Source organism: Micromys minutus (genome assembly GCF_963924665.1).
Source record: "Micromys minutus genome assembly, chromosome: 9".
Taxonomy (NCBI): Eukaryota; Metazoa; Chordata; class Mammalia; order Rodentia; family Muridae; genus Micromys; species Micromys minutus.
In genome coordinates, this window is record NC_137978.1 from 64,358,525 (window position 1) to 64,500,557 (window position 142,033).

Consider the following 142,033-nt stretch of genomic DNA (forward strand, 5'->3'; position numbering starts at 1 on the left):
ATCTGGCCACGCGACGCAGGCTGCTGCCTTTGATGCGACACTATTTTTGGAGACTCTTTTTGCCTCATTTATTTTTGATTTGAGTTGCTCACACAGCTTGCTCTCTCTCTCTCTCTCTCTCTCTCTCTCTCTCTCTCTCTCTCTCTCTCTCTCTCTCGCACCAAGCTAAATGCGTGCAGTGTTTTTAAACCCTGCCTGTCACCTTGTGATTAGCGGAGATGAGCCACGTACCCAGGCAGTGCTGGTCTCCTGTTTCAGCCCTTGGTTTTGGGAGGTCTTGCTCTGGGGTACTGGGGTAGCCCAGTCCTGAGGCAGAAAGGTTGGGTTTTATGGACCAAGGGCCTGTCCTGAAAGCAAGACTGTGGATGGTCAGGGTTCAGGGACATCCAAGAGGTGTCCCCTGGGTACCACAGTAGAAGGGCTGAAAGGTGTCTTCCAGATGGCAGCCCTGGACCAGGGATGAGCACCAGGGCAGTTGGTAACCTGGATATATTTCACAGGAATTTCCACCTTTAATGGTGGCCCCAAGCCACCAGGTTGTTACTATCATTAGCCACAAAAGACAACCACGGAACTGAGTCTTCAAGAGGCAAAGCTGGATTGCCTCTGGCACTGGGTGGACAGCAGATCTGGGAATCTCAGAATTAGAGTTCTGGGCCATCCCCGCAGAACACTGTAATAACAAAGGAGCCCTTGGCTCAGGGGGAGAAACAGAGATGACCATGGGCTGAACTTGAGATGCTAGGGCCTCAGAGTTGGCTGCTGGGTCTGTGTGGGGGGTTTGATAAAAGACAAAAGAGCAGGCGGGGCTCAGGGTTTTGGAGGGAAGGGGTTCCCAATAGGTGGTGCCTGATTGCTCCTGAACATCTGGGAGAAAATGCTTGTGTCCCTAGTGATGGTACTTTCTTATGCTGCGGGACCTTCGCAGGTGTGATGCCCTTGGGGTGTTCTCCCTGGGGTCCCCCCTCATCCATTGATACCTGTCCAGAGGGCTCTGCTGTACCGTGTTACATGGTTTCTGTCAAGCACACACCTCAGCCACTCTGAGACTGGAAAACCCAGAGGACAACCACAGCGTGTGTCTCATTTCCTGCTGATCTCCTTCAGACTCAGGACAGGGCCTGAAGCCTGGTCAGTGTCCAGCAAACCACGTCCCAACCTGCGTTGTGTGCCACCTTGTCATGGACAAGGAGTCAGCGTGGGGCCCCAGACAAGCAGAACGGAGGAAGCAGAGCCGTGGGAGGCCATGTTCAGCTGCTCCCCCTGGAGAGACATTGTGTCCTGTGGCGTTTGTTGTCTCCTTTGAGGAGTTTCTCTGTGGAGGGCAGCAGCAGGGCCCCAGGCTTTCAGGTTCTGTCTCAACCAGATCTACAAACCTGCAACAAGATGACGCTGGCTCCTGAAACATGCATGGTGTGCCAGGGTTCTAGTGGCAGTTGTGTGGATACCCCCCCACATGTGAATACACACACATATACACACGTGCCCACAGACACACACATACACACACAGACACACATACACACACAGACACATACACACACACATACACATACAGACACACACACAAACACACATACACAAATACACACACAGACACACATACACACATACACATACAGATACACATACACACACAGATACACATACACATACAGACACACACACAAACACACACACATACACACACAAACACACAGACACATACACACACAAACACACACACAGACACACACATACACACACATACACAAACACATAGACACACAGACACACACATACACACACATACACACACATACACAAACACACAGACACACACGTACACACAGGCACACACACATACACACATACACATAGACACACATACATACACACAGACACATATACATACATACACACAAACACACAGATACACACACACACACAGCCACACACACACATAGACACACACACACACACACACACACACATACACACACTACTAACTACTACCAGAACCATCTCTGATACTTCCACTATTCCCACCCTACCGAATCTACTACGGCAGTCTGAACTACTTCTGTTATTACCCTTTCTGCAAACATCTCACCTCCACTGTGACCCTCTCCACTCCCTCCACCATCAGAATCATCTTCACCTCCATACGACTCTCTCCACTACCACTGTTGTGAGGACACCTATCACTATCATCTCCACCGTGACTGTCTTCACCACCTCTATCATCACCGTGTCCTTCACTGTCTCCGTCATGTCTACCCCATCCCTTCCCCCGCCAACCTCCATCTCCACCATGGCCATCTCTGCCACCACTGACACCATTACCGCCATCGCTACTACCTTTACCCACAATCCTCTCCGACCTCAACCATTGCCGACCACCCCCACTATGATCACCCCCACCGTGATCACCCCCACCACCACCTCCACTTCTGCAACCTCTCTCATGACCCTCTCTGCCTCTACCACCGCCATCCCTGTCACGAGAATCTCAATCGCTACTACCTCCATCCATGTCTACCACCCGGACTGTGACCACCTCCACACCTCCATCCCATCACCTCTACCATCCCCATCACCATGACTACCGCCTCTGCCATCACACCAAATACCACGACCACCACCACGACTGTGACTATATCAAAGAGCACCGCCAGCTTCAGCCCTCCCATTCCCAGCACAATCCTGCCCACCACCTCTCCCACCCATCATCATTTCCACTACAACATCACCGGCTCCTCCACTACCAATCATTCTCTCCTCCTCAGCGCGGCCATCTCTGCCCCACCCCCACCCATCTCTAATGTCTGCACTCTGACTCCGTCATCTCTCTCTTCCTCCATCATCATTTCTATTTCTGCCAGTTCTCTGGTTGCTCCAAGTCAGCTTCTGTTTTCCCAAGTATGCTTGCTCTGAGTGGTCTGCTCCTGGACTCCTCCCCAGAGTGCTCCCTGGGACAGTCCCGCCTTCAGACCTGTGGCTGAGCCTGCAGCCCTCCCTTCTACCCTGTGCTCCAGCTGTTTGCTTGTCGAGTTACCCTGGGAGAGCTCCGTGTCAGAACCTCCTCTCCTAGTTTCGGGAGCTCCTGTCCCGATCACGGTTTCCATTTGTCTCCAGAGACCAGCGTCTTTTTCTCACGCCAGATTTCTCCCGTTATGCCTTCATCTGAGACCCCCAGTCTTACTCTGACCCCTGGAGTGCTTGCCTCACGCCTGCATTCTCGAGGCCAGCCCTAGCTTAACATTTCCTACTGTCTGCCTTTCCAGTTCTCACCCGCCTTTCCGTTCTGCGTAGCTGCCTGCCTCTTCTCTTGCACATCCGTCGTAGGCCCATGTGTACTTTTCCTTCCTCGTGCCCACAGCATCCCCCATCCTGGCTCCTGCTGCTGGGAGGGGCGCTAGGCCTCCCCGTGCACCAGGAATGTCACTACTTCATCATAGAGGTCTCTCTCTCTCCCTCTCTCCCTCCCTCTCTCTCTCTCTCTCTCTCTCTCTCTCTCTCTGGTGGTCTCCCTTGAGTGGGCTGTAACATGGAGGGAGCCGCACCTTCCATTCCTGATGCTCTGTCTACTTCACTCTTCTCAAAGTTGTCCTGCGTGACAAAGAGCTGGGGCAGGTGTTCCCACGGCGAAGTTAACTCGACTCGATGAGAATCTGGACATTCTGTGCCAGAATCCTGCGTCGCTTTCTGAAGAACGCTCTCTACAGCTTTCTTGTCCTAGTCTTTGATACTGGGATGCTAGCCCAGTTCCTCGGGACTCTGCTGCCACCGAGGCTATGCTACTTTCAGACAATGAGGGTACAGGTGACTGACTGTCCAACCTGGGTTTCCCCATCTCTGTCCCTCCCCTCTTGATACCACGAATGATGTTCAGCCAGCAGTCCAACTGTCAACTTAAGGACCTGGGGGTGACTGGAGGTGACAGGGGCAGAATTCCCAGCAAAGGAGCAGTGTGCTTGACCTGGGGTCCCCATGACCCACCAGGCTGGGGTTGCCAGAACATGCCTCATGTACCCCTGGTCTCACTGGCAAGGGTCTGAAATTTACACCTTTTCAGTTTCCCCCTAAGGAAGGCTAGCGACACTAGTTTTGCCACAGGAATAGCAAGTTTTGTGTCAGAATGGTTAGTAAGAACTAACTTTAGCTGTGCAGGGTGGTATACACCTTTAGTCCTAGTACTTTGGAGACAGAGGTAGGAAGATCTCTGTGAGTTCAAGTCCAGCCTGGTCTACGCAGTGAATTCTAGGTCAGCCAGGGCTACATCCCTCTCAAAACAAATACACAAACAATTAAAGTAACTCTGAAAAGGAATCCGAAAACCAAGAACTGGGACCCAGACCAAGACACCTAAATGTGAGGGACAATTACCAGGGCCAGGGGACACTTGCCAGGACCAGAGCAGGCAACACCGAGGGCCAGGGAATTTTCCCTGGTGATCACAGGCCTCATGGCCTCATTCCCAGAATTCCCAGGAGAAGGCATGTCCCTGACAGAGTGGAACCCCAGGGCACAAAGTGAATTCCAGGGCATCTTGCAGTACTTCCTTCTTCAAACCTAAATTTATAACCCCTTTTGTAAAAGTGTGTCAGCATCCTTCCCATTACAGGGAGCTGACCAAGAGCACCGAGGGCGAGCCCAGGCAAGACAGAGCGAGCCCGGTGGGAGGCTCTGGGAGGGGGCACCTAGGCCAGAGGCCTCTCTTCTGGCTTCATGCAAGTGTATGCAGAAATCCCCGTTCTCGCCACTAGCCAAGCTACCGCCCACGGTGAAGCTGGGGAAGACCCTCGAGGTGTACAGGTTGGATGTTCCACCCCAAGCTAAACTGTTGTCGTTCAACTTCCTGTCTGTGGAAGGACCGACCCTCACAGCTGTCCCATCGTGTCCAGCCTCCCACTGTTCAGAGAAGACAAATGACTCAGGCCTCCTCCCCGAACCCAGAGGGTTAGTGGCTAACCTCACGATGTCATCTGAGTGAACTACGGTCTTATTCCCAGGAATGCAGGTGTCCATCAGGACCCGTTTCAAACACGAACACAGAAAGCGTGGCCTGAAGCCGTGGGTCAGACACGGGCCATTTCTGCTTCATGGGGGCAGAGCGTCTTCCTATCTGTGCACACCTGGTTTCCTGCCTTAACAGCTCTTCCTGTGGCTGTTCTCAGAGGGAGCAGGGCAGGAATACCTGGAACCTTTTTGGGGAACCCAAATTGTAGTCAAGGTGGGAGACATTTTCTGCCAGGGGGCACTCCTGCAGAAGCAGGGTTGACAGAGGACAGATCTGTGGTAACAGCTGTTAGGAAGTCCCTTCTGTTATCCTTCCTGCTCCTGTAGCCTCTTTTCTGCAGGGCATTTCCCGAGCCCCTCTGCTGTCTTGTCTTTTAGAGAACACACAGGGAGCCCAACCCTAAGGACCAGGCTGGCCATCACAGACCATTAGTTGTGGACTCGGCTTGCTGTTTTTCTCGTAAGATCCAAGCCTTGCCTTTTCCCACTAATCTTTGGGGCCTAATGGATTACCCTCCAGAATTTCTGTCCTACCATGCTGGGGGAGAGACAGCCATGTAAACCTCTGAGGAGTCCAGGCAGCACCTGTAGGCCTGATTGAACTGAGCTCTGGCTTCGGCTACAGCAGTCCAGCTCCCCTGGGCCGGCTGTGGTGGAATTACCCAGCCTGCGATTTCAGTGATAGAAAGTCTAGGGTAGCGAACGGTTAACAGGCCAGGCTGAGGTGGGGGGGGATGAGGGGCACTCCCCCACAGAGGGGTGGAGAGGAGCAAGAGGGGCACACAGGCAGCATCCGCAGAGACTGGAAGCTTCTGCTGTTCCTTGCTCAACCTCTGAGAAAATGCTGAGTCTCCTCTTACTGCTGGACTGAGATTTTAAGTGAGCCAAAGAAGCCTGGTGGGGGTGGGGTGGAAACAGAATCCTTCCCGGGAGACTGGTCCAGTGCCTGACTCAGCAGGGTGAAGGAGGGGCTCTGACTGCTCGACGCCCAGCCCTGTGAAGGGATGGGCAGAATGGGCCCGAGAGTGGGTTTCAGCCGTGTGGACAGCGACTGGACAGGACTCCTGCCTGGGGGAATGGCTGGTGCTGTCATCTGTCTTGAATGATGCTAACTTCTGCAGTTGCTACCGGATGGGAGCCCCCTGTCTCTGAGCATCCCTGGGCAGTGACACTCTGGCCACTGTATCCAGCCAAGTACAGGTATAAAAGTTAAGTGCTCTGGGCTGATCCCCAGAGCCTGGTGGCTTCCCAGTGCCATCCAGAGGTTGTGACTCTCAGCAGCTCTATCAGTCCACAGCATGAATTTGTCCTTCTACAAGGAAGCCAGCGAGCCAGCCTGGTGTGTGTGTGTGTGTGTGTGTGTTTAAAGATTTATTTATTTTATGTATATGAGTACACTGTAGCTGTCTTCAGACACACCAGAAAAGGGCGTCAGATCCCATTACAGATGGTTGTGAGCCACCAGGTGGTTGCTGAGAATTGAACTCAGGACCTCTGGAAGAGCAGTCAGTGCTCTAACCACTGAGCCACCTCTCCAGCCTGGTGTTCTAAACGGAAAGTTTAGACCTAGCTTCCATCTGCTCTCATGGGATGTTGTGCCTCGTCCCCCATGTTGGGTTGGCCTCCTTATGATGGCCAGGCCTGCCCTAACCTGGGATGCTGAGCTTCTGGAATCAGGAGGGGTTGTGCCTCCCAAACCTGCCAGCTGGAGCAGCTACAGTAACCCCACTCTTCGTCAGGGGGTGGCCACTTGGCTCTGCCGTGGGACCATGGCTGCTGCTTTGTGAGACAAGATTCCACACAATGGCACTTGACCCCCAAATTTCACCACTTCACCTCACTGTTCAGTCTGCAACACTTGACGCACAGCCCAGGATGGATGGGAAAAAATCAAAAGATCACCAGACTAGGAAACAAGTCATGGATGATTCCTGATGGAGGGTTACTGCGTGTGTGTGGTTGCTGGGGGGAGGGGGTAGTGGCGGTGGATAAACTTGCCACAGCGTGTGTTATCACCCCCAAATTACATCCACATCTCTTCTGGGTCCAGTGCACATTACCTCATTTGGCTAAAAGTTTTGTGGCAATGTTGACAGTCTCTACAAGAAGAGGTGACAGTCTGTCCACAAGCCAAGGAACACCAGACGGCAGCAGCCACCAGACCACAGAAAAGCCCGAAAGAGACCCCTTGTCCCCAGCAGCTCCGCACAGCTAGACTTTGGATCTCAGCCATTCCCCCCATGAAGAGAGAAGAAATATGGCTATTTTGAGCCATGCTGATCAGGACACAGATATGGCCAGCTCCCCTAATCCACAGCCTCCCAGATGCCCTGATGTCTGAGATCCCCAGTAGTACCAAGCTTTTCCTACACACATCCCTGTCACAGGGAAACAAAATAGCGATTACAAAGACAGAGCCAAGTAAGAGTTACTTAAGAGTTACTAGTTGTCCACACTTAGTATTTTAAGGCCTATGTCACCAGAGTGGCCAGAATACAAGCGGTGGTTACGGGGCAGGGACACCCTGACTTTTAAGCCCTCCCACCCATAGCAGCAGGTTGTAAGGGGACCGAGAGACGGCCTTTTCCCTTTACTGGGGCCCCAGCCTTCCACATGGTGGGAGAGGAAGGTTTGCTGAAGGATTCTGTTCTCCCAGCACTCCCATGTGCCCACCGGGCACGCCAGGCCTGCTCATGCTCCCCAGGGGATGGTGGGAATAAGTAACAAAGGGTTTCAAAGAGGATTACCCCCTCAGCACGGGCACGTGACGTGATGGAAGCATGAAAGATTAATTCTTTGCACACGTGGCATCCTGCAGCAGTCTGGAAGCTGCGCTCCGCCTGTCCATTAAAGCCCCGATGAGTAAAAGCGGATGAGAAAGGAAACCGCGGGGTACTGCCTTCAGCATCACATAATTAACAGGAAGATACTGTGGGGGAAATTCTTGTGTGGAGAGAGTGGCTATATCTGTGGGAAGTCACTGGGCAGAAAGGTCTTAAAGCTTAGTTCTCCAAGTCCTGCTTGTGTGACCTTATCCTGTGGGGTCAAAGGGAGTCGGTGAGGTGTCTGTGAGTGTCTGTCACAGCCTTGTTTAGAAAATGATGAAGGATTTAGTAATGACTAAGCCAGGTGGTGGCGGCGTGCACCTTTTGTCCCAGAATTAAAGAGGCAGAAGGCAGGTGGATCTCTGTGAGTTCAAGGCCAACCTGGTCTACATAGTGAGTTCTGGCCTAGTCTTAACTACTTAACGAGATCCCGTCTCAACAAAATAACAAGTAAATAAATAAGGGAAGTAGCGTTTAGTGACTTTTAGAGAAACGGGAGGGAGGGATATGGCCATACAAGACTGGTCCTTGTTTGGGACAATCTGTGTCATGATGTGCAAAGGTTCTTGGGTGCCTAGGTGTTTGCTGGGGCTGTAAGCAGAGAGCTGAGGGTGACCCTTCTGGTGAAGGTCTGAGTGTCCACGTGTGAAGGAGAGAGACCCCTCCTTGGCAGGCTGAGGAACCCCACAGAAGCCTCTCGCCTGGCAGGTATCAGTAAGCATGGGGATCCCTCTGGGCTCTTCATGTCTCTTTCCTGTCTCCTAGCATCATGGTGTTTCTGGCCCAGGCATAATGAGGTCACGAGTGACACCTGCCCGGGTAGTCCTTGGTGTGTCTGTCCTGTAGATGTCTGGCCTACGTACAGACATATATCTCATCTGACACTGGGGCATGGCATTGTCACCTATGAAGTTCACGCCTCAGACTCCCAAGAGAATTACAAAAAAAAAAAAAAAAAAAAAAGCAAAGCACCAATCTCCTAATGATGCTTTAGGAAAACACATGGTTCTCCATGGGGCTGCATTCACAGCTATCCTGGGCTGAATGTGGCTGTGGACCACAGGATGGACACCCTTGGTAGGGCTTGGAGAAAGAAGGCATCTGTCCTTTGTTACCGCGTGACTCACTCTCCTTTGTGATGAAAAGAAAACCCCCACGGGGACTGGTGGATGGATGGAGAGACCCGGAGTAAGTACGCATAAGTCACCGAGCCACTGAGCATCTTGAGAACTAACCCACAGTGAACTCCAGCTGCCAATAGAAACGAGTGCCCGCAAAGTGGACGATGGTAATTAGCATGACCATTGCTCTCAGCTCTCAGGCTGAGCTGGGGCTCTGCCTTTAGTGAGGGCAAGTGTTCGGCTGTCCACTCTCCTCTGCCTAGGCATGCCCTCCTCGCCCGTCTCCTGGGAACGCTTGGTCAGGATGGCCTGGAATGGCTTCTGGAGTGTGAGAACCAGGGCTGCACAGTTAAAGTGTCTCCACTGTAAAATACAGGACGTGCCCTGTCATAGCAGTGTCAAGGCTGAAGGTCAAGAGACAACCCTTGACCTTCTACAAAAAAACACAGACACCATCAGCCTGAGATACGAGCTCCAGGCCCACAGAGGCCTGTCTCCTGTATCTCTGGCCTCACCTTGGTGCCTTTTTGTAGCTCTGAGTGTTTTAGGCAAGACTGTGCCCTGGGGTAATGGAAGGAACCTTCAACAAGGGTAGTCCTTCAACAAGGTGATTAGTATCGGCCAAGCCTCTAGGCCTCCATGGTTGTGAAGGCTTCCTTAGGTCTGCCAGGGCTAGCCTGGGAAAAATGAAATCCCGGAGGGCTGTCCCCAAGGTGGAGGTTTTTGTCCTGAGGCTTCTTCACAGGGCAAATACATTACAAGTCAGGTCCTCTGAGCAGAGGAGAGTCAGAGATCACAGGGCTGCAATAAGACTTGTATCTAAGCTTGGTTGGGAGGGGTCCTGGGTGGACCCTGGGAGGCAAATGTAATTACTGGCTTCAGGGAACCTGGACTTCCTTAAATCCGAGAGCAGCCTGCACATGGCCAGTGCTGGGAGGCAAATGTAATTACTGGCTTCAGGGAACCTGGACTTCCTTAAATCCGAGAGCAGCCTGCACATGGCCAGTGTGTGCTTGGCCAAAGGGCCATGGCGTCTGCAGCATTCTGTAGTGGGCTCGCTCTTGTACCAATGACATTCACAGTCACGGGGAAGGGGCTCCCTAGGGAATGGAGCCTAGAACGGAGAAGCCCAGATGGAGGGACAAATTGCTGCACAGATTAGGTCCTGGGACAGTCTAGCACAGGTCTCACGTCTGCTCAGGAATAGGATTCTCTGTCTCCTAGGGGACCACTTTATCCACGTCTGGCTCTTGCTCTGTCTCAGCTCCACAGAGGGTGCTGGGTCAGGAGCATGGTGCTCCTAGGTCTACCAACGAGTAGGGTTCTGTTTCCTACTTCCAGTCTTCCCTTCCGTCATTATGGAGGCCAAGAGTCTGGAGAGAGCCTCAGGCCTCTGGTTACAGGAGTCTTAGACTTTAGCTTTAACACTGAGCAAAATAGCTGGACCAGGCATCTGACTGAATCTGGGAAGAGGTTTTCCCTGTCCCTTCCAGGAGCCGGGAGGAGGGTCCCCTGGCTAAGGACTCCCCCTACCTCCCACTGTTCTGTACCCTTGAGCCTGGCAAGGACTCGGCACCCATACAATCCAGCAGGTGGCTGGGACACCCCAGCTCTCCATGGTTACCATGGTTATCAGCTGCCACAGGGTGGAGTAAAACCCTTTTCACAGCATCCCCCGGCAGCACCCACCGAGCTTTGCCAGAACCTTCTGGTGTGGGTGAAGCAGGGAGGGAGGGCCAGCTAGGCAGGTGGACCCTGTGTGGGAGTGTCTGTGGACAGGGTGTTATGGGCGGCTTAGAGCCTGTGACCTTTCCCTGAGTGTGCTGTGGGCTCAGTGGCAGAACTTGGGGTTCAGAGGTGAGGTGATTCCGCTCGGGTATCACCTCACACACTAAGCAAGCGAGCCATCTCAGCCACAGGAGGCTGGAAATATTCTGAAGATGCTGGGGACACGGGATCTTGGTTTAGTCATCAGGGTAACTCCTTTCTCTGTGAAGCAAAAACACCCTTTGCTGTTTACACTGGTATCAGGCCTAGCTTCCCGTTTCCTTGTTCCACGGCAGACTCTGTGCCATTGTACCACCACAGATCCCAGGGCCGACGGCAGACCCCAGGCCACCACAGCCCCCAGGGCTGATGGCAGACCCCAGGGAACAACCTTCCTTCTTCATTTGAAAAGGTCCTTTCTTAGTAAAGCCACTGTTCTTCTGGACAGCTTCCATGCAAGGGCCACTCTAACTATTACAAGCAGCTATGACACATCAACACAGTGACCAGGCCCCTTAGCAGCCGACCTCATGGTTAGTCCTGAACTGATGAGAAGGCATGGCAGTATCCCCAGAACGCCTGGGTGCTTCAGCATGCAGGCATCGTTGTCCCTCTCACAGGGCAGAATGTGAGCAAGCAGGCTTAGGTCTGCTCTCCTGTGAGGGGCAAAATGCAGCTGTGTCCCCTTGGGAAGTGCTGGGATTCACAGATCCAGCTCTGTGAGCTGAGATCTGCAGATCAGACTGTAAGCTCTGCATCCTCTGCATGAGAGAGGGGTCAAGATAGTTCCGAGACTCCTGTCCATGACACCTGAACACCTCTTGGCCAAGTGACTAAAAATACCCTCTATTTATCACCAGGGAAAGGCAATACCTCTGAGAGTGAGAGAAGCCAGCTGAGCAGAGGCAGGAGGGAGGGGAACGGAGAAGGGGGGGGGACACAGCTCTCTGATAGCCAGGCACGTTTACGAACAGCAGGGATTCAGTCCTGTATACAGCGACAGAAATCTGTTCCTCTACTAAGCTTGGACAAACGCACCGGGCCAACAGCACCCTGTGGCCAACAGCACCCTGTGCAAACCTCCTGCCAGGAGGCCTGGGGATCCACACTAAACTATGCTGTCAGGATAAAGCACACTTTTAGATTCAAAAGTGGTGAAAGCCAGAGGGACATTCCAGTTGATACTGGACTTTGCACACTGCTGAGGATCAGTGAATTCACAGCCCACGCCCTTCCCCTAGAACTTGCAGACGCCAGAAAATGTCCCCCCGACTGTCATAGCTTTAAGGAAAAGCAGAGTTAGGAAAGAGCCACCAACAGACCAAAGTAACGAGAAAGTGTTTCTCAAAACTACAAACAATGGGGGCCTGTCTAGCTCCACGGAGAACCCTCAGTCCGTGTGTTGTTTGCTCAGAGCCCACACTCGGTAAACACAATAGGTGGATTCACTGGGACGTCGCACACACAGCGGAGCACACGCGGGACCAATGGAGGCTTTAAGGGATGTATCACGATCCCATAGTTCCAGAGGCCCCCCAGCCCCCCTGTGAGTAAGGAAGCAGAACAGACCATGGACATCATCTACTCCAGGCCAGACACACGGCAGTGTGTCACAGGTGCAGTCTGTGAGTCTCTCCTTCCCTTGTCAAATCCCAAAGCCTTCTAGGCAGTGGTGTCTGGAAGGTCAGTGAGAGAAGGCAGGGCCCTGATTCTACACACACTAGCTTGGACATTTTAGGATTGCTATGTAAACTCCCAGGACTGTTCCTCCTTTGACCTGATGCACAACAAAGAGACAGGCTCCGTTAGCGAAGGGGCCTGGGGCCTAGTCGGGAGCAGCCTAAGCAGGATGCGCCATGGGAGGTTGTTCTAAATTCCTGGAAACTTCTGGGTACAGGGTTCTCCACGTCTCTCCACTCAGCCTTGTCTGTAAGACACCTGCCGCCCTCCCATGCCCCTTTCCTCTCTTCTCTAGATTATGCAACAACCCAGGGCTTCTCTTCACCCTGTCTTGACCTTCACCTCCCCTATTCCCTGGGTGCAACCTCGTCCCCATCTCAGAATTAACTGCCGTGTGACCTGGGGTGACCGGCCGTCAATCCCAGGTCCTAGCTCTCAGCTGAACCACAGCACTGTGTTCCCAATCCTTGTGGGCACAAACTGCAAGGCCATGAGCCAGTCTAGCCTGTTTACCTGGCAGCCCCTCTCTTGCCTGCTCCTTTTTATCTCCACAGACCACACGTTCACACACCTGTATTATATTATACTACATTCTAGCCAAGGTCCAGCTGTCCCAGGTGCCCCCTACCCCATGATCTTACCCTGAAGGGGTCCTCTCAGACAGTCCCTTGTAAAGGGATCACACCCAAAGACCTAGATCTTTGTGATCTGGCTGGAATGACACACCTTCAATCCCTCTGGCTGGAATACAGACATATCCTTACCACACACCTTTAATCCTAAACAATGAAAGTAAGGTTAGTTTATAGAAAGAAGCACCCCATGCTTGAAAGTGATGTCGAATTGAGAGGAAGACCAAGTGACAAATCAGAGAAAGATCTGACAGAACAAGTCAGAGATAGGACACGCCCGACCCTGACAGAATGAATCATAGATTGGATACGCCCAACTCTCACAAGAACAGCACAGGAAAGAGAGGCTGTTTAAGAGTAGAACAGGGAGAAAAAAGGGGTGGTGTTGTGTGTGTGGCAGTTTTACAGAGACAGGTTTTAGAGAGAACAAGCTAGACACAGAGAAGGAGCCAAAAGATTAGAACAGAGTGCCTCAGTTAGTTTGAGACCAAGCAGAGCAATTCAGTCAGAAGCTGAGAGAAGCCAGTTTGAGTCAGTAAGCTTGGGCAAGAGTTTGGACCAGAACAGCTGAGTTGAACTAGCCAGCCAGAGTTCAGAAAGAACTAGAAAGGGCGAGCTTATTCAGCAGCAGCCTCTCAGATAACAATTATATCTGGCAAATAAAGACACATTTACAATCCCTTTCCCAGATCTGCTGATCACAACCCTACCTGTCTTCAAGGTCTGTATTAATGACTCTGCCCATCTCTCCTCCCCATCCGGCCCTCTCTGTTCCGGCTCATGGCCACTGAATCTTCTTCCTGACATTCAACGCAGGCCAAGCTGGGTGGGCTCTGCCCATCAGCCTTTCCAATGTCTGTTACATTTGGTAACATTTGAAAGGTCTTTAAACATTGATGGTATTTATGCGTTTCAAATAATGCTCTCAACTTTGTTTTTTTTTTTTTTTTCTGAAGAGAAGATTCATAGTAATCTCCCTGTGCACACATTCTAGTTGTATGGAGAAGGAGCCCGAGGGAACTCCTTTGGAAAGCCCCTGCTACGACTGGCTGGGCACCTAGGCAGAGTTCCACATCCTTTGCCCTGGGCTGCATTTGACAGCAGAGGGCGTCAAAGTCTGAGTTTGTGATGAAGGATCATGAAGCTGTTGAGAGGAGATAAGATAAGATTCACAGTGAAGCAGTGGTGTCTAGAGTCCCCTCTGACAGAGGGCTGCAAGGTTTGGGCAGGCAGGCAGATGTGGGAAGGCAAGGAAGACCAGGCAACAGGCTCCCTTCCTGTCTCTACCTAGGAAATTCTGCTGCATTTTGCCCCAGACCTGAGTGGCTCTGTTCTTCTGTTCTTGGAACCTAAGGTGGGTCCCAGAAGGTGATTTGCTTAGGGTTCAGACTTGGCCTGAGGGGTCTCTGTGCCAGGGGTGTCCTGGTGTGTTCTTGAGGGCTGTTCTACTATGCCAGGCAAAGGGAGATAGATGAACTAAAGCGGGGAGAGAGCCAGAGGCTGGAGAACCAAGTCTTGACCGAGGTACCAAGTACCAAGGCTGGACCCTGTGGGGCCCTGAGAATGAGATCCCAGTAACTATGAGGCCAAGAAGTGGCTCACTCGCTGGAGAGATCCAAGAGAGAGTTGTGGGCGTCTTTAGACCTCACATTCTTGTGACATTCATGAGTTGCATGACCAAAATACCCAGCAAATACAACTTATTGAAGGAGAGACTTATTTTGGCTCACTGCCTAGAGTGTTCCAGTCCATCCTGGCGGGGAAGGGACTGCAGAGTTCACGGCAAGGTGAGCCTCTGATAGATGCAACTTACAGAGCAGACACAAGAACCAGCGCCTGGGGCTGTGCTTTCAAAGACTCTTCTCTAGCAACCCATTTCTGCCCACTAGTCCCTATCTCTTTAAGCTCCCCACTGGGCAAACGGTGTTGAAAGCCCGAGTGTGTGGGAGACACTGTCACTCAAACTTTAATGCCTATGGTGATGGGTTTTGGAGGTGGGTTTGTGGCAAAGCAGTCAGGTAAGATGATGCCATTGGGGAAAGCTCCCATGACAGGGCTGGCGGTAGCTCTATGAAGGGGAAGAGTCTGGAGCCAACAGACACTTGCTTGTGCAATGTGGCTGTGTCTTAGACTCTGAGCAAACCAACGTGTACTCTTTTTTTCCCTTTAGTTTCATTTAATTCATTATGGTTTCTTTTTAATTTGTTTTTACGGACAGAATGAGGATTTTTTTTTTGAGGGGGGGTGTTGAAAGACAAAAAAAGGGGAGGCAGATTGGAGAGCTCAGCGGATGTCAGAAGGAGAAAGATGGAGCAAGGGGGAGATGGTAGGTTTTCTAAGGTAGGGAGGAGCAAGCAAGGGCCTCAGCAACAGCAATCTGTAAGCTGCTGTCTGGGAGTGGAGGGGTGAACGAGGTGGGAAGGGAGGGAGAAAGAATCGGACCCAGGTGTCGGGGCAATGTTTGGGTCACAGTTTCAGCCAATGTTTGGAGAAAGGGCATAGAAGGTGGAGGTAGGGGTGGGGGTAAGAATCAAACTTTTGGAGTTAGAATTCAGAAAGTGGGCAAGTTTGTCACTGAATCTGTAAATTTCCTAGCTGCAGGTGTCTTGTTATAGCTCCAGGATACCAAGATGTGTCTCTTCACACAGATCTTTCAGCCTCTGGGTTGGGTGACGGATCTTCACTGCCTAGTGAGACCACAGTCAGGAAACCTGTCCTAGTCAGAGCTGGGTTGAGGGTGGGAAGCGCAGGGGTGGTCCCCATACTTTCTTCCCGTTCTCTCCTTTCTCAATCCAACTTATCTGAGACTAGCTAGCCTGCAGGTTCCTGCACGTCAGAAAGAAAGAAGATGTACTATGTATATGGAGAAAGTTCAAGAGAGACATGCTCTCAAACGGATAAGGCAGTCACAACCCCACAGAACTACCCCCTCAGGTCTCTGGGGGCCAACCAACATCACTTGGTGGAGCAGGGGGAAACCCGCTAAGACCTTATTCAGCAAGGTGCTAGTTCAGAAATTGAGATGTCTTGGTGTAGGACACAGGGTAGGCCGTGTGCTCTGAGCACCAGACCTTGAGCTCTCCAGTCCGTGGTTGAGCATGCAAACACCACCTTGGCTGAGAGGAAAACTATGAACCAAGTCACAGAAGAGGGACAGAGGCCAGATGAGTTCCCACCTGGTTTAGGTGTGTGTTCTCCTGGTGAGGGTCTGGTTCTTTTTGCTTCCTTTACATTAGATGAACCAAAAGAGCTCACCCCAGTGGTACCAAGAACTTAACACTTGATAAGCTGGACCCAGCACAAGTACCATCTCTCTTGGGACCTTGGACCTCCTGGACATCTTGAGGAGATTCATCCCACAGAGGTGAGGGTTTTGGCATTTGCTGGAATGTGGCAGGATCATGGAGTGTGTATTTGCCATCCAATCCTGGCAGAAGACAATTCTTTATTAGCTGGGAAAAGTCTGTCTCCTTGACACTCTATGCCTCAGTTTCCCCTGTAGCTTAATAAGCCTATTCCACAGAGTTATTCCCAAGATCTTGAGGTGAATGTCATCTATCCAATTCCGGTGAGGACTCCCCTACTCCACTGCACCCAGAGCCCTGACTTCATGCCTACCCCTTGAAATACACAGTCATGAACAAGCCGAGTGCTGGGAATTTGCCAGGTCAGGCCAATTGGAGTCCCTGAGAATTTGTTGTGGTCAGTGACACCTCACTAGTGGCCTTCCCACAGGGCAGCCATTGGGTGATTGGGGTACAGGTTTCCTCTGCCTTGGACAGCCATGAAGTGAACAAGGCTCAAGTATGGTTCAAGCATGTGATCTGTGCTACTTGGTCACTGCCTCTGTTGACCTTGAAAAAGTGAGTTTTGTCCTCAGGGACAGGAGGTGGCTTATGGCTGGGTGGCCCAGACGCTTGTACTTTAGAATCTTTATCCCTACAAGGTCAGAGACTCTTCCTGGCAGTAGGAAGAGACAATGGGGGTGGGGGGGCATGGCATCTTTGGTCTGGGCCCTCCAAGTCAACCTTTCCAGAATGTTACCTGCAACAGCCGCTCTTCTATCTCCTGACTCCACTCTGGGAAATCACGTTGGCTCTGGTTAAAGACCATCAAGAATTTAACTGAGGCTCGAATACATGTTCCCTCCAGCCAGTGTCCTCAGAAACGAAAACATATCCCCCAAACATAAGGCAAGGACCCCTGCCCTCCAGGCTTTTCCCAGAAACCACCACATCAATACGTTTCCTCTCAGTCACTTGAGGTGAATGAAACTGAAAAAGAGAGGGTCCCTGGGTAGGACCCTTTCTGAATTGGCCAGCCACACAACTCCTGTCCCGTTGGCTCTCTAGCACACAAGGCCTGAGTTCTATCTCTTGCATGTGGCTGGTTTTATAGACGCATCCCCAACCTAGGCTCCACCTTCAGACTTACAAGATTTTGGACCCCAGAAACATGAAAGGGGCTCCGAGTTTTTCGACGACACCCTTCTCTCTGCCCATTGCCGGGTTCACTCCCCAAAGCCTGACTGGCATCCACCCACAAGGCATTTGGTGGTTGGTGTAGCATCCAAGCAAAAGTGGTGAATCTCTGTCTTGAAGGGAATCTCCCCCAGGCTGCTTTGGAGACAAGAGTCCTGCTATATAGTCTATGACTAGTACCATCAAGGCTTGTGTGGACGTGAACAGCTTCCCTTGGGGAGGATGCCGGCTGGAACCGACTGACAGGACCTCAAGGGTCAAGGGTACTTTGAGGACCCCCACGCTGGCAAAGAAAAAGCACAAGGCCAGGACCCCAGTAGGACACAGTGGCCTGGGCTCTTCAGAGCACAGGTCAGCCAAGTAAGAAGCAGGTGGGTCGATGGGACGATTCACACACCCAGGTCCCCAAACCCTGCAGTGCCGGCCTGGGTGCAGCTTGTTCTTGGCACTGAAGGGAGTTGGGGGCTGGAGTTTCTGAGGGGGAGGAGAAATGGAGAAGAAAGAAGACACCCTGAGGCGACAGATAGTGGGACAGCTGTGGACTGAACTTGGTGTTCCTGTCTTCGACGCAGATGTATTAATTTCCATAAATGCTAATAGTTCATCTCTCCAAGAGCTATTACTTTATGTCATCTTCCCTTGGACGTGGTTCAACACAGGGCAGACAAGTGGAATGTGGCAAGAAGCAACCTCCCCCAACTGGTGGGTCCCTGGCTCCTGCCCCTCTTCCGACCAGGCAGCTCAAGTCTGGTTTCTGATGTAACCCTCACGCCTTTGCAATTCAGACCACCTGCCTTTAAGGACAGGTCTCTGTCACACCACTAAGCAAAGAAAGTTACCAACTCCCAAAAAAAACGCTGAATCACACAGTGAGAGTGAACAGCAAGTGGGGGATGGGTGAGGAGGGAGATGGAAGCCCGTTGGCAGGCAGCAAGGGGTGCTGGAAGCCAGTAGGCAGGAGACAAGGGGGGCTGGAAGGCTTCCCATTTGGAGCACCCTAGGGTGCCCCAGGCATGCCGCAGGGGACCACAGAACAAATGAGAGAAGCAAGCAGGGTGCGTCAGACGGGAGGGAGGGCAGGTGGGCAGGTACACCTTGCTGTAACCACTGCAGCAGCGCAGCGGTGCAGCAGTGGAGCGCCACATTCTGCAGCAGTAGCAGCAGCAGCAGCAGCAGGTAGGGAAGTGCTCAGTGCCAGGGCCCAGGCACTGGGAGAGAAGCCGAGGGTGAGGGTAAAGATCCAGAGACAGGGACAGCGCGGAACAAGGTGCAGCTGCAACGTGTGTCAAGGTGCCGGGGAGCGCCGCAAAATAGAATGCGGTGCGGTAGTGGTGGTGGGCATGGAAGGGGCCGGGTGGGGGCAGAATGGGTGGGAAGCTGGGTCAAGGCGAGAGGGACACAAGACAGGTAGCAAGGACGAAGGATGCGTCTGGAGGAGCAACAAGGATGGAGATGAGAGAAGACGGCTATCAGGGGTGCGCAGAGGCCGAGAGAGGATGGGGAAGCAGGGAGGCAAGGGCGAGGCGAGGATGCAGGGCTGGAAGGGGTAGAGCCTGGGATTGAAGTTTGGAGCAAGGGTCCGAGGTGACGGCCGAAAGGTGGGGCGGGATGACAGGAAAGCAGAGAGGGTCGGTTGGGGGCAGGGAGACTGTGAAGAAGGAGATGAGGAGGCTGGAGAGGAGGTGAGAACGGCGGCGGGGGCAGGGATGCGGGGCTAGGGAAGGGGAGATGGAAGGGGACCGCGGTGGCCGAGACGGCGCGGCCTCGCCGGTGCCCGCCGGGGTCTCCCGAATGCACTCACCTGGGGGCCTCCAGCTCCGGATCCCACGCCCCGTTCCGGATCTTCCTTCCCGCCCTGCCCTTGCGACTTCAGCACCCCCGAATCCCGCTCGCTCCGGCAGGTTCCGCCAGCAGCATCTTTACCTCGTGGGACGCCCGCGGCCACGCCCCTAGCAGCCTATTATTGGCTACGATTCACGCCAGTCACAGTCTCATTGGCAACAGCCAGAGGAGTCCATGCAAATCATGCAGCTCCCGCCGATGCGTCGATTGGCCGGCGTGCACAGAGTCTGAATCCTTAGACTCGGGTTCTCATTGGCTGTGCGGCCCTGACGTAAGAGTGACGCGAAGCGGGTTCGGGTTGAGTGAGCTGTATCCCTCAGGCCCGGGCTTTTCGCGTGGGTGGCGGCGGATTGGGCGACACCCTGGGCCAGCACTGGACCCACGAGTCCTCGGATTGCGCTGGGCACCGGCAGCCCGATCGCTGGATCCACTGTGTGGGACGTGTTCGGTAGCGTGGATCCCGTGCTCGTCTCCTAGGTAACGCACCAGCGCTGGACTGAACCAAGTGCGGGGGAAGTCAGCGTGTGTTGGAGGCGCGGGTGGCAGCAGAGCCTCAAAGAGGCTTCAGGGTCTCAGGTGGGGTTGCATGTGTCATCTCATGGACGACCTGGTGTTTGCAAGGAACCGCACGGAACACGGGGCCGGGCCGGGCTCGCGTGGGTTGCATTTTCTTCCCCTCGCATCGCCTTTGGTGCATCCCGGTTGCTGGCTGAAGTTGAGCTGCCGGGGTCTCCTTCAGTTAGCCTGCTGGCCCAGTGCGCGCTGCTGTCCCGGGCCAGCAACGGATGCTGTACGCTCGTTAGAGCCTTGAAGTCCATGGTCTGGTGTGCGCGCCTCGATCCCAGCCCTAAGCCGTGCAGCTCGCTCAGGTCCCTGCGGCCCGTGATGCTCTGTGAGGCCCCTGGTCCAGTCCCATGTCCAACCCTCGGGGCGCGGGCCTGACCTCCAACCCACGCTGCTGTCCGGGTTCCCAGTATGTCTAGCCCTGCTTTAGTCGGGGGAGATGCCCTCGCAGCTCACGAGGAAGTTGCACTGAAAGTCGGCTTTGCGGGTTTAGGGATTGGGCAGGCCCTCCGTTCCAACCCTGGTCTCATTGGCAGCTCAGCCATACAGTTCCCACGCGCCATAATTCTGCCTTGTGTCCCAAATTGACCTAGCACTATCTCGTCGTTGTGTTTCTCCACTTTGGTAAAGACCGTGTCTTTAGTTCCACAGAGGGGGAATGAGAGCATGCTAGGCATCCCTTAATGAGACTTAAGGGTCAGTGCTCCATTACTACCTCCTCCCCCAGATGGGGTAAATCTCAGGTCTTTATTTCTGGAGACGAGGCTTCCCCGAGCCTGGCACCACTGTGGAATTTCAGCCTCTCTGGGTCATCTGACGGTCCTTCTGTGTTGATCGTGTCTCGTCGCTCCCCCAGCCCCTTCCACACCAAACTGAGTCTTGGTCATGGTCCATACTATACTAGATGCACCCCTCCCCCTCTCTCCCACTACAATGTAATGTTGTTGCTGGAGACGACATCTTGCCTCTGGACTACATCGGGGGTTGGCAAACATTGATTGAGTAAACTCCATCGCGGCTCTTGTCCATTGGAAGCAGGCAGGGAAGGTAAGGGTCTGCACTGAAGTTGACTTGGGCATCTCCCACAGGACTGTCACTGCCCTCTTCTGGACATCTTGTCTCTCCCTTGACTTCTGGCTTCTTTAGTGGGCTAGTCAGTATCAGCTGTGAATGCCACCCAAGCCAGTCACCAGGTGTGCAAGGTGGGCTGTGTCGACACTGCCTTCCACGTTGTACCCAACACGGCTCAGGCTTCAGTAGACACTCGCTGCCTCGTTTTCTTCCTCTTCACTGTGGGGAGCCTGTGGTGCCCCCTTCTCTGGTTCGAAGCCTGGGCTCTGTCTAATTTTCTTTCTAATGTTTATTCTTCCCAGTGGCTCCGTGGTTCTGTTATGAGGGTTTGTATCATGTGTGACCCTGGCTCTGGAAACCCCAGTGCATAGTCACTGTCACCTGAAGGGACTCTCATTGGCCTGAATGTGTCAGAAATGGCTCTGCAGGCCTTGGCCTTCTTCCCATTCCTCCTCTGCCTTGCTAAAAACTGTTAGATTACTTCCCTAAAGCTAGCCCCCCGCCCAGGTCTGCTCCCTTTACTTGCTGAGGCTGACCACCAAAGGTCCAGCTTTCAAAGTACTGAAGTCCAGCAAGCAAAAGCCCCCTTTGGCTCACCCAATTAACATGCCCAATTAAAATGAAACACCTCAACCTATGGAGTTTTCCATTTTTCCTTTATGAGCCACCATTTACCTAAGGGCATGTCTGTCTTCTCTCTATCCAGAGGCAGTCCTTTGTCCCTGGGGACTAATACCCCCTTCTCCCTCTCCTTTGTTCCCTTCCCCTTCTCCCTCATCCTTCATCTCCTGTCTTTGTGTCTTGTTCCCGGCTCCCTGTTTCCCTGGGGCAAAGGAATCTCCTTTGTGCAGAGAACATGGTCCTGGGGGTCCTGAGGCATCTGATCTCTTACACCACCTGACCCCAGTAAACTGGTTAGAGACATAATCGTAAAAGTGGAGAAAGGAGATTTACTCAATGTGGCCACACTGGAAGGAGGAACACATAAACGGGCCTGTCTAGGAGTACTAAGCTGACCTTCAGGTCAGAGGGGATATATAACTAAGCAGTCCTGGTCAGGGCATTGGCTAGCCCATCCCTTGACCCATCCTTGACTTTGTTCTCTCTCTCCTGCAAGGTGGTCTGAAAAGGCATGGTGTGAAGCCTCTTTTCCATAGTTTCTTGTTTGTGTTCAAGGCTTTGACTTTCCCTCCCCCTAGCCTGGGATTCCTGGGGAAATTTTACTTCTTTAGGGTTAGGAAGTATCTCTTTAGACTATCTTCTCTGCCAGACTGGACGTATTTCTTTCAGTTACTGACAGGTTCTCTCCAAGGACTAATGCTGACTCGGGGAGTTCAGTCTCCCTGGGGTGCATAGACTGTGTTTCTCTAGAGAGCTGGGGCGAGGGTTCTCAGTAGAGTGAGCGAAGGTCAGTCAGACCCTGGGAGGGCAGGCTGGTGCTTGAGCCCTTTTCAAGGCTTGTGCGGTGAGGAAGTTGGCCTGAGGGGGGCCAGGGGCTGTGTGAGGGTTTGTGTTAGGAGGGCTGGCCTCTCCAGAAATGCTCACCTTGGTCTCAAGTTCCGGTCCGTGCCGGTTTGGAGAGCAGTGAACAGCATCTCTCCAGGAAAAAGAGCAGCCAGGCTCCTCTCCACCGCAGCACCATTTGCTTATGTGAATTTTCCCTTAAGTTTTCTTGAGGAATGGCTGCCAAGGCTGTGGGAGGGACAGTCTGCTTCCGCCAGGAGCTGGCCAGGGAGCAGTCACCATAAGACAGGCCCCAAGCACTGCAACCAGCAGAAACACAGGCTGTGAACTCGTAGGGCTGGACCCAGGGCCATGCAGGAGCCTCTCACCTTCAGTAGGAGGTGGCCCTGGAGTGGGGTGTTGGCCACCTCTTTCACTAGTGAGAAGCTCTGCAGTCTTCCCACGGTGGCCATCACCAGATGCCATCGGTGGTTTTTATCCAGTTCCGACCGCCAGGCAGGCGTCCCAAGTGCGTCTCAAGGTTGACATCAAGGTGTGGACAGAGTGGACTCTCGGGGGCCCCAGCTGAGGATGTCATTTCTAGCTCATGGAGGCACCTGTATCCCTTGGTAACTGGCTCTTCTTCCCTCTAGAGACCGTGGCCCATGCTGTGGTCCTCTGCTCTTTCCAAGCCTTCTTACCCATCTCTCACAGGGACGTGTGTCCGCATCAGGCACTCTGGATGGTCCCGCACAACCTCCGCGGTCCCGTGCAAAATCCTGTGTGACGTGAAAAACCACACGTTCCAAGGCTCTGAGGATTGGAATGGGAATGTCGAGACTGTTCTTTAGCTTGCCAGGAAATCTGACCGGGGAGGGGGGGCGGGGCAGGATAGTGGTACCTCAGTGTCTCCTGGGATTCTGGGCTAGTTTTGGGCAGGAGTGCCAGTCCAGGCCGAGTCTCCCAGGGGAAACTTTGCCTATGGTGCTGCATGGTGAATCTCTGGTTTCCCTTAGCCCAACCGCTGTGGGCCTCTGGCTGGGTTGGAGTGGCCCTCCTCATGCATGGAATGGGCTCCTTTTAGAGGGAACATGGAAAGTGGGTCATCCTGGTAGACTGTCAGGTCCACGTGGAGGCCGGTGGCTTTGAACCACCGAGGGGTCACCTGACCTGTCGGTGTGTTCCAGGAGAGAGTGGGACACATAGCCCGGGAACCTGAGGCGGGACTGGGAGTGGGGAGGCTGACAGCCTTGTCTTTTTTCTTTCCTCACGAATTTTGTGCGGATGGAGGGATGACCCTGACGATGGCCCTTCATGTTTTACCTTCAGATCTTCCCAAGGATCCTGACAGACTTCAGTGTGTGGGATTTCTGTCCGTCCGTGTTCACCACACGAGCAGTCAGAACCCAGAAGCGTCAAAACACCAGTCGATTTTAAAATAGCACCGGTAAACCTGATTACATGATAATAATAATGATAATAATCACAACAATAATAATAAACCTTTGAAATTGCTTTGTGCTTGTGGCATGTTTTCACCGGCTTGGCAGAAGACAGAAGATTGTTCTGTGCGCTTCTGAGTCTCTTTGTCTGCTGTCTTGCCTGGTTGAAGCTTCTGTGAGAAATCCAGCCCCTCTGGGTAAGAGGAGGGCCTATTGGTGATTGTAAGCAGGCATTGTTTTTGTTTTGAGACAGTGTCTCTTTATACAGCTCTGACTAGCTGGACTGAGCTCCGGCTGGCCTTGAACTTGCCCTAGACCTCCTGCTGTCTCCCAGCTGCTGGCATTACAGCTGTGTGTGTGTGTGTGTGTGTGTGTGTGTGTCTGTGTGCGTGCGCACTCACTATGCCTGGCTAGCATTACAGGTGTATGTGGTTATGCCTGGCTGACATGGTTCAGGGTAAGCGCTTATGGATGGTTTTTCACAGATTGTTTCACAGTGGAGTCTGTCCACCAGTTGGCTTCTTACACACCAGCTCTTGCCTCCGGGTTTTGGACTGTTGTGGTCACTGGGTATTGGTCACTTGGAATGTTCTGGTGCTTGATTTTCACGGGTTGTCCGTGAATTTACAGATATAATTGTACGCTCCTGTTCGTCCTGTCCCGTGGCTGCCATCCTGCTCACAGTCAGGTTAGAGGTGGGGATACAGATGTTTCCAACACACATCTGTGAAAACTCCTTAGTTTGGGATGTGGCGGGAATCGTCAAGACAATACTGCAGGGGAGGGGTGAGTAGGCGGTGGAGGGGGAGAGGAGGAGAAGCCAAAAGATCTGTGGCTTTGGAGAGAGGCCGACCTGGAGATGCAATGAAATAGTGAGTTACACTGTGTCAAACAAACAAACCTGGTGTGTCAATGCCTTCTTCCTCTGAGAAAGTCCAGTCACTGTGTGTCACCGTGGCTCCCACAGCGGTCTCCTAGCCCTGCAGAGTGGAGCCCACGCTGACGGCGTGTCCCGCCGTGGGCTCACTTCCCATCGTTGGCCTGTCTGCTCCCCTCTCTCATCATTTGTGGCGGGCGTTCATCCTCGACGAGACTGAACGACTGTGTCGAACTACGGTTCTCCTGTGCCCTGTGTGACTTTGGCCAGAGGTTTATTTCCTTTGGACTCTACCTTTCATGAGAAGATGTCACTGCAGATGGGGGATGTGCTGGGCCCCTACGGTGAGCAAGTATGTGATGGAGAGGCAGGAGAGAGACAAGCAGACCAGTTTGTGCCTTTTGAGGACAGGCAGAACTGGAGACACAAGGCACGCAACCTCTGTGGGGAGCCGTCAAGGGGAGAGGGCAGGTATGGAGGGAGGGGGAGAGGAGTGGGGTTGGGGTGCATGATATGAAATTCACGAAGAAGCAATAAAAAAAGTGGAAGACAAGAAAAGAAAATACTTTCGTTTTGTGCTTTTTCCTCAAAGCGACTGGGTCACTTTGTTGTGTTTGAGAAGGTGTCAGCTGAAGCTACCTCAGACATTCCTCACTGAATGGAAAAGCAGGCTGGGCTGGGCGGGCAGTGGCCACAGCAGGCTTTCCCCTGGGATGCTCGGCAGCCCGTGGCTTTCAGCGGATGTGGAAATGCTTTACCTTGAGTTTCTCTCACGGTCTTGCAGAGTGTACCCAGCAGTCTAGACATGAAACGAAGTGTCCCTGCCTCTGCCAAGGACCTTCCCTGGTGCAGCTGATATTTCCGCTGAATGGTGACAGGCTCCACAGGGACCCACAGAGGGTGCTCACTGTGGACTGTGCCCCACCAGCACAGACGTCACCAGGGTGGAAACTCTGAGAGCAGTGGAGGTCTTAGAGATCAGCCACCGTGGTAGGGACTGGCCACTCTTAAGAGGCTGCACCCACAACTCTCCTCCCCTGGGATTGGCCTCTTACCGTCATCCGTCAGCTGAAGTGGCAGCTCAGGGTGGTGGCGACCCTGTCTGCCTGGGCTGACAGCTCTTGCCTTCATTTCACCACAGATGGTGCAGGGAGCCCTGGAGGCCCACATGAGGCTGGACGGGCAGCATGGATGACTGGCACAGAGCCTTCACCCAGAACACGCTGGTCCCTCCCCACCCACAGAGAGCACGGCAGCTTGGGAAGGAGTCCACGGCGTTCCAGTGCGTCCTGAAGTGGCTTGACGGGCCACTCATTAAGCAGGTAACGGGATCCTGGTTGACTGTCAAACGCGGCCTTTGGAGAAGGGGGCGTTGATTTCCACTTGCCCCCTCTGGTCTCTGCCGTACCTTTTAGTTACCTCAGGCTTGGCAGTGACAGTGAGCCGGGGACTTGGTCCCGTCAGCACCTGGGCCTTGGGTCAGCATTTCTACCCACAGCACCACGATGTGGGATCACAGGGGGTGTGTCTTCTGGGTTGCTCTGAGCCAAGGCGCAGGGGGATACCTTGTGTGGCCCTTCTTTGGTCTGCAGCCAGGAGAGTACTGCTCTGGGTAGCTTGGTAGCTCTGTCCACGGACTGTGGAAGCCCTTGTGTTTGGATGTCCCCCAGCCATTTGAACCCCAAGGCCTCTGCCTACATCTCCGCACCCATCCGCAGTCCTTTCCCGGAAGCCCGAGTGAGCTACTGGGACCGCACAGCCACTCAGAGAGCATTCGCGTGGCCTGTGTCCTTCTGAAGCCCACTGGCCTGCAGTTTGTCCAGATGGAGTCCTGACGGAGCTTGTTACAGGCTTAGGAACGAGGTGCTTGCTCGGGTACCACTGTCCCCCTCAGCTGTTTGTGCTGAAGACACCCTCAGCCCTGGGAGGGGGCTGCAGGACCCCCAGTTCACAGAAGCTGACAGAACCTGCAAGAGTCCAGCCAGCTTCTTGGGGCCACTTAGTTCCCGGAGCTGCCTACCTGGGCTGGCTCTGGCTGCCCTGCCTGGGAGCTCACAAGGCCGTTGGTGGCATTCTCTGTCCTAGAGACTTCCTAGGACAGCCCCCCAACCAATCTTCTTCTTCTTCTTCTTCTTTTTTTTTTTGTCTTTTGTTTTTGGTTTGAGAAAAGTAATTTACAGAGTTTGAAATTTGCAGGGAACACAAAGACGGTGTCCCGTCTCAGACGCCACCAGCATTGAATGCCTCCTGTACAACCCAGCACAAATTCGAAGCAATACAATAAAGACATGTATTGTGTTATCTGCACGTCGTTCTGAAGGATTTATTGTTTATGTTCAAGCGCCTATATGAGTTTATGTGCATCATTTGTGTACCGTGCCTGTGGAGGCAGACGGGTCGGAGCTCCTGGAAGTGGAGCTATGGGCAGTGGGGCCACCTGATGTGGGTGCTGGGTCCTAACCACTGAGCCATCTCCCTGGCCTCTGTTATCGTTGTTATTGTTATTATCATTATTATTATTGAGACAGGGTTACTGTGTAGCCCAGAATGGCCTCAGACACCTGATCTCTTGCCTCAGGTTAGTGAGTGTTGAGACACAGGTGCCTGTCACCACACCTGGCTCATTTTATTCCTCTAAATGTAAATAATGACACACACACATACACACACTCACATGTACACACATGCACACAAACATACATGCAAATACACATACATGAAAACATGCACACACGTACACACATGTACACACACATACATACACACTCACACACATACCTACACACTCACATACACATTTGTTCTGTACCTTGCTTAAAAATGATTTTAAAAACTTGTCTTAAAGATTTTTTTTTATGTTACGTGAGGAATTTTTACTTTTTAATTTTGAGACAGAGTCTCACCATGTAGCCCCAGCTGGCCTGTTGCTTACTCTGTAGACCAGGCTGGCCATAAATGCAGAGATCCACCTGCGTAGGACAATTCCCACGGATGGAACTCCTGACTCAAAGTCAGGCCAGAGTTAGCATTCAAGGTAACACCATGAGTTGTTTATAGTATTGGGTTTAGACCTAAGGACATGGGTGAGTTGGAAGCTAGCGGGAGAAGAGAAACTGTCTGCATAGGGAAGCGTGTGCCATGCAGGTTAGTCTCAGAGACCGGGGTTCAGGGACCGGGCAGGTCACACACATGATTACAAGGGATGCTGCGTTCCCACGGCTGAGTGCAGCTGCGTCAGAGCCCTAGCCACCCCCAGGCCGGAAGGTCACTGCATCGGACACACAGGCCACCGTGCTGTACCCCAGTTAAGGTCCGGATCCCGAAAGGACATGGACAGATGAGGGGGAGGACGTGCCCCGGCTCCATGCCCCTCCTGTGCATTTTCATGTTCACACGGGTGTGTGTGTCCTGACTGCCGTGCCGTTGAACTGTAAACCCAGAAAATCCTCCAACAACTGAAAATCGGCACGTTGTCCAATACCTTATGGGTCAAAGAGGAACATACAGAGAAATTAGAAATCCCGAGACTAAATAATGGCATTGACAGTGTCCGTCAGGGACCGGGTGACGGTGCACAGGCCACTGAAAAGACTGAAGCAGCTGCTGAGAGCAGATCTTGACACGGAGGTCCATGCTGGGCCCCGGTGAGGCCCAGAGTCACAGGGGAGGGTTGGGTGGACTGTCCCATGGTCTTTGTAGGACGCAGTGGGCTGGGCAGGCTGAGCCGTGAGGACCAGCCAGCTTGTAACGGAAGCAATCCCAGTGGTAGAGAGATTGATCGTCTTGTTGTCTGGGTCCTGGTCCTGGGACGGGGAGGTTCTGTGTGAGGCCAGAGAGGGGCATTCAGGGGAGGCCACAGTCCTGTTCTGTTGGGTTTGCCCGTCACACACGATCTCACAGGCAGGGCAGTGGCCAGCCCTGAGACCCAGCCTGTGTGTGAGGGCGTGAGACATCTCTTGTGAGGGAGTCTCCAGATGCTAGGGTTCAGTGACACACAAAATGAGAACACATGAATCTGGGGAAAAACAGAGCACTCCTGTCTGGTCCTGAAGCTTAGCTCTTGCCCCAGGGCCTGGCCTCATGCTGCACCCTCTACCTGGCTCCTTGTCCCCATGTCCCCGTGGTCTGCGTTCCTCTTAGTTCTCAGCCTGGACGCTGTTGTCCGGAAGTCCCTTCCCGGGAGCCCTTCCAAGCTCTCTTTCTTTGTTCCTGTGCCATTGGTGCCCAGAACTGCACTTGGCACAGACTAGAAACAGAGCGGAGGGCAAGGAGAGGGAGAGGAGGGAGAGAAAGGCGCGGGACCCTCACCTGGACATTGCAACAGGGGCTGTGGGGAGGGCTTTGCTTCTGGGCTCGTAGACTCGGTCTCCCCACGCGAGAACTGGTTTTCTTGTACTAATACCCCAGAATAATTCCTGCTCAGGATGGACTTAGGTTGGCTGCAGGAGATGAAGGAATCCATCCTGAAAGGCTTCAGCCAGAGCAGGTTCATTAAGCAACAATGGATGTGGCCAACGGCAGCTTCACAGGTGGTTTGGTCCAGGGTCTCGTGTGAGACAGCCTCGGCTCGTGTGAGACAGCCTCGGCTCGTGTGAGATAGCCTCGGCTCGTGTGAGACAGCCTCGGCTCATACCCTTTGTCTCTTGGTTCCATCTGTCAGCAGCCACAGGCTGGCCTCTGGTGTCCTAACGCCTTTGGCTGTGTGTTAAGTTTATGTCACCTGAGGGCATTTCAGGGTTCTGATTGGCCAGGGCAGGCTGAGGATCATGATTTATATCTCTTCCCAGACCAGCTGCTGTAGGGAGAGGATGTTGCCAAAATGCCCAGTGTCCTCCAGACGTTCCCCATTGTGGCTCCTTCTCTGGTATCTCCTAGGCGATCCTAGACATGCTGTCGGAGCTTGAATGTCATCTGCGGGTGTCTCTCTTTGATGTCACCTACAAACATTTCTTTGGGAGGACGTGGAAAACCACAGTGAAGCCCACCAATCAACTCTCTAAGCAGCCGCCCAGGATCATCTTCAATGAGGTAGGTGGGTTCTGCCAGCCCGGCCCGGGCAGCGGGGCCTCGGCACACACATCTCAGGCACAGCCTGGGCCTGGCAGCTCTCCTGCAGCAAAGCTTGTCATAGCGGTGGTACACTGTTTCCAATCCAGCCAGGTGGGTGGGCTGAGCCTGGTTTGTGGGGATGTGGAACTTAGGCCCTCTGCTTTCAGGGAGCCTCTGGGGTCTTGGGGTAGTGAAGTTACTGATGCCATCTGACGTTGTGTTAGCTTTCACGCCCATAACAAAAATACCTGGGGAATAATGACAGAACAGGGACTTTCCAGTTCACAGACCTTGGCTCTGCTGACTCTGGTCCAGTGGTGAGGCAGAGCGTCGTGGGGGTGGGTGGGTGGGGGCGCAACACCTCTCCTCTCGTGGCAAAAAGGAGGCGGAGAGAGAATGCCTGTCCTCATGGGCTTCGTCCCCCTGTCCTTTTCCATCTGGACTTTTTAGTCTGTGGGTCAGCATCACCTGCATTCCAAGTGGGTCATCCCACTGTAGGGAGTCCTGTCCAGACGCACCCAGGGCTGTGCCTTGCTGGCCCACGTGTTTCTGACTCTGTGGCCGGTCAAAAGCAACTGTCACAGGTGGTGAAACCAAGACTCAAGAAAATGGCTCCCTGCGTGGAAGGCAACAGAGTGTGGACCCGGAGCGATGCTTCTGCCCCCAGGCGCGGTAGTAGTTTGGTACTGTTTGGGCTGGTGTTCCCCGGGGAGCCGCTTGGCTCCCTTGCTCAGGCTAGCTCCCAGGTAGATGCCAGGGAGAGAGCGCCTCGGAGGAGGCAGAAGGACCAGGAGCCTGCTTCAGGCAGGGCTGTGAGGACGGCCCACGAGAGGCCAGGGCTGTTACATTGAGAAGGAACAGGGCACCAGGATGAACAACAAGTCTGTGAACACGAGGAGAGGGGACCTGGGGGCTGCTGTGGCGGTGGGGACCTGGGTGGACAGCCATGTCCTGCAAGCCTTCTCACACTGGGCTCTTTAAGAGTCGAAGAGGCTACAGAGGCCTCCCGAAAGCTGCCTGCTGTTTCATGTCACCTTCAGGGGACAGCAGGGAAGACTCTGCCCAGGCTTGACTCTGCCGGTGACAGCCACTGATGACTCTGAGCTGTTTCCTCTCTAGCAGGTGAAGTGACTAAGGATGAGGAGCCCCGGTTTTGTGACAGTTGGTACCATGGTCGACGGTGGAGGTGACCGTGGTGGTTTTGAGTTGCTATTCTGGTCACTTATACCGCAGGGCTCCCTTTCTGACATGGCTGCCTCAGTCTGGTTGTGAACACGGTGATCTCTGACCTTTGCCGTCGTCACCCAGCCACATGGTTTTGTGTGCCTTGACATGGCTCGTCCTGAGGCTGCCCGGAACTAACACGGGCAGTTGAGGGAGAGAACGGCCCCAGGGGTCAGGAGATTAGTCTTGGCAGAGTCTGTGTCATGGGAACTGAAAAGTGTTGGTCTGTGTTTGACAGGCCAGCCTGTCAGCGGCAGCAGGAGCCCATGTTGTTAACCCTGTCATGGCTCTGCGTGACCCCACGAGGGCCGTCTCAGCATAGGCCGTGCATAGCCTTGGTCCATTGGCACCACAGTGGGTGGGGGATGGTGCAGCCCCGTGCTGCCCTTGGCAGCAGCCCTGGAGGCACGGATGGGCTGTTTTGATTTTTCTTTCTCCCGTGTGCTGGGGGCCCAGGGAAACCTTGTTTTGTTTCTGTGATGAATGGCGCTGGTGGCCAGTATAACCGGGCTTCTGAGTGTCTAGGTGTGACAGTGACACGTTCGCCTCATCCTTCTCTCTGTGGAGGGCAGCAACCCCCAGTCCTTGTTTGAAAGCGGAGGAAGCAGGTGCAGGGAGAAAGGGGCGTCTCCCCTTGGCCACCAGGATGCACAGCCCCTGTTCCGTGAGGTGTCCATGGTGCCCCTGTGCCTATCTGAGCTCTAGGCCAGCCACCTTCTCTGGAGCCAGCACAGAGACACTTGGTCTCTGGAGGGCCTAGCACCCTCTCCCCCTCCCCCTCCCCCTCTCTTTCTCTCCCTCTTCCCTACCCCTCTTCCTCCTTCTCCCCTTCCCTCTCCCCCCTCCCTTTCTCTCTCCTCCCCCTCCCCCTCCCCCTCTCTCCCTCTTTCTCTTCCCTACCCCTCTTCCTCCTTCTCCCCTTCCCTCTCCCCCTCTCCCTTCCTCTCTCCTCCTCCCCCTCCCCCTCTCTTCCTCCCTCTCCCTTTCCCTCTCCCCCACCCCCTCCCCCTCCCTCTCCCCTTTCCTCCCCTTCCCCCTTCCCCCTCTCCCCCTCCCCCTCTTCCCTATCCCTCTCCCTCCCTCTCCCCTACCCTCTCCTCCCCCTCCCCTCTCCTCCTCCCTCTCCCTTTCCCTCTCCCCACCCCTTCCCCCTCCCTCTCCCCTTCCCTCCCCCCTCCCCCTCCTGCCTGTCCCCTTGCTTAGCTCTGTATTTAGGGATGGGTCAGATGAGCCCTACTGCACATGTTCTGCTGCTCACTGGGGATCCTGACTCAGACCAGCACTGTCTATTTGGAAGTGGGACCTTCCCTCGCCAATCCTGGGGATGACAGGGGTGACCCCTGTAGAAGACCCAGTGGTTGTGAGAGAGACAGTTCTCAGGACCAATACTGCTTCTGTCCTTGACTCAGATGTGACATCAGTTGTCCCAGAAACTCAGAGACACTTAAGATTTCACTGCCCCCTGGTGGCCAGGCACCGTCCTGAGCCCGGACACACCTTTGACCAGGAAAACCTGAGGCTCTGGCTTGCTTCTGGGTTTGGGTTACCCATGCTGGTGGGAGCCACAGCAGGCCAGCCAGCTCAGCCAGGCAGCAGCCTTGATTTGTCTGCGGTTCCAGCTGTGTGTTGGGAGGGACGGAAGAGAGCGTGGTTCTGACACAGAGAGTGTGCTGCCTCAGTGTGTGGCAGCCAGAGCAGTGCTGTGCTCACTGCAAGCAGCAGAGGCTAATGGTGGCCCAGCCACGAAGCTGGCTCAGCAGCTGGCAGCACCTTCGCTGTCCCCTGACACCAACACAGACACAGAGACTGCGGTTCAGTTAAGGGAAGGGACGTTCCCTCTGATCTGCGTGGTGTGTGCCTCCACGTGTCGGATGTGGTCGAAGTGCTCTGGTTGGTACTTAGCGCGTGCCACGATTGTGACCGCTGGCTGACCCGTTGCTCTGGACACACACGCATGACTCAGATGCAGTTCACCTCTCAGAGGTGACTCAGTGGTACTTTCCTGGGATTCCCATCAGCACTGGCTTGGGCAGATCTGCTGTGAGGTTGGGAGCTCCCAGTAGCAGGGGGCTGTACTCGGGGTGACTGTGGCTTTGTGGTCTCCGTGTGGGTAGTAGATTGACTAGGCATGCTTTGGTGCATCAGGCAGGTTCTGTATGTGATGAGGTTGTGGGGTGAGCTCGAGATGCCATCTGAGACCCGCAACCAGCTCTACCCTCAGAAAAGACAGCAGAAATGCTCCTTGGTGAACAGTGACTTTGCAGGTCTCTGTTCCTGGTGTCCTCTACTCTGCTGAGATCTTCCCTGCTGGAGAAGAATCACCTTTCACTTCTTTTTAAATAATTCATTCAACCTCCAGAAAATATCTCCCAAAAAGAAATCCTGGCGGTCACAGTAAAGCACACGTTCCGAATTTCTTCTAAGGTGGGCATGGCCCTCCTCAGCACGATCTCCACAGGCAGCCCCGCCCAGAGCAGGGGACCCTGGCCAGGTCCTGAAACAGTGGCGGGGTGACCCCCTGCCCTTCACAGAGATGTTTCCAGTGCTGTGAGCACGGAGTCCTGACGGCTCTCACTCCTCAGAGTAACAAAAGCTGTCAAAGCCACCCTCAGGAAAGGGTGCTGCTCCGAGAGGGGCGGCACACACAGGTCGGAGACAGCTGTTTCCACAGAGGGCCCAGGCTGAGGCTGATGAGAGCTTCGGTTGGTATTTGTGGATTGCTTTTCCTGAAGGGCTTGCATTAGAGGCTTGTTGTTGTGTGGGTATGGGGTGTGCCTGTGTATGTTTGTGTGCATGTGTGTCTCCAGGTAGGTGTAAGTGGGGGAGAGCTGGGGGGTGTCCTGCTCCATCTCTCTCCCCTTTATTCTCTGGTGCTTTCTGCTTTTTTTCTGCCTAGGCTGTCCAGTCAGCAAGTTCTCCTTCTGTCTCCACCATCCCCTGCGCCAGGCCAAGCCTTCGGGTGACAGGTGACAGGTGTGTTCCACTCCCTGGTTTTTACCTATGCGCTGGGGATTGGAACCCAGGTTTTTGTGTGCACAGCAAGCATTCTTAAGGACCCAGCCACCTCCCCAGCTGCTAACGGCTTGTTTAGAACTACCTGTGTGCACAGCGCTGGTTTAATCTCTCTCAGCTTTCTGCTGCTCAGGTTGGCCTGGCTGCCAGCAGGAGATGCCAAGTACAGCTTCTTCTTAGAGACACATTGTCAGGGCTGTTTTTAATTCCACTATTGCTAGCAAGAAACAGAGACCCGACCCCTAGGCAAGCGTTGTCGTCTGCTTTTGAAGACGGAAGCACCAGGGTGGGAACACAGATGATTTATTAATCTGTTTACTCCATCAGGAAGGAGCCTTGGCTGGTGCCCGGTGCCCGTGAGAGGGAGCTGTAGCCCAGTGGGGGTGAGAGCCAGTTCTTCTGTTGCCCATGGCTGTCTTCACAGGGGATCTGATGGGTTTGACTCAGACTTTAATCATGCCATCCTAGTTGACACACAGAGTTTTCGTCTCGGGATGTATGGCGTCGTGTTAATTGAATCGCTCCGGTTCGGAGGCTTGTTTCCGAGAGCCTCTCAGCTGCGTGCTGTCTGGGATTTTGCCGGAGCCTTTTGCAAGCCAGAAAGCCAGGGGAGACAGGGCGGCTCCTGGACACCTGCGATCCAGCAGAGAGCGGAGGATGGGTTGCGTGTCCATCCCTGGGAGGCCGCCGCTTCCTCCGTTCCTCACTGCCTTTCATTTTTTTGGATCAGTGCAAGTGCTTTACATGGCCTCCTAATCCGACCTTTGCAAAGCTGGGAAACAGCTTTCAAGTTCAAGTCTCAAGACGTAGGTTCTTAGTCAGCCAGGAGTGAGGCTGATGCGCCTGAACTTGGACTGTCCTTGTTCTTTGCGTGTCCTCGGTGTTTGTGTGTCCTTGGTGTTTGTCTTTCCGGCTGGCCCACTGCTTAGGTGGAGTAGTTTCGAGGTGACCTCCGAGCTCGGCAGTTCCCACTGCTTCGGCTGAGAATCTAAATGTTTGTTTCACTGCTGGAAGAGGAGGGCAGTGTTCCTAGACTCGGTATGCGCAGGTGGAAGGAAACACGCAGTTGAGGCTCAGACAGGCTAACGGCCCAGCCGGGCTCCGAGAGCATCGTGAGTCCCAGAACCCGAAGCGTAACTCTGCCTCGGCCCAGCCACCTGTCAGCTCCAAGTGGCCATTATTTCATCATTTTGCAATAAAAGATAATAGAATAGCGATTTATAGTTCGAGGCTGATGTTTTAATGCATCCCTCTGTTATCCTCGCTGACAGTCTGTGATTACAGTAACCACTTTCTGGGTGACACCTCAGTAATGACTCCTTAATGGGAGTGTTAGCTGGAATTTCAATCACAGCCCACTGGCCGGCCTCTGCCCTGCCTGCCCTGCCTGCAGGGGGTCTCTCTGTGCTCTGCTGGGGTCCAGACACCAGACACCAAAAGGCGTGTTGGCGTATGGAAGCGAGTCCTGCAATACTCCTCAGGGCGGGGACAGGAGGCCCTGTGGTTAGCAAGTCCAACCCTTAGCTCCACCTCTGTCTCTTATGGTTATGATGTGGTTAATTAGAACTGAAGACAAGTGTGTTAAACTGAACCAGGGGAGGACGCGCGCGTGTGCGTGTGTGTGTGTGTGTGTGTGTGTGTGTGCGCGCGTGCGTGTGCATGCGTGCGCTCACGTTTACTTGACTGTGTGTGGTGTACATATGTGTGTAGGCATATTTGTATGTGTGTGCACTTATCTGTGTGGGTGTATAAACACGTTTGTGAGTACATTTGACGGTTTTAAGTTGATATTGGGAATGTTGACTTGGTCAATTAACTCCAAACAAGGGATGATGGGCCTTCCACCTTACTCACCGAGACAGACTCCTTCGATCAAACCCAGAGCTCACTGACATGGTAGTGTTTCTAACCAGTTTGCTCCGGGATGCTTCCTAGGGCTGGAATGTGCATGGGTTTCTGGGGTGTGAACTCCAGCTCAGAAGCTTGCACTCCAGCTTGCACTCCAGCCTGCGATGGGTTTGTCATGGTGATGTGCTCTTGTCCCTCACGAGGTCACTGGGTGGGGCCTGATGCTTGTGGTGTGCCCATGACAGGCGGTGGGGAGGAGGGTGCCTCTGCGTCCCTCCCTCTGACGACTTCCGTGGCCCCTGCTCTCTCTTACAGCCCTTGTACTTCCACACGACCTTGAGCCACCCCAGCATCGTGGCCGTTGTGGAAGTGGTGGCTGAAGGCAGGAAGAGGGACGGCGCCCTGCAGGTGCTGTCCTGTGGGTTTGCAATTCTTCGCATCTTTGGCAATAAGCCGGAATCTCCCACCTCTGCAGCCCAGGACAAACGGTACCGTCTACGCTTTCTCCTCCTCTCCGTCCTCCTCTTCCTCTTCCTCCTTTTCCTCTTCTTCCTCCTCTTCCTCTTTTCGAAGATTAATTTTTATTTTATGTATATGGGTCTTTTGCGTGTAAGTCTGTCTGATGCTAATTCTATGTTAGCCAAAGGGTTGCTCTCGTCTGTGAAGGGAGACCCGGCTTCCGGTCTGAGTGTCAGGCTGCACACAGGCCAAAGCCCTGACCTCTTTTGTGGGAGATTTTAGGCAGGCTACCTGCTCATTGGTGCAGGCGTTAAACAGCTGTGTGGTGTGGACTGTGTCACACTCATCATTGAGCAGGTGACAGTGAGTGCCTACCCCAGGCCAGGCTGTTTAGATCCTGGCTGCACAGACATGGATTTGGGTGAGCCTCCTGCCTGGGGTCTCGTTCACACCTCACCTCTGGATCCCAGTTTCTTCCAGTTGGGACCAGTCTTGTGCAGCTCACACTTTGCTGTACGGTAGGACTCCTGGTAGCACCCTGGTCTCCGCCAGCACATGCCAGGAGCACCCTGCCCAGTGTCTTAATGTGTGCATGGGAATGCTGGTCTTGGGTGAGAATCCTGCTCCAGAGACGCGCCTGGGTGTTGTCTTTCTGACACTTCTCAGTCTCTTTCTGTTGCTTTCTAGCTTTAAAAAGTTAGTTTTATTCTATCTGTCTGTCTGTCTTTCTGTCTGTCTGCCTATCTGTCTCTGTTTGCCTTTGTCTGTCTCTGTCTCTGTTTGCCTTTGTCTGTCTCTTTCTCTGTTTGCCTTTGTCTCTGTCTCTGTCTGCCTTTGTCTATCTTTGTTTTCGTCTGTCTCTGTCTGTCTGTCTTTGTCTGTCTGTCTCTGTGTGCAGGCACACACATGTGCCTGGCATGTGTGTATATGTGCCCTTGGAGACGAGAAGAGGGCGTCAGATTCCTTGGAGCTGGAGTTAGAGGTGGTCTTTGGGGCATGCTTGTCAGCGGTGGAGAGCTGGCGCTGCCCCCGGCCGACTCTGTTTCTGTAGCAGACATGACTGGCCACATTTAGAAGGCTGTGGGAGGCAGGGTCTCAGGATCTGTCCTGGGAGGTGGGCGGGGTCCTGGTAAGTGATGTAGTGTCATGGAATGTGATCAGTTGACATGGTTTCTGGGTTCTGTTTTTAGGTTGAGGCTGTATCACGGCACCCCCAGAGCCCTCCTGCACCCACTTCTCCAGGATCCCATAGAGCGTAAGCGACTGGTCTGGTCTGAGTGTGTGTTTCAAGCTCCTGGCTTTCCTGAGGGCTTCCCATCCCACCCTGTCTGTCTGTCTCCTTCAGTCTGAGCCCTTGTAGGCCAGCAGGTCCTGCAGTGGTTCTGGGCACCTGTGGGACAGGCTTGGCTTTGATTCTGTAGTGAAACCTGCCTCTGTCTCTGGAGTGTGTCTGCACATCCATGTGCTCATTCGCATGTGAGCATATACACATACGTATCTTCCCACCTATCCACACACATGTACACTTTGCATGCACATAGGTGCACACACAACCTCCCCATGCACATGCATCTGCACATACATGTATGTACACACACACGCATGCTCACACAATACAAACAAAGCCAAAAGCCAGAAAACAAGATTCTGTTGTTTCAGTTTCAACAGAGACAGTGGCGTGTGCCTTGGTCCCTCTTGCCTTTGTTTGTTCTTTTTTTTTTTTTTTTTTTGAGACAAGGCTTGTTGTATGTGGCTGGGTCTAGCCTGGCACTCACATTCTTCTTTCGTGTAATTCCCCAGTGCTGAGAATACAGGTGTGTACCCCAGGCCTGATGTCACATGTACTCTCCACTCCTTAGGGAAACAAGCCGTGTGCTCAGGATGTTTTTCCTTCAATTTCCGGGTTTTGGCTTTTTGACTGGCGCTTCCTCCCCGCAGAGAACAGGTACATGACGCTGATGGAGAGCTGCAGCCTTCTGTACACCCTGAAGCCACACCCGCCCCTGGAGCCCGCCTTCCACCTGCTCCCCGAGAACCTCCTGGTGTCTGGTCTCCAGCAGATCCCTGGCCTCCTCCCGCCTCATGGGGACACGGGTAAGGTGTCCTCGGATCTCACTGCTGTGGATTTGGATTAGCTCAGACTCAGGCTTCAGGGGACCTGGGCTCATTCTGATGGGTGAAGTTGACTGGGCCACTCACAAGTCCCTTAGTAGTGCGGCCTGGTGTGTGAGGAAGGCAGGTGTCAGGGGCATCCATCACATCCATTCTGAAGAGTGTCAGAGCCTCCATCCTGCTCAAGGCCTTTCCTGGGGCAGTGCTGTAACACCCACACTTCCTGTTACTTTCCAAGGACGTGCCGGGAAAGCCACCATCGTTGCGTCTCACCCCGCCTCACCCCAGTGATATTGTCGGTATTGTTCTTGGTTACACTGAAATAGATAAAACATAGATGACCACCGTAAGCATTGTAATCAGGCTGCTCAGGGGCAGCAAACATCTGTGTGTGGTAAAGATGTGAGATTACACCAAGAATCCTTACTCAGTCAATCCAGGAAAGACTACACACCCTTCTTTCTATACTCCACTCTGCAGACAAAGACACTGCCAGTAGCTCTGGGACCCCGGGACCCTGGTCTCGCCCTCCTTCCAGCCTTGGCCCCTTGAGGGCCGCAAAGCCAGGTGGGACACCCAGGTTTTTTTGCTCCAGAGCCTACAGCACCACAGATAGGGCCCAGAGATGGCTGCTACACAGAGGTTCTCAAACCCGCTGGCCTCCTTCGTCCTTCAGGATCTATTCTAGAAGGTTCTCCGCTCTGCTATGGTGGCTTCTGTGCATGGGAGTATCTTGCTTGCCTCTGTGCAGAGCAGGGTTATGGTTATGGTCATGGGTTGGGCCCCTGGTGGGGTTGGCCATGGGACCACACTTCCTGTACAGCCCATGCCCTGCCAGGAGTACCGGGCTCTGCCATCGGCCCTGCCCCCTAGCACCTCTGCCTCCTTTTCCTGTGTTGTTGCCAGATAAGGTTGGGTGTGTGGCACTAGGCCGATCCCTCCAAAGGAACTGGCCATCACCTACTTTGGCTTAGTTGTGTTGTTTAGGAAGCATGTATTGAGGTTATAGTATTTTCCCGGCATTCCTGGTATGCGCCACACAGTGAAAGTTCCCGGGCAACACAGAGCAGGAGACACCTGGCTCTTGCCTCAGGACTTGGTCAAGACCACCAGCTGTTGACAATGGCACCTGTTAGTGCCGTGGCCTCTGGCGAGCCACCAACGATGTATGACCCCCGTAATCTCTTTTGTCGAACGACAGTCATCCTCTGGGACAGACTGGCATGGAGACTTAGGGCTGTAACCCCTGTCACATGTGTGCATACATGTGTTTTTCCCAGGATCATCCACAGTGGTTCCCTGGAGAGGCTAGCCCAGGAGGACCTTCTGTGGGAGCCCCCCACCCCTGCTGTGTGTATTTGTGGGGGATGCTGCTTGCTTCATGCACAGCTAGAGAGGCTGAACTCCTGAGAGCAGGAGGAGCTGGTCCACAAGGAGAGTCCATTCCAAGCTTGGTTTCTGAGCCCTCTCTCATTTCAATAACGTTGCTCAGTTCCTCCTCAGGTGAAGGTTTTGGCCAGACCCTGCCCTTCTCCTCCCGGCTGACTTGCTCTGGTGACCAGGCCTTGGGTGGTCTGGACCAGCCATGCGAGCGGCTCCTGTAGCAGCTTCATCAGCTCTGCTCAGCCCCTCACTGGACTCTGTTAAGCTCTGGCAGCTGGGCCTCTGTTTCCTGCAGCTGGCTGGTCCCCTGCCCTCTCCCTGCCCGAGCTGCTGGATGCTGGGATGTGGCCTCAACTGTGACCCTCTCTCTCCCTGTCCCCGTTCACAAGCTCTCTGCTTGCACTGAAGCACACGCAAGGCCAGGCAGGGTGCTTGTCTTACATTATTGTGCCCGGGTGTTGAGCCAACCCACTGTCCGCCAGCCGCAGGGCAAGCCTTATGAGGGTGAGGGGGATGCTCAGAGTTCCCCTTCCTGTTCTGTAGAAGCAGATAAGGTGGAGGCACATCATCGCCCTTAGCTGGGTGATGGCTCGAGGTGCAGGAACACCCTTTCTGTCCGTCTGTCTGTCCGTCCGTCCATCCGTTCGTCCGGTGGGAATGGACCATAAACAATAAGTTCAGGGCAGGGCCAGTCCTGAAATGTCCAGTGGACACTGGTGCCTGAAGCCCCTCAGGAAATTCGGCATGGCTCTCTATAAGAGAGCTACAGTGGAGAGTGACAGACTGAGCCTGGATTCAAAGCAAAGAGAAATCGAGCTCAAGCAGGCTACAGGGGTGTCTTGAAGACCCGGACACCCAGGAATCTGGTGGCCAACCGACGCCTTGATGGTGATGATGTCATTGAAGCTGCCAGGTGTGGCTCAGTACAGACAGAGCCAGGGTGAGGGTATGAACCTTCATCTTGCCTGCTCCTGGGATCAGTGTCTGCGTGGCGCACTGCTTGCCAGCATGTGCCGAGAAGAGTGCCTTCCTGGCAGAGGTGCTGGGTTGCTCTGAGCCCAATTCCCTACCTGCACCCCTTGAACACAGTTAATTAATTTGCAGAACACAGTAGCTGCTTAGCAGAGAGTGGAGAGCAGAGAGAGGGAGGGGGAGGGAGAACTGTTACATATCTCTCGCTCCTCGTTTCCCATTCCAGCTCCCTTCCTTTGCCTGCTCCCCCACTTTGCTATGATGTTCTACCTGGAGTGACCTAAGTTCCCCAGGGACCTCCTTGTGCACTACAGGGGCCCCGTGGCTGCCTTGCCTCAGTTCCTAGAAGCTTTATAAGGAGCCACCACATAGCAGCCTTTTTCGTCTCTGTTGTCAGGGCAGCAGGATCCTAGGGCTAGGGTACCACCTCCCTGCTTAGTGCACCCATTGAGTGCACCGATCTGCCCCTGCTTGGGGGGTCAGTAAGGGAGGTCCCCAGGTCAGGATGACGTCAAACGCTCTCCCAGAGTTGGCTGGGATACAGCCTAGTTGTAGAATGCTCACCTGCAGACAGTGGGCTTGATCCCCATGAAAGCATGTAGGCACATACAATGTGCTCAGGTGCACACACGCACACGACCGAACCTTCATCCCCACTTTCCATTAAACAGTTCCTCATCAGGCACGTGCGTGTTGCAGTGAGGCAGCATGCCCTGTCCCCAAAGTCCTCTGCGAAGCTGAGAAGGAAGCTTGCTCCACATCACTGATCCTCCAGCAGGAGGCCATAGAGCTCCTCCAATGGTCTCATCAGCACCAAGGGTTAGCTTAGCTCTTCCCACCTCTCCCCTCCATCTGTCCCTCCTGCCTTTTTTCCTTCCTCGCCCTCCCTCCTCTCAGTTCCTTCCAGCAGGAGGGAGTCCAGACTGGCCTTGCCTCCTGCCTCAGCCTTCTGTACGGGGTATACCACCACACCCAGTCAACTGTGCTTTTATCTCTGAAAGTGGCTTCTAAAACCCCCATGACCATATATCCAAATGTCTAAGTATCACAGAACGTATAGGAAGAGATGAAGACAGGAGCAGACTCAGGGTTTGGGGCAGTGGTAAAGCACAGGTTTCATGGCATTATGGGAAATGGTCAGCTTTTTCTGGGGTCTCGAGGAAGACCTCCCTAGCATACCCTCAGCATGGACACTGAGCCAAGTTCCAGGACCATCCTCCTCCTCCTCTCTGTCTCCTGGGTCAGGGCAGAGGGTTTTCTTATGGTACCAGTTGGCATGATTCTTCCAGTGTCTGTAACAGAGACATCCCATTCCTGCATGCCTCACATGGGGGTCAGGGTAAGTCAGTAGTGTGAGAAACTAAGCTGGCTGCGGTCCTGCAGATAATGCAAGGGGTAGGACAGCTGGAACAGGATGGGGCAGCCGGATCACAGTGGGGCAGCTAAAGGAGGGTGGCCTTTTCTGCCTGGCAGATGCTGGCTCAGTTTAAGGGTTCAGCCCACCTTGCCCTGCAGAGGTTCTGCTGCTCTGTGTGGATAGCTCTTGCCTGCAAGTCCCAACCACCCACAGTGCCTGAGATTGGTGGGAACATGGCCTGTGGCCTCTGCACACCCACTCGAGGACAACATGAACCCTCTTCCTGTTTCAGGTGATGCCCTGCGGAAGCCTCGCTTCCAGAAGCCCACCACATGGCACTTAGATGACCTTTTCTTCACCCTGTACCCCTCTCTGGAGAAGTTTGAGGAGGAGCTTGTGCAATTGCTCGTCACCGACCGCTTCCGGGAGGTATCTCATGTCTGTCTCACCTTGCTATAGTTTGACCTGAAGGGGCGGCTGGTGTCAGGATGGGATAGCCAGAATCTGCTATCATTGGTGTAGCAGTACATCCTGGGAGGTCTGGTTCTACCTTTTCCCTCTTTAAAATGCTGATGAGGGCATTTCTTCCCCTTTATCTGGATTGCCAGCTAAAGTTGGTCTAGGAGGGACCATTTTCCCCAGGCCACGCCCTGAGCAGGAGACCCTCCAGTCTGTAAAAGGTGCTGACAACCTGCAACCTCACTGATAATTAGCATAGACTGTGAAATAGTTTTCATTTGAGAGTAAATTGCCTCACCAAATGGGGGAAACAGAAAAGACTCTGCAGCTACCAAGGATCTCTGAGCCCAGGGAGCTCATTTAAGGAGCTGACTGGAGGCTTCGCTATAACATCTGTCAGTGCTTAGCTCTTCTAGACATTCCAAGCTCTGCCTGTGTAGACACAGCCCTATAAACTCATCCCCAACCCTCTGTCGGAGACACGTTACTAATCCTGTCTGTTGCTTCTGAAAACATGGTTTCTTCAGAAACCATGCTTGGGTGAAGGGTTTGGGGAGTCACATCAGGTGGGGGTATGGAAGTGGCTCTTGTGAGGGCAGTGCATGGAGCTCACACCTTGGCTACACTCAAGGTCAAGGCTCACCTGCACACAGGGTGTGCTGTGGTTCTTCTCCAGTTCCGTTGCTGACCTGTCTGCTCTGTCCTCGGGTCCTGCTGCTCTGACATCCGTCCTTTTGCATGTTCTCTGCAGCTTGTCAGTGTAATCCAAGAGGCTTGGAAATGCCTTCGCAGTTGGGGGACCCCTGTTTGTTCTTTTCTCTGAGTCACTGACCTAACTGTCCCCCATCTGGTCAGAGCACAGCCTGCCAAGTCCAGCAGCATGGAACAGTTGTGTACCAATTGGTTCTGCTGGGGCCCGAGTGGCCTTTTCCTGCTTTTTCTGGCTGGCAGCCACATGGAAACCTGCTCCTGCTGGGAGAATGGCTGTCCCTGTCCATTCTCTGAGCATAAAGAATGGGTTACCAGCATTTATACTGTGGGCAGACCTCTTCTTGTCACTTCTTAGGACCAGGGGTGTCTCTGCTCTTTATCCTTGGAACAGAAGACAGCACTTTCCATTCCCGGGGTATGACAGGCCAGTGGTGCATGTGCTCTTGCCCAAGCAAACCCAAAGAAGAGGGCAGGGCACACACGTGTGTGTGTGTGTGTTGGGGCTGGAACACACCTGTGTGTGTGTTGGAGTTGGTGGGCCACAAAAAGGCTTCTTTCTACTTGTCCCTCCTGTCTAGGCCCCAGTTTTTATCCTCACCACATCTGGTTTCCTATTCTATTCTGTCATCCTCAGATGAACCTCTGGACAGCGTCGGTTTTCCGGCCTTGACCTCTGCTTCTCTGAAACACACTCCTTTCCTCCACTGGTTTCTCTAGCACGTGGCTCTTTGGTGCTGTTCATCCACAGCTGCGTGGCGTCTCTCAGTGCGAGGGCACCGTGATGTGTCCATCTGTCCCGATGATACATGGACCTTTATTATCCTGCTGGGAACATTTCTGTTGAAATCTGGGTGCTTACACAGTAGGCTCTTGAGTGGGAGGAGGACCTGTCTGTGACTGGCAGGTTCCTCGGGGATGAGCTTGTGGCGACGTCCTCAGTCCCCTGCCGTGGTGACTGCGGACAGCTGCAGGCTTAATACGCACAGAAGCTAAAGACTTTGATTCCTCGGGGACCTCTGAGCACAAGGCTTGTGGAGCCCAGCTGCCGTGGCTGTGGTCAGCGTAGGCCAAAGTCTGTAGGTCATCTGTCCTGAGGGTACTGAGTGTGGATGTCAGGGTGGAGGCAGTGTTGGGTGTAGCCTGCCTGGTCTGTCCCAAGAATTCCAGAGGTCGGGCCTGGTCTTGGCACTAGGCATGGAAGACTGTGGTGTTCCAGCAGCACCTTCAGTGGTTTGGTGGCCGTGGTTTTGTGGCTTTTGTTTTTCTTTCTCATAGGTATGGTGGGATAATCCTCTAAGGAGGTATTGTTTGCTGTGTTCTCTTAGGGATTCTGGGAGAAAAAAATCTTCATTTACTCTGTGGTCCAAATGGCCTTTCAGAAGCATGCCTCTAGATTATAAACCTCTGTGGGCTCTAGCTTGTCGTGCATGAGACAGATTATAAACCTCTGTGGGCTCTAGCTTGTCGTGCATGAGACAGAGGCCCACACACATCACTTCCGGGTCTATCTCCACCCTCCTGCCCTCAGTCCGGGCTGCCTCCTTGTCCTGGTCCCATCCTGGGCCTCTGCACATGTGTTCGCGTCCTGGGCTTCTTTCCGAGAAGATCTTTACCTGTCCTTTCTCCAGGGTCAGGCCTCTCCAGAAATTCACTTACTCTCGTGTGCGCCTCCAGGGGCGCCGGCTTGACACAGTCTCACAGACACAATGGAAGGACTTTTATCGCCTCGGAGAATGTCCTTCCCAGATGGCAGGATCACATACTTATTTTTGTTAGCCAAAGACTAACAGGTCTGGCCTTGGCCTGATCGGCTTGATTCGTGGGCAGCGAAGAACAGGAAAGTTAAAGATTAACTGGTAAAGACTGTGTAACTTCATAAACACAGAGAGCCAGGGGTGTGGGGGGACACCCTGCCATTTGTTAGGTTGTTCAGGCCAACATGCAGGTCTATGGTGTTCAGCCATGGCTTTGGGGTGGACTCCCATTTCTGCCAGCTCATGACTTGTATCCTGAGCCTCCGTCCTCTTTCCACGTACTTCCTTCTGATGGGCACAGGGAGAGCTGGGTTTGTCCTGCGTGCAGGTGCCTCCCCATCACAGTGATGCGCATCTCAGGGGAGGGGCTCCAGACCCAGAAGGATCTGAGGCTTCCGTCAGCTATGCTGTCTGTGTATGTTGTATGGCAAAGGACATACTTTGAGGGGAACAACCTGACTTAGCAGGTGCACCCATGGCCAGTGGGCATCACCGTGTCCCCTACCTGTCCTCCAAGCGGGTTCATTTACACTCAATGTCACTCCCGTGGGAGCCTTGTAGACTCCATCCTGGCCTCGACCGCCGGCTTACCTGCTCACCCAACTTCCTCTGGCCAATACCTTCCCAGCCACGCAGAACTCACCTTTCTACCCTGTGTTTCCTGCAGGGGGTCGGGCTGCTAGAGAGAGGCACCCTAGAGGTCCTGGAGCGGCGCCTGCACGTCTGTGTCCACAACGGGCTGGGCTTCGTGCACAGGCCACAGGTGGTTGTGCTTGTACCTGAGATGGATGTGGCCTTGACACGCTCGGCCAGCTTCAGCAGGAGGATCAGCGCCTCTTCTAAGAACAGGTATTTCCCCGTGCCAAGGCCAAGCCACCCTCACCGCAAGGTGGTAAAAGGTTAAAGGGGCTCTAAGGGGCTGTGGGGGAAACAAGGATGTTGAACGAATGGTGTAGGCTTGCCCCACGGCGTCACCCCTGTTCCCTTAGTCACACCTCTCAGGCACAAACCTGAGGGATGGACACCTAGGAAAAACAACCCTATTTTTGCTGTGACAACCTTTGATGAGCCCCCTTCGCACCACCTGGATGGACCCTGGGATTCCTTTTCGAAGGTTTCAAGTCCTACCCTGTGTTGAGTTCCATGTGTCTGGGACCTGTAGGGTGTCATGCCCATGTCTGTCACTGGTGTGCGGAGTTCAGCTAACATGGTAGATGCTACGTGCTGGGGACCCTCCCTCGCCTCTGTGGACACTGAGTGCTTCACTGGCTTCCTTACAGGCTTCCCCTGGAAGTCTGGAGATGTCGCTTGTGGCTTTTGCTGGGCTGAGCAGACCCACTGTGTCCGGGGGTCCCTGGGGCTCTCCTTTGCTGCTGCTCGCTGTGGGGAGGTGGACACGTGTGGGATGGACCCCCTGTTCCAACACCTCCTGGTTTGTGTCTCCGGCCAGCTCCGGAAACCAGGCTCTGGTTTTGAGAAGCCACCTGCGACTCCCAGAGATGGTCAGTCACCCGGCGTTCGCCATTGTCTTCCAACTGGAGTACGTGTTCAGCAGCCCCTCGGGAGCGGACGGCAGTGTGAGTGTCCTGTGTCGCCGTCTGTCTCATCTGGCTCTGTGATGAGGCAAGCGTGGCCCATGGTGCGAGGAAATAGCCTCGTTCTGATCTCATGGTCTTCCTGGGATCGGATATTCTGAGGGCCAATGACAGGACCCAGTAAGCTTCATGGGTCGCGTCAGCTTTAACTCACAATTATTGAGCGGGTAATTATTTTGAAAAAATGAAGTTGTTTGGCTATCTTTCCCCTTTGCCATTAAGTGCGGTAAAGCTGGATTCCGTGTAGGACAGATACAGTGGGTGGGCGGCTTACCTGTGGTTGCAGATTCCCAGGTAAACACAGGTCTTGCTGATTTCTGCTCTGTTGAATCTGAATCTTTGCTACCATGAGCTCGTGTTTCCTCTTGCGTCCTACTGAGATGAGATGGGATGTGTAGCCGGGGCTTCCTCAGAGGTCCTTCTGTGATGGCCTGTGTTTCTAGAACCCTCTCTGATTTTCTGCCTGAAGGTATCTCGCCTTTGATTGACTCCCTCACACCCAGTTCCAGTTACACTTCTCTGACCTGCTGCTTTTGAGAGCACCCTCTCTCCCTGGGAGCCAGTCAGGGGACCGAGAGCCCGTGCCCCTGGCCCCTTGGCCGTGCAGACACACCGAGACAGACACCGTAGTCAAAATGTTTTTTATGTGTGTGCAGTGCGTCTGCACGTGTGTGCTCCTGTGTGGGCATGAGCCTGGAGTTGGTGTTTAGAGTCTTGTTAATGGCTTTCTACTTTGAGCAGTGTTTCTCAAGCAAGCCTGGGGCTCAGTCCCCTAGTCAGGGTTACCACTGCTGGGACCAAAAGTGGCTTGGGGGCGAAAAGGGCTCTTTTAGCTCACACATCCACCTCACTGTTCTTCATAGAGGGAAGTCAGGACAGGCACTCAGACCCATAGGCAGGAGCTGCAGAGCCCTAGGAGGGGTGCTGCTTACTGGCTTGCTCCTCCCGATTTGCTCAGCCTGCTTTCTTATAGGACCCAGAAACAAAAGCCCAGGGGGTGGACTGGGCCCTTAATCACTAATTAAGAAAATGCCCTGCAGGGCTGCCTACAGCCTGATCTTATGGAAGCATTTTCTCAGTTGAGGCTCCCTCCTCTCAGGCCACTCCACCTTGTGTTAGGTTGAAACCAGCCAGCAGTAGAGTTTACCAACAGCCAGCCGGCTCACTCCCTGGGGACCCAAACCCCTGCTGCCTGGCCTGAAACATTGTTTCAGATGTAGACTTTGGCCTCTTCCTAGGTTTACCTAGGCTTGCAGTGTTGTTTCTTGTTCACATCTAATTGAAGTGCAGTGCTCTTGTAGATGGTCTATTTTCAACAGATGATCCTCTCTGCAGCTGCTTTCCACACTGTGGACCTTCTCCTAAGTTAGACACCACACTGGGAGGAGTGGGGTGGAGGGGTGACTTAGGGGTTGCTCCGGGTTGCACGGGGTGCAAAGGCAGGGCGTCATGATTCCAATAAACACTCCTGTCAAGATCTTCCTCATCCGCTTACCATGGCTCTTCTGCCTGCCTCCTGCCCTGGGTGTGTGTGTGTTTCTCTGCTCATCCTCCTGACTCCTCCTCTGCCTTGACCTCCTCCCTTCTGCTTCACTTCCAGATTAGCTGGTGACCCCTGAGTGAGAGTTCCTATCTCCTATGCTAGTCTACAAAACTTTGCAGGAGAGGGAGAGAGAGAGGGAGCAGGCAGGACAGGCTCTCCAGGGGAAGCAGAAGCTCATTGCTACTCATGCAGCTGGTATCTAGGTATCTGCGCAGCTGCTGACTCCGACTCAGGCTTCATGGATGGTGGCCCCTACCTGTCTACCTCACAGTAACACCCGCAGCCCAGGACAGCCAACCTCTTTTGCTTTTCTCAGCCCCTGACAGGCGGACAGAAAGAAGCTGACTTTTTTTTTTTGCTAGTCCTGTCCAATCAGGAGTGTTGTTCCAGGCTGTGGGACTTTCTTTCATGCCTATGACTAAAAATAACCACTGTGCTTAGATGAGAGAGCTGAAAATACCGCTTAATGAATGACCACCGAGAGTTTAAGTGACAGCTTGTCACTGGGGCATACGTGGGAGAGCAGATGACTTTAATTAAGGGTCCGCAGGCCGCCTTTGCCACGCAAACACGTGTGAGGGGAATTAGCAGGCAGTAGCTGCCAGGTTTGCCACGCCTCTCCTTTGCACTAGGTCAAGGCCTGTAATCGACACTGTCTGGTTGGGGGACCCTCTGCTGGAGGTCTGGTAGGGAGGAGGGGCAGTGGCCTATGTTCCCACTACCTGTTCCCAGGAATCCTCACTGTGGGTCCTAGCCGTGTGAGGTTGCCTCAGTGGCCTAGAACTCGAGGAGTCACAGAAATCACATTTTCTGAGGCTATCCCTGGACTCAGGCTGTCTGAGTCCCCTTGTACTCTTCTGGGTGGGTGATCAGGGGACCGTGAGCTCCATCTGAGTCTCACATCTGCCCGCTGCACGTGGGCTCTGGGTTAGAGTGCAAAGGTCTGAGCCTTCCCCTCCCACCTCGTGCTGGTTTGCTCAGGGTCCTGGCTGGGGTCCAAGCAGCGGCCTCCCCAATGCTTTATTGTCTCCTCCCTCAGAGGGATGATGACCACTTAAGTCAGTCTGCTTTGTGTGTCGAGGATGCTCCGACATGCTAGCTACCATTGTGTGTGCGCGTGTGTGTAAGAGAGGGGGGTGCAGGGGGGGAGTTTTTAGTTAGGCTAGAGCTCCAGATGCAGCAAGCCCCAGGGATCCCCAAGTCTTACCTCTTTAGAGCTGGAATTGCAAGCATGGGCCACCATGTCTAGTGGTGGCTGGGGCTTGTCCTTCAAACATTGGTTCTAGAGATCAAACGTAGCAAGTATTGTACTGATGGAGTTTTCTCCCAGTGCAGCCCCTCCCCCACCCTCTCTGCTTTTTAGTCTTCTCTGTGATTGGTGTGATGTTGGGAGAGTTGAGAGACAACCCACCATGACAGTTTGTCTTTCTAGACCGTGTTCAGCCTGGGGCCGGATGTGGTCTCATGCCTCTAGGCCTCTGTCCCTCTGGGCTCGTTCCCATCTCCGCGAGCGGCCTCAGTGTTACCCAGTGTGAGCAAGTGCAGGTGGCTCCTACCCCCTGACGCACAGAATGCCACTGCCTCATCAGATAATGCTCAGAGGTATGGCAGGGTGGTCCAGGGAGCCGGAAAGAGCCCTCAGCAAACATCTGAGGCGGTAAAGCTCCTGAAGGAACAAGAGGCATTCAGCCTGTCTCTCTTCATGATAATCTGAAGACAGCCACCAGGGGGGGACGGACTGTGTAAAGCCCCAAGGCTGGTGTTTTTGAGCAGCAGGTTCCTTCCACATCTCTGGAAGCCAGGTTCCGTCAGATCCATGGGCACAGCGGCGTTTGGCAGGCGGGTTGCTCTTGCGGTCTGGTCCTCGGCTTCGTCCATAGCCTGCTCCATGGATGCAGTGCTGTCTTTGTCTCTGGCTCCACCCAGATTGCTTTCCTGCTCTTGCCATCAGCTTCCAAGTAGCTCGGCTACCCGGGGATGAGCTTGCGCCTCAGTGCAGGTCACCTCTGCATATACCCCAGCCTGCAGGGTGTGGCTGGGGCAGGTCTGTGAGCCATCACTGGGATGAATGCTAGGAGTTGGGGTGGGGATTGGCGGGTGTTTGTGTGTCCCTGGTACAAGCATTCTCTTCCCTCAGGGCCTGCCTCAGGGCAGGAAGGAAGGGGAGGGCAGAGCCCTGGATTCTAAATGAGTAGGGAGGGGATGGAAGAGAGAAGCCCTTCTCCTGGAGGTTTCACTGATCCTTGATGAGGAGAGGCTCCTTGCTTGTTGAAACTGCTTTATCTGATGGTGGGTGAGGATGCATACACTCTATTTCTGGGGAACCAAGGATTAAATACCTTTATCCGGAAGGAATGACCAGGAAGGGAAGCTCATTGACTGAACGCTTGGGGGGAGGGGAGACTATCTAGGTACCTCATTGGCATGGGAAACTCTGGGTGTTTATGCCATGTGACCCAGTGCCCGTGGTCCTCGGTGGGGTGTCGTGGTTGCATGTTCCAGAGCAGGTAGAGGCGCAGGGAATGGTTCCTCTCCTGCCATTCTCAGTTCTGAGATTCCATGGGGTTGGAGCTCACTCAACGTTACCATTCTTATGCCTGCCTGTCTGGTGACCTGGTCCCACATGCCCTAAGAGCCGGTCTGTGCTTTTTTGGCTTTTGAGGAGAAGTTGGCAAGTCTTTGAGTGTTTACTGATCGGCAGAAAGGTCCCCAAGGAGTGGAGTTTCAGAGTGACCCCTGCTGCCGTGAGCCATTGGAGGAAATGATGGGGCCATGAGACTGTATCCTTCTCCCTCAGCTCCCTTGGGTGGACCAGGTGGCCTTGGCCCCTCGCTCTGAGCTCCTGGAGTGGTTATTTGTAGTGACATCACTGGCTGGCCGCCCTGTCAGGTGGCTGCTGCATTGTCTCATGTGGCTGTGATTCGTTCCAGTTCCAGGCCTACTCGTCCACCTCCCTCTCCAGCTTGGCGTGCATGCACATGGTTCGGTGGGCTGTTTGGAACCCCGATCTGGACGCAGGCCCAGGAAAGGTGACGCTGCCTCTTCAGGGTGGGGTACAGCCCAACCCCTCTCGGTGCCTGACCTATAAGGTGCCCTCGGCTAGCATGAGCTCTGAGGAGGTAAGTGCTCCATAGGCGTGATTCTTACACGCTTGTAGCAAATTCATTCATTCATTCATGTGTGTGTGTGTGTGTGTGTCCATGTGCGTCTGTGTGCACATGTTTGTATGTGCATGCACGAGTGTGTATGTATGTGCTGTGTACCTGCATGTATGCAGTTACCATGAGAGTGCATGTAGAGGCATCAGAGTTGTCCCTGTATCCTTCTCCATCCATTGTTAGGACACAGACTCTCCCTGAACCTGGAGCTTGCTGGTTGACCACCCTGGGCTCCTCCCGTCCCCGTCCTCCCCCAGTGCTGGGATGTCAGCCCTTTGCTACCTTCCAGTGCTACCTTCCTAGGACTGAACTCACACCTTTACACTTGCACAGAAGCACTCGCCCACCGAGCCCAAGTTTATTTTAAAGCTCCACAGTGACTGGCATGTTTTAAGTGTTCTGCAGGCCCTTGGTGCACGCTTAGTCCTGCTCAGGCTGGTTTCATCCGGGGTCTGATAATATCCTTCTTCACATCTTCTCTCCCTCCTGACGCCTCTCTGGGCCAGTGTGCACAGTGGGGAGCCGCTCCTCAGCTCACGCCCATTTTCGGTGCCTCATAGGAGGACTGGGTGTGACTTTTGCTGGGAAAGTGAGAGCGAGAACTAGCCAGGGCTTTGGCTTCAGCCGTCGGCTGGGCTTTAGACCCTGTCCCCGGCACATTCCCACTGTGGACCCTCAGCAGCATATAGAGCACAGGTCCCCAGCAGACTCTCCGACTGACAAAGCCGCTTGGCTGTGGCCGTCTCCGAGCTCCAACCTGGAAAGCAAAGGTCAGGAGAGGCTCCAGGACCAGTGTGTCACCTTCGCTGCCTTGGCTTCCCTGCTCAAGCAGGTCGTAGAAGTCAAGTGACCCAGGACACCATGGACAGGTGTGGAGGTATGGCTTGGCTCAGGCCCATGTGTGGGGTCCATCCTTGCCCTCCAGGGTGTGGCAGGCCCCCTCGCCTTTCCATGTGGAGCCTGCAGCGTGCCCGTCTCAGCCGCACGTGGACCCCTTACCACCGTCTCCTCTTTCTCCAGGAGAGGGGCCATTTCACAATGTCATATCTGTGCTGACTCTAGCGACAACTGTTATTCCAGCGTTGTTATTTATGATCTGCATGACGCTTTGGGGACCCGCATCAGGGAGCAGCTGGTGGTGCAGTTCCTTGTTATGAGCGATGTCTCTCATTATGGGACCATATTTTGCTGCGTTTCCATATGGTCTGGTTTGCGTCCTTATGAAATCACCATCAGAAATCTCAAAGCCATTACCTTCCTTTCCTCCCCCCTCCTGCCTCCCTCCTCCTCTCTCTTCCTTTCTTCCCTCCTCCCCTGTGTGTGAATATACGTGTCTCTCTCTGCCTCTGTGTGCTATGTCCCTGTTACTCTCTGTGTGTCTGTATCTCTGTTTCTTACTTTCTGTGTGTCTGTGTCTGTCTCTGTGTCTGTGTATGGCTCTCTGTCTTTTTTTCTCTCTGTCCTCTCTCTGTCTCTCCCTCTTGTCTGTCTGTCTGTCTGTCTGTCTGTGTGTCTGTCTCTGTGCACCTGTATCTCTCTCTCTCTCTGTGTGTCTGTGTGTCTGTGTATGGCTGTCTGTCTGTCTGTCTTTTTTTCTCTCTGTCCTCTCTCTGTCTCTCCCTCTTGTCTGTCTGTCTGTCTGTCTGTCTGTCTGTCTGTCTCTGTGCACCTGTATCTCTCTCTCTCTCTGTGTCTGTGTGTCTGTGTATGGCTGTCTGTCTGTCTGTCTTTTTTTCTCTCTGTCCTCTCTCTGTCTCTCCCTCTTGTCTGTCTGTCTTTCTGTCTGTGTGTCTGTCTCTGTGCACCTGTATCTCTCTCTCTCTGTGTGTCTGTGTGTCTGTCTGTCTGTCTTTTTTTCTCTTTGTCCTCTCTCTGTCTCTCCCTCTCGTCTGTCTGTCTGTATTTCTGTGTCTGTCTAGCGCAAATGTCACATTTACAGCTTGTTTGCCACCTCATTGCCTTCCCTTTTTTGAGTGTGCAAGCTGGACCAGGCATAAGCATTTGAAAGGTTTGACTTTCTCTGTGACACACGTCGAACACCTCCATTTCCCACGAAGAACCCCAACTCTGAGTTGCATTTCTCAGTCTCAGAGATGCTGAGTTTCTTTTTGAAGTCACTTTTTTTTTTTGGAGTCCATGCGCTCCAGTGTGTTGGATGCATTACCACCATTTGCCACTAGGTGACAGTAGCATTCCCCAGTTGTGGCGGCAGGCACCTACAAACCTTGCTGGAGGCTTTTTGGGCCAGAAGTGCCTGTGGTTGAGGACCAGGACCCTGAGCCGACAGCATGAGTGACAGCGGTGTGCTGTGGTGGCACCAGCTCTGTGGCCGCTCCTGCACTGGGGAAGCACCATGGCTTCTTTGTGAGTTTCTTCCTGGTGTCTCCAACCCTGGCCAAGGGAGACCAGCTGGGATGGAGAGGCGCCTTACCTGTGCCCTCCCCCAGCCAGCTCTGCAGCCCTTCCTTGCCCAGCGACTGCTTTTTGACTGTGCGCGTGGACACTGAGAGGAAAGCTGAGCGCGAATGACAGCTGTCGGTCAAGGGAAATGGCAATCATGGAGAAGCTACATTGTTTCTGTGATTTCATTGTCCATCTTGTGGCCCCCATTTCCTTCCCAGCTTTTGCCCTTTTCTTGTCTTGTCTTTTTCCTCTGAACAAATAATTCTTTAGAAGTATTTCCATCTCCGGAAGCTGGTACTTCCAGTTCCCAGCTGTGATTTACGGTTATTTACCTTTGATTCTGAAATAGCGCCCTTCCCCTGCGATTAGTTTATCAGACATCACGCACTGACTTCCCAAACTAATGGACCAGACGCTACCTCTTTTCACAGTCCTGTCCTCTGTACAAAGCACCAGGCCTTAGGTAGGATGTGCACAGCAAGCCTGCAGGGAAAGTTGAAGTCCTCCTGGTGCTCTCGAGGGAGGGAATTGTAAGCAGCAAGCAACCTGCTTACAAAACCTTAAGTTTATCCAAGCTTCATGGTGTGGATCTGACCTTAAACGGCAGGCCAGGGTGTTTGCGACCTGGGCTGTGTGTGTGGTGGACTCTGTCTACTCCCATGGCTGCCCACTGGAGGAGCCTAGGCAGGGGATCTGGAGGATGCCGCGGAAGCTTCGGAAGCTTCGAGGGAGGCAGTCATGTGACACAAAAACCGTGGTCTGCAGCTGGGCGGGGCCTGACCCCACAGGGCCGATTTCTGCTGACACTCAATGCCATTTTTTTTCTTCGTGGAGAATTTGTGTCCCAGGAGCCCATGTGGTAATGTGCCAGTTAGCTGACAGCAACACAGACAGTTCAGAGGTCGGTTACCAAGGATCTTAAAACACTTTCAAACAGTGAAAATGTTCATGCACATAGGTGCTGACACCGTTGGGAAGACAGGGAGGGCGCAGAGAGGAGCCAGGTGGAGATTCTAGAGCTAAAAAGAAGCAAGTTAAAATCTTGACAAGATGCACTCTGCAGCTGAATCAGTGGCCGCACTTTGTCATCCCTGACAATCCAAAAAAATCAGGGCCCCCAGAGTCGCAACATTGGTGGCGGCAGCCAGGATCCGCGGGGCAGCACCTGAGCCCAGCACAGAGTCACCAGCAATCCCCCGAGGTGGGAGAGCGCCCGGTGCAGGAAGCGCCTTTGGGGATGTGATGGAAAGGCAAGAGACTCAAACCCAGATATCTCTGCAAGTTCAGCAGAGCCCAGAGATAAGTGGGAAGTAACCTCAGCCAGACTGACAACTAAAAGCAAAGAGAGAGTAGAGAACAGAACTAGAAAGCCAGCTCCCTGCCCACAGAGAAGTGCTGGGTGGCAGTGTCAGGTCGCTCTGCTCAGTGAGGGCAGGAAAGCCCTGGAGCCCAGAATTCTGTACCTGGCAAAATGCACCAGAAGCACAGGCATCACCTTCCCCAGGGAACTGAAGGAAGGGACTTGGAGAGCAGGGTGGAGCCTCACTGCTCCTCAGCCTCCCAACTCTGCAGCCCTTTAATACAGTTGCTCCTGCGTGAGCCTCAACCATCTGTTTTCATTGCTACTTTGTAACTGGAGGTTTGCCTCGGTTAGGAGTCGTAATATAAATATCCACATTTTGCAATGGTCTTAGGTGGCCCGGTTGAACAAAAGGGGTGGTACTCTGGAGCTGCTACTCTGGAGAAGGAGGCATGGAAGACAGGATGAGAGGGCTGAGTAGGCTTCCTGGGACCCCGAGGCAGAAGTTACAGTGTATCCATTGAGGGCTTTAAGATTCAGTATGAGACAGTGTAAGATTCAGCCTGGAGCCAGGATCTCCATGGGAACCTGAGAGAATTGGCCTTCCATCCACAGAGGTAACAAGCTGCTGGTGCTGACCAGACCTAGACATGCTAAGTGTGTTCTATTGAATTTATTTAGTTACTTATTCAGCCTCAGACGGGTAATGTCCCTCCTTTTAGCCCCCTCTGTGCTGCCTGACAAGCCTGTATCAGCACCCTGGTAGAACTTAAATTTACAACCTTAAGAGAAGTTATTAGTAATCAGATACTGTATGAATTACAGTTAATTTTGTTGTGACCAAAATTCCAGACGGAAACTAAGGGAGGAGAGGCTAATGCCTCACAGTGTCCCAGGGACTACAGTGTGTCCTGACAGTTAAGTGGGCTGCGGAGGTGGGGGCATTTCATCCAGACCTGTCACTCGGGAGAACTGGAGGCAGAAGGACCCAGCCAGGGTTACAGGTGGATATGATCTTCAAAGATGGCTCCCAGTGACCCAGTTCCAACAGCCATCAACTCCCACCCTCTGAAGGTCCGTAGCGTTCCAGATAGCTCTGAACAGGAGCCTGTGGCAGAGTTCAGATTTAAACCATAGCGGTTTAAACCCAGCAGACAGGCAGATAAGATGGAACGATTCTAAAGCGAGGAAATCTGAACAAAAGGCAAGGAAGAGCAAGCTGTGTAAGTGACACCTCAGCCCTGTGCAGTAAGAGGCTTCTATGTAGCACCAAAATGGGGTCTCCCTCACACGCTCCGTGGGGGCTGTGGTTTGGATACAACAGTGCAACTCTGAGAGTAAAGGAATGGGGGGAAATGTCACACAAACACTGACTTAGAAAACCCCAGCATGTTTGTATGCGCCAAACTAGACCTTGAAGCAGAGGCAATCCCAGCTCAGAAAATATCTTAGAGATTTCTCTATTTTTATTTTTTGAGTGTGGGTGTTTTGCCTGCATGTGTGCCTGCGAGCCATGAGCATGCAGTGCCTGTAGAGGCCAGAAGAGGGCGCTGGATCACCAGGAACTAGAATTTCAGAGATTCGGGAGCCACCATGTGGGTGCTGGGAACTGAACCTGGGTCATCTGCAAGAGCAGCCAGTGCTTTTAACTGCCAAGCCGAGAGAGAGAGAGAGAGAGAGAGAGAGAGAGAGAGAGAGAGAGAGAGAGGGAGGGAGGGAGATGGAGAGACAGAGAGACAGAGGTGGGGGAGCTCGAGCTGCTCTCAAGGGCTTTGTGATTGCATCATGTGATTTACATGACACTCAAGAAGACCAGCCTAGTCCTGTAGAAGCAGCCAGTGGCCGCTTGGAACAGCTGAGGGATGGGTTAAAACCCACAGGACTGTAGTCATGCAAGTAAGTCAATATTACATGTTAATGAAGAAACATACACATTATGGCCTATTAAATACCTTAACTATACTTCTGCTTGGGTAAATGCCATTTCCTGATAATATGCTCTCCCAGGATTTTAATGCCACAACCAATTTTCTTCTCAGAAAATGACTTGTTTATGATCTAAGAACACGTGGCTTCCAGAATGTTTGCTCTCTGGCTGAAACTTTTCTTGAGGGGGTCCTGGGCTGTAGGGCCGGCGCTTGGGCTGGTGGGTCTCTGCTGAAAGGGACACCTTTGTCACTCCCTCATGGTCATTCGCAGGTGAAGCAGGTGGAATCCGGAACCATCCAGTTCCATTTCTCATTGAGCTCTGATACCCACACGGAACATGACAACGGCCCCAAGACAGGGCGGCGCTCCTCCAGGAAGACGCCGGCGTCCCCTTCAGGTGAGTACAATTGAACTGACCCCCAGCCACAGTTTGCTGCCCCTCTCACCGGCCCTGCAGAGTCATTGCTGAAGATTTCTCTATTGGGTCAGTGAGCTGGTTCCCCTTGAGATGACGGTGTGGGACCGGACAGTGTGACAGTGTGTGGTCTAGCTGTTTGTCACCCAGCCTCCAGCCACAGACTGGTTCAGTTTCCTAACAGCTCCCAGGCGAATGTGTGTGTTTTCACAAAGAGTGGCTTCATCCAGGGCATCACAGGGGCATCCTGCCAACATGGGCCCTGGGAATTAAAGGCCTGTTGGAAGCGCTGGCCACCAGCCCTGTTGCGTGGTTGCCTCGGTACCTGATGCATGTTGAGGCACCTTTGGCTTTCAGTGTGTGACTTGGGGATGTCCCTCTATCCAGTGTCCACCAACAGGGGTCAGTCCTTGCCTGTGAGTCCACAGGTGTGTGTGTGTGTGTGTGTGTGTGTGTGTGTGTGTGTGTGTGTGTGCTGAAGAGATGCTACTGTCATTGAGTGCATGGCCCAGCATCTTCTGTGTGACCCGGACCTGTGGTGAAGCCAGGGTGGAAGGAAGAAAGGCGTACACAGCGAGGCCCACGGTGGGCTTTGAGCCGTGGCCTGCGTTTCTGGAGCAGATCTATCTCCTGCTTATGGAGGGTTGGAGGGGCCCTGGACACAGGTGGTCTTCATGACTGATCCAGATGGACAGATGGAGAACAAGCAGCTCCTGAACCCATGGAGCACAGCACTGTCATTTCCTTCTCCAGCCGTGCTCCCTTGTTCCTGCTGTGCTCCCCTCCTCTGACTGTGCTTCCATCCCCACCACACTGTGCTTCCACCCTCCCGCTGTGCTCCCCTCCTCTGACTGTGCTCCCACCCTCCCGCTGTGCTCTCCTCCTCTGACTGTGCTCCCACCCTCCTGCTGTGCTCCCATGATTCCTCTGGTTGGCCAACAGCAGGGGATGACAAATGGCTGTGGAGGACATGCTGCCTCCCCCACCCTCCCCGCTCAGCCTCTGATAATCCGGGCAGTTTTGACGGTTGTTTCCTATCCCGCTTTGGTCCCCAAGTCCTGGCACAGGATATACTCTGTCTTCTGAGGTTCTGGTTTGAAGAGCCTGGTCCTCTTGAATGTAATTTTCTCGTTGTCAGGCCATCGGTGTGCTGACCCTTTTGACCTACAGCTAGGTATGCAGACCTGTGTTTTCCTGGTCAGTGGGGTTTTCTGAAATGCCTGCAAACAGGTACCCAAGCCTAACCATTTGGTGACCAGCCATGTTGAAGGCCCCCTCTCTGCAGAGCAGTTGAAGTCCTGGTTGTTTGAATTATGCGCTTAGCAGACGGGTTCAGGGTTGTTCGCGTACATCAATAGACCCATCTTATATAAATGGAGTCTGGTGTGCAGCATCTCCTGTGCTTGAGGTGTCGCCAAAAGGTGTGCAGGGTCCCTTGGGGTGGAGGCGGGGAGCAGGCGTGCACTTTGTCAGCGTCTCTCCAGAATAAATCCTCATTCTATGTGCACTGTACAGCATTACAGACTCCAGAATAAATCCTTGTTTTATGTGCAGTACAGCTTTACAGACTTCAGTGTTCTTGCTGGCTAAACTGGAATTCTTGGCCATTTTCCCCTCATGGGACGGTGTAACTTTCCAAGCGTGTCTGTTCGAGCCCCCTTGGGACCAGGGCAGTGGGCGGGGCCATCTCCGTGCTAAGAATACCCAACATTTCTTCTCTTGATGTTCTCACGATGTTAGAAATATGAAGCACCGTGGTTACTGGAGATCACTGTCCCGTGTGCGGCCAGAGCACATGGGACTCACCCCATCCCTGTGACTTTGTTCCCTTCAGCCTCTCATAACCCATACAGCTCCCACCCACAGTCCTTTGCAGGGACTTGGCGGTGTTCCCCCCTCTTTGCTTGTCTGAGGAGCTCCAGCTGGATTGCGGATACCTGGAATCCTCTCTCGTTGGGTGTAGACCGTTTGTGAGTCTAACAGGTATTCCAAGGTTCTGGGGACAGTTGGATCATTGGGGTCTTACTCTTCAGCTGTATTGGGCGGGACTTGGTCAGGATGGGCTGCTTCCGCACCCAGATGATCCGACCCCTCCCACCCTTGGCCTTTGCTCCACAAATGAGACTTGAGGTTGGCTCATGAGCCCCACCGACTCCACTTCCTCCTGAGGGTCTTCCCTGCTGTGTCCGTGTTTCCCAGTGGGTTCTGTGCTCCTAACTGTGTGGCTGCTCCGTCCCAGGGTCAAATCTATCCACCGTGCTGACTGTTTCCTGTCTTTCTCACCTTAACTTCCTGGACAGGCAGAACTTGGTGGCCACTCAGGACCTCTGTCCTTTTGGGTGATGTTCAGGGTCTCCAGTCCTCTTCCTCTCCCCCTCCTTCCCACGATTCTCCTCTCCCCTCTCCTGTCCTGCCCACCCCTCCCTTGTTTTCTCTCACCTCTTTTTCAGGCAGGTGTAGGAGAGTCTGCCTGGAGAAGTCCTAGCTGCAGCCCCCAGGTTTCAAGGCCGCTGAAATGACCCGGCCTTTCTCTAGTCCCTTCCCTTGCTATTGGCCCAGGGACCATGCAGACTTCCCAGGCTGCTGAAGTCATTTCCTGTTCGGCTTGCTCTTCCTTACATTTCTGCCTAGGGTATATTGTACCCACACAGTGTTTATTTATTTATTTTTTAGGTATTATGCTAATTTTTAAGTTAAAGAAAGATCCAGTGAAGGGCAGCCCGAGCAGTTTGGAAGGGGTGAAGCCTTATATTTTGGTTTACAGATTTACCCGTGAGGTTACTGGCCCAAGAACATTGTGGCACCCATGGGGCTGTTGTTGTACGGATGGGAAGTAGGAGACCTGTGTTTCCTGTTACTGCTGTAAGCTCTGTGACACACACTTGGGGACTTGAAGCAGTGTGCTCTTATCCTGCTGTTCTGGAAGCCACACTTCTACAGTGGGCTCCTTAGGCCTGCGTGCCTTTCATGACCACGGGGAGAACCCATTTCTCTCCTTTCCCTAACGTCTGGTGGCTGCCTGCCCCCCTCCCGCCTCCTGGCACCCCAGCCACCCCACCGCACCTCAACGCTTTCCCCACTGGACTGGCTGGAATGCGATGCTTCACGGTCTGTGCCAGCAGCCACTGGAACCTCACCGGCTGCGTCTGTGGATGAGGATGTGGCCATCTCGGGGCAGGAGCTGACCACAGGGAGTCAGGGCGGACCAGCCAGTAGATGGCGCTGCACACTTGGTTGTCCAGAAAGTGCAAAATCTATTCCTAGCTTCATGTCTCCCAAATAAATGTTGCAAAATAACTTCATCATATACACACTCAGACACACACACACACACACACACACACACACACACACACACTCATGCGTGCACACTCCAGACTGATTAAAGAATAAAGCTTTAAGAACTGTAGGAAAATGGAGGCGTTTCAGATGACACAGGAGGTCAGAGGTGGTGCACAGCCGCACACAGACCCCAGCTGCATACCTTCCGTCACCTCGACAGCACACAGAGCCCAGGACACTGACATCTGCGGCCACACAGGCACAGACCCTGGCCATGGATCCTTCACGTCTTTAATTATTTTTTTTTAATTTCTGAGATGGATTTTCTCTGAATAGCCCCGGACCTTGCTTTGTAGATTAAAGGCGTGTGCCACCACGCCCAGAGGCCCTGGCTCTTCCGGACTGTAACTTATTTTAGATTTTACTTTTAGTTTTAAGTGCGTCTGTCCACCACTCGTAGCAGCCAGCAGAACGTGTGGATTGCCTGGAGCTGGAGTTAAGGCAGGCGGGAACTAGGTCCTCTGCAAAACGGGCTCCGAGCCGCTGGCCACGTTTCCACCGCCTGCCCCGCCCCCACCGTTTCAGATTGTGCCCGTGGATCAGGGAATGTGGCTTGGTGGGAGAGCACGTGGGGGTGGGGGCTAAATTCAATTCTCAGCACAGGCAAACAGCAAACGCGTGCATGTTTGGCCAGAGCGCCTCAGGTCTCCCGCTGCAGCATTCCCTCTGCTGCATCCTTCCCTGGTCTCTCTCTGGTCCTGGAGTGAGGCTGCTGGCCAGAGCGGTCCAGCAATCTCTCTCTCCATCCTCCACAGCCCTGGGACACAGGCACGCAGCTACGCCTGGCTCCTTTTCTTGTGCGCTGGGATTCATGCCCAAGTAGCAAGCGCTCTTGCACAAGGAGTCACCTCTGCAGCCCGTGACCTTTCAGTAGTCAAGAATTAAAACAAAACAAAAAACCCCCTCCTCCCCCAGCCAAGGGACTAGATAAATAAACTGATTTATTTGCCAGGTAAATGAATCTCATTGGCGGATGTGATAGAGAGACCAGAGGCAGCACTGATGTCAACCGGGTCTGTCCTCCCGTCTGTCCTCCTGGCTCTCCCTGTGCTCTCTCCCTTCCTGTCAGCTCTGTTTTCTGCAGAACTGGAAACTTTCTGCAGAAAGTTTTGCCTGCCTTTCCTCTGAGCTCTGAGCCCAGGCATTCCAGGATAATCCTTGGATTTAGGAATTCCAGCAGAGCGTGTGTCCCTTGGTTCCAGGAGAGTTTGGAGGTGGTGATCTTGCCTCGTTACCCGTGTTTATGAACATTGTGGTGACAGAAACCGGGGGACAGGGCCACACACACGCTGGTATGGGGTGAGGGTGACGGGTGGAAGGTGTTGGTGTCCCGTCATCTCGGCTCAGCTTCCCTCTCTGCGGGGGTCACACGGCACCTTGTCTGCCTCTGTCTTCCTCAGGCTACCTCTAGGGAAAGTCTCTGCTTCTCCCCTGCTTGAGAAGTCCAGTAGCCGTCATCCCTCGGCCTGCTCTTGAACAGCCCCTGTGTGTGTGGATTTGGCTGGGGAGGGGCTCACTGTGACAAACAGGTGGGCTAGGACTGGAGGGACAGCAGGGCATCAAAGTCAGAGCCCACCTGCCCGGCCTCCCCTGAGCACCTGCTCTCAGCTCAGGGCTCCCCCAAGTGAGCCGGCTCCAGTGGTTTCCTCTGGGGCACAGGAGCCGCAAACTGAGGTCCAAAGAAGCTGAACCGTCACACGCACACTCTTGGGTCTTAACTGGAAGATTCACCGTCTGCCTCTGTAGAGGCGCCTGTTTTGGTTCTTGTGGGCGTCCGGAATGGCTCCGTGGTGTATGTCTCAGTGGCAGTGGTTGGGACGTGATTTTGTTTGGCTTATTTGATTGGGATTTATGGCTGCATTCACGGTGCATTAATGCAGTCACTCCTCTCTGCTCCAGGCTTAAACGCCATCGTCTCCCAAGACGCCAGCAGAAGAGACCTAAGTACCCACTAGCGTCTAACCCGAGGAGGGAACTTTGCAGACCTCAGTGTCTAGCAGCTAACACAGCTCCTCTGGAAAGCTTAATGCTGTGTGCTGTCACTTTAAGTGAGGTATTCTGGCTTTCCCTGATGGATCATCCTTTTTATTTTTCCTATAACGTCGACCCAGAGGCGAGGTCTGCTCCTCACCAGCAGCGGGAGAGCACGCACAGCCACTAGAGGGCGCTCAGGCTGCACTTTGGGTTAGCCCTGGAATTTCCGTGACCCATATCTTGCTTTTGAGCATTTTGGATTGTCTGCTCAGAGGATCTGAAAACACTCCTGTAACGGGGTCATCTCAAACACCCGCTGCCGAGTTTCTCAGGGCAGCTGCCGCTGTGCCACAGAAACTCCTCTGGCACGTGGCAATGGCCACCCATGTGTCGAGGGAGCCTGACTGCCTCACAGAAGCCGGGGAGAGGTTTTTGGACTCTTTGGACACAGCAGTAGACTCTCCAATGCATTCCCTGCAGAGAGCTTGGCATGGGTGTGGAGAGCGTGGCCTCTGTAAGCAAACAGATCTGAGCTGACCTTCAGGGCCCTGGTCAGGTCACCTGGCTTTTCCATCCCCCGGGGGCCGTCTGAGTTTAGGTCCACTCCTGCCCTCTCTCTAAGTTTTTTATCTCTTAGCTTCCCATTTTCCCATCTCTGTGATCCGAGCCTCAGAAAGGATGGCCTAGGTGCAGAGTGCAAGGAGTAAGGCCTTTCAGGTGGGCTTGCTTTGTGTGCCCCCAGCCCCCAAGCCCATTAGTCCCGAGTTATCCTTTCTCTCCACAGTCTGATGACAGGGAGCCTCTTTTGCTGCCTTCTTTAGGTTTAGTGACGATCTCATCAGGGCCCAGGCCCTTTCCTCCTCTCCCTCTCTGAGATGGGCCACACTGTCCCCTTCTCTACCTTCACCCTCCTCCAGCTGCTGCTCGTTGCTAGGCAACTGCCTCCTGCCCCTCTCCTTTCTGGATCCTCCTCCAGGGCCTTTGCTCTCCCGTCTTGTGGTTGGACCACAGATGGCGCGTTCGGTACCCCTCACCCCACATGCTGGCTGCCTCTCAGTCCCTCCGACAAAGCCCTCTCAGGAAGGGAGCTCGTGCAGGGCGTTGGGGGGACCCAAGCTGCCAAGGCCATTGGCAGGGAGATGCCATGACAACCCATCCTAGAAGGAACACGCCCGGCCTCCGTGGGTTCTGTTGTGTTGAGATTCCCAATGCCACCAGTCCTTGGACAGTTGTGGAGGTCCTGCCCCCCCATTAGCTATTTCCTTGTCTTGGTATCTTTCTGTCCTCGAGTAAGTCCAAGCACATGACACATGTGTCCGAGGGCGAAGAAGGTATAAGGTGGGGAAGGAAGGACACTGCCCTTTCTGTCTGCTCACCGTCACGCGGTACGGAACTTGCATACCGAGGGGACAAACGGCCATTCCGAGGCTCCTGAGGTGGTGTGATGGGTCCAGGCCCCAGAGCGCTCCTCCGTCAGGTTTGTGACAGTGTCTGACATGCATGGTCAGGCTAAAATATGCTGAGGGCTCCAGGGCCGGAGGGAAGCAGCTCACGGTGTCCTAGAGAAGTTTCGCCTTGTGGTGGCATTGTGGCCCCTCTTTAATAGTGTGCACAGAAGGCAGGGGCCACACAGGCCTTGTATCTTTGAGTGACCCAAAAGGGCCTGTGACAGCTCAGATTGGTGTCAGAACATAGGTTTCTGCCTGGCCCTCGGGGACCCTTGCTTAGCCAGGCGGAGGACATTGCAGCTTCTCGACGCCAAACCGACAGAGAGCTGAGGTGGGCAGTGTGCAGCTTGCTGACACAGCAGTTCTCAGCATGCCCGTGTTCAGCAGGCCACGGAGCCTGCTGAGGCCGGGGAGCTGTTTCCCTAGTTCCTGGCATCTGACCAGCAGCTCTGCTGGTGTCTGGAGACCCCTTGACTAAGTTTCTTCCCCTCTGAACTCTGTAAGCTTGTGTGCAACTGAGCTTGTCCTGGCCACATGGCTTCCCAGGCTCCTGTGACCGGAGAGAAACCGTGGTCTCTGAGTCCGCACGCTCCCCTTTGTGGACAAGGCCACTGTTCAGCTCCAGCAGGGCCACCACAGTAGATCTGACAAGCAGCGCCTAGCTTTAATTAGAGCCTTATACATTGGGTGGTCACGTGGGAACTCACAGTAACAGGTGGGTGTAGCAGTGGGGTTGTGCCCAGCAGGTCAGCCCGTGGCATAGAACTGTGCCGTGTGTTCGATCACCAGCTCTTCTCCCCATAAACCCAGCATGCTGCCCTGGTGTGCTCTGCACCCCAGCACCCTCTCTGCCCCAGGGACTCCTTGCTGTACACGGTCGCGTTTGTACCGGTTCAGGGACGTGTGGCATACAGGCAGATGTGGGCACACAGATCTATTGTCCTGGGGTTTGTGTGTCACCCAGGGTCTCCTTCCCAACCGTGTGCTGCAGCAGAAGGGGGTCTGTCCATCTGACTTGTCCTTCCTGTGGGGCCACGGTATATCCCAAGGAGGGATGAACCACTAAAAGGGGAAAGGTTGGTAAATGAGCCTCTAGGGGTCCCTGATGCATTTCTTCCCAACCCGAGTTTCTCTCAGGTGGGAGGGTGGGGGGGTGGGGGGTGGGGGTGGGTTGGGCCCTCTTAGCCTGGGCTCACAGCGGGTGTCATAAGAGGACTGCCAGAGCCTTTTAAAGGCTGTTTTAACTCTCTCTGAAGGTAAAATTGCATGGTAAGCCACAATATAGGGAATTACCTGAAGAAACATTCCACACAATACCCAAATTTGAGCCTGTGGGGGAGAAGCCGTAATGGGCCCTATGGTGTTGCCTCCAGGATGGAGCTCTCCCTCGGCCAGAGGTCCGGAGCCTAAGTGCAGACTTCTCAGCTCCGGATAATGGAGCCATCTTCTGCAATTTTACCTCTTTACTAAAATCAGCCTGCAGAGTTTTCAGAGTCCCCCCATTAGGGTGGAACAAAGTAGAGCTTTTCTGTTTCATCTTTAGGTAAAGGAGAGAGCTGCAGAAGACGGTCTGGGGACCCGGGGCCAGGCACCCTGTGGTGGCCAGATGGGTGGCACTGCTCAGATTTGCCTCAGACGGCTGAGACCATCCCTGGCTCCTGCCGAGTGGCCAGTTTCTCAGACCACAGCCTCCCCAGACGGGAGGGTCTGGGTCACTGGGAACCCTGCGGTTGACATGTTAGGAGAGAGGGGGTGCGTGAGTGGACAGACACTTCCTGGGCTGCAACTGGGCTGTTGGCGTAAGCTGTACCCTGAGTTGTCCCGGTCAGGCCAGGCAGTTGGGTTACCCGAGGAAGAAGTCCTTTAGGCTGGTTCCCATTTCCGTTCTTGGAACTTTCTGCCATCTTGTCACTGAGGCCCCACAAGGTCCCAACCAGACCCTCGCGAGGCCTGGGAGAAGACACAGCATCTCCCGAGGGACCATCTGGAGAGCAGCCATGAGAGGCCAGGCCGTGGTCGCTGTGGCAGTGCAGGGCCTGAGCAGTGTGCTCTGGGCGTCATTATTTTTGTTTTACTGCTACCCTGAGTGCAGCAGGAGGCTACTGGGCATTCTCCACGGTGGCACAGAGCCAGGGACACCTGGCTGTTTTGCCCCAGAGGACCTTGGGAAGTATGAAAAGTCATTTATGGCAATTGTGGGCCACAGGGAGACTTGGGCATCAAGGGCCCCAGGGGAGGAAGAGAGCTTTGTTAGCGACTGCTATCTCCTGTTGGTCCCAGAGTGTTAGACAAGGCCCTGGGGAGAGGTTTTATTTTTTCTCCCAGAAATCAGAGTCTTCTTGGGGATAAGGTCTTCTAAAAGTGGCCAATGTGTCATCGCCAGGGCTGTAGTGATCCAGACCAGGGCTGGGCATGAAGCTGGAGATGGCAGCCGCCACCCCACATGAAATGCCAGGTTCATAGAGCATTCTGGCCATACCGCAGTTGTGGGGCAGGCAGAGGTGGCCCTCCCTATCAGACACTGGGGTCTCCTGGAGGCAGCCCTGTATCTATAGGGAGGTGTGACCGTGGAGCCGAGGGCACGTGTGAAGGGGTTGTAAGATGACAGGCTGCAAGGACCCGTACAGACCAGCCCCAGGGGATCAGAAGCGTGTCTGCTTCCTGTGACCCTGGCTTCACTACTGAGCTGCAGGGAGTGCAGGTGGCCCCTTGTCACACCAGCTCCACCGAGGAGCTTGTCATTCTGCAGAGGGCCCCGTGGGTATTAGACCCTGCACGGGCCTCCAAAGGGTCTTGGATGCTCTCGGCCCCGTGCTCTGGGGAGCTTATCAGAGGGCTGGTCTTGACTTCCGAGTAGACTTCCCAAAGGTGCAACTGTACCATCAACGAGGGGTCCCGAGGCATTGGCTATACTCAGTAGGTTGGATTGGGACCGTGAGCCAAGCCACAGCCTCGGCAACATTGTGCTAGGCACGCGGCAGAGCTGGGCACTCCCGATGCCATGGGGTGTGAGTGGCAGAAAAGCCTTCAGTAATGGAGTAATGTGTCAGAGTTCGAGTATCCAGCGACCACGGTCCTGCCACACTTGGCCCACACTTAACAAGGGTGCTCTCTGCAGAAGGAAGTAGGCAGATCAGGCAAAGGTGCAGGGTCGGTGAGGGGGCAGAGTGGGGTGGCAGGGGTGAGGGGGCAGCCATGCTTCCGGTCCTCTTAGGCTCAGCAGGGCTGTGTGGGTCACAGTTTATGCAGACAGCCAGTTATGGATGAGATAGAGAGACAGTGGACCCAACTGGACTGGCATCTGGTCCCCGGGCCAGGTGGAGGCTGACAGCCCTTGTGCTCCCCACCCCAGGCACACCAGCACCAGCAGCCCGGGATCTCGCTGAAATACAGGACTCTCCTGTGGGCCCAGGGGTAAGTCCAGGCTCAAGGTGGGCTCTTAGGGTTTGTGGAGGAAGGGGTCAGGGAGTCTGGGCCTGAGAAAGGACTCTGCTTGCATGGCAGGGCCGGGGGTATCGTTAGTTCCCCCTGCTCTGCCCTGCAGCCTGCATCACCAGCTGGCTTCCTCATCCAGCTGCTGGTCTGGTGGCTCCCTGCCCAGTTAGTGTTCCTGGACCCCACTGCCCGCACCTCAAATGTCACATTCTCCAGCGGCGCGGCTGGTTGAGCCAGTGCCATTGACTGCCTGAGACTCCGGAGTCTGGTCTTCAACCCTCCCAGAGGGGCACGGACACCAGGCAGCAGCTGGCCCGTGGGCCAGGCGCATGGTACTGGCAGATTCTGGACCACAGCTGACAGAGGCGGGGCATCCGGCCGGTCATCTGTCTACCAGCCAGCATTCACCTCCACAGTCTAGAACTTTCTGTGTGAATGGATCTGATCTTCCTGCTTGGGTCATTGGCAGCAGGGCAGGCTGGGGGCTCGTGTCACCTGACCCTGGGTGGCTTCGGCACTGTCCTGCAAATGACTTAGAGAAGCCATATCCAAGGTGCAGTCTGTGGGCTAATTCCTGCCTCCCACTGGTCTGGTACTCGGAAGAGGACTGAATGGACCCTCCAAGACCCTTCCCAGGCCCCAGGGATACTACACAGGACCCATTGCTTCTGTGTTCATCCTGCTGGGCTTTCCTTAGGCCCAGCTGCCTTTGCAGATAGCCATCCGCCCCATCCCACCCATGAACATAAACTTTTGTAGGTGGCTCAGTGCACTGAACTTACGTGAAATTCTCACAGTAGCCCTGCCATCAAGGCTACCGTTGCCCTGACAGAAGTGAGAAGATTAGGGCAGAGACCATGCTCTGAGGAGCTCCTGTCAGCCACCTAGTGTAGTCATTGTCTTGCTGAGGAGACTCACTGGACAGGGGGTTGGACCGAGCCTTGGAGGTGTCCATTGCAGGGGTAGGAGTGAAGCCCAGTGGTGTGCGCCGTCTGATCCTACGGCAGGACACCAGCCTCCCCACTGTGACTGTTCTGGTTCAGACTGTGATGTTTGAGAGATCACAGCACCAGGCCTTCTTTAAAAAAAAAACAAACCTTAAAAATTCAATTTATTATATATATATGAGTATAGTGTCATTGTCTTTAGACACACCAGAAGAGGGCATCAGATCCCATCACAGAGACACACCAGAAGAGAGCATCAGATCTCATTATAGACGGTTGTAAGCCACCATGTGGTTGCTGGGAATTGAACTCAGGACCTCTGGAAGACCAACCAGTGCTCTTAACTTCTGAGCCATCTCTCCAGTCCCTGAACCTCCTTATAATTACAGCTAAAGGAAGTTTGGAGGGCCCTGGGTGTCAGAGCAGCAGCTGGCGGGGGGAGGGGGAGTTCTGGCATTAGCTCCTGGCAGTGATGCGTGGGAGCCACCACCCTGTCCTGTGGGGTCTGTGCAGACACACACACTGGTGTGCTGGGGGCTGCCTGAGTTCACCCACGAACTCCCCTTGCAGCTCTCGCTTTCCCAGCTGGCGGCCTCCCCACAGTCTCCGGCTCCACGAAGCTCTTCCAAGCCCCCTCCTCAGCCCCTGGACGGCTCTCAGTCCCCAGAGGGTCCCCAGCTACAGGCAGTAAGTGTACCTCCTCCTGTGTCCCCGTATCCCGTTAACCTTTCCCATACTGGGTCATCACTCTGCCATGGGAAGGGAGTTTGATGTTTGGTCGGTTAGGTGATGGGGCCCTTGGGGCTTTCTTCCTCATGTGGGCTGAGGGATGGGATGGGAGGGAGGTGATGCCCGGCTTCCCACCTCACACGTTTGCCACCGAGACGGGACAGGAACGTGGTGTCCTCCAGCCACGCTTGGCGCTTGCTTGGTGCCAGCGTCCACGCAGCACTGGTCTGCTCATTTGATTTGTGGTTTGTAAGTCATGGGTGTGGTTGCTTTGTGAAACACAGACTGACCAATTAACCGTGGCTACAGATACAAGCAGAACTTTCACAGTTTGTTCCACGTCGCATGGCAGTAACAGTGCTGAGGCTGGCACCTCTACAGAAGCCATCGGGGCAGTTCACCCTGAGACCCAAGCACCTTTGGGGGCCTTCAGTGGGGGCTTCTTGCTGTGTTCACCAGGAGCCCTGGTTTTGTTGAACAGGGATCCGTTTTAGAGAGCAGGGTCTCTCACCTGGAAGTTGACCTGAGCCAGACTCCATCGGTCCAGGGAGCACCTGCTGTGGAGCACCTACAGGAACTGCCCTTCAGTCCTTTGCATGCCCCCATTGTTGTGGGAGCCCAGCCCAGGAGGTGAGGCATGGTGGGGGAGGGCTTGGACCCTTCCCCTTTGCGGAGCTGGGCTGAGGGGCCTGTCTGTGTTTCAGTTCCGGAAGCCAGCTCTCCAGGGCTGCGATGGCTCTCCTGCAGTCTTCCGGCTTCCCTGAGATTCTTGACGCCAGCCAGCAGCCGGTGGCAGCCGTCAGTCCCATGGATCCCGTGAGGTTCAGCCCTCAGAAAGAGGAGTCGGACTGCCTTCGAGGGAATGAGATTGTGCTGCAGTTTCTAGCCTTCAGCAGGTAGCCTCCAGGTGCCCAAGCGTCGTGCTCCCTCATGCTGCTCTGACTTTGAGCATGCTCTGTGTTCAGATGTCACCAGATTTCACCAGCTGGGGCAGGACCATCTGTTTTCTCAGCTAATTGACACACGCAGTAGTTGTGTGTGTCTGTGGGTGTTTGTGGGGTGGTTGGTAATCTGTCGTGTGATAGGCTGTGTATCGACTGAGGCAGTGATCAGCTACTTTGTCTGAAACGTTAGTGCTTTCCCCATGCTGACCTTAGACCTGCCATCTCTTTTTCCTTTCTTCTGACTGGGACCCTTCTTTGCCAATGCCACAGGCCCTCCGTTGTGCAGTCTTCCGGGCTAATTAAAACCTACCCCATGTGTGCCCAGTTCTCGGATGCCAGTGTTGCTAAGAGAGGCACCTCCGGGCGAGAAGTCATGACACCTGGAATAGCCCCTGTCCCATCCCCTGAGGCAGCCTCTGTGACCACAGTACCTACCCTGTCCCTGTGTGCCTTACACCCTGGGAAGTCTCTACGATGTCTGACTAATTCCCTGTTGATGTATTCAGAGCGGCCCAGGACTGCCCAGGAGCGCCGTGGCCACAGACTGTGTACTTCACTTTCCAATTCTACCGTTTCCCACTGGAGACCACGCCACGCCTACAGCTGGTCAAGCTGGAAGGGACAGGCAAGAGTGGCTCTGGCTCCCTGTCCCACATCCTCGTCCCCATTAATAAAGATGGCTCCTTCGATGCTGGTAAGTGTTGAACGAAAGACTCCCGTGCTAAGCCTCTGTGGAACTGTGTTTTATATTTCCTCTTCATTTTATTTATATGACTGTCTGTGTGTCTCTGTGTCTGCCACTTGTGTGTGAGTGTCCCTGGAGGCTGGGAGAGAGATTCCCTGGAGTTGGAGTCATGGTGGCCATGAGCCATCCGCCATGGGGGGCTGGGAATCAAAAGTCCTTCCAAGAACGGCAACTGCTCCTAATTGCAGAAACAACCACGTTCCCGTAAGTGCTGTTCTTGGGAGCCGGGTATTGTGTGCAGCCTGCCATATGTGTGGAGCTTGAGAGAACCAAGTGACTGGTGTGCAAGACCAAGCTCTGTGCCGGCCAGCTGTGCTCCGCCCAGGATTTCCAGAGTCAGCCTGATATCAACATCAATCCTCTCTTACCAGGATTTCTTTACACAGGGCCTCTGCAACTCAGTTTTCTGAAAAACTTACACTCAGTGGTATAATGCCATCTAAGAATTAAAAGCAAGTTTTTAAAAAATGCCATTAGCTATCTAGCCAGTGTTACAGTTGCTGCAGATATTCATAGTTTAAAATGTAATCTGCCCAGAAATCGGGTCTCAGGCTGTGAGATGGCTCAGTAGGTAAAGACACCTTCTGCCAAGCCTGAGTTCATTCCCCGGGACCCATGTGGTGGAAGGAGGGAACCAGTTCCTGCAGTTTGTTCTCTGACCTCTACGTGTGCACTGTGGCATGTGCGCATATATGCAAATATATGCACACACACACACACAAATTGTAATTAAAGACAGAAACAGAGATGGAGTCCCCCTTTTACAGTAGATGGGGCCCTTGCTTGTTGGCGGTGCTTTCTGTGCAGCGTGTGAGCCACACTGTCCTGTAGGGCTTCCGAGGCAGTCTAGACTTGTTTTCTGTCTGGTGGCAGAGGCTCACAGGGTGACCTCTGCTCCCTCCTTTCCTGGGCACTGGGGGCGAGGCCTCTGGTTTGTGATGAGAGATTTTGCAGGTTCACCATATATAAACAGTCATCGGGAGCAAAGAGGGACAAACCGGGACATGCACACTACCAGATGTCAGCATTTACAATGAAGCCACAGTGACAGTGGAGAGGACGCACCACCCCAAAGACAGAGGCAGGAGCGCAGCAATAAGCACCCAGATAACCCAATCACAGTCAGCCGATCTCACTTAATAAGAACACGCAATACACTAACTCTCCGATTAAGAGGTGCAGACACCTTGATCGGGATTGAAAGCAAAGGGTACCTATCCACCTCCAGACAGCACACTGCGGTCAGTCTGACATCTAATGAAGTAGACGCCCAGCCATAATTGGGAGAGAGAAGGAGAATTCCATACACGAGTCAAGAAGATGCAACGGGTGTAACTGCGCACGCACACAAACGCCGAGGGAGGTAAAAGGACAGGCAGGCAACACCAGCAGCACAGATCCCACAGACAGGCCGTCGGACTCAAAATTAATAAGCTCCAGGGTCAAACTATACCACCAGTATATACAAACCGAATGCATAGTCTTCCCAGCGGCCCATGGAATTTGGTATAAAACTCACCACATGTTTGGTCCTAAACCAGCTCTTCTGAAGGATATCTGAAAAAAAAAAAAGAGAGAAAAACCAGTCAGTGTGTGTGCACTGTGTGCGTGTGTGCCCGTCTCTCTCTCTCTCTCTCTCTCTCTCTCTCTCTCTCTCTGTGTGTGTGTGTGTGTGTGTGTGTGTGTGTGTGTGTGTATGCATCATGTGCGTGCAGTGCCTGTGGAGGCCAGAAGAGGGTGTCGGATACCCTGTACCTGAAGTCATGGTGGTTGCAAGCCACCACACAGATGCCTGGAACCAAACCGGGGTCTGAGCCCTCCAGCCCCGCTTTCTAAAAACCCCTCCCTTCCTCCTCTTCCTCCTGGGATCTCAGGTAGCCAGGCTGTCCCTGAACTCACTATATAGCCCAGGCTGGCCTTGAACTCCTGATCCTTCTGGTTCCACCTCCCCAGTGCTGGCATGACAGGCGTGTGCCACCAATTGGGACTTTCCAGAAAACCTTGCTGTGTTCCCTTCCACAGATACTTAGGATTAAGCTGTGGATTTGTTTTGATTAATGATCTCTAGTCTATGGTGTTGTACTCAGAGAGCTGGAGTTGTGTTTGTTTTTTAAAATTTTTTTTCCAGGTGTACTCAGATACTCAGATCCTGTTACCAGCACATTGCTTGGTGTCCTCTGCAGGTGCCTGCGGGCTGGGCGGGCCCCGAAGAACTGGGTCCTCCCTTTCTTGTGGGCAGTTAGACCTGCCCTTGGATGGAGATCGGGTAGCACTTTCTAGCATCCGCCCCACTGTCCCCCGAGGGCCTCTGTACTTCCTCTGCCTCAGTTGGTGCTTAAGTGTTTGCAGCCAGTGCAGATCCTGCTGAACTCTGGGGTTCGTCTAGATGGGCAGAGCCCCACTCGATAGAGCTGTGGATTCCTGTCTGTGGCAGGAGGCATCTGTGAACAGCAAAGGGATGATGGCTCTGAATGAGAGAGAAATGTGTCCACCAAGGCTTGGGCTGTATGTGGGGCTGGGTGAGGGGGACCCCAAGGGTCCAGCAGAATAGGCATGGGGTAGTAAGTGCTGTGGACCCCGCCTGGCGAACCCTCTTCGGTGTGGCTGGTGGCATCTCAGCTTCTGAGCTACCAGGGATGACACAGGACCCTCGGAGGCGGTCCTTCTATGGTGTTGCCAGTGGCAAGGTCAGGAGTGGGGAGGGCCGTGCCCGCAGTGGCCAGCTTGCTGTGCGTGGCCAGCAGGTGCCACGGTAGCCTGCTGTTCTGGCTCGGTGGCAAATCCTCCATCTTAGCAACACAGGCATGGTCCCCGGGTGTCCTGTATCCCCATCCGTGTACCTTGTGCAAGGACTGGCATCTGACAGGGCACAGCTAGTGATTGCTGAGGGGGTGAGGGGGTAGTAGCATTGAAGGGGCCTGGCAGCTGCCGGATGTCACGGCGATGGAGCAGGGAAGCCACCCAGGAGGGACATGCTGGAGTCAGGGCGTCTTAGGGAGATGGGTGTGCGTGCGCTCAGGGTTAGCTGAGGTCGATGTGGTGGGCTCCTTCTCATACCTCCATAGAGGTCCTGCCGGGGTGCAATGGGGGCCGGCACTCATCTGAAGCCTTGGGAAGGCCAGGCTTTGGTACTCACGGGGCTGCTTCAGAGCCCATGTGTGTCTGAGAGGCATGAGGAGCTGACCAGCCTGTGAGCCATGTCCTAAGCTGAGGATGGCCAACAGGGCCAGGCTCTGTACGGGTTGGCGGTGGCTCTGTCTGTTGCCCGTGAGATGCCACACCGGGGCGTATGTGTCTTCCGCAGGACAGTTTTCACTGAGCTCCTCTTAGATCTTCCTCCTTCCTTCCTCCTCTCTTGCTTTTCCATCCCTAGAGATGACCTAAGCCAGGCCTCACCTCTCTTGCCTGGGGTCCACCCCAGCCACCCATCTTCCCTTCCCCGCTTCTCAGGTCTGCAGCCCAGCACCATGGGCTGTGCCCCGTCTCATGCCCCACCCTCTCCCTGTGCAGGAAGGGTGCTGCCTGTCTGAGGTCAGACAAGGTGGTGGTCTGTGCAGCTGAGGTAGCAGAGAGGGTGTCACAGAGGGAAGGAGTGACTCCCGAGGAGCTGCACGCACTCTCCTCTCTGGAGGCTTTGGGCCTCTCTCGGCCTCGCACTTTCTCTAACGGCGACCTCACTGCCAGCTTTGTCCATTCAGAATTGATGATCATGTCTCCTCAGGAAGAGGAAGGCAGAGCCCGCAGTCTAGCTACCATGTTAGTCAGCTTGATGGGTAGGTGCAACCTCAGAGAGGCTCCTAGGATTTCTCGGGGCTGGTGTCCTGCACTAGGAGCCCAGCAGGAGCATGCTCAAAATGTCTTTGTGTGTGTGTGTGTGTGTGTGTGTGTGTGTGTGTGTGTGTGTGTGTGTATGTGTGTGTGTATGTGTGTGTGTATGTGTGTGTGTGTTTGTGTGTGTACGTGTGTGTGTGTGTATGTGTGTGTGTATGTGTGTGTGTGTGTGTGTGTGTGTGTGTATGTGTGTGTGACCCAGCCTTGACAGCACATGTGGACTGGTCTCCTCCTTAAGTTCTGTGTATAGAATAATAAACCCCTTGGTGAACCTCATGGGACGCTCTCCCCATCCATCATCCTCTGTTTTACAAGGATGTGGAGGAATCCATAAGTCTTATTTTGGGAGCTTATTGTGCACACTGGAAAGAAGAACAGTCTCCCGAACACGACTCTTCGCTTTGTTAATTTGGGCACTTCATGATGTTTCTGATTAATGTGTTTATTAACTGTCATTGTGACGGAAGCAGAAATTAGTAATCATGACCAGAGCAGAAATATCTCCCCATGTAAAGATGATAAATGGCTCTCATTACCTGTGGACTCACTCCAGCCTCCTGTGCGCAGGCTCCCCCGGCTTCCAGCTGAGGTACATGGTGGATCCCGGGTTCCTGAAACCAGGAGAGCAGCGCTGGTTCGCCCACTACCTGGCTGCTCAGACGCTGCAGGTCGACGTCTGGGATGGAGACTCCTTACTCCTCATCGGGTCTGCCGGCATCCAGATGAAGGTAGCTGCCCCAAGGGACGGGCTCCGCGGTGATGTGGGACGTGTCACTATTTAGCCTGGCCCCTAATGGCTGGGTTGCTGCCCAGTACCAGGCTGTACCCTTGTTCCCTAGTAACAAACAGCGTAGTGTTCTCTGCCCTCTGAGGGGACGGTCTTCTCCAGCCATGTGCTTTTGGTGATCTTCTCTCCCACACTACCCTGCCAGACCACACCACTTCCTGTCTCTTCTAAAGTGAGGCTAGCCATGGGCTGTGTAAGGGCAGGTTCCGGTCACCTGTCCTTCGAGGTATCCGGAGCTGGCCCATCAGAGGGAGAAATGACTGAGGTACAGGAAGACTGGCTGGCTCCTATTGGCAGGAATAGATTTCTCTTACCGTCCTTATACTGAGAATCAAACCCAGGACCTTGAACATAGTAGGTACTCTACTGCTGAGCTACCTCAAAGCATCTGACTCATGAGCTATGATTTTAGTTAGAGTCTTCTGAATGTGGGTCCCCGCCCTCTCCCCTGCTGACACTGAAACACCCCCCCCACTCTTTCCCGAGCTTTCTCCCCAAGTCTTTTAGTATTGGGAAGTAAATCAGGGGATCAGCAGAAGATGACCATGAAAATCCTGGGCTGACCCCAACCCTGTGTGATCATGGAGGATGCTGGGAGTCTTTCCTAGACCTCAGCCACATCATCTCCCAGGCTCCCTGCCCTCTTAAAGTCATGAGGAAGATGCTGGGTACCGAGACCCATGGGTTCCAACTGCCACCCCCTGCTTCTGTGTGCCAGACCCCAAGCTGCACCCCTCCTCTCCGAGGCTGTGCCAGCCCCTCCTTCGTTCCTGTCTGGCTCTCTTAACCCATCCTGTCTCCCCTGTTGCCTCCGCTACAGACCCTGTGGTTTAGTATCCTCGGGTAGGGATGCTGGAGGCAGGCCCTGCAGGAGAGGATTCAGGAAGGATGCAAGGAACTCCATTCACAAGGCAGCTCTAGAGGCATGGTGGGGCATTCTGCCCGGCCCCAAACAGACATTACCTCACTGTCCCTATCTCTGTCCTCAGTGCACATGCACGTGCACGCACACATACACACACACACACAATGTACACATGAGTGTGTACACAGATCTGCACATGCCTGCAGGTACCCTTAAAGACCAGAAGAGGGCAGTGGATCCCCTGAAGCTCCAGCTACAGGCAGCCCTGCCATTGGGAACCGAACTCACGTCCTCTGGAAGAGCAGCAAATGCTCTCAGCTGCCGAGCCGCCTCCTAGCCCTTCTACTTAATGTTTTAAAATTAAAAGGCAAAGAAGAATCCAAGTTGGGTTTACACCAGCACGGGGCTCTGTCTCTGCCCTCTTGTTCACTCTCTTGGCCTCTCTTCTCCCTGATGCCACGTCCCGTGCACGGGGCAGCTGGAGCCAGCGAGGTCGGCTCCTCCTGACGTGAGCCAGACCCTTCCTCTAGACAAAGGCGTTCTCTTTGCAATCAGCCTTCCACCATGACAGGCACCCGACCCCTCCTTCTGTTCCCATCTCCCTGCTTCCTAGAAACGGAAGATGTTGCTCCTGTATTTCTGGGCCATTCTCTGAAGGCCTCATCCCGTTTTTTGGCACCAGGGGCTCTTGAACCATGGATATATGTGCACGTGGATATATAGGCTCTCAGTCGTCCCTGGGTTGGCACCTCCCCAGTGTGGACCGGCTCAGGTCTGGGGGTCTGTCCTCACTCCCAGGGAAGGGGATCTCATGGAGGAGAGTCGGGGGTTACGGAAGCTTCCCTCCTACCGGGTGCATAGTTGCTGAGGTCCAAGATGGCGCCTGTGATTCCATCTCTAGTTTCTTAGACTCGCACGGGCTCAGGCAGAAGCCTGGGAATGACAGCGGGAGACACATGCTCAGGAGAGCTCTGCTGTGCTGTCCCGGGACCTTTGCGCCAGTCCCTGCTCTCCTGCCTCACCTGGCACATGGGTCTCATGCCGTCTCAGAGGTCCAGAGGTCCCCATATCCTGCACCCACTCTGGCCCCTCCTTCAGCCACACGGAAACCTGCAGTTGTGTCCACGTGGGCTCTGCTGTGCCCCCTTGGCCTGTCTCTCCTCCTGGGGCTCATCTTTGCTGTGAAATTCTGCTCAAATCCAGAGATGGGCTTGGCCAGGACCCCCAACACCCCCATCCCCCGCCTTATTCTGTTACCTGTTTCTTCCCATTGGAGGCCCTCTCCTACCTGGCAGCTGCAGACCCTTGGTGTGCCACAGCGCCACCCAGTGTTTATTCTGGGGTCGGACTGTTCACACTTTGCTAAAGCTGTGTTTTTGAGAAGCTGGCCTCTCGCCTCATCCTCCCCTTCAGTGTGGCAGGTGACAGCTCTGTACCTGATGCCCTTCATGGACCTGTCTTCCTCCTCCTCCAGGGCCTCTCCGGGTGTGTCAGGAGCTGCCCTGACCCTCCACAGTCTCTTGCAGGTGTCTGTGGTTAGACCCCGTCTGCTCAGCACTGCCCGTCTCCCCCCCGTAGCACCTCCTCCGCCAAGGGCGGCCAGCCGTCCAGGTCTCACACGAACTGGAAGTCGTGGCCACTGAGTACGAACAGGAGATGATGGCGGTGAGTGGCGACGTGGTTGGCTTCGGTGCCATCAAGCCCATTGGAGCCCACGCGGTCGTGAAGGGCCGGCTGCACCTGACCTTGGCCAATGTGGGTAAGAGCCCCGGTAGCTTTACCGGCTCACCTGGTTTTGCGCCTTTTCTCTGGCACCTGCCTCCCCAACTGGAGCACTACTGTGAGCACGGGGGAGCACTACTGTGAGCGCGGGGAGCACTACTGTGAGCGCGGGGAGCACTGCTGTGAGCGTGGGGGAGCACTACTGTGAGCACTACTGTGAGCACAGGGGAGCACTAATGTGAGCACGGGGGAGCACTACTGTGAGCACTACTGTGAGCACAGGGGAGCACTACTGTGGACACCCCACACATTGTAGGAAACCAACACAGTTCGGGTGAACATGTCTGACCTTTACTCACCCACCGCACCCATGTTGGTAGCAGGTCTACACTGCCTGTCCTGACTGGAGCTTGGAACCACCCATCTCCTCAGGCTTGCCCACGGATCTTCTTGTGACCACCCTCAGGCAGGGTGACTGTGTGGCTTAGGGATAGCAGAGGGAGGAAAACACTTCTCTTGAGGACAGTGACATTGTGTCAAGGTAGCTCAGCAGAGGGACTGAACACAGCCAGTTCTCATTATTGCCTGTATTCAGAGCAGTGAGGGCAGGCGTCTGGGACTGGCTCTGGGTGGTCCTGCCTGGGACTCTCTGGACAGAGGAGTCAGGGGTAAGGCCAGGCAGGCACTTGTCCTGGGGAGGCAGGGAGTAGAGCACCCTTCAGAGCTACTAAGATGGTCCTCCCTTGAGGGTATCCCAGAGGGTTGTGATTTTCCTGGTAAAACTGAAAGCGTTAGACCAGTACCGGGAGACGGTTGCAAAGCTGGGACCGAGATCTCTGCCGTCCTATCAGGGATTTTTCCATTCCTCAAAACCCAGCCTCGTTTTAAGTTCAGGAGTCCCGTGGGCCACATCCAGCGTGTGCTGAAACACGGGTGTGCAGGGCGGGCGGTGGCAGAGGAGCGAACGCACACCTCATTAAGTCTGGTTGGAGGTTTCTGCCTGCCTGTTTACAAATGTAAATCCAAGGCGGCCCGGAAAACAGACAATGTGGAAACAGCAAAACCCAATTAGGTTCCGGAGAAATAAACGAGGCTCCTGCGAGGAGGAGGAGACACTGCTCCTCCGGAGCCTGCGCGACCCCCGGGAGCCGCAGGCAGGGCGCGCCTAGCTCCAGCCCCGCCAGGCCTTTTCCTGTTTGATTCGCCGGCACACAGATGTGCGGTGACTCCAGGTTTGAAAATCTTATCTCAGAAGAAAGATGGGCCCCGTTAGGTGTTATCTTAAGCTGTCATATTACGCTTTGCCTGCAAGAGGAAGATAAGCCAACGGGGACAAACTCCCAAGATAGCCAGCACAAGGGACGCTGGTGCGTGCTGCCAGTGAAGGTCAGAGCGCTGCAGGCCCGTCAGTGGGGACACCCCCCACCCCTTTTCTTAGGTAGGGGAAATGTTATGGCCTTCGTTTCTTTATAAGACCATTCTTTCCACTTGCCTTAGAAGTCGTGTGTCAGCCAAGTGGAGGCTGGCTGCAGGGGCCTTTAGTGTGACAGACACAAAGCCTGTGCCTTGGCCTGGTCGCTGCACCCCGCAGCCTGCTTTCTCGCAGTCAGTTGTCACGCTGGTGAAGTAGGTTGGGGGTGGAGAGGTCAGCTGGGAGCCCTCCTGTGGAAATCTTCCTGAGAGGCAGCAGGGTGGATGGCCTTTGGTCCAGGTGCCCATGTCCTTGGGTCCTATGACAGCAAAGCTCAGGTTTTAGAGAGTGTCCCTGGTGATGAATTCATGCTGTCATGTAGGACAGAAACCTAGTAGTGGCATGCTCTGCTCCCCTCCCCCATCTTGGAGCGATTCTTTGGGTTGTGACAGAACTTGCCAAGCCCCCGCAGCCCACATGCTGCTCCCTCTGCGTTGGGTTCACATGGGAAGTTGCAAGGCTGAGGAGCCTTGTCAACTCTGAGTGTGTGCGGGTAGCCTGGCCCAGGTGGGATGCTGGGACTCCTGATGGCACCAGAGCTGGGAGGAAGCCGAGGCTGTGTGTCTTTGGGGATGTGGCAGGACACCAGAGGGAGCACCAGCTGTTTGTTACGTTACCGCTGGCCACGGAGCCAATGCCAGGGCCCGGGTGGAGGCAGGGCAAGGTCAGCTCCAGGGACTCCGGTCAGAATGGCTTCCTGCTGGGAAGAGATCGTGGTCAGCCCTGCCCTCTGGTACCCAGGAGAATGGCAGCTAGCCCTGGACACAGAATCAAGCCGTTTGGGTACATCCCTCAGGCTGAGAGCAGGCAGCTTGGCCCGGTCGACGGGCTTCCGAATCACATTCGGGAAGGTGCTGAGTGGGGATTCCAAGTCTGGCCCCAGTAGCCTTGGGAAGACGACCTGGGGTTTTGAGGAAAGGCTTTGGCAGGCAGGAGAGGCAGCCAGGCAGCCAGTGGGACACCAGAGACCATTTAAAAATGACAAGAACATGAGCTCTCTGGCGGAGGAAGCCTCGCGTATTCTCTGCACTGAGGAGGTATCTCCTGACTCAGCCTTTCTCTGTTATACTGAGAAGGGTTATAACCCTAACCCTTCTCCAGTGTTTCTGGGGGAGGAGGGTCTGCGTGGCCCCAGCACATCTGCTCACCAGCTGTAGGCCCGAGTCTGAAACCCAGGCTGCTGTTCTCTGGGTCTGGGCCCATCCACCTCAGCTACTTCTAGACCGGCTAGACCCCAAGGAAGATGGAAGTCCAGTCCGCCTCAGGCCACAGACAGTCAGGAGGGCGTGGGTCAGGAAGAAGGTGCTCAAGTGCTTCCAGAAGGAGGAGCCAGTCCCTGTGAGCAGGAGCATTCTCTCCCGACCGTCCCTGGGCCAGATGGACAGGGGGACATCAGAAAGGCAGACAGCTTGGGAAGAGGCTCCTGCTGCCACCAGTCCCGAAGGCAACCCGGGTCCCATTCTGGCGTCTGATGTGCAGCACACGGGTGCTTTGGAGGTGGAGTTGTGGGTCTGTGCTCAGAGCATCTGTGAGCAGTTGCTGCTCCTCAGGGCCCTGGCGGCACCCAGCATCTCAGAGTGTTACCTCCACCGTCTGCCAGGCAGCATGGCCAGGTCTTCCCCGGGGGCCCGTGCATTCCGAGGTCGCTGTTGCTCTGCAGAGGTCTCCATACAGACTCCCCCCTGCCCTGGGATAACCTGCACGTGGAGAGCCTACTCTACAGCCTCAGCTCTCCTTCCAAGCTGAGGTTAGAGATGGTGGCTTTCTGTGAGATTGTCTGGAGGACAGAGGTAGGAACTGTGTGTGATCAATTGGAGACCCCTCCCAGGCAGGAGGATCCAAGCTGGCAGGAGACGGAGTGCAAAGACAGCGCATAGTCCCCATCAGGACGCATTCGGCATGCAGCAGCAGGCACCGGGGCGTGCTAGTGTGAGAGAGCTGATACGATCTACCAGTCTCCACATCGGGCCTTGTCTTACGAGGGTGCTTTTCATTTAGGTCACGCTTGTGAGCCCAGAGCAAGAGGTTCCAACTTGCTGCCGCCATCCAGGTCTCGGGTCATCTCAAACGATGGAGCCGGCTTCTTCTCCGGGGGAAGCCTCCTCATACCAGGAGGCCCCAGGCGTGAGTTGGGACCCTGAGCTGGGTGGCACTGGGTGGGTGGGGTTCAATGAGGTAGAAGTCTGCGCGCGCGTGCGCGTGTGTGTGTATGTGTGTGTGTGTGTGTGTGTGTGTGTTGGCTGGAGGTCAGCATTGAGTGTCTGTAGCTTTTAAGGCAGGATCTCTCAGTGAGCCTAGAGCCCACCAGCTGGCTAACCTGCCTAGCTGGTGAGCAGTGAGCTCCCAGGACCTCTCGCCTCCACCTCCTGCTCTGGGCATATGCTGCCACGCCCGCCTTCTTACGTGGGTGCTCAGGGCCTTGTGTCTTATCCACTGGGCCGTCTCCGCAGCCCTGACACTGGTTTTTGGAAGCAAACTGGAAACTTCTCACTGGTTCCCCATCCGTTTATGGAGCAAAGGAATGGGAGACTTGGCAGGGAAGCCAGAGGTTTGGGAAGAGCATTGTCCATGCAGGTCTCTGAGGTCTCTCTGCTCCCTTAACTGTGAAGGCCCATGGGCCTGAGGTTAGAGCTCCCGGACTTGAAGGGAAAGGCGGACATGTTCTTTGATTAGGTGTTCCCTCTGATGTCACAGATACAACTCCCAGAGCTTGCTTATGTGGGTGGTCTCAGCTCCGTCTGCCATGGCTCCAGGGCTGTGGCCTAGAGCAGGGTAAATCCTCTAGACTGTGTCACAAGCCCCTGCGGATCTGCTTTCTTCCACAAAAAAGAGGCTGTGGGCTCGGCAGGTGCTAAGAGAAACCCCTGGGCCGCATGTTTCCAGTCGGGCAGCCTCTTGTAAAATGTGGTGAGCTAAGGCCAGCGAGGTTACCTGATGAGGAGCTTTAGCCCCTCTGACCAGGAAACGGTCACAGGTGAAGCCCATTGAGAGAAAGTGAACCTTGGAGTCAGGCCTCGCAGTCTCTGCCGTGACCAGCCCAAACAGAGGGCTTCCTGCCAGAGGGTGTGGTCCCCAGGGTGGAGGCCTGGGTAAGACATTGGGCACAGCCTTGAGAAGTCCCAGTCCCCTCTTGTGTCCCGGGAAGTGTGGTCCCACAGACCCCCTCCGGAACCTCATTTCAGGTTGCTTTGGAGTCAGGGGTACACAGCTGTTGGGGTGAATGAACTGCCATGTGGTTTGGCTGCTCCCCACATCATTGTCTCCCCCAGGCCACAGCCGCAGACTGCTCAGACCCCAGTCTCCAGGCCGGGCTTCCCTCCGCACACCTGCGTTCTGGCAAAGCGCTGGTTCGGGTTGTCACTTAGGAAGTCTAAGCCAACTTTGCAGCATCGAAAAAACCAGCAAAACAACTACATGGGTTTAAAATAGAATAGTGGTGAGAAGTCTGGAACCAGGCAACCAAGCCGTGTGCCATGCCGAGACTGTAGCGGCAGGCTGGCTCCACGTGGCGACAGACGGAGCCAGGCGCTGGGAAGCTCCGATAGTATTGTTTTTTTTTTTTTTTTTTTTTTTTTTTTTTTTTTTGAGGGAACTGTCACCTGGAAGGTGGGGGAGAACCCAGGTCTCAAAGGAAGCACCCCCCTTCCACCCGCCCAGCTTGGGTTCTTACTGTGTCGCCAATGACAGGGTCTTATCACCCAGCACAATCCCACTGGCACCGATTGCCCCATCTCCTCATGGGAAGGGGACACAGACTGTTTGTTCTGCTGTCTGGGCCAGTTCAGTTTCTGCCCAACATGAGTCCAAGATTTGACGCTTTGCCCACAGGAGGCAGCCGAGGGCAGCTGAGAACAGTATTGGAACTCCGTTTTCGATATGAATCTGGGGACTTTGCTTCCACTCACAGGCAGGGCTGAGGAGCCAATGCAGATACACCTGACAGACAGGCCTCTGCAGCAGTGACCTACCCCCACCCCCATCCCTGTATACCTGAGGCGGCAGATCAAGCACAGACCTGGGCATCTGGCTCTTTTAGAGAATCAGCTGCTGGTGTTAGCTAAAGACCAGGGTCAGAGGTCCTCGGGTGTGAAGGGGCGGAGAAAAGGGAGCTGTTGTGAGGGACCAGGCTACAAATCTGCATCTTTTATTGAATGACCCAGCGGGCATCCACTGGTGGGGTCAGCCAGCGGCTTTGCTGGAACTGCACACGTTCTCCTCTGACCCGCCCCCACCGGCCTTTCCCATAGGACAGCGTGTGGTGCAAGCACAGAAGCTGGCGGACGTGGACAGTGAGCTGGCCGCCATGCTGCTGACCCACACTCGAGCTGGCCAGGGGCCCCAGGCTGCAGGCCGGGAGGCAGACACCGTACGCCAGCGCAAGCTGGAAAGGATGCGGATGGTGCGCCTGCAGGAGGCCGGAGGGGACTCTGACAGTCGCAGGCTCAGCGTGCTGGTGAGGGGGCTTCCTCAGACCCTGCCGTCCCGCTACGGCCCGCTCACCTCCCTCTCATACCCTGTGTGACATGTGGGTCAGTCGGGTTGTAATTCCCAGGAGAGCTCGGGGGCCTGTGTCATCCCTTCAGATGGGTCTAAGTTCATAGTCCTGCTCAGCACCAGTGGCCCCTCTGCCTGCTCAGCCTCCTTAGCTCAGATCCGAGGGGCTCGGGGTGCAGCTGCCCCCTGGGAACCCCTCGAACAGGAAGTTTTGCAGACTACCTCCATGTTGGTTGTAGTGCAAGCTGGAGAACACATCGGTGTTGTAGCCCACTGCATTGCTAGGGTGCTGGGCAGGAGGGTGTGAGGCAGGAGGGTGTGAGGCAGGAGGGGGCGAGGCGGGAGGGGGGGAGGCAGGGGGCAGGTTAGCCTCCCTAGGGCAGGTTGTTAGATATACACCCAGCCCGAGGTCAGTGGGATGCCAAGCTGGCCCATTGGGCTTACACCTGCTCTAGTGGACTCTGCTTCCACACAGGCTCTCTACACCACGTGTGCAGGGGACCGTCTGGGCAATGTGGTTCTTATTTGATGTCACTGTTGACACTCCTCCTCTGCTATGCCTGGTGTCTCTCCCTGGTGGTTAAAGGGGTTTCTTGGGAGCATGCGGGCTCTGCCTGCAAGCTGGGGTGTGGCGCTCTGTTCTGCTAGGACAAACAGTGAGACCCCTGGAGTATGGGGGAGTATGGGGGATAGATAGTACTTCCAGACAAGGTAGCTGAGGGAGGGAAAGTTGATTTCCTAAAGGGATCAGGTGCCTCCGGAGAGTGGGAGCCAGAAAGCAAGGACTCAGAGGACGTCAGATGTGGCTCCTCGTGTGTGACAGGCTCAACACAGTGTCCGCGCACAGCACTCACGGGACCTGCAGGTCATTGATGCCTACCGGGAACGAACCAAGGCTGAGAGCATCGCCGGTGTACTGAGCCAGGCCATCACCACGAGCCACACACTGTACGCCACGCTGGGCACGGCTGAGTTCTTCGAGTTTGCACTTAAAAACCCACACAACACTCAACACACGGTGGCCATCGAGATTGACAGCCCTGAGCTCAGGTAAGGGCTGCCATCCGGCCAGCTGTGTGTGTGTGTGTGTGTGTGTGTGTGTGTGTGTGTGTGTGTGTTTGTGTGTGTGTGTGTGTGTGAGAGAGAGAGAGAGAGAGAGACTTAGCTAATTCTGTGTGTGATCCAGCCAGCTCTCTGTGTCTGTGAGTGACATATCCAGCTTTGTGTGTGTGTGACCCAGGTAGCTATGTGTGTGTGTGTGTGTGAGAGAGAGAGAGAGACCCAGCCAGCTGTGTGTTTGATCTAGCCAGCTCTGTGTGTCTGTGAGTGACCCTTCTAGCTTTGTGTGTGTGTGTGTGTGTGTGTGTGTGTGTGTGTGTGACCCAGCCAGCTCTGTGTGTGTGACCCAGGTAGCTGTGTGTGGGTGTGTGCATACTCTGGGCTGATGTGCTTCTGGCCTCTGTCCCCTTATTTGGATGGTGGATGAATCTCCTTTACACAACTCTGTCCTCACATTGTCCTTGTCCCTAGCATCATCCTGGACAGCCAGGAGTGGAGGTACTTCAAGGAGGCCACTGGCCTGCACACACCCCTTGAGGAGGACATGTTCCACCTTCGTGGGAGCCTGGCACCTCAGCTCTACCTGCGACCCCGGGAGACTGCCCACATCCCCTTCAAGTTCCAGACCTTCTCCATGGGCCCACTTGTTCCAGCACAGGTGTGACATGAGACCCACGCACTGCAGGGAAGTGCTGTCCAGGTGGCGAAGGGGAAGAATCTGCATCTGCAGGTTCCTGGTGCCTGCCCCACTTGTAGTTCAGCGTGCTCTCCTCACCATGGGTGTGGCAGCCGGGAACTTTCTCTCTCCTGGTGGGTGTGTGGGGGGGAGTGTTGGGAAGACGAATGCCGATCATGAGTGAGAGGGAGAGAGAAACACACATCCTGACCTCTTCCACAGTTGCTCCTGCAGGGTCACAGTTCCAGGTGGCTTCAGTGACAGCCCATGGGGCAGTGACTGGGTCTGGTGGGCGAGGCTTTGGGCGAAAGGACCCCGTGAGAGCACAGTGCTGGAGCTCATGGCCCTGGCTGGCCCGAGTCCTGACTGTCAGCTGATTCTCTTTGACACCTTCCCCGCCTTGTGTTGCTCCGTGTCCCACAGGCCCCCGCTGACGTGATCTCAGAGAAGGACGCAGAGTCTGGACCCCACTGGAAGTGCAGCGCCATGCCTACTAAACACGCCAAGGTAGGGAGGCTCAAGGCGTCCTGCACTTTCAGTCTCAGCGCAAGTCAAGACTGAGGTCTCCAAGCCGAGCATGCGGTGTTTGCTGCTAGACCTTTGGTCCTGACTCTGCATCCTCTCTCCCCTCCTGGGTGGGATCCAGACTGGGCCAAGATGTGGCAGGGACCAGGAGGCCTCGGCCGTGAGCAGACAGTGGCTCAGCCCATGACTGGGTCCAACATAGTTGGGTTGCCCTGGCATCTTCATGTAGCCTTGGCAGTGGTCCTACTGGCTGCTGGGTACTACCCTTTAAACAGAGCTGCTATAGCATGTCACTGGGTGTGTCTGTACGTGTGTGCGCGCGCGTGTGTGGCACATGGATGGATAAATGAATGGATGAGTAGATGGACAGACAGATTTACAGGAAGGAAGGAGGGATGAGGAGAATCTTCCTAGAAACAAGCCTTCGGTTGCTCTCTTTTACCGAGAAGACGTACTTTGGAAGATCCCAGGCTTTTGCCACGCCCTCTTGCAGTAAATTACTTTTGTGGGACTTTGGTTTCCCTCCCTCCTCCCAAAGACCTTGCTCAGTGCGGTCTGGCCCGAGGCCGCTGTGTTCCCGAGTCTCACTGTGGGGCAGCCCTGGAACTGTGCCCACCAGGCTGTTAGAACTTGCATCTGATCTGCAAGTAGAGCCTTGTGTGGAGGAACACACACGTGTCGTTGCAGATGGTGACTGAGGTCACCTGGCTAGGGTCCTTTTGCTCACACAAGAAGACCCTCTCATTTCTGCAGTCTCCCCTTTGCTGTTTGCTGGGGTGGCTGCAGCAGCGGCAAGAACAGGCAGCAATACCCCCCACCCCACCCCCAGTGCTTACAGCTCCCACCAGGTCTCTGGTAGCTGAACACTTGGCTCAAGTGTTAGTTCTGTGTAAGCCAGGGATGTCAAGGTCTCTCATGGCAGCCATTACTACAGCCCTGGGACTGGAACATCCAAGTCCTTGGCCCCAGAGACTCAGTACCCTGGAACTCTCCCAGAAGCCAGGAACGGTAGTTTGTCTCTGGCTCTGCTGAGCCTTCTCTGGCCTCGGCTCTCATCCCTCAGCCACACCCAGCACTCCTGCTTGTCCCAGCCGTGGAGTTCTGAACTGCTCAGCTGTCACTGCTCCGGAAGCCGCAGTGGTCGGTACCTGTCCCTCCGTCTGTGGCCCTCGAGGCAGCAGGTTGTGCTGCCTCAAGCACAGCTTGTCCTGCCAGACTCTGGCCTCTGCTGCTTTGGCGGCAGTAGCAGCAGGCCGCTGGCTGGTCTGTGGCCTCTGTAGCTCGCCAGCCTGGTGCCGCGGCTCTTCCCGCTCTGCTCAAAGTAGCCAAAGGAAGCCCTTCATTCGGCCTGTGTGTCACTGTACCCGGGAAGGCAGGACCGGGGTCTCCTGCTAGCTTTAGGTTAGCGTTAAAGTTAAGAACATGTACAGGAATCCAGATTCAAACTAAAATAAGGTGCATTTTCGGAATGATCTCGCCTCCCACCTTCCCTCCCCCTCAGTTTCTTCTCAGGGTGTCACGTGTGTCATGTGTGTATTGTACACCCGTGTCTCTGTGCACATTTGTACCGAGTGTGTATCTGTGGTATGTAGTGTGTGTGGTGTGTATAGTGTGTGTGTGTGTGTGTGTGTGTGTGTGTGTGTGGTTGTGTGTAGTGTGGGTATGTGGTATGTGTGTGGTGTGTATGTGTGTGTGTGCATAGTATGTGTGGTGTGTATGTGTGTGTGAGTGTGTGTGTGTATGAGTGAGTGTGTGTGTCTGTGTGTGTGTGTGTGTGTGTAATGACAAAAGCCACCCATTACGCCACTGCCCGTCAGTTCTGTATAGATGAGTGTTTTTGTGACTTCTTTGACAGGGGGAAGTTCCTATTCCCAGCCCCCCCTTGGTTTAGACAGTGCCTCCTTTTCCAAGGGCCCAAAGTGCTCTGTCCCTAAACATAACACCTGCAGCCAGGAGAGGTCAAGGGTGAGTCCCCTCTGCAGTGTTCCTGCCTGTACATCCCAGCCCGTGGAAATGAGACTGGAGTAGTTTTTGGCACTGGGTGGCTAGCCGGTTCTCTGGCGCGCTAGGAACATGCCTGGCATAAGTTCAGGGACCAGCCCGTGTGAAGTGCGCCCCAAGCTGGGCACCGTCCTGGGTCCAGCCTGCTGATTCCCTCAGCTGCTCGCTAAGAGGCATTTCCGGCAGTGTCCATGGTTTTAATCTCACCTAGTGGGGTGCCGGGGAGATCCTTGTGCCGCAGTCCGGAGGGACCGGCAAGGCTGAGGCCACCGACTGCCCATCTCCACAGGTCCGCTTCCGGGTAGAGACTGGCCAGCTCATCGCTGTGCTCTGCCTGACCGTGGAGCCACAGCCCCACATTGTGGACCAGGTTTTCCGCTTCTACCACCCAGAGCTCACCTTCCTGAAGAAGGCCATCCGCCTGCCTCCCTGGCACACGCTTCCAGGCAAGTCTCCCACAGCTCCTGTGGCTGCCGTCCTGCAGCCTGGGCTCATCTTCCTCCCACAGTGGCAAGTGGCACCCCAAAGCTCTGACCTGCATCCATGGTTTGAAGGAGCAGCTTCCGGCTTTCTCTGCCGGATTCGGTGCAGGTCTCTCCCCATCAGACGTGTGGGGCTGGCGGTGTTGATCCTTTGCCTGGGCTCGGCCAGGCCCTTTGACTGGCAGCCTGACAAGAGGCAGAGGAATGCGCTGGGTCACTGTGGCAGCATCTGCACCCCAGGTCACACATTTTGTGTGTGCGCACTCGGAAGGGGGGAATTAAGTGGCAGAATTCCCTGTTTCTTTATTTCCAGGTGCTCCCGTGGGGATGCCGGGCGAGGACCCCCCAGTTCACGTTCGATGCAGTGACCCGAATGTCATCTGTGAGACCCAGAATGTGGTATGCCGAGGGTGTGAGCCCCACCTCCAGCTGATTCTTGGGGGAGCCCCTCCGTCTCCCCTGTGTCCCCCTGAATCCTCGCCTCAGGCTCAGGCTGGGGTTCCGTGTGCAGGGCAGGAGGGCTGTCCTCACGTCCCGAGGGGGCTTCGTGGAGGAGCGTCTGGGTTTTCTGCTCGCAGAGCCGCTCCTTGCTTCTCTCAGTCTACGTTGTGAGAGAAGGAGAAATGAGCTGAGCCTGGTAATCGAGGCACCGAGGCTGAGGGCACTAATTGTATTCTGACTGCTTAGGAAGTGAGACAGAGACTGTGCAGTGTAATTATTGAAATCAATACAAGATCATGAAGCTGCTCAAACAGACAGGAAGTTAGGACACTGTGTGTGGAGGGGCCGTGCACCCCTGCCTCGCTTCACCCAGCAGAGGACACGGTGGGTGGTGGCTGGGGACCCACAGGTGCTTCCTTCTGTGCTCGGCAGGGCCCTGGTGAGCCGAGGGACGTGTTTCTTAAGGTGGCCAGCGGCCCCAGCCCAGAGATCAAAGACTTCTTTGTCGTCATCTATGCGTAAGCACAAACCCTGGGACCTGGGGAAGTGGCCAGGGAGTCCCGGCTGGGTGACAAGGGTCCTGACGCTCTGTGAGGAAAGTTCTGACTCAGCCTGGGCTCTGAGGCCAATGAGGGTCCTTGCTGATAGCGTGTTCTATCCCAGAATAACACAGTAGCCCAAAGGGATGGCCATGATGAACACCCCCCAACCCCCAAGGAAGGGACAGTGCAGCTTTCGGGCCCACAGCCAGCCCGACGCCCCTCGGGGATTTTCACGGAACTCTGAGAGCAGCTGTCCACGGCCCGAAGCTGATCAAGCCACGCCTTGACCTCTCAACCAGCTAAACAGTCCCAGTTGGAGCCCACTGGGCTTCTGACAGCGGGGGCTGTGGGAATCGGCCGTATTCAGGGGTGAAGTGCTGTGCACTGTGCACACCACATAAACGTATCTCAGTGGGTCCTTGTAGCCACCAGTGAACATGTGTCACCCTGTCCCATTTTATGGCATTGCCATGGAATCTCGTAGTTGACATTTGATGTCAGGTTTTGGGCTTGGGCCTTTGGGCCGTAGCATAGCCCCAGCCCGACAGTCCATGTTAGCACAGGGTGACTAGCCCCAGCCCTGGACACAGGGTTTCCATCCATTCCCTCTGCCCTCTGCATCTCTGCCTGTGGCCGCTCGGCTCCCAGCCCTCCCGGAGTCCTCCCTGGTGAACCTCTTTCCAGTTGATGCCTGTCGGCTGAAGATGTGTGGGTGGTCCCTTGTCGTCTGCAGGGATCGCTGGCTGGCGGTGCCCGTGCAGACATGGCAGGTCTGCCTCCACTCCCTGCAGCGAGTGGATGTCTCCTGTGTCGCAGGACAGCTGACTCGTCTGTCCCTCGTACTCCGGGGGACGCAGACTGTTAGGAAAGTGAGAGCTTTCACCTCCCACCCTCAGGAGCTGAAGGTACTGGTGTATAGAGGCACAGGAATGGTGAGGCCGAGGCACCCGGGTGGCTGGTGGTGGTTCCCAAGACCTCCTCCCCACCAAGCTACCTGTCACAAAAATTGCCTCTCGCTGGGTGTGGTGTTGAGGGCGAGGGACCAGCACCTACCCCAATGACGGTTGGGATTAGTGAGAGGTGTCTCTCTGGAACTGTATCACCACAGGGGCGCTGTGTCCTGACCTCTCCCTTGTCCTTAAAGACAGACCCCGCAGGTGTCTTTGTGTTACCACCTCGAGGGGTACAGGACCTGCACGTGGGCGTGAGGCCGAGGAGGGCCGGCAGCCGATTTGTCCACCTCAATCTGGTGGACGTAGACTACCACCAGCTGCTTGCATCGTGGCTGGTGTGTCTCTCCTGCCGCCAGCCACTCATTTCCAAGGTCTGTAGGCATTGGGGCCAGGTTGGGGGGGCGGGGCAAAGGCATCAGCTCTGTTGTGTCTCATGGGTGACGGCATTATCTGGCCTCGGGACCCATGTGTGCGGCTGAGTGGGGCTCTGGAAGGGTGGTCTGTCTAGCGGCCCCTGTGTCTGTTCCACCCCTCCCCCAGGCCTTTGAGATCACCATGGCCGCAGGAGAAGGGAAAGGCGCCAACAAGAGGATCACCTACACCAACCCCTACCCTTCTCGGAGGACCTACCGTCTGCACAGTGACCGCCCCGACCTGCTGCATTTCAAGGACGACTCCTTCCAGGTGCTGACCCCACGGGCTGGTGGGTGTGGCAGGGAACAGTGCGGCTGGCAGGCCCTGGAAAGCTGGGGTCACTTAGGCCCCTTGGGAAGTGCTGCAGGTGGTGGGTGATACCTCCTGGCTCTTCTGTGCTCCTCTGGAAGACCCTGTCTGTTAGTGGGCCGAGGGACCCCCACATTTCTTTTCAGAGTGGTGCCTGGGAAGGGGGCACCACCGGCTCTCCACACAGTCCCGGGCAAAACCAAGCAGTAACGGCACTTGGGTCAGCGTGGGGTTGCCTGGCCCACACAGCCTCCATCAGTCCCAGGGGCTGGGCGTTAGCAGCCCCAATGCGCCCTTGGCGGACTGTCTCGCCCACGTGACCTGCCTGCCTCGGTTCTAGAAGCTTCCACGGAAGAACGGAAGCCCAGGAGATGCTGAAAGCCCTGTGTTCATTCAGGTGGCAGGAGGAGAGACCTACACCATAGGCCTGCGGTTCTTGCCACGTGGCAGTGCCGGGCAGGAGGAGATCCTGATCTACATCAATGACCACGAGGACAAGAATGAAGAGGCTTTCTGTGTGAAGGTCCTCTACCAGTGAGGGGCCAGCTGTGAGGCCAGTGTCCCTTTCAGAGCACCTCTCCCTGCAGATGTCACTGTGACTCTGACCCCTGGAGCTGGCTGAGTGCAGAGAGACTTAAGGCCTCACCTAAGCTGCGAGCGATCCTGTGAGTGTGACCCTCCAGGGGCCACGGCACCCACGAGGCCGTGTCACACCCCGCGACGCTCAGGTGGTCACCATCAGGGACAGACTTTTTATAAATCATTTCCAATGACAAAATTATGTTTTTCTTACTAGATTTTTAAAAAAATGAACATAATATATTTTAATTTGTTATGTATTTTATACTGGAATTCTCTTGTATTTTGTTTTTAAGTTATTGAATGAAGCACCTCACTTCTGCTGTAGAGTCTCCTCTGATGTTTTCTGGGGTTCCTCTTGCTGTAGTGATGGAGTGTGGGGTTGGCAGCTCCCAGTCCTGCCTGACGGGGGTGGGGGAACCTTACGGCTGCCCTCCGGCTGCAGTGCTGCGCCTGAGGCTGGAGCCATGGTCCTCTCTTGCTGGGAGAGAAGGAAGCAGGTGGTGAGCAGTGGGCATCCCATCCCTCTGTCTGCCAGGGCCTGCTCCCGAGGCCCTGCTGTTGGCCATTCCACGTTCACAGGGCACTGTGTTTTCTGGCCAACAGGACCCAGTGTCCCTTCCTCAGATGCTTGTAAGTTGTTTTCACCAGAAAGGCTCCTAGAGTCCTGAGAAGCCGCATGCCATTTCCCCGAAGGCCAACCGGCCCAGCACAGCCCTTGGCATGGCCAGGACGGGGCTGAAGCTGTATTGTTTCCAGTCTCACCATGGGTTTAGGCTGTCTTAAGAGGTTCAATGTCTGTAAAGCTTCCTGTCTTGGGCCATCTCCTTCTGAGCTACCCACAGGGCCTTGGGAGGTCATGACAGCCTTCCCTTCCACCGGGCATCCCTCCCTCCCTGGTTTCTGTCATGCCAGGGCCTGTGGGGGCTGCTCTCAGCTCTGGGGCTAGGGCAGGACTAGGTTAGGTAACACTCACATCTGTGGCTAAATGATCTCCTGTCTCCCCCTATTCTCCAGGGAAGGTGGCCGGGACCATCTCATTCTCTCGGTGTGGAAAGCATCAGCCAGAGTCCCCCCAATCCTGGAAAGGACTGTGCAGGGGCAGAGGGGAGAGTTGGGCTGCAGGGCTGTGGGCCAGGGGAAAGCCTGGGCCCTGATGTTCCCTTGTTCCAAAGCGGCCTCCAGCCGCCAGTGACACTCCACCCCTCAGGCAGGAATGTGGACAGGTGGAGTGGGCACAGTTCCTTCCCTTTCCCTGGGGTCACAGAGACTTCAGATTGCGGGCATTCAGCAGATGGCTTTCTCTGGGGACAGCGCAAACTCTGAAGCTGTAGGTCTTGTACCTCTGTTGATGCTGAGCACGGGAGTGGGAAGGCAGCTGTGCTCACATGAGGATGCTCAGGCGAGGGTGCCCACGTGAGGGTGCCTAGGCTGCTGGGCTCAGGTGGTCCCAGGACTGGTCAGTGTCCCTGAGTTTCCGCTGCTTCGTCAACACTGAGCAGGCTGTGTACGGAGGAGTGTGGTGTTGCCACTGCCCCAGATGCACCAGGACCTTCAGGCCAGCATCAGGGCAGCTTTAGCCTGCAAGTACCACGGCCTCATGAGATCACCAGCCCCAGCTGACCCTGCGCTCGGGCCACAGTGCCCAGGCATTTGTTCAAACACATCCATGCCATGCAGGTTTGACTTTTGGCCAGCTTTGAGTGAGTTGCTGTCTATGATGGGTGGGCTGGTCCAGCGGGGATGCAGGGCTGGATGACTGCCTGGGGTCTCCTGAGAGGAGATTCTATCTCTAGATGATGTTTGGGGTCCAGCCTCATCTATTCTTGAGTGTCTTCAGCCTGTAACCTGCTCCCCCAAATCTGTACTTGATGCCCCACAACCCTGTGAGCCAGTTCCTTAAGCAAATTACATCATGAATGCTGGGTTTGCTTCTCTGGATGGCCCCGGGGTACAGAGCCAGAAGTGAAGAGTGGGTGAAACAGAAGCAAACCTGGGGTTTGGGGGGCAGCCAAGCCCTGTCCTGACCAGGGCTAGGAGCTCAGGAAGATCAGGGTCTCCCCTCCATCACCTCTTCATAAAACTCAACCATGGATGCTTCTAGAACAGCTACGGAGGCAGGGTTGCTGAGGGTCTGCTTATCAACCTCATGCTGGGGTTGCAGGGCTGGAGGCCGCCTCAGACCGCCTCCTCCAGCCCTGGTTCTGGGCTGCCACACCAAGAGGCGTGGACGAAAAGGCAGCCAGCCAGACCCAAGCCTGCTTGTCCCACAGCCATCCCCAAGCCTTTGACTCTGCGCCTGCCGCATCTGCCTCAGACAGCTTAGTGCAGGGTGAGTTCCTATCCCTCACCTGAAATAACCGCTTGTGACGGGAAGCTGGGAAAACAAAGGCTAACGTCGATGAGCATTTGGAAACAGAGACTGCTGGAAACAACTCATTTCCGAAGCAGCGTGGCCTGAAGCAGGACCTGGAGCTGGAAACCCCGAGGGAGGCCAGGGAGGGTGAAGAAGGGGGAATAGGTAGGAGACAGTTGGGGCATTGAGACTCAGGAACAAGGGTCCTCCAAAGCTCAGGCCTGCTATGATAATGGGGTGTCAGGACTGGACCATCGTGGGAGTGTTCCTCAGGGCAGCAAGCAGGCTGGGATGCCGCCTGCTGTTAAGGATTCAGCAGACAAGTCTTTGGTGTGCCGGCAGCACTCACCTTCCCTCACCCTGTGCTGTCACTGCGACCTGCCTGACTCAGTGTCCCTCTGTCCTAAGCCCCGGGACCAGCATGTGCATGCTACCCTGGGAACCGCACGAAGGGACCACAGCGAGGGTGCTGTGGTCACAGACTGGGCCAGTGTACAGCACTCCTGCCTCGGTGCCTACAGCTGCTCACTGTCCTTCCTGGACCCCCAAACTTGCCCTCGGTGTGAGGTGACACACCCTGAGGGCATGATGTCACGGTTTTATTTCATTTTATTTTATTTTTTTTATGGTGTGTTAGGCTGACAAACGGGGACCCACTGGAGCACATGTTGTGACCCTGTTGCTCCGGTCAGATGGAGAGTGACAGCTAATATTTCTGCCATTGATTCCACAAAGGCCACAGTGTACGAGGACCCCCCCCACAGGCTGTGCAGGCAAGCCAGCTGGGTCACTTTCCTGGAATCGCACCAAGCTATGCTGCTTCTCAGCTTCCGTCCTCCAGAGGCATGGGGAAGGGGGCTGGCCTCACCATCTGAGGATGTGAGAGGTGTATCGATTAAAAATCATTGTTGTAATAATTAAAATTATTTATTATAATTATTGTTGAACATGTGTTAGTATCGCGTTTGTGTGGGGGGGTGAGAGAGCACATATCACAGCATACATGTGGAGACAAGAGAACAGTTCTGTGGCGCTGATTCTCTCTCCCTTTACATTAGGATCTAGTTCGGTTCACCAGGCTTGCGTGGCTTGCGTGGCTTGCGTGGCTTGCGTGGCTTGCGTGGCTTGCGTGGCTTGCGTGGCTTGCGTGGCTTGCGTGGCTTGCGTGGCTTGCGTGGCTTGCGTGGCTTGCGTGGCTTGCGTGGCTTGCGTGGCTTGCGTGGCTTGCGTGGCTTGCGTGGCTTGCGTGGCTTGCGTGGCAGGTACCTTTACCTGCTGAGCCAACTTGCTACCCCCATTAACCTTTGACACCATGACCGGCGCCTTTACTAAGTTTGCTGTCTAGAACCATACAGTTGAGTCACAAACAAAGCAAAAACTCAGCATTTTGAGCAGGTCCGTAATCTTGAGCTAGGCTGCATTCATGTGGCTCAGGCTGGGCTCCCAGCGAGAGATGCTAATTCAACGCTGGGTCTGTTTAGACAGCCAGCTCGAGGCACCCAGGGGTAGGGTGCGGGTACAGGGTGACTCCTGGGACCTTGCTGTTTAGTACGTGGAAGCAGTGAGGTTCGAGGCTGGGGTACTGTAGCTGACAGCTGTCTTCTGTGGCGGCAGGCAGGAATTTCTGATGTTCAGGGGATATTCTGCAGCTTTCTGCAGTGTGCAGGGCCGGCTTCTAGAAGGTGCCCACGGATGATGTGCTTTCACCGCTGTGCTTTCTCCAGGGTGAGGGAGTTGCTGCGTGGGGTGCTTGGCACTCGCAGGAGTCTTTGCTGGTTGTAGGATCGCTGAACTGCCCCCAGCCCTCGGGACGCAGTTCTCACCATGTCCCTGGCTTGAGAGGGTAGGGACAGTAACATCCCTCCCAAGGGTCTCGGTTGCAGCAGTGTCACTTTCCTGCAGGACAGATCTAGCCAACCACTGTGGAGTCCCAGGACTGACACACGGAAGGACTCCACACACGGCTTACTGCCACATTGTAGATAACACCCACAAGGGCTGCCACACACTCATCTTAATCTGAGCGTTGCAAATGCCGTCCTTGTTCCTTGTCCCATGTCCTTCTCTGGGGCAGGGACATTTCCCAGGGGCATGGCCTAGTACCTGGAGGATCCCAGACTCCCATGGCTTGGCCTGTCCCACTTTCTAGGATGCTGCTGAGCCCACACTGCCGTTAGCTGGTAGGTGCTTCTATCCCTGTCTGGGGTGAAGGGCTGAGAGGCTGTGAAGTCTCTGACTTCACTTTCCTTAATGATCTGGGCTCCACCTGATGCAGCTTTTATCTCCCTGGGCTCAGAGCTGGCTTGGGGAGAGCCTGAATCCGGTAGCTTCCAGCAACTGTGCTGCAAAATGAGCACCCCCAACCTCCAGGCTTCGGTTTCATTATGCTCATGGGTCTGAGCATGGGGACCTGGTCTGTAGTCGTCTCAGACCGCCTGATGAAGTTGTCCCCAGTAGCGATGGCGTGCTCTCGTGCCGCTCCCTGCGTCCTGCTTGCTTGTCTTTTTATAACCCTGCCATTTCCTCTGCACTGGGAGGAAAATTAGATGTTCCTAATGATCAAATGAGTCTACAGATAGCCTGTTCATGCCTTTCCTCTCCAAGATGGTGGGAGGGAACGGGTTGTGGGGGTTCATAAAGGGAAGAGCCTGGGCGAGTGCGCTGTCCTCTGCTACCTCTGCCAGAGATGAGGCTCTGGGTGTCTTAGCCACTGCTCTGAGACCCTTATAAATATACCATCGGTGAGGACCAGCACATCCTGAAGGGTGCGCTTCCTCCTCCCCCTCACCACCTCCAAGGGTATAATGCAGGCTGGGTGGGGAGGGCAGGCAGGCACATAAACTTATTAGCGGATCCGGCTTAATAAAACACAATTGTCGTTTTGACTCGTGTTTGCCGCTGAGATTTCTTCCAGTTTTATTTTTATTGCTGTAAGATGAGATTGACTCTTGGGAACATGGGATCAGAAGCTTCTTTCTCTGCCTCCACCAGTTCCTGCTTGGGATGTCATTATCCGGTCGGCTTAGCTAACACACAGTGTGCTCACTAGCAGTGAAGTGTGCCAGCCCGGCAGAGACTGCCTGATGAAACGCTTGTGCCCCGGCATGGAGCTCAAGTCTGCGGAAAGCGTAGACTTTGGTGAGACAAACTGGAAGCCCTCCCTGCTCAGGGCTCTCTCTCCATTCCTGGGGAGAGATGGCGGTGCTTCCTGACCTAAGCCTCAGTCAGCCCTGTGATGGGACCAAGGCATTCCTGGAAGGATTGAGAAGGAACCAGGAAGGGCACAAGCAGTGATGCGGGACCTGTGAGTTCAGAGGTAGCCCTGCCAGAACCCCACTGCTCCGACATTCCCTCAGCCTTTGCAGGAGAGAGGGGGGCTGTGAGACATGGTTCCCTAAGACGCTCTGGGCCATAGTGAGGAGTAGTTGTACCCCCCCAGTTCAGAGAGCAGCTGATCTGTAATCCCACAGGGAGGTGGGCCAGGGGACCCAGCGGGCAGGGGACCCAGCGGGCAGGGGATGCGTCACGAGGGCAAGCTTGGCTTTGTAAAAAGAACTGGAATGAGTTCTGGAGTAGACAGTGTGGTCCCCTGGGCTGACTCTCCAAAGAGCACGAACTGTCTCATCTGCTGATTTCCCTACGAAGCGAGTGACATCTTCATTTCTGGCCTGGGTTGGAGCATCTTCTGACTTTCACAGCTAAAGGAGGCCAGCAGGGCTCTGTCAATATTATGTCCTCTCAGAGCATTGCCCATTTGGTCCAGGAGGTGGTAAGAGACTGAGGTGGGAAAACTCAGAACATATCAGAAACAGACCTTCCTCAATAGCCCTATGGCTTAAAGAAGAAGAAGGAGAAGGAGGAGGATGGGGAGAAGGGCAGGGGGAAAAGGAACGGGGAGGAGGAAGAGGTACAGGAAGAGAAGAAAGAGGAGGAGGAGGAGAAAGAGGAGGTCAGGAGGAGGAAAGAGGAAGAGGAAGATGAGAATGAAAGAGGAAGAAGGAGGGGAAAGAGGAGGAAGAAGAGGAGGAGGAAAAAGGAGGAAGAAGAGGAGGAGGAAGAGGAGGAGGAGAAGAAGCAGAAGAAGAAGAAGAGGAAGAAGAGGAAGAAGAAGAAGAGGAGGGGGAGGAGGGGAAGGAGGAAGAGGAGGAGGAGGAGGAGGAGGAGGAGAAGAAGAAGAAGAAGAAGAAGAAGAAGAGGAAGAGGAAGAAGAAGAGGAAGAGGAAGAGGAAGAGGAAGAAGAAGAAGAAGAAGAAGAAGAAGGGAAGGAAGGAAGGAAGAAAGAAAAGAAAGAAAGAAAGAAAGGAAGAAAGAAAGAAAGAAAAGAGCTTTGTAGCCAGCCTGCTGGGAAACATCTACATAAGCTAAGACTGTGAAAACTCCCCTGGGAGAAACCACAGGATGCTGAGTCACCAAGAGCACTGTGGATCCAGGAAGAGCTCAAGGATGTGGGGCCAATGAGAACACGTGTTTGGAGTCTTGGTGATCCTATGGGGTGCAAGCATGAAGACATCTCAACCTTGCACTGAGCCGGACATGGGGACCTGGGGACTCAGTGTGGTAGCCTGTCCTTTCCTAGCCTCTGCCGCTCTCTTCTCAGGCTCCTCCTGTAAACGGAGGCAGGATCTGAGAGAGAGCATGTTGGAGACTCTGGAAGAAGTGTGGGAGACTGCAGACCTAGCTGAGCTCAGGCCCGGGCTTTGGAACTTCATAGCTGGTCAGCTGTGTCCAATGGTCACCAGCCAGGAAGGCAGAGAAATGCCCTGCTGGGGATACAGGGGTGGTGGTGGTGAGGGCTGACACCCTTAGCTGCTGCACCCCTTGAGCTGAGTTGGAGGTGTCCTGGGGACCGGTGAGTAGGTCTCAGTGTGCAGCACCCTTTAGGGTCCCTCTCTAAGGATGCTTGTCACCAAAGGACCCTCACGGTTTTTGTCTGAAAAGACTCCCGAGTCTGACTCTGTGGGCAATATTCTGGGAGCACTGGTGATTCAGTGAGAGGACACCCCTTCACCCTCCTCCCGCTCCTCCCTCAGGTCTACACCTGTCCTGTCAGAGCCATGGTGTACAGAGCCCATTGGTACAAGAAGCAGTCACTCCTTGCCTAGTGGTGAATGACAAGCTGCTTGGAGACCTCCGCAGGCCACAGCGGGCTGGGTGGGCGCTGCTGCTCCCAGAGGCAGCATCGCTGACATGTGACCTGTCAGTCACCTGCTCCTCAAGTCTGTGCTTCGCTCGACCACCTCATTCCCCGACACGACACAAGAACCACATCCCTCAGAGCAGCTGTCAATCCCTGTCATTCACCGAGTACATGGCAACTGAAGTCGTCCTCAGCCTTGGGAATGTGGAACATGGCAGGCAGAAGTCTGTCTCCCCAAACCTTGTGCCTCATGAGGAGGTGCCCCTGAGGCCCTCCAAGCATTCCATACCCTGTGCTCGTAGCCTGCCATGCCTGTAGTGAGCCCAGGGGGAAGGGCACTTTGGAGAAAGGGATCAGCAGGCATGCATGTGTAGGAGTGAGCTGCAGTCCCTTCTTGGGGTCCCCAAACAAGAATGCAAGGAGGTGACCTTGCGAATGTTCCCTTCCCCTGGCTAGGAGTGTCTGTCACACACGGGTTGGAGCTCTCTGTCTCTGGGATCTGTAGAGGACTAAGTTTGTTTCAGTTCACTGAAGGTAGCCATGACACACCTCATAGACAACCTCCTCAGAGCCCAGGATGACCTTCAGCTGAGGTTGGGGCCTTGCTTCCTTCTCAGGGCTGCTGTTGTGATGGGGGAAGCTGTACCCACTTCCTCCTCGTCTAGAGTAAAGCCAGAGGAACGTAGGTTTCATGGATGTGAGGTGCCTAGTGACCGGGCCAGAGACAAAAATATGTGTTTGAGTCATTGAGCTGGACACTGCTTGACAGTAGCCTACTTCCAGTTCAGAAATGGTGTCCTCACCTCACCAGTGTCCCAACCTGTGAAGGCAGTAGCCAGGTATCTGGTGAGGGGGGGACCCTGGGAGGGAGACAATTATACCACATGTCCACTGGCTACAGATGCTTCCGAGTGGCACAGGAAATGCCCCAAATCTGACTGTCCCATGCCTGGATGTTTGGTGATGGGAACAGGGCTGAGGATGCTGGCTACTACCTAGAGTTCATTAGAAAACCAGGTCAGTTCCTTGCAGGTGGTGAGGGCAGGTAGTGGGGCAGGTGGTAGAGCAGGTGGTGGGGGCAGGTGGTGGAGGCAGGTGGTGGGGCAGGTGGTGGGGGCAGGTGTTGTGGGCAGGTGGTGGGGGCAGGTGTTGAGGGCAGGTGGTGGGGGCAGGTGGTGGGGGCAGGTGGTGAAGGCAGGTAGTGGGGGAAGGCAGTATGGGCAGGTAATGAGAGGTACTGTGAAGAAGCTTTGGGATGGCAGCTGTCCTGTGTGTAGGACCAACAAACCTAGGTTCTAACATTTCTGTGTGTTAGGAGGAAACAGGTGTTAGAAGTCAGAATGAATGTCATTAGCACCTAGGAAAAAAGCCAGGAGGCTACCCTGGGTCCAACCCCTGTTCAAAGAAATAGCAAACTTAGTGGGTGCCAGGGCTCTGGACCGAACCATAGCTCGAATGACTCCTGCACAGAACTTTGGGCCAGGAGCCGTGTGGTCTCTTCCCTGTGCCACAATCCAGTCGCTGCCCATGGACTGCAGAGCTGAGTGTTCACGGCTAGGGTGAGGTGACCTGTTCTCAGTGAGGGTGAGGAGTGGCGCTGGGAAGGGAACCAGGCACTCATGTGTTCAGCAGGGAAGTCATGTGCCTGTGACATGTGAGCAACAGTGGCTCCAGGCACCCAACCTGCGTTCCCAAGGGGAGAACTGAAGTCAGTTAACAACCTGGAAGCTGCCTGTGAGCAGCACCAAAGGTGTCACACAAGACATGGAGCAGGTGGCAGATGCCGTTCACCTACTACAGTCCCGCTTAGCGGAGTCACATCCCAATCCTGCTCACCATCAGGGAAGTTTCTGTGGGTCAGGCGCTACCTACTCACGCAGGCATTCCTCACCGCAGTCTGTCCATCACCAGTGGGAACCCGAGAACTTCGTTCAGTTATGACCCCAGCCACCTGGAATTACTGTTGGATCCTCACTCACTTCCGGTGTCAAGGGGAAGCCCCGGGAGCCCCCAAGCAGATAGATATAAGACCGAAGGCACCACCATCGCCCCCAGCCTTATGACAAGCCCTGGCTTGTCTGTGGTAAGGACCAGGTCCAGACAGCCAACTGCCCTGGTCTCACTCTCATATGCCATTTGCAGGTTTGGTGGCTGAAGGCAGAGCCTGCCAGCCAGAGTTGAAGCCCTACAAAATGGGGACAATGTGTGGAGGAAAGGGGTGGGAAGGAGATGGCATAGTCAATAAGGCGCTTGCCACACAAGCACGAGACTGAGTTTGAATTCCCGGCACTGACTTAAGAAGTAAGGCCGAATTTGAGAATCATTAATTCCATTCATTACTGCAAATGGGAAAGATGTCTGTCTACCATTGCCATCTCTCTCTTCTCAGTCATTGATGCTACTGTTGACATCTCAACAAAACTGCCAATACCACCACCATCACCACCACCACTGCTGCCACCACCACCATCACTACCACCACCACCACCAACACCACCACCATCACCACCACCACCACCACCACCATCACCACCACCACCATCATTACCACCACCACCACCATCATCATTACCACCACCACCACCATCACCACCACCACCATCACCATCACCACCACCACCATCATCACCACCACCACCACCATCACCACCACCACCATCACCACCATCACCACCACCACCACCATTACCACCACCACCATCACCACCACCATCACCACCACCATCACCACCATCACCACACTTCAGACATCACCACCACCACCACCACCATCACCACCATCACCACCACCACCACCATTACCACCACCACCATTACCACCACCACCATCACCACCACCACCACCATTACCACCACCACCATTACCACCACCACCATCACCACCACCATCACCACCACCACCATCACCACCACCACCACACTTCAGACATCACCACAGCCAACATAACCACTCTTTAGTATTGTTACTGTCACCACCCACACCACCACGTTATCCCTGCATCATTTCTTACCCTGCAGCCATTATTCCCTCCATCCCTTGAGCCATCACCCTTTACCTTGACCTTTGAGGTCCCAGTCATGACCACACTATGCTTCAAATGACATAAGTGTTCCTTCCATAACTAGAACACACGCTACTTCCCAATGATGCTTTTTATACTGGAAGTCCCTCCGGGGAAATAAACGTCTGCTCCAGAGACGAGGAGGGTTTCCACTCACGGCAGTTTTCCAAAGGCCGCCAGGAAGCAACCTGACCTGTGAAGGTGCCGCCTCCACCCCGCACTGCTGGGTGTTGATGAGACCACGTGCGACCTTTGCTGCTCTGACTTAGGGTGCAGTCCTGAGATCTGGAGCTCCGGCTCACTGGGCAGATGGGCATCCGTGGCTGGTGGAGGGCTCAGCGGTGCCTACTCCCGGCGGACAAACCTCTCACCAGCAGGGTGAGAGGATATTGGCTGGGAAAGGCGATTCTCCTGCCCATGGGGGACTGGGCCCATCTGTGGCCTTTATTGATCCATTGTAGCAGCTGAGCGACCCCTGCGGGTGTATTTGATGATGCTCAACAGCAGACTTACTCAGTCTGGAAAATTCTGGATCATTTTCTCCCAAGCTAAATCTTCTTTAAGGGTGGGGTCCGTGGCCTCTGGCCAGTTTCACGCTGTAGGACGGGGCTTCATATCTCCCATGCTCCACCCATGACCCACCCGAGCTTCTCTTTGGTGCTCTGGTTCTCTTCCCACTCAGGGAGTGCTGTGTGTCACACCCATGGCTTGGTCCAGGAGACATTGCTTACCTTTGGCGCCATGAGTCCCTTAGGGATCCATGAACAAACACACTCTGCAGTGTATTAACTACACTCTGGTCGCAGTGACCAAAGGGAAAGGGAAAAAGTTTATTTGGATCACAGTTTGAAGGTATAGTCACCATGGTGAGGAGGAATCCGTGACTGGAGTGTGAGGCACCATGACGCTGTGTCTGCGGTCAGGAGGGAGAGGCGAAGCTGGTATTCAGCTCCCTTCCACCATTTTATTCAGAGGGAGAACCCAGGACATGTGATGTCACCACTCATGTTTACCACGTACCGGAAGGGCCCTCATGGGCAGACATATGCAGAGGTGTGTCTCCTAGGTGATTCCAAATCCCACCAAGATAACTGACACTGAGCAATGGTTGAACTGTCTGTAAAGGGGCCAAGGCATCTGCCAAAGATGCTGTCACTTTGCCCCATACCCCAGGGGACTTGTCTGAGGTTTTTTTCCTTTGCAGTTCAGCACAGGGTTCTTAGAGACTCCCATCTGCCACAGGCACTTTAAGCCCTGCTGGAGCCCAAGAATCACAAGTTTCTAGAGGCAAACGGCTTATCCCTCAGGCTCTGCCAGCCTGTGAGCCTCTGCTCAGGGTTCTTGAGCAGGAGCAGGGGCCTTGTGCCTCTGTTCTAGATGGTTGCAATGACTATGCTTTGAGGGGGACACCTTAGCACGTCCTGGATCTGAGCTCTGAGTCTCCAAGAGCCATCTACCCCCAAGTTTCTCACTCCTGTTCTGTGGGGACGCTTGCACATAGAGCAGCACTTTGCTGTCTCTTTGTTGCTGAGATGTCAAAGCCTCCCTTCCCCCAGGGACGGAGTCGGAACTCTCAGACAGGGGTCTGTTCAAGCTCCAGGGAAGACAATGGGATCATATGTCTCTGAACGTTATGGATGAGTAAAACACTTGCAGAACCCACAGACAACTGCCAGGCACTTCAGTGGGAACCATCTCTCACCCGAATACGTGTAGGATGGTCCCTGGTCCCTGTCCAAGACCTGTCAGCCTCCCCACGGGCAGTTGATCCATCTCCAGAGATGTCTCATTGGCCATCCAGCCATGTGGGAGGACAGTGTGTGGGCTCGTGAATCCATTGCGTTTACTGAGACAACTAAGCCAGAGCCTTCGTCATCTGCCTTCCCCAAGGCCCTGCTCTGAGCCAGGGCCCAAGAACTCCCAAAGATCTGGGCATTTTCCCCTGGGGACAGCCCACTGTCCATTGAGAGCAGTGAAGAGGAAGTTGTTACAGGCACAGGGCTCCACAAGAGGCGGCTGCTTGTGCTCACTTCTTGTCTTTATACATTGTAACGCTACATAGTGGTTTCTGTAATCAGGAGGAAGAACTGTTCCCCCCTTGAGTCTGGGTGGCCTTGTGGTGTTCTTTCATCAGTGGAATGTAATAGGAGCAGCACTGTCCCTCTTCCGAACCTGCTTCGGAACATGGCCTCCTCTAACTGACCAAACCATGCCAGCCCATGGGAGGCAACACCACAGAGGAAATGATCCAGGCCCCTGGAGGCTCTAGTCGGGGGAGGGCAGCAGAATCAGCCAGCTGGCCCCGAGGGACCAGCAGTCACATCTGATTATTGCTTGAAGCCATGAAGCTTTGGAGAGTAGTCTGCTGTGAGGCAGTGTTTCATGACTGACAGGTCAGGAGACAGTTCAGAGTGGGTTCCTAGGCAACAGAGCCTCCTCTTTATTCAAGGGGCTGGGGGCTGTGACCCAAGTCAGACTTTGTTCTCCAGGCCTGGAGAGTATCTCTCCTTGTCTATCTACCTACTGATTATCTGTTAATCACTCATCATTATTTACTTATTATCTACTAGTCATCTATCAATAGCAATGTATCTATTCTATAATCTATATATTATTAATGTAATTATTAACATCATCATAATATATTAATAGTATCATTAATAATCTGCCATTATCCATTTATTTGTCTATGTATATCTATTATTTATCAATTAATCATCTATCAATCAATCATTCTTACCTATTTAATCTATCATCTATCATTATCCATCCATGTATCACCTACCATCTGTCTAATAATAATCTGTCAATCAATCATTATTACTTATCTATATTCATGTAATAATAATCTGCCTTATCTATCTATCTATTAATAAATCATCTATCTCCACCACTAATGTGGGTATAGGGAAATGCTTCCATCTTATAAGAAAGTCTTCCTCAATATGTTATTGAAATCCCAAATTTTTTAACTCAGTAATAAAAGTGTATGAGAGTTTAATTGATTCACGAATAAACAAATGAATCATTTGTTCTCCAGCAGGAAATGGAAAACTGTGAGTTTGAAGAATAAGTCAGTCCAAGTGCTCATAGTCCAGTGAGAGAGGCCCGGGAGCATTTGCAACGCTGGTTGGAACCGGCTTAGTGGTAGTTAAGCCTGTGAACGAGTTGCTGTTGGGGCCATTTCATCTGCTGGGCTCCAGAACCTTTCCCTGCTTCCCGTGTTACAGGATGAAGTTCTGACCTTCCAGGATGCAGAAGGTCTGAGGTTAAGCCACTGGAAACTTCCAGGTAAATAATTACCAAGAGATATTGCCTTCTAGTAAGGCAGGCTTATTAGAAGATTCTCCAGCCAGACACCAACAAGGCCGATCTATGTGGTTGTTTTTTGTTTTCCACACTCTAGGTAAAACTATTAATAAGGTGACTGTTTAATGCTCTGGACCGCCATTATCCTAGGTAGCTACTCAAATATTAATAGGCTTAGAGGAATCTCATAGCCAAGAAGCTATAAAACACCTGACCAAAGTTCCAGGACACTAATTACTGGCTACAGGAATGAGACCTGAGACCTGTCACTGGTCCTGGGAGGAGATGTGACACCCTGAACTGAACTCTTTGATTCTGGATCCAGGAGCTCTGATCTTATGAGGTGACTGTATAACAGGAGGCTGTCTAGTAAAGGACAGTGACATAGCTCTCCCATTCCTGTAAGAGTCATTCCAAATGAGCCTGTCAATCACCTAGACAGGACAGGGTGTCTCTGGAGAAGCTGCTTGCTCTGAAGATGTTAGAAAGACTTCTCCAGTGCCCTCATAAAAACTGAGAATGGCTGTGTGTGCCTGTAATAGGTTAGACTAAACAAAATGGCAAGCTCGAATTCATTGAGAGACCATGACTCAAAAATGAGGTGGAGAGACATAGAGAGGCAATATAACACCCTGTGGCCCTCATATCAAACACACATACACACACAGACACACACCCAATATATACATATATATATGTTTGTGCACATATACACACAATCACACACACCTACACACATGCATACATACATCACACACACATATTCACAATACACATACATACCACACACAGATATATCACACATACACATAAACACACATATATACATACATACACATACATATATATACCACACCTGCACATAGACAAATACAGACACATAGGCACATACCACATGTGCACACACACATACATATGCACATTACACATGTGCAACACATTCATACACATGCATATACACACAATCACACACACATACACACATGCACATACATACACACCACACACACATACACACATGGACACATCCATACACAGATACACCACACATACATATAAACACATATACACCTATACACACACATATACTTACCACACATGCACAGACACACATAGATACATAGCACACATGCACACACATACATACACATTCATACACACACATACATACACACACATACCACATACACATACACACATGCATACATATGTACATATGCACACAGACATACCACAATACACATACATGCACCACACATACACATGTACACACACACAGGGCACAAACATACCACACATACATACACACAAACACACACCACATGCACATACACATACCACACATACACCACACATACACACACATTCCATACAGAAATTACTTGTATGTTCATATGCTCTCTCTCTTTCCCAATACACAATAAATAAATAAAGAAAAAACAAACAAATAAATAAAAATATAGAAGTGTGAGACTTAGGTTGTGGAAGATACCTTGGCTCTCGGTTGAGACAAGTGAAGTCCCGAAACAATAAATGAGACGGCAGGAAGCTTCCTAGTCTCCCAAAATCAGGAATCCTTGTGTTGCCTTGAGCACCACACTGCCCCTTGTCTGCCAATGCCCCAAGTCCCTCCTTCACAGGTAGACGTGACCACAGGTCACATAAGCTCCAGACAGAAGCAGGACCGCCCCCAAACATGTAGACAAGGTCTTCTCCAGCCAAGAGGAAGTACGGGTTGTCAGATTCTGAACCATTTCAAAAACCATATATACATATGGGGGGTTTTGCTCAAGTGTAAATGCATGTAAGAATCATTCCACAGCCGGAGAGCTTCTGTTTTAAGAGCTGTTAACACCGCTTGTTGGGAAGAGATATTTCCTCCCGAAGCTTCTTGCACCCCATACCGGAGCCTCTCACTGGCTCAGTTCATCCTGGCCCGGTGCCCTGTGGCAGCGGTGGAAACGCGGGCAAGCCGGGCCCAGCAGTGGAAGCAGTGAAATCGATTTTCCCTTCTCTGTTCACCTGAGCTCATACGGCCAGTTGGACCCAGGACCAGCGGCGTAGGCGGCCGAGGTTGCTCTCATCTCTAACCAGAGAGCTGTGTGGGACTTCAGGCTCAAGGTCCCACACAAAAGAAAGATCAAAGGAGAAGTATGAAGAAGCCTGTCTTATGTGCAGACATGGCCCAGGGCTGCTCTCCCTCCCTCCCTCCCTCCCTTCCTCTATCTCTCTCTCTCAGTCCTGACAGGCTGCTGCAGTTCACTTTGTAATACACTGCTGTTGTCTGCACTACCTTGTGTCTCTCCTCTGATTCCTTCAACAGAGCTCACAAGGACAGAGGCTGGGGGCAAAAGTGGGTTCAGACTAAAACCCTAGTAACAATAAGGGCCCAGGAGAAACTCCACAGGTGGCTGCTGCGTTTCTTCAAAGACGGCTCATGCCTTGGGGTTCGGTTTTGGGAGAGGGGGAAGTGACATGTCCTGTTCACATTCTCTGCCTTAGTTTCCCTGTCTAGCTTTTCATATTTATTTTGTTTTATGTCTACGAGTGTTTTGCCTGCAGGCAGGCATATGTGCTGGATGTGTGCCTGGTGCATGCAGAGGTCAGAAGAGGGTGTTAGAGATCCTGGAACTGCAGTTACAGATGGGTTGTGAGCCACCATGTGGGGGTTGGAAATCAAACTCATGTCCTCTGTAAGAGCAGCAAGTGCTTTTAACTGCTGAGTTGTCTCTCCGGTCCCGGATTTTATTCTTTATTTTTAAAACAAATTAGATAACATAAGTTGGTAAGGATACTCTGTTTACTTAGAATTTGGCACGATGGGAAAATATATTTAGTTTCTCTCAGCTTTGTTACACCCGTGACAATTTTACACAAAGGTCTACATGGAAGCCAGGAAGCAGCATGTGTTAATTTGCCGGCTAGGTGAGCTGGCAGAACCACACACAGCCGCTGGCTGACAGGTTCCTCCCGGGCTGCGCCAGGGCTCCTCAGACCGTCCTCTCCCCATGCTTGAAACTCCCAGAATGTTTTATTCCTTCTGGATGCATTGCTTAAGTGAGGGGCTCAAATGCCCTTAGGGACACCCTTCTCCCACCAGGGTTTCATCTCAGGGTCCCAGTGACAGTAGGAAGACAGGTGTCAGGCCGTCCCATCATCTGGGAGAAACTAACACTCGGGCACTGCCCTGTTCTCATGAAGCCCTGGGTCTGGTGGGTTAGTGGGCAAGGACAGTATACACACTCACACACATACACACAAACATTTACACATGCATGTATACACATACTTACATGGATGTACACACACAAACACATATGTACATACAAACATTCACACATGTGCATACACATACACATCAACACACATGTACACACATTTGCATACATATGTACACAAAAACACACATGCACACATACATGCACGCATACACTAACATATATGTACACACACAAACACACATTCATACACATACACACACACACCAGAGATTAAGGGTAGAAACTACTAAGAGCCAAGCTTGCCTAACAACCTGTAGGCATGGTCATGTGCCCAGTAAGCTTTAAAACAAAGATGAACTGGCCAGTGCCTTTGTTGAGAAAGACAGCTAACAGCAGAGGCTAGGAACCCCAGGTATGTTAGACTGTGCCCTCCTGGTTGCTCAGCCAATGAGGAGAGGGAGAGAGGGTGGTGGGTTAGAGCTACAAGTACGGTCCTCCTTGTTCAGTCAGAGCACCTGCCGTTCTAGGCTGATGCCCAGCTTTGTAAACTCCTACAAGAAATGGAATCCATTTAAGGACTCCGGAACTCTTATTATGAAGGGAGGGTCAACAGACATCTTGGCAGAAGAGGGAGGGCGGTGTTCAAGTTGTTCCTTTGCCTGGTTAGTTTCCCAACCAAGTGGATCCTTCTCAATACCCCGAGGTCACGGCTAAGGTGATCTGAACGTGTCTTTGAAAAAATTGGACATGCTTCATGAAGACACAGTTTCCACTGAGACACGGGGCTGTGGCCCAGGAGCAGGCAGAAGGAGCCTGAGGAAGGCAAACAGGATCATCCGACCGTGAGAACATCCCCTTGACTGAGACTCGGGTGTCAGCGCATGGGGAAGGCACCGAGCCAGGGAACAGCATCCAGCACTGCAGGTCAGTGCAGAGTGGGCAGTTCCAACCTCCTGCCTCCCCACCCGTACCAGGTAAAGGGGGATTCTGGGTATCCAGGCTCTCACCGATCAGGTCCTCATCCATAGATTGTGAAGGTGTGTGGGGAGGGGATACCCTTCCCCTAGGGCTGTTCCAAGTTCCTGGTCACTCTTACTCTATGCTATGCAAGCGAAAGTTGCTCCACCGCCTTCTACACCCCAATTCCATCTTAATCCCGACACCACTGTTGTTATCCTTTAAATAGACCCAGCTTTTAAGTGAACCACATTCCTTCCAAATGTGGAAGTGTGTGTATGTGAGTGCCCCCAAATAACATGGCAGACGCCTTCTCCAGGAGTAGAAGTGGCTGTAAGAATAAGTGTAACAACCATGAAGTCATACCCTTCAACGGCAGCAAATACCGGCTCCTGAGCACCCCCGCCACCCCCAACCTGTCTTCTTCACTTCTCTCTCCTCACACCCCACCTCACGCTAACCCCTCCTCCATCCTACCTACATCTTACGTTTCAGGGCTTTTCCACAGGGAAGGACACGCACGCGCGCGCGCACGCACACACACACACACACGTGTATTTTGAAGGTGTGAGTTTCTACCTACTCTCTGTTGACTCTGGGTGTTTGGAACTGTGCAAAGGATGCCTGTGGTGTCTGAGCCTGAGTGTGGGTCCGATTGTATCGGTCAGCTTTTCCTACTGTTACAGAACACCTGTGTTAAGTCTTCTTAACAGTGGGAAATGTTTAGGTTGGCTTCAGTTCAGTCTGGTGGGTTCGGTCTGTGGTCGGTCACATAGCCCAGTGCTCCAGGTCTCTGGCAGCACAGGGGTGTGGCTGAGGAGGCCTGACCATTTCCTGGAACCTCATGAAGGTTTCACCTCTGCCCCAGTCTCGCTATAGGCACAGGGCAAAACTATTAACAGACGAGCCTTAGGAATGTTGAACACCTGAGCCGAGTACTGTCTGTGTACACGTGTGTGTATGCCTGCCTGTCCTATGCATGCGACTTGGTATGTATGGTTAGTGTGGAAGTGTATTCAGCTGTATCTTGTATGTGAGCTGACATAACCCTCCCCAGAGGACTGATGATATATTAAAGAGACACCATGTCCTTTCCCTGGGCTCTGAGACCATTGGGACAGTGGACCCCAGGAAACTGGAATTTACCCAGACTGGGAGGAGGGAAAGACTGGAGCCTGGAGCCAGACAGAGGGGGTAACATGTTCCGGAAAGAGAATCCACAGAGTTGTGATAACTTCTCAGACCACCTGGCGGAGTCTGGAACCGAGGCAGAGCAATGATGGTCAGGACACGCTGTGACCGGGACTGCGTACCTGCACGCACGGTTTGCCTTCTGTGTTAAACTCGACATCATGAGCGGAAGATAGACTCGGGCTGACGGGGTGGCAGAGCCTGTTTCGTCCTCTTCTCAAGGTGGCCACATTGGACTGGCCACCTCTCTGTTTTGCACCCTGTCTCTTTTATTGAAGATGGGTAGCTGTGCCCAAATGACAGGGTTACCAGGACCCTTGACCCAGGACTCTGCTGACACTGTTCTGCAGATATATCTGGGTAACTGTGCGTGCCTCGGTCGAGCGTGTGCTCCATGTATGCTGAGTGTAAGCATGTGCACACTCATTTGTACAGGTTAGACCCTGCCCACGGGGAATCCTCATCCCGAGGCCTTTACCTCTGAAGCCTTCTGCCTGTAAGAATATTCTTGCTAGGATTGGGCCAGGCTGACACCCAGGCCACAGTATCTGCAGCAGCCTTCTGGGAGTCTATGGGACCACACGCATACCCCACTCCTCACCCCTCTCCTCCTGCCTGCCCAGGGATGAGCGAGCCAGGCTGTAGGGTTACGCCGTGACATTCTCTCACCTTTACAGAGCAAAAGAAGAGACCTCTTCTCTAGTGTGAGCTCTGCTTCCCCTCTTCAGAGACCCCTGAACCGTCTGTTTCAGGCCTGAATTCTCAGAGTTCTTGCCATGCAGATGTATGTCTGTGTTTGTGTGTATCTCTGTCTGTTTGTCTGTCTGTTCATGGGGTTAAGGACTCTTCTAATGAATTCTCTGCTGCCAACAATCCCTCTCAAAATCCCTCTTGAAGCCTCTTCCGTTTTTTCCCATCCTCCTTAAGAGAGTTTTAGAAATTTCTATTTCAACCTTGAACCTGACACAGTGCATCCTGGTTGTGATTAATCACCATCTCCCTTCACCTTAATTATATAATAACATTTGACCTTCACTCTGTGTGTGTTGTGTGCTGTGTGTGTGTGTGTGTGTGTGTGTGTATGTGTGTGTGGCTTGTGTGTGTGTGTGTATGTGTGTGACTTATATGTATGTGTGGTGTGGCCTGTATGTGTATGGTATAGTATATGTATGTGTGTGGCTTGTGTGTATGTGGTGTGTGTGTGTGTGTGTGTGTGTGTGTGTGTGTGTTATGTGTGTGTGTAGCGTCTGTGTGTGTTTATGCGTGGGGCTTGTGTGTAAGTATGTGCTATGTGTTGAGTGTGCTGTACGTGTGTGTGTGTGTGTGTGTGTGTGTAGGGTATGTGTAAATGTGGGATGTGTAGCATGTGTGTGTGTGTGCCGCTGGAAGCCTAAGATGACCGGCTTTTCTAGCGACTGCATCCTGCTCCTCTCTGTCTCTGTGCTTCTCAGCAGGGAGAGCCACTCTCGGCCTGAGGACCTCTTTGGACTTCATTTGTCCTCATTTTTAATTTAACGTTCTGCATGTCCTCACCCGGGACATCCAACAGGTGGAAGGCAGCCTTCGCTTGTCCTCTGCCGTGACTGAGGCGCCTCCGAGCTCGCCGGGCTGACTCTCATCTTATTAAGGACAGCGTTTCTTTTGATTTAAGCGTATTTTTACCTCGCCAAGTGCTGTTAAGAAGGGCGGTGGCAAGAGAAAGCCTATTCAGAGCTGCGGTATATTTAGTTTCTTTTTCATAAATTGTCTAGATTGCATTTTAAAGGAGTGGAAATTGAATCCAGTCTTTTTTAAATTGCCAAAGCCAATTAGCTGAGAGAGTGTTTAATTACGGGAGAAAGGCTGAGATCTACAGGCGAGTGGAACCTTTCTTCCAGCACCCTGGGCCACTCTCCCTTCCTCTTCCCTGCCCTCCCCCCCGGAGCCTCTCTTTCCACCTCAGATCGAAGCCATCAGGAAGGGTACTGCTGTCTAGGCCCGGGCAGAGTCTCTTTCTTCCAAGGGTTTCTCAGGCCACAGCGAGCCCCTTGGAATGGTGGGAGGAGCGTCTGCCGTGGTGGAGGCGTCTCCAACATTCGTCTTCCCTTGTAGCTGTGGATTCTGCCAAGCAGAGCTTGCGGGGCTTGGACTGCAGGAAACAGTGAAAATCTTTAAAGATGGGGCATTTGATGAGACCTAAGAGTCAGGAAGTTCATCTCTCAGGGAAGGAAAAGTTCTCCTTGGGTCATCCCTGAAACTGTCTTTGTAAAGATGTGTTCTTTTTGGCAGAATCTACCCAGAGCCCAGCACTCTGATCCCAAGGCAGGAGGGGCACATCTGGGAGCTCTCCTGAATAAGGTGTCAAGGCAGCAAGAAGCCCCTGCCCGCTCATTTGCATGCAAGCCCCGCCCACTCGTTTGCATGTAAGCCATGCCCGCTCATTTGCATGTAAGCCCTGCCTACTCATTTGCATATAATCCCTGCTCACTCGTTTGCATGTAAGCCTGGCCCACTCATTTGCATATAATCCCTGCCCACTCATTTGCATGTAGGCTACTTATCAGGTTCTAAAGACACTATGGTCATCCACAAAGTGTAAAATACATCTGGTCCTCTCAGGGCAAGGTTGCTGACTGCTGTGTTAAAAGGCTTGGGTATGAGAAACGGACTTCTTCAGGCCCTGCTCACTCTCCTGCAGCTTCTTGTGTGTGTGTGTGTGTGTGTGTGTGTGTGTGTGTGTGTGTATTCTGTGAGAAAACGGACAAGCAGGGTTAACAGTTTCCTCCTTTGATTGTGTGTATTGTGAATTCAGCATTCTCTGTGGGACTATCTGTTCAAGACTGTCACTCCTTAAAATTTTTACTCATTCCAAGAGAGAAAAATAAATTCTGGGTGCTCAGGGACAAACCTGAACGGCCATCAGCCATCTGCCACAGGGGTTACCCTTGCTAACTTCAGCCATGTTCTTCTGAGGGAGGAGGGATCCAGACATCTTTGCTTTAAAAAGTGTGTGTGTGTGTGTGTGTGTGTGTTTGTGTGTGTGCCTATGTGTGAGTGTGTATGTGTGTTGGCTTGTGTATGCATGCCTGTGTGTGTGCATGCACACATGTGTCCATGTGTCTGTGTGTACACATATGTGCTGTGGTGTGGGAGTTTGAAGGTCAGAAGACTACCTTGGGTGCCTGTCCTCACTTACCTTCTCTGAGACAGGGTTTCTTGATATTTGCTTGCTGAGAGTGTGAACTTCTGTCTCCACCTCTACTTGCCCTAGGGACTGCTGGGATTACAGATATGCATGCCACACCCAGCTTTTCAGTGGATTTTGAGAATCCATATTCTAGTCCTTATGACCGTGTTTCCTGAGCTTTGTTCACTGAGCCATCCCTCCTGCCTGTCTGTCGTAGTTAGGGTTTTACTGCTATGAACAGACACCGTGACCAAGGCAACTCTCATTAGGAGAACATTGAATTTGGGCTGGCTCACAGGTTCAGAGGTTCAGTCCATTATCATCAAGGTGGGAACATGGCAGCATCCAGGCAGATATAGTGCAGGAGGAGCTGAGAGTTCTACATCTTCATCTGAAGGCAGCTAAGAGAATACTGGCTTCCAGGCAACTAGGATGAGGGTCTTAAAGCCCACACCCACAGTGACACACCTACTCCAACAAGGCCACACCCACGCCAACAGGGCCACACCTCCACATAGTACCACTCCCTGGGCCAAGCATGTTCAGATCACCACACGGTCTTTCCTTCTGAATGAAGAGCAGTCTCACCTGTGCGCACACAGCTGGAGTTCCCATGTTCTGACGGCAGGTGAATGACCATCAGTGTCTAGAAGCAGTGAGAACTCTGTTTTTGCCTTTCTGTTCTGCTGTGACAGCGAGGGGTAATATTTAGACAGCATGGTAGCACTTATGTTCTAAGTGTGGACATAAACTTCTTGTTTTCCGCAGGAAGAGAAATCGATAACACCAGAGTGATGCTGCCTTAGATCAGTCTGAGAGGCTCTTGACTCTGCTCCAAGTTTCAGACAGAGATGAAGGCAGTTAACTGTAGCTGTGTTTGGGAGGGCCATGAAACTCACAGTGACTCACAGTGGCCGGCTTGGATAAATCTAGACTTTTCCTAAGGGCCACTTGCTCTTAGGGTGACATCCGAGAGAGGCCTCAGAGGCTCAGCTTGCTCAGCAGCCTGAGACGCATCAATCTTCCTTCCATTAAAAGTTGCATCCGTTTGATCTCCAGGCCTTGTACTTAAAGCTGACTGCTCAGATGCAGCTGCTGTCTCTTTTTTGTCTGCCTGAGGATTGCTGCCCTCCTGGGAATGGTGGTACCTGTGAGAGTATGTTCCTCCCCAGTGCAGGCCAGCTGACTTCTGGGCCCAGGTCTATCAGGAAACAGTGGGTGTTGGAAACATGTGTGCTTTGAAAGGATGGGGTGTTGGCAGTTTAAGTCCAAGCCTTGGAGACCATGTTGGGGGAGGGGGCAGTGAGAAGGATGCAGGTGAGGCTAGAGCAGCTGTGTCCCTAGCCAGACACCATCATCCAGCTCTGCTGATATTAGCTTGGGTCTAATCATCTGCCCTGTGGGGGGGGGGAGGCTAGCTTTTCCAAAATGCTGTGACAATCCGGAAGGGAAGGATAGTGGGCTTGCTCTACACGGCTATCTCAGAGCTGGGATATGAAAAGTCCCCACGCCTTCTGAAAGAAAAAAAGCACAGTTCTGATCTTGTGTCTTCTGGGATGGTTCATAGTTTGAGTGGATTCAGCTGATTGTATCTGGGGGACTCTCCTGTATGGACCAAGTTGCTAGAGAAATTTGCCGACTGCATCAAAGTGAAAGAGTTGGAGAGATGGATGGATGGATGGATGAATGGATGGGTGGGTGAATGAATGGATGGGTGGGTGGGTGGATGGATGGATGTATGGATGGATGGATGGATGGATGAATGAATGTATGTATGTATGTATGTATGTATGTGTGGGTGGATGGTTGGGTGGGTGGGTGGGTGCGTGGGCGGATGGACTGATGGGTGGGTGGATGGATTGACTGGTGGGTGAATGGACTGATCGATGGGTGGGTGAATGGGTTGATGTACAGGATAAGAATGAAGAAATAGCAAGTAGACAAGGGAAACAGGTGGTGGGTGGACGGAAGGATAAATGGAAGGATGGACGAACAGACTTCCTTTCTTCAGACCTGGGACTATTATTAACCGTATTAACTTTCCCTCAAGCTCCGGATAAGAACATAGGGCTGGCTCTTACTTGTCCCATCGCTCCCTTAAGCTCCAGAACAATGCATGTTGGCCCGGAAGAGGTTCAGCTGTCACTGTCGGGAAAGGGGCAGCTGCCATGGAATCCCACTTTCATGTTGAAAGGTCAAATGGTGTGGTGTTTCTCAGGAGCCATCTACTTTGGGTTTTTAACTCTTGTTTTGAGACAAGGTCTCACACTTGGCCAAGAGCTCACCAAGTAGACTAGGCTGGATGGCCAAAAGAGCACCCTGAATCCTCCTGTCTGTCTTCAGAAGGTTGATGTACAGACACACACCCTCAAACCCAGTGCTTCTGTGTGGCTTCTAGGGACCAAACTCAGAAGTGAGCCATCTCCCCAGAACCTAGGAAACCTTACTTGAAGAAAAAAAGTGGGATTCCATATTCTTTTGTTTCAATAGGGTGCAAGGGCTGGAGTGAGGCTTTTTAGAATTAATGTGGGGAATTACGTGGTAGAGGTATTCTCAAAGCACTATAGAAATCCAGATTCTGTGTGCTTGGCTGGGCCTAGGCACTGCCACACTTGGGAGGTCTTTGCACAGGTAGCTCTAGTTCCCATGTCCAAAAACAGGCCTGGAGGTTAAGTTAAGCAGTACAAAGGTTTCTGTTTAACTGGAACCCCAACTAATCCAAGCCTCTGCAGCCCAGCTAGTGACAGGGTACCCCTTTCCGTGTCTCCTAGAGACCCTCTGAAGCCTCCATACGTCTCTCAGCTTCTCCCCACCCATCTGTCCACAGCTCACAGACCCTCATCTCTGTCACTGCGGGTCTCCAGGGAGTCAGATTCTGCCTTGGAGGGTGGCCTGGAACAGGTGGCAGGAGCCAGGCTCGAGGGGCATGTCAGGAAAGATTTAATCCTCGTCGCCTGTGCCGTGTCCCGCTGAAGAAATGCCCTAGTTTCCTCTGTGGAAGACTTGGACTTTCCATAGCCAGTGGGCTGTCTGAGAAGTGGTCCCGCTCAGTGATTGAGTCTGGAGCCACACTGGCCTGCAGGGTAGAGGTCTCACCCATGGTTTTAGAACTGGAGGTCTGAAAGGAAATGTCCCCCATAGGCTCATAGGGAGTGGTACTGTAGGGAGTTGTGGCCTTGTTGAAGTAGGTGTGGCTTTGGTGGAAGAGGTGTGGCCTTGTTGGAGGAGGTGTGGCCTTGTTGGAGGAGGCGTGGCCTTGGTGGAGGAGGTGTGGCTTTGGTGGAAGAGGTGTAGCCTTGCTGGAGAAGGTGTGGCCTTGTTGAAGTAGGTGTGGCTTTGGTGGAAGAGGTGTAGCCTTGCTGGAGGAGGTGTGACCTTGGTGGAGGAGGTGTGACCTTGGTGGGGGAGGTGTGGCTTTGTTGGAGGAGGTGTGGCCTTGTTGGAGGAGGCGTGGCCTTGTTGGAGGAGGTGTGGCCTTGTTGGAGGAGGCGTGGCCTTGGCTTTGAGGTCTCAGATGCTCAAGTCAGGCTCAATGTGGTCTTTCCTGCTGCCTGTAGATCTGGATGTAGAACTGTCAGCTCCTCTCCAGCACCATGTCTGCCTGTATGCCACCATGCTTCCTGAAAAGGACTAAACCTCTGAACTGCAGGACAGATCCACTTAACCCTTTATAAGAGTTGCTATGGTCATGATGTCTTTTCACAGCAACAGAATGCTAATTAAGACAGACACCAGGCTTGCATTCCCTTAGAGACATTAACCACAGCATGCTGCTGTGTTGGGGGTTACTCTATCAAGGGTGTTGGCTGTGCCATGCTCTGCTCTCTGCCTGTGGGCACCAGTTAGGCAGATCAGACTGGCACTAGAGGCTTCAGACTCCTTGCACCTCGCTGGCCTGGGCTGACATCACAATAGACACCTTCAGAGAGTGTCCACCCTCTCTGCTCTGCTGACCAGACACCTTAGAGTCTACCTAGGGGTTCAGGAAGAGGGAGGGGTGTATTCTCTGTGTCCATCTGAAGAAAAAGGGTGCTTCTTGTTTCTGTGCTTATGAATGTCATGGCTATGTATTTCTACATATATGTACACACATTCATCCAGGTATGTTTCTGTAGACATGGACATGTGTGTGTGTGCGTGTCATGGTCACATATGTGTGCACATCTGTCCTATGCATACTTGCTCTTACACACACAAAAATGCATGTCTACTTTTACACACATGTGTACACACATATATGTACTTGAGCACAGTTGTGTATGTACAGACAACATACCCTCGTAAAGGTAGGATCTAGAGGGTATTTATAATCTGTCATCTTTGGGGACTATCCCATCTCTACTCCTGCCCTGCCTGGTGCCCTAAGCTCATAGGCGAGGCTCCTTCTCTCTGCTCCGCCAGCTCAGCTCCTGTGATGGATTTCCCCCACAGATGTGACGACTCTCCTTCCATTCTTTCTCCTTTAATTAGGTTCCACAGAGCAAACCCCTGACTCGAGTTCTGGATCAGTAATTATGGTACCTTTCAGGTTCAAAGAAACCTGCATCTTTCCCGTTAGTAATTTAATAGAACATTTCATGCCGTCAGGGCTAAATGCCTTCTAGATTCCCCAACCTCTCTGGACAGCCCACCATTGAGGTTTGTCTTTCCAGGAAAGGACAGTTTTCTCTCCCCTACTTCCCTCTCTGAGAAACCGTTGGTTGTGCCCTGGGTTCCAGCCTCTCACATGTGACCGAGGGCTCAGAGATCTGTTTCTAGAGCCAGTGATACAAAACCTAGTAAAACTGGCTGGTGAAACCTTTCATTCTGCTCTGGAAAGCCTCAGGAAGACAGCCCCGTGGTTCTCTCTGGCACAACAACCTCGCCTGACTTTCATTCAACAGATGGTTACCTCACGGTGTTGGGGGATGTTGGCTCTTGAGGTGAGAGCTGATGGGGCCGTGTACACCCTTGGAATGATGTATTCTGACTTGCTCACACTTAGGTGGGTTCCTTGGATGCTTCCTCTCAAGGCTGCTGCTCTCCTGGACCAAAGAACAGTCTGGGGGTTCCTCTATGTGGTTGTCTCGCTCTGACCAGCCCTTCCATCAGCAAGGTACACTTTTGAAGATGTAGACGGAATATCACATCCTCTGTTTCAAGCTGCCCAGGGCCCCGTGGCTATGGTGAAGAAAGCCAGGCCTTTTGGGGTCCTCTGGGTTCTGATGATGCTCACTGCCTCAGCCCACCCACTACCCGTCCTCTGCCTAGATTCTGTGGAGAGACAGAGGGCTGCTGCTGTCCCTGCTTGGCTGCCTGGCACGCAGTACTGTCCATGGAGAGGTCCTGTCACAGACAGCCCTGTTCACCATGGGGAGGTCCAGCCTGCAGGACCCAGTGACTTCTGATGTTGGACACAGAGAGAGCCCTTCCCCTCTTCCTCTGTTCTGCCTCCGGATGCTTCTGTTCATGGTCCCCCAGCCCCTGGCTTACCTGCCTCAGGAGGCTCTGCATTTAGAGCCCCAGGCCAGCCCTTTAGAAGCAACGGTTTCTCCCTGACTCAGCCTGCCTTTTAGTCTTGGGTTGATTTGGAACTTGGCCAGGGAAATGTCTGAGCCCCGGTAAAGCCTTCTGTGTAGGGTATCCGTTAATTTGTGTCAGACCCCGTCTGGACTCCTCTTGCTCTTAACTGCTGTGTCAGCACCATGTCTTCCTCCTGCCATGCTCTGCCGTGGTGGAGGTGGGCTCCCATCCCTCTGACTGCAAGCCCCAAGTGAACCCTTCTTTCCTGACGCTGCCTTGGCTTTGGTGTCTTATCACAGGCATAGTAGAGTATCCAAGACCTCCAGGAAGCATATGCCATGTAAGCCTGCTCCTGGAAAGACATGGATACACTCCTGCTGCCCCAGAGAGGGAACTGACCGCAGTAGGAACAGCTCCAAAGTCCATCTTGGTGAACCAATGACTTTTATTGGTGTTGCTTATAGGAATCTGGGTGAGTGGTGAGTTAAGGGGGCAGAAATGACTCAAAGACAGCTGCATCACCCAAAGCCCACCCCAGCATGGGTGACATCCAATGTCACCTGGAGCCCTGGAACACACTTCACAGCCTGCAGACAGCTCATCAGGCTGGGTCCTTTCCAGGGGCTCAGCTTGTCTGAGAATGTCTCCTAGCATTATTTAGTTTATATCTACCCTGGAGATGGAAGAGCCTGGTGAATCTGGTCGGTTTCAGGGACTTCCTGAAGCTGTTTGAGTTGTTTACTTCCTGTTTGTAGGAGCTTCCCTCCAAGATAGAAGATTTTGTCTGAGAGAATACTGCTGCACCCCAGAGGACAGGGCCAATTCCTGCTCTCACTTGGGGCTGTAACACTGAGGGCCCTGCTGGGATGTCACTCACACACCTACTGTATTCACAGCTTTCCTAGTTGTTGTAACAAGATTCTAGACAAGGACAACTTCAGAAGGGTAAATGAACTGATTTAAAGTGTAAATTTTATTTTATGCATGTGCTTTGCTGGCATGCATATGTGTACATCACATGCATGCCTGGCGCATGCCTGGTGCTTGCAAAGACAAGGGGAGGGCACTGAGTTCTTTGGAACTGGTGTAATCGACATTTGTGAGTCACTGTGTAGGTGACAGGATTGAACCTGGATTCTCTGTGAAAGTGGCCAGGGCTTGAAGCCATGGAGGTATCTCTCCAATCCTAGGGAATGTTTATTTTGACTCATAGTTTGAAAGTATAGTCTATCACCATGGGGAAGTCATTGCAACGAGATGGTGGGACGGCTGGTCATATTGCTCCTACAGTCAGGAAGTAGAGCGAGAGGAAGGGAGGGAGGGAGGGAGGAAGAGGGAGAGAAGAAGAGAAAAAGGAGAGAGGAAGGGGGAAGGAAATGGGGAGGGGGAATTGGAGAAGGTTAGGGAGGAGGAGAAGAACAGGGAGGAGAGGGAGAGGGAGAGAAGAAGAGAGAGAGAAAGGAGAGAGGGAGAGGGAAGGGAATGGGGAGGGGAAAGGGGAGAAGGATAGGGAGGAGGATAGGGAGGAGGATAGGGAGGAGGATAGGGAGGAGGAAAAGAACAGGGAGAGGGAGGGGGAGGGGGAAGGAGAGAGAGAGGAATGCTGGTTGTATAGTTACTCAATGGGGACCTGCACCCATGAACTGGTACCACCCACATTCAAGGTGGGTCTTCCCTCTCTGGTGAGACCATTCTGAAAACACCACATCACCCCCATAATCCAACTCACCATCTCCCAATGGTGCATACAGGTGTGTGCACCATCTCCACCCAGAAATTTTGGAGGGGTGCTCCGAAATCATCACTGGCGCTAGACAGGCAAGTGCAGACACCGAGGGCGTAGGTTTAGAAATCGTGGCAATTTTCTGGGTAATTTTACATCTATTGAATCCAATAAGAAAATTGGAGAATTTTAGTTTCCATCTCATTTTTTCTGGTTATTTCCTTGGACCGTTTCAAGAGAGTATTGGTTCATGCAGCAGTCGAGATAACATGCTCCCCATGAGGAGGGAGTAGGGCTCTGTGCTGAGAAGGTAAATGAGACACATCAGTGCCGCAGTCACATTAAAGGCACAGTGTGGTCAGAATTCTTTTCTTTCTTCCTTTCACGAAACTCAGTCCTTTAATTAATATTTTTAATCCTTTTAAATTTTTATTTTATTTTATTTTTTGCTACAGAAGTTCTGTATGTGTGCACACACAAGACCCGCACAAGATCAAGCCAGTCTAAGTTCTAACATGGATGTGGACAGGGGGGCCTCAAGAAGTCTGGTCAGGATCTAAGGAGGTATTGGCTGGAAGACTTCTGAGCTGCCTTGGTGGGTTGATTAGAGGTCCCTCTCAGAGAGAGCAACAGAGCCTAGACCATGTATGGAGGAGACAGACGGGCCATCAGCTAGTGTGGGACAGTGAGGGAGGGTGGGACTCCTGGCCTCTGGGCTGTGAGAGCATACGTTTTTGTAAATTGGTGTTTGTTTTTACTTCCTGTGCATTGGTGTTTTGTTTGCATGTGTGTCTATGTGAGAGTGTCAGATCCTCTGGAACTGGAGCTGCCGGCAGCTGTCAGCTGCCATGCGGTTGCTGGGAAATGAACTAAGGACCTCTGGAGGAGCAGCCAGTGTCCTTTAACTGCTGAGCCATCTCTCCAGTCCCCAGCACACTTTTTTTAAGCCACCAGGGCCTTCTTATGTAAGACTGAAATTGCACATGAAGCTTTGTCTGAACTGACCCACAGCAGGTTTGAAATCCAAATGTGTCCTAAAGACACGGGCGTCAGACTGGATAGCTCCTGCGTTTAGACCAGGTAAGTAGTTTAGACCAGTTTTGCTTCACCTTAGAAATCCAGCCTCACCCCACTCAGGGGTGAAGAAGACTCTGTGGCATGAAGACCCGATGGAACAAGAGTCAGTGGGGTAGAAGAGATCTAGGAAGGGACGTGGGCTTCTTTCTGAGTCTCCTTAGTCCTCTGTCTCTGTCTCCCGAGCTTGCGGGTCACAGGAGTCTCAGCTATCTTTAGCTTCTTTTGCCTATGGCTAAGCACTGCCGAGGAGGAAGCCAGGTTAGCTCATGCTGGCACGGCACCGCACGGCAGTGTCAGCAGAACATCCTTGCCACACTCAGTGTGTGCGTGCTGGAGAGCCGACACAAGCTAAAGTCACCTGAGAGGAGGGAACCTCAATTAAGAAAATGCCTCCTTAAGGGGTAAACCTGTAGAACATTATTTAATGATTGATAGGGGGTATCCCAGCCCATTATGGGTGACGCCGTCCCTGGGCTGGTGGGCTTGGGTTCTATAAGAAAGCAGCACCCTCCATGGCCTCTGCATCAGCTTTTTCCTCCAGGTTCCTGTCCCGGCTTCCTTCAGTGATGGACTACAATGTGGAAGTGTGAGCCAAATAAACCCTTTTCTCCCCAATTTGATTTTAGTCATGGTGTTTCATGGTAGCAATAGTTACCCTGACAAGACACAGCATCTGCAGAATCCTCAGAATCTACAGACGACGCGACGTACCCTCGATCGTGCCGGGAGGACCGGCTTCTGAAGAGAATAACATCTCAATAGAAACTTCGTCTGACAAGTTGCCAGAAATAAATAAGCTTTGGCCTGGTGGGTGACAAAGACCTCAGACAGACGTCAGGACGCACTAAAGGGAGACAGATGATATGGGAAGCTGAGCGTGGGCCTGAAACCCCCTGTACCGAGCAGAGTGGCAGAACCCATCAGTCTCTTTCCTGTCCCCACAGATGGAGCATGAAAAACAGCCAGGAAGGGAGTGAGCAAACGTCACATCCATCACCCTGACAGCAGCAGAACAGCTGGTACCTAATAGGTGTGTAAGAAACCAACACCCTGTTGTTAGGAGTGCGAGTCTCTAGCTCAGAATCTATTGGTAGTTGATGGCTACCTATGGGAGGGACAGTTTTTCCATAGGTGTGTGGCTCCTGTCTGGTAGCTTGCCCATGCGTCATAGATGGTCTCACACCCATGCGTCTATGGGAAGTGCTGACTGGACTCAGTGGGCCAGCACTGGATCCCGAAAGGGCTCTCGATCCTGCTGGAGGTAGAAGGATCTTTCTCAGGGGTCACCTGAGGCCATCGGAAAACACAGATATTTACATTACGATTCACGACAGTAGTGGAATTACAGTTACGAAGTAGCAAAGACGAAAATTACGGTTGAGGTATCACCGCAACACAAGGAACTGTACCAAAGGGTCGCAGCGTTAGGAAGTTGAGAACCGCGGCCTTAGACAGTCTGCGAAGAGCTGTAAGCAGAAAACGGAGGGTAGATATGACCAGGACACGCTGCGTTCCCCTATGACATTCCCAAGAACCTTTAGACATTTAAAAAAAGGCAATAATTCCTTAACAGGCCCTAAACAATGGTGAAGGTTCTGGAAGGAGCTATGTGGGTTCTTCTTCAGGTTCTAAAGTCCCCCAATTTGTGCATGTGCTAAAATACGCTGAGCTGGAGGGGTGGCTCAGCAGTTCAAGCATGTGTTGCTCTTCCCAGGGACCCAGGTTCAATTCCCTGCACCCTCATGGTGGCTCACAATGACCTGCAATGTCACTTCTAGGGGATCTGACTCTCTCTTCCGCTCTTCTTGCTCACCAGGCAGGTGCAGGTAAAGACACATGCACACAAAATAAAATAGATCTAGAAGAGTCAACAGACAATCGTGTGTTGTTTCGTGGTGGAACTCATCTCTGTGAGGGGTCAGGCTCTGTGCTTTCCTGTTATCTGTTGCTGTGTAAACACTGGACTAAGGTGGCTATGGTGGCACTAGATATTTATTTTGGAGGTACCGTCCTGTACATAAGTAGTCACTAAGTGGAACCGTCCTGACGTAATCTACAGCTGTGTCCATGCTATGGATGCCTTTAATCCTATTGGGGAACACTTATCCAAACAGTGCATGGTCACAGGCTCGGCCACCACCTATGACCCAAGGTCACCAACCTTACCCCCCTCCCCCCTGCAGTTGCCTTGTGCCTCTTAGAGCTCAAGCACCCCAGGGTCCCATATGAAAGGATCTTTTCAGTCATTGTCATTCCATGACTGGTCTGTGTCACTTGGAGCCATCTTTCCCCTTCATTGTGTGTAGACATATGTGTGTTCACATCCACATGTGTGCCAGGTGGACATATGTGTGAGGAGGCCAGAGGTCAATCGGGGATGTCATCCTCCGGTACCAGCTCATCCACCTTGTTCTTTACGGCAGGGTCTCAAATTGGCTTGAAGTTCATTCGTCCCACCCGCATGGCTGGCCAGAAAGCCCAAGGTACTGCCTGTCTCTACCTCCCTGTAGTAGGTGGGGATGCAGGCACGTGACAACCTGTCTGGCTTTTGTGAATTGGTTTTTGGGGGTCAGACTCAGGTCTTTATGCTCAGCCAGCATTTTACCCACTGAGCCATCTCTCCAGACCCACCCCCTTTCCTTCCAGGCTGAATGATACTCTGCTGTATTCTTTGGAGGATATGTGTGATGGCCGAGAAGTTGAGGGGTCCTGGGGCACAGAGGCTAGCTGCTCAGGGGCCATGTATGCAGGCCCTGACTCTTCTCTCGCCTGGACAGCCAGCCATGGTTTGCTCTCCTTGACTGATACTTACTTCTACCTGGAACTGGAGCAAGGGCTTGCCGATGTTTCAGGAGATGCAGAAGACAGATCTTTTTACTCTGGGGAAGGCTGGGGGTCCCCGAGCTTCATGCATCAGGAGAAGAGGCAGTAGAGAAAGGCAGGACAGGAAGCTGGAGACCACCCTGGCATTTCTACCTACAGAATGACTTTCGCCGCTGTCTCCTTTGGTTTTGCCTTCTAGTACTTCTTGTTGCCCTAGCAGCAGGATCTTGACGAGCCCTGAGGTCCCTTCTGCCTCTCAGAAGTGTGGCTGTGCTGGTGACAGGGTGTTTGGGTGAAGTTAAAGCCAGTGGTCTGTAGATGAAGGTCCCTAAGTCCCATCGCCCACTCCGCAGTCATTGCTCCTCCAGTCTCCCCTCTTCTCTCAGTTTGGGTCTGTCAGCAGCTGTTGGTGAAGCTTTGCCGTGAATCTGTCATGTGCCCGGAAACTTGGCTCCATTTTCAGCAGGCAGGATTCGTCTTATTGTTTGTGAATTTTTTAAAAAAGTAATTTCCCACTTTACCCCCCCCCCCATTCTTCTTGTCTCTGTTGTGAATGTTCATATTTAAAGTGGAGCCGGGAAACTATTGTTAGCCCAGGGTTGGATCTAGGGAGCATACAAACGCATCAAAATGCACCATGACAAATCTGGGTTATTTTTTCTGCAAAGATAGTTTGCAGGCCTGGGTTTAGAGCTAACTGGAGCTTCAAAGTGTATAATGTTCAAAGCATTTTCATGGTCGTGATAAGCAGCTATGCACCCATCCCATCTGATGGGTGGCCTTGGGCGGGTGATGGAGACACCCATGCAAACAGACCTGGAGGGATAGAGAGGGGGAGGGAGAGGGAAGGGAAGGGGGAGGGGAAGGGGGAGGGGAAGAGGGAAGAGGGATAGAGGGGAGGAGAGAATGAATCAGGGCCAATCTCAGTGATTCATGGCCCATAGGACTAGGGCGATGTATCCTCTCTGACCACAGCTTCACCTGGGAACTGGGACTTCTAAGCCTCATAAACCCGAGATTCCTGCCAACTGTAGCTTCTTTGAGGAAAGTGCCCATGTGATGTCTGATTGTCAATTTAACGGGATTTGGGATTGCCATGGAAACAGTAGCTTCTAGTTGTGTCTACCAGGGTGTTTGCAAAGAGCATAAACTAAGGAGAGAAAGCTCACTGTACGGGCTGGTTGTGTGTGTCAACTTGGAGGAGCTGGTGCTTGACATTGTGAGAGGCCAGGAGAGGCCGTTGGTGAAGGTGCTGCCTCAGTGACAGTTGAAGGCCTGGGACTGAGGTTCAGTGCAGTGAAAAGAGCCTATGAGAGGCTATTGGTGAAGTCTAAACGCAGCAGAAGACAGCAGTGTTTTGCAGATGCCAGTACCATGAGATGACCACCAAGAACAGCTTCAGAGCCTAGAAGACAAGGTGTGTGCTACAAAGGGCAGAGCTGGAGAAGTGACCCAAGCCCTTGGAGGAGCCCAGAAGTTCGTGAGTGGATCCCAGACATTGGATGGTTAGAGTTTGATTTTGCTTTTGATTGTGACTGTACACTGATATTTTTCTCTCTTGAGGTAAAAAAATATTTTAGTGGAGCCCACAGTGAAGAGACTTTGAAATGTAAAAAAAAAAAAAAGACTTTGAATTTTAAAAGAGATTGAATATTATAAAGGGATTGAAATTTTAATATGTAAGAATTTGTAAAGATTGTGGGACTTTTAAAGTTACTTGGATATTGGGGGTGAATAAGAAAGTAAGGGTTGAAGCTTAATAGTGATGTGCTTGTCTGTGAAGTTGACAAGGAGTCAGTTGTACTGATTCTGTGTCAACCTGACACAGCTGGAGTTATCACAGAGAAATGACCTCAGCTGGGGAAATGCCTCCATGAGATCCAGCTGTAAGGCATTTTCCCAACTAGTGATCAAATGGGGAGGCCCAGCCCATTGTGGGTGGTGCCATCCCTAGCCCAGCCCATTGTGGGTGGAGCCATCCCTGGCCCAGCCCATTATGGGTGGAGCCATCCCTGGCCCAGCCCATTGTGGGTGGAGCATCCCTGGGCTGGTAGACCTGGGTTCTATAAGAAAGCAGGCTGAGCAAGCCAGGGGAAGCAAGCCAGTAAGTGACATCCCTCCATGGCCTGTGCATCAGCTCCTGCTTCCTGACCTGCTTGGGTTCCAGTCCTGACTTCCTGTGGTGATGAACAGCGATATGGAAGTGTGAGCTGAATAAACCCTTTCCTCCCCAACTTGCTTACTGGTCATGTTTGTGAAGGAATAGAAACCCTGACTAAGAGACATCTACCCTATTTGTGGTGGCATCGCCCCACAGGCTGTGGCCCTGGACCGGATAAAAAGGAGAAGGTGGGCTGAGCACCATTCTCCTCCTCCCCCTCCTCTTCCCTCCCTCTGCCCCTTCGCAGCTCGTCCACAGCCTCTGCTGTACTGAGCCACCACCAGGCCATTGCTCCCTGGATTCTGGGATGTCAGGCCTGAGTTTGCCTCTTCCCGTCAGAGCTTGTCTTACCAGGAACAAAGCTCCACTAGAGAACTTCTGAGCTGGATTAATCCAGTTTAGAAATTCACAGATCTGAGGCCAGGCACGCTTTTTGAAACCTGAGGGAGAGAGCACACAGCATTGCTTTAGAAGCTCCAGTCCCCCAGAGCTGGGGACGGGCGAGCAGATAACAGACTTCCCGAGCGAGCGACTCTACTGATCACGTCCCTGCTTACTGCCGGAGAACTTCCTGTGACTGATGTACAGAAGAGGGACTGCACATGAAAGGCAGGGGGATGGCAGGGATGGTGAGTTCTAGGGGCAGTGTAGCTCAGTGGTTAGATGATCAGTGGGGCCGGAACCCTCCCCACTCCAGAGTACTGGTCTTCTCAGCCTTCTGTTCCTTTGCCTGTGACTTGGGGACATTTGCCATGCATGGCTCATGGAGAGGCGAAGAGGTTTGGAGTCCGGGCTGGATGTCCCCCAGTAAAGGGTGTGAAGGCTCCAGGTGGGCAGGGAGGTCTGTGGGTTTCCCTTTACCTTGCAGGAATTGGCAATCACAAAAAGTTCCGGACAGGATGGGCTGAGGTTGTGGGAGCTGGGGATCTTGAACTCTTCGGATCGTTTTCTTGGAAGAGACATGGAATTCAGAGCTTGCTCCTGAATCCATGAGAGACTCCCTGGTGCCTCACACTCTGTCAGGAGATCTCTGGGCTCCTCTCTGCTGTGTGGCTGAGAGATGTCTCTCCATCCGAGATGCCTCGTGGGTTGCCCCGGAGAAGGAGGCAAGTCAAAGTGTGGGCCAGGGGAGGTCACAGGGCTCAGAAAGCGTTCCAGCCAGGTGTGACACGGGAGAGGACCGCTCTGTACGACCAGGTCGCCTCCTACATCAAGGGTGGAGACTTTAAGAAGCGTGGCTTAGTGTGTCATTAAGTCACAGAGGACATGCCCTAGGCTGGGATGAATGCCATCCACTGACTGTGTGTGCATCCTTCCTCACCGGGACCGAGTGCCTACCGGGAAGCAGCCTAAGGGAGGAGGAGTTTATCTTGGCTCACAGTTTGAAGGTGCAGTCCAGGAAAGGCAAGGAGGCAGGAACATAAGATGGCCGTTCACGCTGCATCTGTGGTTGGGAAGCAGAGAGAGAGAGAGAGAGAGAGAGAGAGAGAGAGAGAGAGAGAGAGAGAGAGAGGGAGGGAGAGGTGTGTGCTGGTCCTCAGATCATTTTTTGCTCAGTTTGGGAGCCTAGGCTATTGGATGGGGCCGCCCACATTCAGAGTGAGTCTTCTCTCTCTAGTTTAACAAGATTAACCGATACAGAATGAGTCAGTCCCTTGGAGAGTGGGTTATTATAAGACACCACCTCTCTCTCTAGAGTCTGGCATCATGTCTTATCTGGCAGGTGTGGGGAGGGGTCAGGGCAGGCAGGGGGTGGGTGTGGGCACAGGGTACAGGGGTGGGCAGAAGAGGCGTGTCATCAGCTGGACCATGGCTGCTGACCAGAAGCAGCCATCAGTGAGGAAGATGAGCAGGTCCTGCACGCCTCTGCTCCTGACACGGCTTAGACCTGTTCCTGGAGGCTGGTGGCTGGATAACCCGGGGGAGGGGTGACAGAAGCTCTGAAAGTAGGAGCCAGGACGAAGCAGACGCCGTGAGTCTGTCCTGTGCGGTGTTGCCATCCATGCGTCTATGGCTGCAAGAGGGGTAGCCCCATGGGAAGGTTCTGCAGACATCAAAGGTGCTGGGGGGAGAAAGAGATGGGAACTAAAGCAACCTGGCTTAGGGTCTGCCTGTTCTGTCAACTGCCCCCGCAGCTCCCCTCCCCCAGAGTCTGACTGACAGTAGAGCCTTCAGGATGCAGGCTTAGAAACACCTATGTCCTAGCCTGGGACAGGGTTCAGTGGTGTCAGGGGGCGGAGGGCTGGGGTGAGCCTGGCTCTCAGGGTCTGCGGCACTGTGGGGTGAGACTGGTTCATATGAGTAGCCCTCACACTGTGTGGCCAGTGTCTCCCCTGCTTCCCGGGGACACCTCATTCCTCGTCCTTGCAACTTCCAGCTCTCCAGCGGTTTTAGCCCCAGAGTTCTGGGGGTGCCTCCAAGAGGCGGGTGCTTGCCAGCTCCCTGGTGCTTTTGACTTATGCCTTAGCAAGCCTCGTCTTTCCCGCGATTAATATTTGATTTACACCGAGTTTGTCCCACTTCCCATATCTTTCTAGCTCATTAAATCCCCTGAGCTGAAGCCTTCAACTTTTTGTTTGAAACTCGCCCTACAGCGGCCCCTGCCTTTCATCTCAGCTCTGATGGGTACATTTATTTGTCCTTTGAAAAACAAAACCTCATTTGGCTCAACCCCATCTCCCACATCTGTAGAGGGTGGGGGTGGGGCGGCTGCTGTGGGCCTCACTGAGTCTCCAGCTTGTTGACATATTCATAAGCTGGGTGGAAGTGTGGTTGGAAACACGGGCCTTTCGCACAAAATCAGCACTGAGGATGGATTGGCGTAGTGCACTGAGTGTGGGCCGGGCCCTTCACCAAGCATGTTACTTTAGTTTTTGCGTGGCTTTTCACGTCCTTGCTTGGTGGCGAGCCCTTTATTGGTGTGGGGGACTGAGCTGAGCATCACGGCTGGATAATTAGCGGTGTGCAGTCAGAGTGCAGGTGAATCCCTGGGATGCCTCAAAGTTTCCTGCTTTGTGGTGACAGCCCCATCACAGGGACGCCTTGTCACTATGTGTCCCAGTGTCCAGCTAGAGAAACCCTGCCAGGGAAGCTGGGATGGCCTGTTTAACATGGTCAGTTTGACTCAAGGCCTCCCTTGGCCCTGGGATGTGACCGACTGAAATCCGAGTTGTCCTTGTCCCCAGGAACGTGATGGGTTTTACAAGGAGTGTGAAAGAGACAGGGCTGTGTGAAACTGCACAGAACACACCTTCTAGAGCTAGGGAGTATGGCATGGAGTCTCTTTGAGGAACCTTCTAGAGCAGGGAAATGGGTGGGGCGATGGATTAATAGCTGGCAGGGACTGGGAAGCCTGGTGGGGGTAGAGGGTATAGCACCGGGGTATCCAGTCCGGCTGCTGCCGCTGCCCCGCAGCTGCCCCTTAGTTGGTAGGAAGGAAAGATCTTTGAGGTTACAGGTACCTCTGCATGCCCGCACCTTACTGCACCTAAGTGCTGTTCCCAGGCCACTGAAGTGATGGGTGCTTTTCTGTTCTTCTCTTTTAAAAAGAACTGCACATTTATAATGAGAAGCGAAGGGCTGGAGAGATGGCCCAACGGTTAAGAGCACTGACTGCTCTTCCAGAGGTCCTGAGTTCAATTCCCAGCAACCACGTGGTGGCTCACAACCATCTGTAATGGGATCCAATGCCCTCTTCTGGTGTGTCTGAAGACAGCTACAGTGAACTCATATATAATAAATAAATACATCTTTAAAAAAAGAAAAGGAAGAGTCTAGGAAAGGGGAATTCACGAGCTCCTCCTTCAAACAGATGAGACCACAGTCAGTCAGAGCCACACTGGAGTATCAGCCTATCATGTCAGGAGTAGCAGATGGCTCTCGTCAGGTTGGAAGGACGTGGGGTGGCCCAGTATGGGGCAGAGCAATGACCACTTGCTGTTGTTCTCACGGGAGGGGACAGTTCTTCCCTGGCCTGTGTACTCTGTTCCTCTTCTGTCATAGTGAGACCACAGGCCTCTGAACCTGGAGCTGCCCCACACCCCGCCTGAACCATTCTCTAGCTAGGAGGACATGAGCTGAGTAAGCTCTGTCTTGGTGCCGTGGTGAGGCCTGATCCAACCAGAGGAGCCCGCGAGGACGCCATGGTTTGGAGACTCTGAATCAGGGGCAGGTGCAGGCTACTTCAGCTCCGAGCAGCCTCCGACCTGACTCTACCCTGACTCTACCCAGGTCTGTCTGATTCAGGAGTCAGACTGTTGGGCCCCTCCCTTGCCAGCCAGTGTGTGTGTGTGTGTGTGTGTGTGTGTGTGTATGAGACAACTTCCCAATGTCAGCGTGTGTGTGTGTGTGTGTGTGTGTGTGTGTGTGTGTGTGAGAGAGAGAGAGAGAGAGAGAGAGAGAGAGAGAGAGAGAGAGAGAGAACAGTACTCTTTGTTTCCCCAGGGTGGATGACAAGGAGAGATGTCAAAGAACACAGGCATGCTGACTCAGAAGTGGGTGAACAGCCTCTTCGATCGGGTGTCAGAGAAGAGACATGGGTCTGAGGACCAACAACCACAGTGACATCTACAGCACTCCAGATGGGCAGGGGACACCATTGCTGTGACCTGTAACAGGTTAGGAAGCTCAGGCTTCACAGGGTCACCAGGAAGCCACACAGCTGTCACCTGCCTACTACTGCCATTGGATGATAGGGGACATGGGACACTGTAACATGGCACTGGGAGAACACAGTGGGCTGAAATCCAGGTGTCTCAGCAACCACTTCCTTTAACTTCTTGTCTGCCACCATTACCTCCTCCTCCTTCTCTTCTTTCTCCTCCTCCTCTTCTCCTCTCCTTCCTCCTTCTCCTTCTCTTTCTCCTCCTCCTATTCCTCCTCCTCTTTCTCCTCCTCCTCCTCTTTCTCCTCTTCCTCCTTCTCCTTTCTCCTCCTCCTCTCCCTCCTCCTCCTCTTCCTCCTCTTCCTTCTTCTCCTCCTCTTCCTCCTCCTCCTCTTCTCCTCCCCTTCCTCCTCCTCCTCTTCCTCCTCCTTTTCCTCTTTCTCCTCCTCTTTTTCCTCCTCTCCCTCTTTCTTCCTCCTCTTCCTCCTTCTCCTCTTCCTCCTCTTCCTCCTCCTCTCCCTCTCCTCTTCCTCCTCCTACTTCTCTTTCTCCTCCTCCTTTTGCTCCTCCTTTTGGAGTTTCTAGATGATACTTGATAGTTCAACACTGTCAGACATAACTAGACATATGCAAATGTTAAGATAATTAAATTACAAACAGGGAGCAGGGGATGCAAAAAAGAGTCAGGTTAACTGAACCTAGTGAGATTAGAATACTGTTCTTGGTGTGTGTGTGTGTGTGTGTGTGTGTGTGTGTGCTCAGTGTGACATCTACAATAGTCACTAAAATGTACAAAGAAATATGCTCAAAACTCTACTGGATGTGGCGGTGTTCGCCTCTGACCCGAGCACCCAGGAGGCTGAGGCAGGAGGATCATAGGCTTAAAGTCCAAACTCAACCTGAGCTTGTATCAAGTTAACAAAAAAAAAAAAAAAAAAAACCTAGCCATCGCAGTGTGCACATGGAAGCCACAGGTTGACATGGAGTGTATTCTCTGGTGGTTGTCCACCTTAGTATATACTGAGGCAGCCTCCACTCATACCCAAAGCTCACTGATGTGTCTGGTCTAGCTTGTCGGCTTGTTCGGGGGGGGGGGGTCTCCTGTGTCTGCCTCTCACCACTAGGGTTATAGGTGGTTGCCATGACTGTCTCACACTTAAGTGGGTTCCGGCCATCAGAACTCTAGTCTTCATGCTGGTTTGCCATGGCCCATGTCTTCTGAGAGGCCTCTGAAGCCCCTCCCACCTTCTAGGAATATGTGGTGAATCCTAGGCTTCAGGTGGATGACCAAAGGACCCCTAAAGGGGAGAAGTGGAGAGTACGGTCCAAGGGGACCCGCCCACTCCTGGTTATTGAGAGGTGACTTAGAAGACGATGGCTCAGTACCCACCCAGGCAAATGGCTACCTGCTGTGGTAATCTGCAGTCAGGGGGATCCACTCAGAGCTTGGCTGTCATGTCAAGCTTGATGTCCCCAATCCTAAGGGGAAGGGTTTGTGCACTTGAATTGCCCACCAGAGCCAAGTGGGGGGGAGGGAGCCCAAGTTTCCCTCAGCTCAGTGTGGGTGCAGTAAAAGCTGCCTTAAGCCAAACACAAAAGGCAAGAGGGTTCTTGCTAAGAGGTTCTGTGGACCTGAGAAATTATCCCCACTTCCTGCTGCATACCTGGCATAGGCTGGTGTCCCTGGCTTCCTGCCTCCAGTAAAGAGGGCACGGGGGTCCCCAACACTGTGGGTTTGGGGCAAGGGCTGGCGGTGGGACTCGCTTGCTCCCGTGTTTGCCAAGAAGCTCCCTGTTGGTTGGTCTGCACAAGCTCCCTGGATTCTGACTGTTCTGAGGTTCAACCTCTATACAGGCTTGGGGAGTTGTCCTAGAGGGCAAGATAAGGGACAGAGTTTGGTCCTGCACCAGGAGAACCCTCTCCTATTTTGGAAATATGTGGACACAGAGTTGAGGACCTACCACATGGAAGCCCACACTCCCCTATCAGAAAAGCAGCAGAACCATTCATAGGCCTGTCCCACATGGTCTACACTGAACAGAGCAGGTAGTTTTGTAGAGGAAACTGAGGATGGTCCCTCCAGACTCTATGCCTTGAGGACAGGGACATCATTTTAGGAATGCCCAAATGACTGTTCATATAAAGAAGATTCTAGAAGCATGCTCATTCCCAGGCTGTAAAGCTGGCACAGTCTGGTCACTGTCTCACATTTCCTGTCTTTGTTCCAGATGCCCTTTGACCCTCGTGACCTTTGGTCGGGCTCTTGCTGTGCTAGAATTCTGTGGCTTTATCTTTGTGGAGGATTATGACCCACATAGACTCATGTGTGTAATGTTTGGCCATAGGGAGTGACATTAGTAGGAGGTGTGGCTTTGTCAGAGCAGGTGTGGCCTTGTTGGAGGAGTGTGTCATCTCAGAGATGGGCTTTGAGGTCGTACATGCTCAAGCTATGTCCAGTGCAAACACAGTCTCCTTCTGCTGTCCGTGGATCAAGATGCAGAACACTCCGTTTCTTCTCTAGCACCGAGTCTGCCATGTCCCACCACGGTGATAATGGACTCAGCCTGCAAAACTGTCGGCCAGCCCCAGTCAAACGCTGTCCTTTCTAAGAATTGTTGTGGTCATGGTGTCTTGTCACATCAATAAAACCCTAACCAGGACAGTCTTCAGGAAAGAAGCATGCTGCATGCTTTGTGAACCACCATGTATTAAATGGAACAGCCGAGGGCCACAGGTTGGCTTCAAGTAGTGGGTATTCCACCTAGGATATTATGTAATCTTCCATACAGTATGGGACAGGACTCCAGGAAGGAGTCCCTTTGAGAACCAATGGATGAGGACTCAGAGGTGGCACCAGCCAGGGCACCCAGGATCACACAGTGGTATCTACTTGGAGCAGGAACCTTGGGTGGGATGCAACCCCCCTGCTAGATGTAGGTCTGGGTCCACCAAAAGGCAGAGATTGAGCTCAAGTCCATGGAAGCATCCGTTTGCTCTAAGAGCAGAGCTGTCTGTTTCCTGATTGCCCCACCAAGGATAAGAGGGGAGGGTGCTCAGATCAGGTGCTTCTGGTGTTCCAGCTTCTGTTCTTACACGTATCTGCACTTGTATGTGTGTGCCTATGTATATGCGTGCATCTAAGCGTGCTTGTGTGTGTACACAGGCATCACAGTTACACACATCCACCTGTGCACATACATATAATGAGTAATATACATTAGGATCTGCAGCTCTGCTTGAGTCCTGCAGCCCATCAGCTCCCCTTTCCTGGGATGGGGTGGTGGGAGGGAGAAGAAGGGAGGACCATTCCTCTCCTACACGTTCTTGAGGCATCGGGGGAAGAGGCATCTTTCCAAATGGGAGGATGGCGTGAGCCCATTTTTAGAGCACTCATTATAGAAGTCCACAAAAACCAAACTTGGGGGAAAAAAATCACTGAAGGGAGACATGAAAACACGTCAAGTGGCACATTCACAGTGAGGGAATTTTTTTGGGTAGTTTCTCCTCTTCTCTTTTGGCTTGTCTGAATCTCCCAACGTTTCTACAATAAACATCTATTACTCGATAACAACGAGCCCAAAGTTATTTTAACAGTTGGCTGGAGCCATGACAGGCATTTGGCTGAGCCGCCTCTGAGTTGCCACCTGAGGTGCAATGTTCTCGCCTCTGTGGATTCCCAGGGAGCGTGGGAGACGGTGCTGTAGTGTGGGGTTCATAGCCAGCTTCTCACAGGGCTTCTTCCTCCTCCTTCTCCAGCCGTAAAGCGGAGGAGTCTGCCTTTTGTGGTTGTCAGCTCTGCCTGGCCCTCCACAGTGGGCTGAGCGCCATCACCAGCCCCGTCTGTGTCCTCTGGGGACCAGCTATGCAACCGCTAGATTCTTAGGTGCATGCTTCATTCTTGTGACCTAAGGTTACTAGTAGTTACGCTGCTGAGCTCCTGGACCCAAGGCTGGAGTAGGAGAGACCTTGGACAAACACGTGGACAGGAGTCCTAGTGCACAGATGGAAGAATGTTGGGTCTGCCGTGCAGAGTCAGGTATAGGAGTGTGTAGTGTCTGAAGCATCTAAGCAGGTGGCGTAGCTCTCAGGGAGCAGTGAGCACCAGAACGAAGGTGGTCCTCTATGTCTGTGTGGTGAGCCCGTTGGATGGCAGAATGGCCCAGCATGCCTACACCTTCATTCCCGTGAGTGTGACTACATCCTGCTAAATAATGTTAGTGTTTGTATGACTTCTGGCCACCGGCCTGATAACCAGAGGTAGTGTTTAGGGGGTGCTGAAGTAGTAAATATCAATAAAGGTGGAGATAGTACCAGGCACCATGCCACACTACCACCTGCTACTCTCTGTCCGTCTCAGTGGCCATCCATCTGGTTTCTATGGTGAGTTGCTGCCACACCAGCCCCATGGAGAAACCGCCTTATCTCATAACTCTCTCGTTCAGACTTTGCTCACATTCCCAGCAACCCGGTAAAACCAAAACTCTAGAGCCTTATAATTTATCAATCATATTCGTATCAGTAAATTCTCACTCCACAGAATGTCCACACAGTAAACTCAGGATCAATTGATACTGATATAAACTGCCCATGTGGATAAGACAAATGGTCCTGTAATAATCCACCCCTTATAAGATATTTATAGCTACCTGTGGCTAATTAAGACCACACGCATCTGGGTTGTCCTTCTCTTCCTCCATCTTGGTTTCTTCTCTTCTCTTCTATCTCTCTCAACTCTCAAAAACTCTGTGCCAGTCTTTTTCACTGCCCAGTCACAGGCCTTGCCTTATCTTGTGCCCACCCTCACCTGTATATAGACATTAACCCACAGGGTACTTATACCCAGAGGGTCTGCCACAGAAAATGAGCCTGGGCTGCATTAGGAAGACACATGAGCTGCAACTAAAAATTTTGCCCTTCTGGAGACTGAGGCAGGAGGACTCCAAGTTCAAGACCTGCCTGGGTTATAGTGAGTTCAAATCTAGCCTGGAGACTATAGCAAGACACTGTCTTATATTGAAGAGGTAGCTGTGGATGTAGTCCCATGTCAGAGAATTTGACTCACATGCATGAGGCCCTGAGCTCCATCCCCAGCACCATGAAAAGGGAGGGTTTCACTTCTAACTTGACTCCTGTTGTCCTGAGAAACTTGGGATGAGAAAGGGTTTATTTGACTCACTCTTCCATGCCATAGTCCTTCACTAGGGGAAGTCAGGATAGGAACTGGAGCTGGAGTAAAATCAAGAACCATCGAGAGACACTCTTGCTGGCTTGTTTTCTACAACTTGTACAACCTGCTTTCTTACACCACCCAGGACCACCTTCTTAGGGGATGGCACCTCCCACAGTGGGCTAGCCCCCTACTTCAAGTATTAATTAAGAAAATGCCCACAGACTCGCCTACAGTACAGTTTGTCACAGGTGAGTCCTTAAGTGAGACTCCCCTTTCCTAGATGACTCTAGTTAGTGCCAAGTTGACAAAACCTAAGCAGCACACAGATGTTTTTCCCTTGCCATTTTTTCTACAGTCCTTGGTGAGTGCTGAACCTTGGTTTTGGACTTCCGTCCTACAGACCTATAAGACGGTGAACTCCTGTGACTTACAAATTACACAGGTTTTGATGTCTCCTTGTACCAGCATCTAAGATGCAATCACTTTTGGGGGAAGGGAGAACCAGGATCACAGAAAGTTGCTTGATGCAGGGAGACCATTCTGCATTGCTTGGGAGACCCAGACTAACTACTACTGGGGTCTTTATAAGAAGAGAACAGAGGCAGAGAGCTAGTAAGGGCTGAACTGACCCCAGATGGAGGCAGAGAGACTCTGCAGCTGGCTTTGAGAACCTGGAGCAGGGCTCTGAGTCAAGAGAGAAGAGGATACCAAGAGGACAGGACTGGAGAACAGGTTCCTTCTCAAATCCCTGGGAGTCCAGGGTATGCTTATATTTTCTTTGTAGCTTGGTGAGGTGGTGGCCTTTTGAACCACAGAACTGGGATTTGTGTCATCCTGGACACTCAAACTCTGCTCTCTGGTGAGGAGGCAAATGGGGGACAGAAACTCTCTCCACAGAGGACCACAGGGTGAAAGGCTCTTGTCTCCCCGTGTCTCTCCTGCAGCTGTACTTAACAGCCTATCATGGCGGGGCTTTTCTACTCACCGGAGACTCAGGTTTCCCTCCTGCCAGCCTGGGGTATGATTTGGAGTGGGGTGGAGGCTGGGCAGCATTGTGCTCCTGTGTTCGGGGAGTACCCGATGAAGCTTCTGGCGAGTCTGATTCCCTGGGCTCTGGCTTGTCACCCTATTCCTCCTGGATACTCCCTCCACCGCCCAGTCGCCTCTCTTGAACTGCGGAGGATGACGGCCTCCCTCTCTGTCCATCTCTCTGACAATCAGAGCCAGCTTCACCCTTGAGGTTACAAGCTCAGGAGTGTTCAGTAATGGTCTTCAGCTCGGCTGGGAGAGTGCTTGAGGGGGAAAGGCCTGGGAAGAAACCCGAGGATCACACCTCCTTTCCAGCCACTCACTGAAAGCTCCTGTATTGGCTTGGAATCTCAGATGCTGATTGCCACCCGGGAAGTGTCAGGAAGAAACACTGGGGCTACAGAGGAGCCAGTGTGTGAATTTCAACCTCTCCCCCCCCCATACTCCCTCTCTGCTCTGACTTCCAGTGCTGAGTCAGCATAGTCTGGGACCTCTTCCTGACTCAAGGCTCCAGTGGTATCCCTAAACCCTGCAGGGAAGACACCCTGCACCTTTTCCAGGCATCCCCACTTATGGGGGTGGCAAGCTGACACCCTAACTAACCCTCGAGTCATTTGTGTACATCTTCACGTGTGTGTGTGTGTGTGTGTGTGTGTGTGTGCTGGTGTATATGTGTATAACACATACATGTTCATGTTTGTATGCACATGCATATGCATGTAGGGAGGCCAGAGGTTGAATATGGGTGTCCCTTACTCACTTTCCACCTGTCTTTGAACCAGACTCTCTCTGCAAGTGAGTTCCAGGTGTCTTCCTGTCTCTGCCTCTCAAGCACTGGGCCTAAGAGTACATGTGGGCATACCAGCCCCCCTCTAATGTGTTTACCAGGTCATGTGTTCAAAGCAAACACTTTACTGACAGAGCTAAAGTTCTTATGAGTTCTTATAAGGCACTGCATCCTGAGTGCTGGATCCCATCCCAAGCACTGCACCTCAATCACTGCATCCCAAGCTCAACATCCTGAGCACTGCATCCCAAGCACTGCATCCTGAGCACTGTATCCCAAGCACTGCACCTCAATCACTGCATCCCAAGCTCAGCATCCTGAGCACTGCATCCCAAGCACTGCATCCCAAGCACTGCATCCTGAGCACTGTATCCCAAGCACTGCATCCCAAGCACTGCATCCTGAGCACTGTATCCCAAGCACTGCATCCCAAGCACTGCATCCTGAGCACTGTATCCCAAGCACTGCATCCTGAGCACTGTATCCCAAGCACTGCATCCCAAGCACTGCATCCTGAGCACTGTATCCCAAGCACTGCATCCCAAGCTCAGCATCCTGAGCACTGCATCCCAAGCACTGCATCCCAAGCACTGCATCCTGAGCACTGTATCCCAAGCACTGCATCCCAAGCACTGCATCCTGAGCACTGTATCCCAAGCACTGCATCCCAAGCACTGCATCCTGAGCACTGTATCCCAAGCACTGCATCTCAATCACTGCATCCCAAGCTCAGCATCCCAAACACTGCATCCCAAACACTGCACTCTACTAAATATATTGGCATTTTCAGCTCCTCAAGCAGTACCTACTGATTCTCTGATTTTACCAGGGAGCAAACAGAGACACAGGTGGTGGTTTAATTTCTGCCAAGTCACACAGACAAGAAATCAGAGACCAGGTCAGCTCCCGGGCAGGTGGACTCATATGTCTGAGTCCGACCCCCTTCTGCATGGGCATGCACCAAGTGCTGGCAGGGGATGTGAGGGGAGAGAGGAGTCTGCGGTCTGCAGAATAAAGAAACACCTCCCAACATGTTTGCTTTGCTACAGGATCTCAGGGTGTGAAATTATGTCAATGTTAGAGAACACAGGCGCAGGACATGTGGGATGCAGAAATTAGCCTGACATTTAGAACATTTTGTAAAGTGTTCCGAATGCTAACCACCGCATGGCGCACCCCGTGGGATGGGGTGAGGTCGGGTGTGGATCTGCGGTCTGTACCGGCTGAGTCAGGACAGTTAGCTCCGTGATCTCCGTCAACATGCACAAAATACACAATCGCTGTGAACTCGAGTCCCTGCTCCCCATCCACCTCCATTTGGTCTGCCTTATGCATCCTTTCATTTTCTCTCCTGCCCTGGTCTCTAGAGCCTGTCATCCAGGTCCTTCCTTGAGGACCCACTGTGTCGCCTCAGGACACCCAAGCTAGGCTCCTTTCTTTAGGCTCATGGCAGTCAATTAGTGCATGTCCTCTCATGTCACCAGGCTGCTGGGAACGTCATTTTAATTCTATTTTTTTGTTAATCTGACATTTGAAAGTCCAACAATTTTAACTATAAGCTAGGCTTATAGTGATCATCTTGGGCGGGGACTCAGAGAAACCGATCTGGTGTTTGGCCTCTTTCCCTCTGGGTTTCTCTGGAAACCTCATCCTGAATCTTCAGGAAAGCAGGTGATACACACAGCAGTCTCAGCAGCAGGATGTGGAGCCCATGGTGGTTAGTTTCCATTTCCAACTTGACACAATCTAGAGTCTCCGGGGAAGGGAGTCTCAATAATACACTGTCTAGATTAAGTTGATCTTTGGGGATTATCTTGGTCACAGTATCGGAGTGGGAAGACTTGCCCACTGTGGGCGGCACCATTCCCTGGCAGGGAATCTTGAGCTGTGTCAGAGTGGAGAGAGGGAACTGAGCATGACATCATTCATTCATTCGCTCTCTGGTCTTGACTATGGGTATGGCTGGCTGCTTCTGGTTCCTTCTGCAGTGGAGGGTAATCTAGAGTTCTGAAGCAAATAACCCTCTTCTCTAGTGAGTTGCTTCTCTCAGGATATTTTATCTCCGCAGTGGGAAATAAAAGTGAGACAGGGCCTTCACATACTTTGATCCTCACCTTTGCTCCTTTTTCGAAGGCAGCTGACAATGACAAGATGAAGTGTTCCTGGGAGGGAGATGCTAGCAAAGAGACTCTAAAAGCCACTGAACATAGTCCCCAGCAGGGGGATGTCTATTGCTTCAGTGACTCACGTTATAGCTCAGACCTTTGCGGAGTGGCTATGGGCTCTTGTGGGAGTCACTGCCCAGGGCCTGCCATTCCAGGGCAGCTTGAGAAGCAGAGACATCTAAGGCTACTTCATACTCAGATGACTCACTATCAGGGAGTGAGGGTGCTTTAGGCTGTACCCTGCTTTTAGACAGGGCCCTGGTACATCTGAGATCCCCCCCCAACGACCTCAGGAGATCTGGACCTGGTGTTAGCAGTTCACTCACCTGCAAGGATTCAGCCCCGTGTACTGTGTTGGCTCAAAGCAGGGCGTCTAAGCAGGCAGACCTTTGTACTTCCCACAGGCCTCAGAGCATCCCAGGAGAAATGGACTGCCACAAGAGTCTCCAT

The 142,033-nt window shown here is 53.3% G+C and overlaps 1 protein-coding gene across 1 annotated transcript; it reads left to right on the forward strand.

Annotated features, from left to right (window-relative positions):
* Nucleotides 1-25,933: 25,933 nt before the first annotated feature.
* On the forward strand, nucleotides 25,934-92,301 carry NPHP4 (nephrocystin 4; the record flags this gene model as incomplete). Its single annotated transcript, XM_080922064.1, has 29 exons — nucleotides 25,934-26,068; nucleotides 29,622-29,774; nucleotides 36,195-36,367; nucleotides 37,529-37,593; nucleotides 38,277-38,432; nucleotides 42,455-42,591; nucleotides 45,754-45,935; nucleotides 46,537-46,663; nucleotides 51,161-51,343; nucleotides 57,285-57,411; nucleotides 67,546-67,607; nucleotides 69,146-69,262; nucleotides 69,786-69,934; nucleotides 70,009-70,200; nucleotides 70,755-70,942; nucleotides 75,392-75,552; nucleotides 78,055-78,235; nucleotides 81,668-81,793; nucleotides 83,917-84,122; nucleotides 84,987-85,213; nucleotides 85,694-85,880; nucleotides 86,322-86,405; nucleotides 88,714-88,870; nucleotides 89,220-89,305; nucleotides 89,780-89,865; nucleotides 90,623-90,794; nucleotides 91,034-91,213; nucleotides 91,383-91,526; nucleotides 91,963-92,301. 29 exons carry the CDS (start codon nucleotides 25,934-25,936, stop codon nucleotides 92,101-92,103), a joined length of 4,284 nt encoding a protein of 1,427 aa, XP_080778190.1. The 3' UTR covers nucleotides 92,104-92,301.
* Nucleotides 92,302-142,033: the final 49,732 nt, after the last annotated feature.